Here is a 121,896-nt window from a genome sequence, read left to right on the forward strand (position 1 = left end):
ATGGCGCCCCACTCCCACCGCTACTCCTGCTTACTGATTATTTATATTAAAGCCCTGTTCCCTACAAAATAGTGGACATCACATCCATTATAAATCAACAACAAACAACGTCCAAATATTTTCAATTTGTATTTTTTATAACAAATAAAATCAACAATAAATATTGGTTTCTACAAATAAACTTCGTTTTATTTAACACAATAGCAGAGGTAAAATATTGACAGTTGAATATTCATGAATGCTCAACAACGTTATCTAGAGGCTATCAAAATATAGTCCACAGCGTACATAGGCTATGTACTGTATAGGGTAAACACTCATAAAGGCTGAGCCACAATTCTATGCAAATTGTAGCTCGGTGTGTAAAATCGACTGGCTATACATGCAAACGTGTAGTTCACAGGTAAAGGTGCTTTCAAACTGTAATTGTTTTTCTTTTGGAGGGTTTATGAGCTCAAAAATGTCATTAAAAGCAATGATGTTAGAAGAAAAATGTCACTAAAAAGAATGATATTAGAAGAAAAAAGAGGTAGATACCACATTCGATGTTTACAACTGGCACGCAAAAATAATTTCAGCGGCGCTGTCAACGGTGCGATGACAGTGTGGCGACTGAGCTCAGGTTTGCTAATTAGCATAGTTTTAACGTGTCACTTGTGGTCCGCGTGTCTACCTCTTTTTTCTTCTAACATCATTGACTAATAGACATTGATTTGTGCTCAAAATTTGCAAATTTTCAAGAATGGTCTGAAGAGTCTGATTCACCATTTTTTTTTAATATTCATGTATTTTTTTTTAATATATAGATGGTAGATGGAAAATTATAACGGCTAGTTATAACTTACCATCTACCATACACCATCAGATATAATCGTAGAAGCTACATCAAATACGAGTATAGGTACGAGATAACGATTAAAAAAATTGTGTTTTCCCTTTTCTGTAGCGATCTCTGACCAAAGATACTTGTATAGATAAAATAAAAAAAATCAGTTATATAATGTTTTTACCTTGAATAGTTCAATAATATTTTTGATCCAACTTGTATTTACGCCGTTTTCAAAATTTCATGATGCAACTTCTATATTAATTGTTTTACTACAAAACCAAAGTTCGTAGAAGTCGTAAATATTTTTTTGTATCGTACGTACCTGTAATTCTACTATCGCAATTTTGAATAACAACAGACGACAGTTAAAAATAAATATAAAATAAATGAATTAAACAAACCATTCTTTCATCCGTTTAATGAAACCTGCAATCGTATAGGCGTGTAAGTGAACTGAGTAACAATAAACATGGACAAAGCGAACAAATTGAATTTCACACGTGAATGAAATAAAACAAGAAAATTGTATAGAGTAATTACTCTGCTTTCAAAAGAGTGCACGCAGATAAAACTCGGCAAAGAGTTTTAATGCTACGTTTATTTTCCTACAAATTATATTTTTTTTTAGCTATAAAATCTCTTTTTTTCAACGTCAGTTTTATAAATTGTTTGAAGAACGAGTCTGTAAAGATTTTTGTATATTTTATAAAAGTTCAAAGTTAGTCAGCCCATGTTTCTATACTATGCAACCTATAATAACATCTACTATAGTTTGGGTTACGTTAACTAGAAGAGACAAAAGTCCAGTTGGCCTTTTCACTAATTTGGTCTTTATTAACTACCTATTAAAATAAACATCAAATCAATTGTGAAAATTTATCTACCAACTGTATGATATCCACCAAGGGTTGTCATTAGCCATCGGAAAACATTTGTTATGTAGAATATCAATTTCATATTATGTCAACTAACATATATCTCAACTGTCATAGTCAAAGGTAGTGAATTATCCTGAACACTCTTAATCGTCAAGTTGCCATGATAAAGTCAAAGTCAAAGTCAAAATTCATTTATTTCAAATAGGCTTAGTTTACAAGCTCTTTCGAAACGTCGGGTAATAATATTAAACTTAAGATAATGGTGATAATAATTATTCGAAAACTTAAAATTAAAGTTACGAGGGTTCCAAACGCGCCTTGGTCCGAGAAGAGCCCACAACAAACTCAGACAGGTTTATAGACAGTTTCTGGCTATGCAATGTATCGTATATGATTTCTTATTAATTTAAAATACAAATTAATCCGGAAATACATTTATACAACAATTGCGCTTTCTACTTCCACCATTAGGTACTTCAATAGTTTTTGCTACTAATCTAGTAAGAATGCACAGTTAACAAAACATAAAAAGGTTCGTTTACCCTAAAACCCAAATCATCTCGTAAATTAGTTTACTAAATAATTAATTCAACCAAAGCGTCCAATATTATAAAATAAAGTGTGTATGTAATAGAAATTGTATGACGTAATTAATGCCATTTTAGATTAAATCCTATTTTGATGCACAAAATAAACTGTGTAATTCAGAATGAATATCTATTTGAAACAAAACATTAAATAAAAACGTAAAATCAAATGTAATAATTTTATACGTAATTTTCAATTTTCATTTGAATGTCACGAAGCCGACGTCATTTCGAATTTTCGCAGTTATATAATTTGCAATTTATGCTGTTTTCTGTGGCTAAAACTTCTGAATGAATTATTTAATCTCTTCTACTACGTACTAAATAAACTCTATTTGAACTTTTGTATAATTGTTCTAATATGCACCAAGTAGGTACAGATGCACAGATTTTTTAAAAGAATTTTTACTATATCTTTTAAATATGACCAATATTTCCATTTCCTCGGAATTAGTCGGAAAAGACTGCGAACGGAAACGAACCACCACCTCTTGGTGATGAATCCGGCCCGAGAACCACTGAATTGTTGAAGCTTCACAAGATTTTTCTATGGTCAGCATGTTAGTTCATCATCAGACATGCCAGCAATTGTTCTGTAACAAATGAAAAAAAATCTTCGTCAAACAGTTTTGCTTCCGTTCATTCAATGAATTTTTAGACGGTCTTTAATTGAATAAACGGATGTAGTTTTACGGGTACATAATGTATGCTAGCGTCTTCACCGGCGAAGATCTGATATCTGACGTCACCCGGACGTGGATTTTTTAACCCTCGATCTCGGCGGCACCCAAACAGATACACTCTGGCCAAAACACCCTTCCAAAATAGCCCTCTTAAGTCGAGGTCCGAGCCATAGAAGAGACGACCTTAGAAAGTCGTTCCACCCACAACTTCTGCTTCTGCCTTCGGGCCTCATCAGATGATTCTTCTGCGCTCGCCCTCCCGGTGACCCCACTGACGTCCCATTAAGGAGCCTACTACACTTACACAATCAGAAACAAAAAATAGTAATGTATGCTGTCAACAATTAAGTCCAAACGAACGTCTGGAAGTTGTTCTTATTCAGCTTCTTAGAATTGACCCACACATACTAACTTAATAAAAAATCAAAAATTTACATTGCCATACAGTTCAGTTTCCGTTCATTCAATGAATTTATAACCGGTCTTTAATCGAATGAACGGATGTAATTGTATGAGCCACGCTTCTTCAGCTCCTGTATATCACGGTACACATGAATGCTGTCAACAATTGAGTCCAATCGAACGTCTGGATGTCGCACTATATAACTTCTAAAATTTGACCTACACATACTAATTCCAATAAAAATTCTAAAAATTACATTGTCAAACAGTTCAGTTTCCTTTCATTCAATGAATTTATAACCGGTCTTTAATCGAATGAACGGATGTAATTGTACGGGCCACGCTCCGTCAGCTCCTGTATATCACAGCGCACATAATGTATGCTGTCAACAATCCTGACACGGCGGAGACTCTATTACTCACGAGCGGAATTTATGAACCGAATAATATCGCTCCGTAAGATATTGGAAACGTGATCTAATTATATTTCAATCTACATTCTAACGTAAATTTAATCAAGATAATGTGATGTGAACAAGATTCGATTTCAGAAATTTTTTTGGCATCCGGTGTATATTATGGACGCTTTATGCCATTACTTCTATATGTGCGTATTTTTTAAAAAAAATTGTAATGTCTAAACTTTATCTTAAGTGCAATTATGTTCGAAGATTTTAAGTTCAGTATTAAATGCAAGACGTTTTTTTGACAAAAGGCTTACTCTCTGCTGTAAGTGGAGGACTCAACAGCTAACGCAAGTGACGCAAATGGCAAGAATGACATAATAAGACGATCTCAATACACTCAGATATTGTAAGTTCTAAACGAGACAAGAGGACATTTTTGTGTGGAAATAAATATTTATGAACCTCAGTAATCTTTATAGCCCAAACCAGGAACTGAACCCAATAATCTAAAGTCTGATTCTCGTGATACAAAAGCTACAAGAGCAAAAAAACAAGCCCACACATAAAGGAGTCATTAATATCAGGCATCCAAAAAATCCCTTGCGAGAAACAAATTTATATTTTAAATCGTAAACATAAAAACAAAGCATCGAAACAATAATCATACGGCAATCCAATAAAACAGGCTTCTTAGCTTAGCGTCAGATATAATAAATTTCGGGTTTTTGTTTTCATATCCCGTTATAGCGGGACGTGCTTTAAGAGGCCTCCTCGAGAGTTTCCATTAGGGCGAAAGGAAATGGCATATTTTCCTCCGTCTTATTTGTCACGCGTTGTTGATTACATAAGGGTCGTTAGGATTCACCTGCCCTTATGTGACTACAATAAATATGTAAGGAGTGAGTTATGACTTTATAATGATCGCAATTCGTCTTGAGCTTGACAGCTAATACGAGTACATGGTCTACGTATTAAAATATTAACGTGAATGAATGAATTAATATAAACTTAAAAAAAAATCTCTTTTTAAATCAAAGATAAATAAAAATCACATCCCACTAATATTATAAAGGCGAAAGTTTGTAAGTGTGAAAGTGTGTAAGTATGTTTGTTCCTCTTTTACGCTGCGGCTACTGAAGCGATTTGTCTGAAATTTGAAATGAAAATAGATTTTACTCTGGATTAACACATTGGCTACTTTTCATCCCTAAAGAATCCATGGTTCCTGCGGTATTTGTGAAAAATTAAATTTCACGCGGACGAAGTCGCGAGCGTCCGCTGGTTATTAAATAAATTAAAAAAATGGATATTTTTTTGACCATGTTATGTTGTTGACCTAAACACAATACAATTGTAAATCCTTTCGTTGATTGACTTTAAAAAGACGTTATTATGGTTAGGTATGTCATTAGCAGTCATGAATGTTTGGTATGTAACTTAGTATTTAAATACATTTAGTATATCGCGTAAACTATTAAGCCGATTTAGAGTAGTATCTCTGCCTCATAGAGTCACTAGCTCTACTGACGCCAGCGACTTCGTCTGCGTGAAATATAGTTTTCCACTAATCCCTCGGGAACCATGGATTTTTCCGGGATGAAAAGCCTATGTGTTAATCCAGAGTAAAATCTATTTCCATTCCAAATTTCAGCCAAATTTTTCAGTAGTAGCGGCGTTAAAGAGTAACAAACATCGATACAAACTTTCGCGTTTGTAATATTAGTAGGATTAAGATTAATAGTAGGTAATTTTAATATACGCTGCTTTTGATACAAATAAATCATATTATTTATATCTTAAATATTAATTTAAAAAAAAGTTCAAAGGACTCAATGTTTCTACATTCCCAGAAAATAAATGCGTCAGACTTAATATGGTCAAAATTTCTCGGTACGGTATATCTAGAAATATTATCGTTTTATTAATAATAAGTTCGTGAGTGTGTGTAACTATTCCATACATGGGTCAATTTATAAAACCGAATACCCCGGTGACGCGCGATAATGAAAATTGAATATTCATGTATATTCATATGTGTGACGTCACTGTTATCTACTGGTCATCGAGTAGTTCATAGGTTAAACACAATAAAGGTTCCATTCCCATTACTATGCAAATTGGAATTCTATTCTCTACATGTATAGACACAGTAGATGCAAACAACGATTACCATGCGAGACTGGCGTTTTTCGAAGCAGTTTTGATGACCCTGTGACATATTGGGGTTAAATTATACGTAAAGGTACGTTATATTTAGGTGATCGCAGTAATCAAGGATAGTTTACTAAGGAATAACCTTACCTACAGAAATATTTTTCAACATAAAAATTAAACTGACTTTTAAGACGTATTTTCAGTTATTTTGATTTTAACACAAAATTACCAAACCAATTTTCATGAAAATGAAAAGGGTACCAATCTGGAAGTGTAACTCTTTCAAGCGAAAAAAAGAATTCAATTCAAAATGGGAAATAAATGACAAAGGTATGAGGTAACAAACATTAAAAATTAAAAAAAACATACGCGTCGAACTGAGATCCTCCTTTGTTGGAAGTCGGTTAAAAATGGGACTAACTACTTAGTCCAGAGGTCAGGTTAACCCACCACATCACAGATCACAATCAGTCGAAAGATTCCCGATGAGCTTTCAGTGATACTAAAGAGCTTGATGTACGGGTGGCAGTGGCTGGGTTACGATCTCTTAAGAAACGTTCCCGTGGCCCAGTCATCGGTGACGAGTTGGAACACTGCAGGGTTTTAGTGGGTTGAAGTCCGACATAACGTTATTTTACTTCCTACTAATATTATAAACGCGAAAGTTTGTATGAATGTTTGTTACTCTTTAACGCCGCTACCACTGAAGCGATTTGGCTATAATTTGGAATGGAAATGGATTTTACTCTGGATTAACACATAGGCTACTTTTTAACCCGAAAAAATCGATGGTTTCCCGAGATTTGCGAAAACTGATGATTTTAATGATATGAATGTTTGTTACTTAACCGAATTAGCTGAAATTTGGTATTGAGAAATATTGTAGCGTGGATTAACACATAGGCTACTTTTTATCCCGGATAAATCCATGGTTCCCGAGGGATTTGTGAAAAACTAAATTCCACGCGAACGAAGTCGCGGGCGTCCGCTAGTTACCTATATTTACTGCCTCTATAGCGCAGTGGTATGTGCGGTGGATTTACAAAACGGAGATCCTCTGCTGGCCCGATCGAGGTTTTTTTAATTTATCCAGGTCTGACTGGCGGGAGGCTCCGACCGTGGCTGGTTACCAACCTACCAGCAAAAACGTGCCGCCAAGCATTTAGCGTTCCGGTATGATTTCGTGTAGAAACCGAAAGGGGTGTGGATTTTCATCCTCCTCCTAACAAGTTAGCCCGATTATATCTTAGCATCATCATCACTTACCACCAGGTGAGATCACGTTCACGTGTTCAAGCTTCAGATCATGTTCCGGGGTTAGAGTTCTAGTTTGGGACACTTCTGAAATGTGTTATAGTCTAGTATGTGGAGCTGTTCTTTTTATTTAAATTTCGCTAACAGCTCGGAATTGGCAAGTTCTTGACGTTACAGCTCCATGCCTAAGAGCGATTAAGTTATAATTAATACGTTTTAGACACATATTTATAAGCAATCGCGTGAAGCCATATTCTTCGATCGTCTATCAAGCTATCAGAATAGAGTAGTTCCTATCGTGTCATCGGCAATAGCCAATTTGAAAATGGAACGATTCGAAACTACTCAATTCAAATATTTGTATTACAGCAATATCGTAATATTATGAATGCTTCCGAGAATCTTGCTGTATGTACCGTCGTTTCTTGGAAAATTTGATTGCTTTATTCAGTGTCTAAGCAAATTATAACAACGTAATGTCCAATATCAATGATAGTTTGTATATTCCAAGGAGGTATTCTTATTCTTTACTGAAAGGTTGTCCATTTATATTTAAATTTGTCTTTTCGTCGTAGGCCATATAAGGACTCGAAATATCTTACTAATAATTTGCCTTCCTCGATTAATGGGCTATCTAACACTGAAAGAATTTTTCAAATCGGACCAGTTTTTCCTGAGATTAGCGCGTTCAATCAAACAAACAAACAAACTTTACATTAGAGAAGCGTGTTAAGATTATGCTCTATATCCTCTTTCCTATGGCCTGTATCTAGGTGGGCTGTTACTGAACGGTACTGTATAATATGCTGATAACTTTTATTGTGATTGCTAGCTGCGCAATAGACTATTTGACACTTTTTTTAAACTGTCTTAAATGGTTCATTATCGTTCTAATAGATCGTAAAAAAATATATTAAATATTTTCGAGTCATAGTCCCAAATTTTAATTTTAGATTTACGCCGTCTGCTTTGACGCCGTGTTATCTATTTTTAAAATAATCTTTTACTATTTTTGATTAAAATCGGTATATTTTGGACCCTTATTCCAAGTACTATACGAAATTAATATACTTTACATTAAATTTGATATGAGTCAACTACCCTTTTACCTATAGCGCCTCTAAAACAATGAGGCAGTTGATTTATCTTTATTGAGTTATCTTTTAGTCAAGATTAATGTAATCCACCTTTAACATTCTTGCCTATTTTAATTTCCGGGTTAAACTAGTAGACAGTGTCAGGCAATCGTTAACGAGTTCGAGGGAATTATGAACCGAGCCACGTAAAACAAGTAATTCTGTCAACACCCGCATTTTGACTAGTTGATTTGAACTGACAACCGCCTACTTAACAAGGGTGATGTGATCCGAATATAAAGCTATAGTTACACATGCTCATTTCAAGCACGAAAGCATGCTACTATTGAGCAGTTACTACTTATTAGCATGTATATCGCAACAATGTTATTTCGAGCTTGCTCAAGAATCAACAGTCGTGCGATTTATGCCTATGCAAGCTAGTACGTTTTTAGCATGCTATTTTAGAGCATGTGTAACAGTACCTTGATCCGAATATTTAAATAGATTAGTCTACATGCACCATTAAGATGATTGCAAAGCTTTAGAGAAAGTTGTAGACTAATTCTCTGGGCCAAATATTTCGAAGTAAATACCAAAAAAATTCAATGAATTTAATACTTTTTTAAAAATAGTAATTAAGAACAGTATTGCTTTTTTTTTTTCATGTTTTGAAATTTCGTTCAAAAAGCTTATCCATTGGACGTGAAACTTTCTTACACACTTTGCAACAAAGATAAGTAAAATATTTTTGGTGTGCGTTATTGTAAATTAAATAGCTTACAAGAAAAAACACAAAAATAGCGAAACTCGTAATCAATTGAAAAATATTGTGTGAAAGTTTTTTTATAAAGTTTTTATTTTCTGATTGAATAGAATACCGAACTATCTGCGGCGAAGAGTTCATACTCGTACATGCCGATTCACGATTCACATTTTAAATATATATATACATTTTAAATATATATATATATATATATATATATATATATATATATATATACATTCATATATACATGTATATGTGTGTGAAAATTTAATATATGTAGGTAAGTAAGGTTGTATGAAATACAGGAATTTGAAGGAAAATTCCATCCTTTGCTACTGCTAACTACCTACTTAAATCAGCGTCACATTGAAGTCTGTTTAGCTTTATTTTAATCCTATTATAGCGAAACAAAACTCATTGAATCTTAAGCCAAAAAAAAGGTTGCGGCTGGAAAATAATTCTTTCATTAAAACGAAACAATGCAGCGCTAATGAGCACAATTTTAAGTTCCTGTATAAATTGTTTATTAAACAAAGAATTCCATATAATAATATGCATAACTAGAAGAAGAATTGTTATCATACTAATATTATAAATGCGAAAATGTTTGTTTTGTTTGTAAACTATTTATCACTGAACCAATCTAGACGAATTCATTGTATCATAGAAATATTTTAGTTGTGATAGCCTAGTTACAAAACAAACATTCCAATTACACGTGCTAATTTGTATCTATCGCTCTCTGTCTATAGTATCGTGTTAGACAGGGAGAGATGAAGGTGAAGAGAATACAGAATAGCAATGCTGATCGACTAACATACTCAATAAGCAAACCTGTTCAGACGCGCTAAAAGCACGCCTCTCATAAATCGCACGACTGTTGATTCTTGAGCAAGCTCGAAATAAGCATGCTCATTATTAGCAATGTTGCGATACACATGCTAATAAGTAGCAACTGCTCAATAGTAGCATGCTTTCGTGCTTGAAATGAGCATGTGTAACGTAGCTCTAAGCTAATTTCACTCGCCGACACGCACACAAGCGTACTTATCATAGCGTGGCGATGCGTCAAGGGCTCTCATTTCTGGGTACAACGGCTTACGAATCCTGCGACTACACACTATGTTATAAACTAATGCACAGCATCCATTTATTTTTAAGAACAATATCAAAAACACAATATTCAGTATACTTTTGTAAAATATCAGAATAGTTATAGTATTTTTTTTATACTTTTTTAAATAAAAGCCCGGAGTTGCGAAGTTTTTCGGAGATCAAGGTTAGCTGTTCTATGTCAGAATCAATAAAGCCTGTGGACATTTCGTTGAATAAATAAAACATCTACTTATTATAGGTATTTTTTCTTATACGAATCATCTAAAGATTTACAGTTTCTCCCTCACCAATATATCTCCAGAAAGCGATAGCGAAATTACATTTGCGATTGCTCCCATAAATCCAAGATTATCTTCATATTAAATAGAGTAAACATAGTACCTACTCCTATTATTTTATGGTACACCATTTTTAGGGTTCCGTACCGTCCTAAAGGAATAACGAAACCCTTGTAGAATCAAAGAAAGAAATAAAAAAGAAGTTCTTCTTTTTTTTCTGTCTTCTTCCTTTGTAGAATCAATTTGTTTGCCGTCTATCAGGCGGTTTGTCTGTCAAGTCCCTTGATCTCGAGCACTAGAGGATGTTTACAGTTAAAATTTATACTATATGAAGCTGTGTAAACATCGGACTTCTAATTTAACGTAAAAAATAAACAGAATTTATGCTACAAAATACTTATATTTTAACACTATTACTAAAAGAATCAAAATTTATAAGATGCTTTCTGTAAGCCTAAAGCTGTGAAAAGCAATTGAAATTTGCAATCTATACTAATATTATAAATGCGAAAGGAAGTCTATCTGTCTGTCTGTCTGTTACCTTTTCATAGCTAAACGGCTCAACCGATCAAATTGAAATTTGTAATAATGGTAAATGGGACTTTGGAGCAAAAAAAAGTGTGAAATAGGGGTTGAAAGTTTACATTGATTTTCGCGTGGATGAAGTCGTTGGCGTCCGCTAGTAAAATCATTAATATACAAGGCGCAATGTACCGTGATCCAAATTTTGGGTGGAATTATCGTTTCATGTGAGGTACCTACTCGTATCACATCATCGAGCTTCATTGCTATAAGCTAAAACATGAATTATTTATCTCTAAGATTTAAGAAGAAGAAAGGTTAGTGCAGAACCTAGGTGGGCAAGTCCCACTCACACTTGTCCGGTTTTTTCAATATACTGCTTGAAGTTACCATAAATTTTGTTACAGAATTTATCATATATAAAATATTTTTCTTTTAAAATAAATATTGGTCGTTTCCATATTCAATTACGTGGAATAACTTTTTAATAAAACGCCATGTGAGAAAAGGGGGAAATTACGAAAAGTACATTAAACTGCTCAAGATTGTAGACGATCAAGTAGACCAAGATAGAAGAGTATATTATGAACTAGCACAACGGAAAATTTTGTTGTAAACAAGTTCGTGGTAACCATGGTTTGATGGATAAAAACCATGGATTTTTCAATGTTGCTCAATAATCTCCTCTTCCAGTCCCATGAAAATCAGTTCCAAATATAGCCCGGACAAACAGAAAGAAAGTACAGTTATTTTGAAAGCACGGACAGACGTTTTAAATTACATATAAGTATACGCATTGATGTTTAATAAATATGTATTTACTTATTTATTATAATGCTCATAAATTAAATCAAGACTAAGCATTAACAGAATAATGCATCGATGTTCAATTTTTGTATTTGAATTTTATAACTGAAATTTCCTGCAGGTAATTTCACAATTTCACAGGCAACAGTTAGCAAGATATGTCTTGCATTGAAGACCAACCATCCAAGATGGTTCGAGAGGTGATCGAAAACTTTTAATTTGAACAGAACTTTTCAATTTAATTAGAATATTCCAATCTTTAACTCGATATCGGTTGGAAACATCTGCTGCTAGCACCACATGGCCTTTAATTAATAACAAAATGGAATTATAGCTACAGTGCTAAATTAAACGAAACATTTAAAAGTACGATTTCTATCGTAAAAGATGTAGTTTCAATTACATTTTGTTGTACTAAACACAATTTGTTTAACTAGTTGGAAAGTTTTAAAAAACTTGACATGGGACATAAGATCATCAGAATTTTTATTAGCTCACTCTAAGATCACTGGCACTAACATGCGGCCAATAGATAATTTCGTGAAGAGATATAGACAAAATTCAAATAGAAATAGAAGGCGCAATGGAAAATACAGCTATCTCTTTCATTGTGTCGACTTTTTGTCTATTTCTGTTTACGATATATGCCGTTGGTCGTATCGAGGCGTACCTACTGATAATAATGAACGGGATCGATGGCTTAACCTGCTCTCCGAGGGAGTAATATCCCAACTTCTCTATTCCTAGCAGCTTCTGTAAGTTTTTGGATGAAGTGAAGCTCAATACTTGTTACTTAGACCCAGGACTCGAACTCAAGGTTTCATGATCTGCAGCCACATTACTTAATTACTACATCAATGAGAGAGTGCTTAATGTATACATTTAGTACTGAAAGCCATCTGTAGATACTTTTAAAATGGACTTAATTAAACGAAATTCGTACTAATTAATATTTAATGTACGAATTTAAAGTGAGTCGTTAATCATTTACTTGCTACGTAACGTTTCGCGTTTGAAGAAAAATCTCATTACCTTTCTGTGGACCCAATTAGTTCTCAAGGTCTAGGTCGGGTCGTAACGAGGTAGAGGCGCACAGAATGGAATTCGAAGAACTAATTAGTACCTATTCCCTGAGACCGAATACGGGAAAAATGTTACGGTAAATCATTATTTTTCTCATTTTCAGTCAGTAAAAGTCAATACACACTATACATATACTCCTAATAACATAAAATCGTAAGTTTGTTACTTACGAATATGTAACGTTCATAATTTGTAATTTTATTATAATACGTAGTTAGTAAATTGTTTATAAGTAGTTATATAGTTATTTTATTCATTGTACAGTTAACGATTGTCTTGTAATTGCACTTACTAAATTAATAAAGATTCAAGGTTTTGTATACTGATCATCAACCCATACTCGGCTCCCTACTAAGCTCGAGTCTCCTCTCAGAATGAGAGGCCAATAGTCCACCACGCTGGCCCAATGCAGATTCGCAGGCTTCACACTCGCATTAAGAAAATTTTCTGGTATGCAGGTTTTTTCACGATGTTTTCCTTCACCGTATGAGACACGTGATATTTAAATTCTTAAAATGCATATAACTGAAAAGTTGGAGGTGCAAAAGGTGTGTGGGAAATTAGGATAGAAGTAGCATAATTATGTGCTAATCCAGACTTTATCTATCTTCATGCCAAATTTCATCAAAATCTATTCAGCCATTCTGGAATGACGTAGAATACTTAAATTATATCACTAAACAGTCTGTTTTAAAATAGATTTTTAATTATTACTGAATGAATTACTGCAATGATAAAATGTGTAATCGGTATTTGTAAAATACCGATTGGTTTGTTTGGTTAGCCGAGCAATATATTTAACAAATGTTTTAATGTCAGTCGTTATACTAAATAAATTATTTGTCAAATGAAATTTTTGAAATGAAAATTTATCTGGTCAAATGTATACACATTAAATGTATTGAAAATAAAATATGTAAATAGTTTGTATAAAGTTTAAAATAGGAAATAATAATTTCATAAATATGGCGTGCGTTGTATGTAAGAAAATGTGTGAATTGTTTTTGTACAATATATCCATTGAAACTTTACAATTATAATAGGTGTTTTGTGTCTTCTTTTTCATCATGAGATATGATGAGAAAAAAGCAAATATTTACACTTATTATTTTATTTCTGCTCAACCGTTTAAGCATTTTCACATGTATTTTGCATGCCATAATATCTCCTTTTACCAGTTGCAACGAAGAAGTGTTCCAATTAGGTACATAATTATTTATGATATCCCGTTGCAAATCAAAGCGATTATGTTCTATAGTTGTACCATACTTAAGTATACTATACACTTAAGTACCTATGGGCTAATAGAAGGAATACTCCATCCCTGTTGACTAACTCTCGGCTTTTGTATAATGTTCGAGCGAAGTCACAGTAATAATACTAAATACTTTTTTATGTTGGATCAAGAGTTGGATACAGAAGGCAGTGATTATTGAAACGGCGCGTATTGTGAAAAGGTTTCTGACTCTGGAGCCCTGACCGCCGGTTGCTTGGGCACTCTAATGTCCCGCAGCGGGAGGGTTGGTTTTTTTTATAAAATTTTAATAGTGTTTTGCATTATATTTTTATGACTTGAGTACTCTTTTAAAGATTTTAAAAAAGAACAAATAAATAAATGAGAGCTTAATACTTTCCTTTTCCAATACTAGCAGCATTGGAAATCAGTTTTTCGAAAATAATGGACCTAAATGAGATCATAATCAAGAGACGGCTCAGGTAACCTTATAAGTCTAGATAAGACACCTGTCAGAGATAAACGTGTTACGTGCCTAGCAGAGAAAGTTTTAATCCCATTGCTATCGCTTTGAATCGTTAAAAGGTTCTCGGTTTTTTGGTCGTTCACACCGTCTTCAGACAAAAAAGGTTCAACTCCGAGGGAGTACTTTGGATGCAGCACAATAAAACGGTTAAATTTTGTTCATTTTCGCTTATCTTTACTTTAATCGAGATCGTCTAGTCCAGCAATAAGATCTTTATAACGTCGGAATGGTATCTTGCTCTTAAACTGGCTCAGAGGTAGATAGTAGGGGTTTATTTAGAGGTCGTTCACTTTGGTCTAGAGATAAAACTTTATTTGTAAACTTAAAGTATTTTTTTTATTAATTAATCTATACTAATAATATAAAGAGATAACGTTTGCGGTGTTTTAGAGGGGTAATCTCTGAATCTATTACACCGATATTGAAAATTATTTTACCACAAGAAAGCTACGTTATTTGTGAGTGTCATATACTATTTTATCCTCGCATTTTATCGGGAACGGGAACTAGGCGGGTGAAATCGCAGGGCATAAAATTATACATAGTTCTTTTGTGGCTTTTTCTCAAATTGGGCGTGATTTGACAACTCAGTCTATAGGTAATATTACAATTATTTTCCCGTTAGACTTAAAAAAGCCTTGCGAGCTATTAAAACTTGTAACTTTACTTGCTTGAGGAGACTTACAACTTTCCTTAAAACCATTTCTTTATTATAACAAATTAATTATAATTTTTACTTAATATACGACGTAAACTTTCGGACTTTTTATTCAATGAAATCAATTCAAAATTGATGCAATTTTAAAAGTAAAATAATCTGTGTACATACATTAAAAAAAAAATACCGACCGAATTGAGAACCTCCTCCTTTTTGAAGTCGGTTAATAAAAAATAACTTTCAGCAAGATGCTAAACTAAATTGTACAACTAAATTCAAGACAGTCTAAATTTATTTTTGTAAAGAACTCGCTAGAATGCCAAGCAAAGATGTCTCACGTATAAAGGTATATAATATTATACATTATGTAAACTGATAGAGCCGTCGAGTGCTACTAGCAGTGTGATATGAGCTCATGATTTATGCAAGTCTTGAGGGTATGTTGTAGGACCGCACAAGGGCCTCTTATGCAAATCTTCTGCATAATATTATTTTATGCATAAAGTTGATAAATATATATTTTTTTAATTTTTACCCAACCATATACATAATATTGAAATCCGAAAGTAAGTCTGTCTGTCTGTTATCTTTTCACAGCTAAACCACTAAACCGATTGAAATGACATTCTGTATACAGATAAATACGAAGCTTATCGCTATTTTTTATCTCAGATAAATCCATTGATTCTGTGAGATTTGTAAAAAACAAAATTTCACACAAACGGAGTTGCAGACGTTCGTTAGTTATTATATTATGTATATCATAAATAAACCCTAAATCATTATAATTGTCCGCCTGTCTACATTAGAGGACTGGCCCTGGCATTGCAAATGTTGACGGCCTACGTGGCGTAGTGGTATGCGCAGTGGATTTACAAGACGGAGGTCATGGGTTTGATCCCCGGTTGGATGGACCGACAAAGACGATTTAGCGTTACGGTACGATGTCGTGTAGAATCGACAGGGGTGTGGATTTTTATCCTACCCCTAACAAGTTTGCCCGCTTCCATCTTAGATTGCATCATCACTTACCACCAAGCGAGATCGTAGTAAAAAGTAGCCTTTGTGTTAATCCAGAGTAAAATCTATTTCCATTCCAAATTTCAGCCAAATCGTTTGAGCAGTAGCCGCTTTAAGGAGTAACAAACATTCAAACAAACATACATCCATACAAACTTTCACGTTTATTAAGATATTTTAAAGATTATATAAATTTTCCTTTAAAATCATTATTCATATGCATCAGAAAATGGAGATATTATGAGAATATTCGAAGTCGTCATTCAAATAGTTTCATTGTAATTCCAACGCAGTAAATTCGCTGAAATGTATTCATAGCCTAGGTGCTTTAATCTCAGCTACATGAAATTTGATTCCGCTTAAGTGACAGGATTGAAATGAAAAACGTTTTAAGCGAAATCGACGCTCAACTGCAATGCTTTAGCCAACTATGGGATTACGCCATTGCATTTCATATGCGGTTAGTGCACTCCAGTTAGATAGGTAGGTAAACTTGATCTGTTAAATTTAACTGCGTTATATATGGAAGTTATCTATGGGTACATAATGTTATAAATGCTAAAGTCAGTCTGTCTGTTTTCACGGCTAAACGGCTGAACCGATCAAGGTGAAAAATAGAAATACGGGTTGAAAGTTTGTATGGAAAATCCTTCACTTTTAGAGTTACAGTTTTCAAAATTGACTTTCAATATTATGGATAGAGAAAAACCAAGTTAATCCATTGTTTTTTCGGTAAATCTATATCTCTTAAAGAATTTTTCAATGATTTTTATATTTTTGCTTGTTGTAAAGGTGGTCCTCGCTAAAATAGTTCTTTTGGTGTTATTTATTTACTTTATTCGGTTTTGATTGACAGGATGTTAAATCAACAAAGAGAAAATTTCGTTACATTTTACAGTTTTTCTTTCATAAAAGCGAGTCCATAAAGTCCCGTCACCAAAAAAAATATGATTCTACAGAAAATTTTAAAAATTTTAATTTTACAAAAATAACCCACGTAAAGAATAAAAAAAATATCACAGAACAATTTATTGAAATAGGTACTAGTAGTTTTGACGGCCTCCGTGGCGCAGTGGGATGCGCGGTGGATTTACAAGACGGAGGTCCCGGGTTCGATCCCCGGCTGGGCCGATTGAGGTTTTCTTAATTGGTCCAGGTCTGGCTGGTGGGAGGCTTCGGCCGTGGCTAGTTACCACCCTACCGACAAAGACGTACCGCCAAGCGATTTAGCGTTCCGGTACGATGTTGTGTAGAAACCGAAAGGGGTGTGGATTTTCATCCTCCTCCTAACAAGTTAGCCCGCTTCCATCTTAGATTGCATCATCACTTACCATCAGGTGAGATTGTAATCAAGGACTAACTTGTAAAGTATAATAAAAAAAAAGTAGTAAGTACCTACTCCTAACGTATTTAGTTTATATTTTAATTTTGATATCACAACACAAGTACAGTCGGAGTCATAAATAATTTATATTCATTTTGCATTCGAGTAGTGACACTCGATACGAAGAAATCCCATTAATGCTACTAGACAGACATTATAATAAATATACAGAAAAAGGTATGCATTGCCGTTCCGATGCCCGCCACGCTGTGATATAATGATTCTGCAGTCGCGAGTGACACTCAATTTCCACGTGGCTGAGATAAAACGAGACTATGAATACATTTCAAGCCACTCTAGCGAGCTGGAATGACAATGATACGATAATCGAGTATGAAGTTCGTATTTTGTATTTATCCCTTTGTTAGGTAAAGGATTGCAATTTGCGAGCTTTTAAACGTATTATAAATTTAATATATGACTAAATGTAAATACCTAAAGTTAAACCAGTTTTGATCCAGTGCTAGGTATATAATATAAAGTATATTTTCAAAAAAGATATTTGTAGTGACAAGTGACACTCAATTTCCACGTGGCTGAGATAAAACGAGACTATGAATACATTTCAAGCCACTCTAGCGAGCTGGAATGACAATGATACGATAATCGAGTATGAAGTTCGTATTTTGTATTCATTATCCATTTGTTAGGTAAAGGATTGCAATTTGCGAGCTTTTAAACGTGTTACTTTAAGAATATGTCGTTTTATCTTTGTGTCTGTCTGCATTGTAATACTAAAAGTGTTACACCAATTTGGATGCAGTGTTTTAGAATATAAAACAAAAAAAAACACTTAATTTTCACGTGGCTGAGATAAAACGATATTAGGAATGCATTTTAAGACACTCTAGTGAGCTGGAATGACAATTATACGATAATAGTGTATGAAATTCTTACTTTGTATTTGTTATACCTGTAAATAAAGGATTGCAAGCTTTTAAATGTGTGATAAATTGAATGTGTGTCTTTATGTATCGGTTTATCTTTATATCGGTAGGTAGCATTGTAGTAATTAAATTGATGAACCGATTTAGATGCAGTTTTTTGTAATAGAAATGTGATTTTCTAAGAAGATTTTCGTAGTGTCGAGTGACGCTTAATTTCTACGTGGTTGAGATAAAACGAGACAATTTAAGCCATTCCACTGAGTTGGAATGACAATGACACAATACACATGAAATTCAAAACTGGATTTGGTATTCATATGTGTCATCAGGTAATAATGTCAACCGCGGAAGAATAATTCGGAGATATTTTTGGTAGTGCCTAAGGATCTCCTTGACAAAAGGAACAAATAAATGTCTCTCGGTCAGAGAGGCATACTTGAGCTACCTAACGGTTCCAGCTTTTTCTGTTGCTTAGTTAATTTAGTTTGGTTAACATTAGTCGGTAGCAAAGTTATGTAATACGTCTGAATCCGTAATATAACTACGCTGGGTGCACCGCATTCGATTCCAACTTATCGTCAATAATGAAAAGCGCTTGCGTGGAATTGGAAGCTCAGAATTTATTCATAGTTTCGCTTTATCTCAAACACGTGTAAATTGAGATTCGCGACAGCGATTATATGAGACTGGTGGATATCGAACCTTCGTAGACATTGGCTCTTTATGGTAATTTATCATGACTATTTCTAGAAACGAAAGATTTAAGCATTTTGCGACAGAGCTCGTCCGGGGAAAGACCACCGCCATACTTAGTTTTGCTGCCAAACATCATTGCTGTGTTCTAGTATGAAGGGCGCGGTTGATGATGTCGTTACAGTATTAGGAGGTCCAACAAGTTTGCTTAAGTTGATAGACACAGTGCCTGCTGCGTAGGATGTTTTCCTTGCAAGCACTAAGGTAGTGGTGAAATGAAAATAGTTTGCTGATGATTGCCTCACATAAGTTCGAGTTCTGGATCAGGCTATGCGATATTAAACAATTATTTCTTCAAAGAAATTAAGGCTCACCGGTCACAACCACAAAAAGCCGCTACCGGCATATATCCTGTAGCTTTCATACATTTTATATGTGTGAAGTATGTATATATTCTCTACGTGTGTGAAGTATGCCAATCCGCATTGGGCCGGTGTGGTAGACTAAGGTCTAACGCCTCTCATGAGAGGAGATCCGTGTTCAATAGTGAGCCCAATATGGGTTGTTAATGATGAATAATAATGTTTACGAGTTTTCAATAAAACAGAAAAACAAAACCTCCTAAATAATTCAAATGAAATATTTCAACATAAACATTTACTTCTGTTTACTTCATAAACACTTTTAAAGTAAAACTTCCGTTGATCGAATTGAAAACAAATATAAACTCATGAATAAATTAATTCCACTTATATTGTTATCGAGAACACCGCAGCTGTTATTTAAAGCGTCTAATAACATAAAAGTGTTCCAACGAGGAGCTTGCTACTGTTTGCTCCAATTAAAATGTGAAGGTTTTTGTTTAAGATTTCCTAGTATTATATCGGAAATTTAATTTAATTGTTGGTTTAGTAGAACAAACATTATTTTAATTGTTCCAATTATTAGTATCTTCTACAATGGGAAGCGTTGCGGTTTTACTGCATCTCCCTTGTCCATACTAAATGGACTAAGAGCCTGCAATCACTAGACTTACCTCATTGTTTAAAGGCTGAAAAATCAGCCTATGTCTGTCATAAGTACGGTTAATCAGGGATCCGTTAAACATTTTTTACATCTGTGTGCCTAGTGGGAGTTTTCAATATTTTCATACTGTTACTATCACGTTGACGTTTACGCAAATTTGGGGTGAGGGGGTACGGGCCTCGAGGCTTTGCCTCCTTGCCCGAGTAAGACGCAGGGGAACTTGCTACCCGGTGATTTCTTCCAGCCCCTTTCGGGGCTGAGGCATCTTGGCCTATGAGTTGAATTTATATGGAATTGAGACAGTTGTGCAGTAGTGCCACTAGATGGCGCTGTTTCAATTCCTTAGAAATTCGCGTTTACGTAACGTGACAGTAAGAGTATCAAACTGCCACTAGGCCCTCTGATTACTAAAAAGTTAATTTTTCGTGAGTTTTATCTCGATGATAGATCAACTTCTTTATTTACGAAAATAAAAAAAGTTATAGAAAAATCAGAAACTCAAGCTGTACAGAAAAAAAAATGCACCAATCGGTCGTGAAATATTAGTTGCCAAAATGATTGAATTTATAAAATTAAAACTGTTAGGTTACGATATTAGCATCGGATTTTTATTGGCCTGTAACGGCCTCCTACATAAAAAATATATATAAAATTAAAAGTTGGATTTATCGTAATAACTTACGCGCAATTTGATTATTGTACACTATTCTTTACATATGGGGTTAGGCTCTGCCCGTTGCCCATTTCAATCTTCATTAAGAGGTAGGTGTGGCCGATACAGGCACTTCCATCATACTATAAGTTGCAAATGTTGCTGCTGAAAATTCACACAGTATTTTTATCTGTAATATTATTTCGGATACAGTATCTGCTACTCCCGGTGCATCTCCCGACACCGGATACGTACGAGGTGCGGGAAGCGTTGACTCCACAATACTCAATTGCAAAGGAATTCTTTGCAATTTGTTGTGTTAGTCGTATCCGTGTGGAGTGAAACGTGTGTGGAAAGTGCATTGGGTCTGTATGGTATCGTAGTCATAGTCGGTGTTCCTTACAGTTTCCTACTTTGTTTTCTTTTATACAGTTTTCTTTAGCTTACATATAGGTATATGTAGCTATGTGTAAGATAAAGTAGTGAGTGATGATTAAACTACATTTTTATATACATGATGTTCCGCTCCTATTGGTCTTAGCGTGATAATAAATAGCTTATAAATTAATCGCCCGCTGAATGATTCTGAAACTTCTCATGAGCCCCATATTCAGCGACCACACAAAACGACATATTTTCAGGCCACGCGGTAGTTCTTAATGTCCATCGATCGTCTGTTAGTCTTGAGACGTGTCCAGCCCACTTCCACTTCAGTTTTAAGGCGTATTTTAATGCGTCAGTTAGTTTTGTCTTCTGTCTAATGTCTTTGCTTTTTACCTTTTGAATTTTTCTTAAGTTCAGTAAGCTCCTCTCCATCGCCCTTTCACATGTCACGATTTTATTACTAATATTTTTGGTGTGAACCCATGTTTGGCAAGCATAAGTTAGACAGGGGAGGATACATGTATCAAATAGAGTTCTTTTTAGATTTAGTGGGTAAGATCCTTTCATTATTTCTCTGTGCGCCCAGTATTTGTTCGTAATTAATATCACAATAATATAATTAATATCACAAAAAGGGTTCCTGGATAATTGGAGATATATTTTAATTATCAGCATTTTTTTTTTTTATTTTCATCATCATTCTTTCAAAATTCATTTATTTTAAGTAGGCTCAGTTTACAAGCACATTTGATACGTCAGTTGACTATTTGTAAAGATTCTATCATCGGTTCGAAAGGCAGGTTCTGCTGAAAAGAAACCGGTAACAAACTCAACAGTTGCTCTTTTTAAAAAAAATCATACAACATTATTATTTACAATTGATGACAACATTACAATTTCGTATAGTAATACTTCCTGTGTGAAGGTGGAAGCTGATCCAACGGCCTCCAAGCATCTTATCATTAAGGATTATCTTCTTATAATATATTTATTAGATTGTAATACAATAATAACACAATTATTTTATAATTACTCAATCTACTATATTATTTTACGTTTATAAGAATCTTTTATGGGTTGAGCAAGGCGCGTACAGATTAAGATTCAATATCGGTTAGTAACATCTGTTACTTGAACCCGCTCGCCCTTAATTAATATTTAAGCAAAATTATGAGAGGAACGGGACCGCAAAATTTCTTGAATTAAATCTCTCCGAGACTTTCTTGTAACTACACAACTTCATACAAAAATACTTGAATAACTTAATATTTTCTTACTTGTACCTATTCAAAAACTAGTGTGGATTGTAATGTATGAAATTTTAATTTAATGTTTCATTATGTGTATTTTATTTAGTGGAATTTTTTCACTAATGTTTGACAAAGATTACTTCCTAAGTTATTCTTCAATCAATGAACATTTTATGTACGATCACTTCATATTGACACCATACCTTTTTGTATTTTAACAATTCGTTTTACACTAATTTATTTGGTGATAAGTTTATTCAGAACAAAATCTATGAAATACCAGTACGTGTAAACGCATCCTGGTCTGAGAAAAAATCAATAATAAACTTAGCCAAGTTGGTTTTAAGTGTTAATATAATTCAGTATATATAAAAAAAAAGAAATCGACACGAGAAAAAACATTTTTATCGTAAGAAACTGTCTTAGGCGTAGCTTCATAGTCCAAAAAAATACGCTGGAAAGGAAACTTAATACTTGCCTAAAAAATAATTCAAAAGATGTTGACAAAATGCAATTAGGGGGATGAAAAAAAATCGCGGTCCGCTGTCACCCGCCGGCTAATAACAATCATCAATCAAGGCTGCTGTTGTGTTGAGTTAAGGGAGAAGGATTCGTGGACACATTTAAACGAACTTCAGTCCTGATATTTATATTTTTTTATTATACTAATTTTGGATCAAGTTCTACCAATCATCATCATCATCATCATCATCAGTCATTCACAGACGAGCATTCCTCTCAGAATGAGAGGGGTTACGCTAATAGTTCACCACGCTGGCCCAATGCGGATCGACTTTACACATGTAAAGAATCAAGAAAATTCTCTGGTATGCAGGTTTCCTCACGATGTTTTTCCTTCACCGTTAGAGACACGTGATATTTAATTTCTTAAAATGCACATAGCTGAGAAGCTGGAGGTGCATGCCCCGGGCTGGATTCAAACCTATTTTCAACCCTCCGAGTTGAAAGCAGAACTCATATCCATTGGGCAATTATGGCTCATTCTACAATGCAATATCATCATCATCATCATCATCATCATCATCATCATCATCATCATCATCATCATCATCATCATCATCATCATCATCATTATCATCATCATCATCATCATAATTATCAGCCGATGGACGTCCACTGCTGGACATAGGCCTCTTGCATGGACTGCTAAACACATCGGTCTCGAGCCGCCAGCATCCGGCAGCTCCCTGCACCCCGTTTGATGTCCTCGGGGGTCGACCAACCAAAATGCAATATAAAAATAATAGAAAAACCCCAAAAAATAAGCAATAAAACTAAAGTAAAGATTATTAAAATGGACAAATTACTTGACATTGTTCGTAGTCGCATCGGATTGATAAATACAGCATTATTTAAATAACTTTTACAGCCGCGAGCCGTGACCAAATTATCCGACTATCACGAGAGTAATTTAAAACTTCATGAGAACAGAATGAATAAAATAAATACTCTCTCTCTAATGATCAGTAAAAATAAATTGATTTTTACCATTCATCATTATTAGCCTATTTTACGTGTACTGCCAATTTGCATAGCCAGGCCTCCCTCCTAATAATCTATACTAATACTATAAAGAGGAAAGATTTGATTGTTAGTTTGCATTGATTAGGGTACAAAATTACTGAACTTTTTTTTTTTTTTATTCTTTACAAGTTAGCCCTTGACTATAATCTCACCTGATGGTAAGTGATGATGCAGTCTAAGATGGAAGCGGGCTAACTTGTTAGGAGGAGGATGAAAATCCACACCCCTTTTGGTTTCTACACGGCACTGATTCACTGTTGGGAAGCTACAGTGCTATAAGCTATATTTTATTCCCGTATTCCTACGGGAACAACGCGGGTGAAGCCGCGTGACGTCTACTATTTACTATAAATTGATTATCAAGTTTCAGTCTCCTCTAGGTATATGAGTTGTAAAGTTACAAACAATATTTATATGAGGATTTGAATTAAAAAAAGAACAAAAACAATATTTCAACTTGGCCCACGAGACAAAAATAGTTTGGGAATCTCTGGACTACAAATAATTAGATGGTTACTAGTTACAAGCTACCAACTTAGTAGACGACAGAAACATGATCATGACTCGAAGGTACGTACACACTTGAAGGCACATACTTGAAGGCGTACGCAGATTAAAATTCGATATCGGTTCGTAGCATCTGTTACTTGATAAAATAATATTAAGGCGAAATTACGAGCGAAACGAGACCGCAAAATTTTATGGATTCATTTTATCTTATAGTAACCTTGACTAATATTTTAGAATAAGTAAAAGTTGTGTAAATCGCTGAACAATAAAACTGAATCATTCTGTAAGAGATAGTCGTGACTAGACTGTATATTCATATAATCTTATGTAGGTAAAGCTAGCTTATTTTGTGTCCAGGCCATTTTCTTAAAATGAGGCGTATTTTTTATTTTTTGGGATTTTAGAAGAATTGCAAGTCAATTGCCTGGTGACGAATTTCTTCCTTCTGATCAATAAATAATAGAATTATTTTTATTCATTATTCGCTTATTTTTAACGACACACTAGTGTACTAGTACGTCTTAGCTCCTAATTAGTCATAAAAATCCTCACGCCAAGGCCTCCATAACCCTACCTTATGGTAGGATTATTACGCACTTCAGCTTTGCGACTCGCTGAGCTATCAGCGACTATGGTTCGTCAACGGATCTCCTAATTTCTGATTCGATCAAGCTCCAACCATATCGAGAAGCTCCAAGCATAGCTGAGTGACTTTGAGCCTTCATAAAAGGCCCATAGATAGTTAGCGACCAAGACTGCCTTCTACAGTCACAGACAACAACGGCATTCACGGCTAAACATGCTGTACGGAGGAGTAATAGCACCATTTTCCCAACTCCTGAACACGGATTTTAAGTTACATAATTTATCAAGATCAAATATATTCGTTAACTGTTAAGTTGTATATAAATTACGAGACAACACTTCTCCTTATTGCTGCAAAGTACCCACGCCTTCATTTTAATGAGAGACTGAACTTCAGCGAAGGCTGGGTGACGCGCGGCCGCGTTCCCTTTGTCAAGAACTAATTAAGACAACCGGCTGATATTCACAAAGATACCTATTACGGAATGTTTATTCACAATTTAATATTTAATGTAGCAATAGTTTCTAGGTGGAATAATGAAGAGTTCTTGAAAATACACTACTTCCAGTATTTTCTGCAAACGCAGTTTGGAACCCTTGTAACTTTAGCAAATTTTTGACTTATATTTTGAATTATATTGATAATTAACATAACCTGACGTTTTAAATTTTGACTTTCGTTGAAATAATTTTAAGAATTACTATTATTATTTAAGCCCTCATTCGCACGTGAGATTTTTTAACGGACGTTAAAAAAGCGTTCAAATATAGTATGAAGTTAAATGAAGGTTTATTTCCAACGCCCAAAATTGAAAATGCAACACTGCCCAAAAAAAGCGTGTTTTAAAAACGCTGTCGTATGATCATATTATTGGGAATGGATTTGTTGTATTTGAACACTTTTTTCACGTCCGCTAAAAAAAACTCTCGTGCGAATGAAGGCAAACGGAGATGTTTTTATTGACTTTTGAATGACATTATAAGTAGTCCAAAACAAACAAACAGCCATTACAACCAGTGATTAGAAGTCGTTAGCCTAATCTATTGTCTAAGTAAGACACGCACTAGTCTCTATCTACTACAATACAAATATTTCGGCACGTAACAAAGCAAGTATCCAATACTATCTATAATTCCTATCAGAATCTTCAAATGAAATCATTTAATTTTATTAAAGCACAGAAATACGATTGTACCAGTGAGATATTAAAACTAGAAATGTATAAATTTGCTTTACTTATTTTTTTGTTTAAAATTCACTCAAACTTTTTATTTTATCATTGTAATTAATCCGAGGGAGAGGACTGGTTACCCTTACACAGATCCATAAAATCTAGGTAGAACAGCCTGTTCTTAAAGTTAAGAAAATTGTATAACCTTAGGTATTGTGTGTCAAATAAATCCCTGTATTACTGATGACAAAAAAGAGATCTACATTATGATTACTTACATTGCTATATTATTTTAAAAATCTACTATAACTTCTCCTTATCATGATGCTTAATTTTATGAAATAAAAACCTATCCTGTCCATTTTTGATAACAGATAAATTCCTCCAATAAACAATAATTTAACATAGGTAGTTTCAAAAATTTAATACAGACAAACGCACATATCTGTACGTCTTACTACATCAAAAAAAACAAACCATTTATCGAAGGTAATAATCTATAGTAATAATACGTTTAATTTAAACTTGCATAAGTGATGCAGTCTCTAGAAGTAACATCTCATTGGACAGAACACAATAATGCGGTGGAATTGTCTTCATTTCGGTTTATCTTACTTAAATCGAGATCATTTCGTTTAAGCAATGGGATCGTTATGGCGTCGAGATGTAATCTTGCTCCAGGATGAGGCTTAGTAAATATACGGGTCATTCACATTAAATTATATGGAAACAAGCCTTTTGTCACGACTTTATCTGTGAAAATAAAAACAATTTAGAACTCGTTTAATCAGGAAAGTACCTACTTATTTCTACCACTAAGCTGGTGGTAGGCTTCGGCCGTGGCTAGTTACCACCCTACCGACAAAGACATACTATTATTATTATTTTATTTAGCGTTCCGATATGATGTCGTGTTGAAACCGAAAGGGGAGTGTGTGAATTTTCATCCTCCTCCTAACAAGTTAGCCCACTTCCATCTTAGATTCCATCATCGCTTACGATCAGGTGAGATTGTAGTCAAGGCCTAAGTAATCTCGAAGCCTCAGTAGCTTGGTAAAATGACCGAGAGGTCGTGGTACAATCCTAGCCTACTTTGCCTATTGTAGTACTCACTTCTAAGACAATCTTTTCCGCCTAGTCGGAGGGTAATGGGAATATTGGTCATATTTAAAAGATATGGGACATGTTGATGATGCAATCTAAGATAGAAGCGGGCTAACTTGAGAGGAGGAGCATGAAAGTCCACACCCTTTTCGGTTTCTACACGACACCGTACCGGAACGCTAAATCGCTTGGCGATACGCCTGTACCGGTAGGGTGGTAACTAGACAGACCTGGACCTTTTAAGAAAACCTCAATCGACTCAACCGGGGATCGAATCCAGGACCTCTCTTTTAAATCCAACGCGCATACAACGACCACGGAGGCCATCAAAATGTTACTTGTAAAGGCTTCTATACAGTCATATTTCTCAGATATTTATTTGTTCGTTAAAGCGTTACTTTATGTTCGTTTTCCTATTCTGTATAGCTTTATATTGTTTTTTTTTTTATTTTTATAAAACAGATACATACGCCGCAAATAAAAGGATAAAACCTTTAGTGGGCGCGCAACAATGGCATAATTAAAGTCGTATCTTCGTATTAATTGTGAAAGGGTTACATTCCAATATTTGCGGATAAGCTTTGTTTTATGTCGCTGTTCGGAATTCCCGACGCCATTTATTGGTGTTTCATTTTATAATCCCGGTTCAAGTGGGTCAAGTCAAACGGTTTAATTTCCATACAGTTGCGTTGATTTTTATACTACTACTTATTTTTGACTTCACTCAATTTGCGGCATCTGCCTTTCCTTGAGTCGAAGTTGAATAAAACAAAGGCTAAATCTACGCTGCGATTAATTTAATTTAATCGCAAAAACAGCTTTATATTTTACTTCTGTGAGTGATTTTTATTTAAATATAAGTAATTATTTTACTTATATTTAAATAAAAATCACTTACAAAACAACGTAAACGTAACGTAAAAATCACGTACAAGGTGTAGATAAATAAACCAAAATGAACATACCAGAATGTATGACGGATTAATACTATTAATTAATATAATTCGTACTGCACTAGTTTTACACATTCGTTCTACACGTGCAGCCTGTGGGCCAAATACTTTCAAAAATCTTATAACGCTCTCCGTGTACAATACAACAACGCATTCAGGGTGCTAATGGGGTTGCCCCGCATTTGTAGCGCATCGGGGATGTTCGCGGAGGCGCGTGTTGACTGTTTTTACGCCACAATGCGCAAACGTTGTGGATCCTTGGTGTGCAGGGTGCGGGGCGGCACCATCAGCATTCTTGCAATGATTGCGAGCAGGTTGGACTGTAAATATGTGAATCACTGCTGTTCCATGTCAAATTGATTGGAGCGGCAGTGACACACATAATAAGAGTACGATTTATTTAATAGAATAAATAAGTTTAGTAGTTTATAAGAACTAACACATTCTATTTTTACTAACATAACTATGAGCCTATTGAAGCTTGAAATAAAAAGGAATTTTGAATCAGATTATCAGCGAGTCGCGAAGCTGAAGTGGCAATGGGCAGGCCACATAGTTCGAAGAGACGATGGACGTTGAGGTCCCAAGGTGCTGGAAATGCGACCCCGCACCGGAAAGCGCAGAATTGGTCGACCCCCCACTAGGTGGACCGAAGACATCAAGTGGATTGCAGAAAACCACTGGATGCTGGCGGCTCGAGATCGTTATGCTTGGAGATCCATGCAAGAGGCCTATGTCAGTGGATGTCCATTGGCTGATAATTATGATGATGATGATATTTTTCTGTATGTCACTGTAAAAGTTTAACATAATATAGTAGTGATATCCACTTTCGTTGATCTCCGAAACTAGTCGAGTATAAAATAGAATCTCAAATATTAGTTTTGCCCCCAAGATAGAAGATTTTGTGCATAATAGATGCATACGATTTCCATGCAAGTAGTTTGGACGACCTCGAGGACGTACATAAAACATGAGCTTACATCTGAAGCCTTCCTGGCGCACATGTGGCTTATAAACATATTAAGCTTTCTACACAAATTGTAAGCGGAATCCACTGACTTTATATAATCCTCTGCAAAGAATATAGAAAGCCTTCAAAAGCCTCGACAACTTTGCTCTTCTGGGGATAGATTAAAATGTTGGAGGTCCTAGATTTAACAAGTTTCATTTGCTGGCCCAATGCAGATTGGCAGACTTCACACACGCAGAGAAGAAAATTCTGGTATGCAGGTTTCCTGACGATGTTTTTCCTTCACCGTTTGAGACACGTGATATTTAATCTTTTTAAATGTACACAACTGAAAATTTGGGGGTGCATGCCCCGGACCGGATTCGATTTCTGAAAACTTTACTAATGATTTATTTATAATCATATATTAAAAACGTAACGTAAGAGTACGTGTTGATAAAATCTCATCATTTACTGCCTGTCATAATAACTACTGTGTTACTTAACAGTAAAAGCAGAACTAATCCTATGGGTTCTTGATTAACTCTGTACCACGTAAAACACCATTAACAACCAGATATTTAAACACCGTAAATACCAAGTCTAAAATAAATAGCTTTGCAACTAATGAGCTGAATTGATAAAGAGGCAGTTAAAATTCATTTATTCGACCAACATTATCAGCCAAGGAATTCCTTAGCCTAAATGACTTTCGGGCAATATTTTCTCAATTAAATCCTGCCCGAAATACCGAATAAGGAAAATCCAACGCTTACACAATTTTCTTTTATTGTTTTAAAGAGCAGCACAAAATGGTGGCCACGATCTTCGGCGTCTCAGTCCGTAAACAAGAAGAATTTCCTTAACCGAATTTATGCCTTGAATCAGATTATCAATTAGAATTGGAGTTTCGCTTCGTTGATATTTAAGTTATTAACTGTATTTCATATTTTATTGTACGTTTTAATTCAGAGGATTTATTTCACGAAACAGTGGACCCCCGATAATCAGGACACTGTCTATCTAATACGGCACCCCCTATGATCGGACATGAGTATACGAGTATCATGTATAATCTTATCATTGGATCTGTAATTTGTCGGGTTAGAAGGTACCCGTTTGTAAAAAATCCGGACAATAATATTCGACAAAGATCTTGACCGATTATCCGGATAATATTGGACACCGATACAATCGGTGTTCAATATTAGTTGGAGCTGCTGCTGAGCTGTTAGAGTCATGATTCACTTCCGATCACACACAATTAAAAAGTTCTCCAACTAAATTGTAAGCGTTTACAATTTAGCTGTTCGATAGTCGCCCAACAAAAAATTGTAAGTGAGCGGACACCCTTAGGTTTATTGTATAGTTACAACTTAAAATAAACCAGGCTTCAAAATTATTAAAAAAAAAACAAAGCTAGCCCATCAGCTCTTTGTTCGTACGCCAACAATTTCGAACTTGCTCTAACTAGAAACATAAAGTTATATACGCTGCATCGTAAAATAACTGAATATGGTTCGAGTAAGTAGCAAACTTAGGAAAAACATTATCGTTCCAAGCAAGCCATACAATGATATGGGTTATAAGTTTCATATTACCGATTTATTTGCGAGCACTCTTGCCAGTCAATATTTGTCATCCCATACGGCGGCCTGACTCAATAATGGCAAGGAAACCCGCACCATTTATATAGAAAGCGTTCGAGCGCAAGATCAAATACACTCACTGTGATGAAAACGCGAAAGGGTATGATATTTTGTTATAGAACGAAAGCCTGCGGTACTCAGACATACCTCATGTTATAGATGAAAAGGGGAATGTCCATCGGCCAATACAACGGCCTCAGGAGCTCAGGTATACCCCTGTATAAAAATATGTGGAGATGATAATAGGATATAGATATATAGGAAATGTACAAATAAGAATCTGGTTTAATAATTGGTTTTTAAAAGTATGTTTCCTAAACAAATAAAAAACATTTTTTTTACTCATTTTGCTCAAAAAGTTCGCCGGTTTAAGTACCAATGCGGCGAAGAATTATTTGAAGCTGTAGTGTGTAGCTTAACAAATAAGAAAACGAACAAACAAACCAAACGTCCGGTCTCCACCAACGACACTGACAGACTGCCTTTTTACCCCCACTTAAAGTGAAAATGAGACAATGAATATAGGTATATATATGGACACAAACACTACATCCTTAACTCCTGGTGACCATAATCACCTATGGTAAGAACATAAGCTGACAAATTTCAAAAAATGAAGTATGTCTGGCATTTGCGGGCCCTATCCAGTATGATATTTTGTTATCACTCACGTCATTCGCACTCTTCAAGGCGATTACAATAGACAACAACTAATAGATATATAAATATGCATTACCTTACCTTACCTTAACAGCTGACAGATGTCCACTGCTGGACAGTTCCCGTTCCTGTTTCCGTTACAATATTTAAAAAATTCTTTTAAACTCTTGGAAATTACCCTGCATAATAACCACATACTTTATCTCTTTGTAATATTAGTAGGTTGATTGCAATGTTTTTGTTTTCATTAAATATATTGAAATTCAGCCATCATATATTTTACATTATTTTAACGCTACATTACGTAATGAAGTACTTTCCAGGTTCGATTGAATACCATCCTATTATAAATCAAAAAGCGCTGCGCTGAAGCCTGTTCTCGTTTATTCTGCGATTATTAATTATTCTGACAGATATTACATCAATGGAATTGTAGCAATAATAGCAGAGAAGCTTTATTTCTCTCACAGTCAATGACATAATATTTTTCAAATACTTATAGTTGACAGATTAATTAAAATATCTACCTGTTATTAAGCCCCATTCATACGAGACTTTTGTTAACGGACGTTAAAAAAGCGTACAAATACAACAAATGCATTTTCAAGTGTATGTTCACACGACAGTCCGTCCGTTAAAAAAACTCTCGTGCGAATGAGGATTTAGGGTTACTTACCAATGGGTTTCCACGAATCCGTCTGTAGTCTCTGGCACCTAAAAACATGATTTCTCTCAATACTCCGTAAAAAAATATCAATTCGAAAATTTAAGCCTCAATGGTAAAGATCCCCGCCCACTAAACGTTTACCCACTCATAACACAGTTTTTTTCTAATTACTAAGAAAATAATAGATATTGATTACTAGCTGCGCCCTGTGGTGTTACCCGCGAAAAAAAAAGTAATTCCGGGATTAAAAGTTGCCTATGTGTTAATCCAGGCTATAGTCTATCTCAATTCCAAATTTCAATTTAATTCGGTTCAGTAGTCACGACGTGAAAGAGAAACAAACATTCACGCTATCATAACCATCAGTTTTTCGCAAATATCGCAAATATCATGGATTTTTCGGCATAAAACCCGAAAAATCCATGGGTAATCTATGTTAATCTTTTACAATCTATCTACGTTTTAAATTTCAACCAAATCGATTCACTACTTGCGGCGTTATAATAACAAACATCCAAACATACATACAAACTTTGCGCTTATTTTATTAGTAGGATATTTAAAAGAAAGAATCTGATCTGAAAAGGTCTGCCTTCTGAACCGGTGGTAGAATCTTTACAAATAGACAACTGACGTATCAAAAGTGCTTGTAAACTGAGCCTACTTGAAATAAATGAATTTGAATTTTGAAAAAGATATGGCAAGTATTCTTTTAGAAAGAAAAAATAACGTGAACGAAGCCGCGGGGTAAAGTTGGTTCTATTATAATTTCTAACGCCGCCTGTGCTTGTTATATTTCTTCAAGACGCGCATTTTCTCACAAGGTTTTCCGCAAAGCGCGTCATAAATAACAAGCAGTGGAGTATTTTAGAGAAATGAGGTTTTATATTATACTGCACTAAATTACTCCTTTTATTATATTTTTATACCAAAGAGCTTAGCAAACAATATTTTATACCGGTTTGTGGCATCTCGTAATATCACTTAGCGAGTGATAACGCATGCAATGAAGAATAAGGTTTTTAGGGTTCGGTAGACACTAATAAAAGCTTTTTGATTCATCATGCCCATATGCTTAACCACGGACCGACGATTTGTCTGTTTACAGTTTAGTTCAGACACTCCCATGTACATGTACCTACTAGAGAGCTGTAAAAATTCTGGAAATGTTTCTACAAAACAAAAAGCTCCATTATTAACCCATTTGAGGTCACTGTACGCAACTGAGTACAGACATATCCATAGGTGTAGATTGTAGAACTCGGAAAGTTAAGTAGGGTAATCATATAATTTTACTTTATTATAAAACTGTTTAGATATTTTGTTAAACATAATGCGGGTAGTCTGACATTTTCTGATAAATAGTGTCAGTTGAAGTTGCATCACGGAAACATTGTGCACGTAAGTGGATGATATTGTATTTTTTTTCATAACCATCGATTAAAAGTTTGTTTTTTCATAACATTAGTAGAAAATAGATGTCAAAGTAAGATTTGAATTAGAATACAATAAGTTATTTACAACTACAACGAAAATAGGGTCATACAAATTGTACTGTACGCGTTTGCGTACAATGACAACAAACGTAAGTAAAATAACTGGTTTAGTTTACATATTCCTTGTAATAAATAAACAACAATTTAGACCTCGAGAATGCTACATAGGGCTTGAGGAAGCTGTTGATGGTGTTTTACGTGATAGTGATGACGATGAAAGTGATTTTGCTATCATACCACCCGATCCAAGCACATTGACTGATGAAGAGGAAGATGCCGAGGAAGATATAGCAGGGTGTTATGTTTGTGATGGCAGTAACGACGATAGTGATGATGAACTGGCGTCAAAAAGAAGACGACAAGATGTTACCCGCCAATCCAATCCGATGCCAATCTGGCGGAAATGTGCCCCTTCATACACTTCAACATCACAACGCCTTGCGAAGTCAGTGATAGGAAAAATGGGATTTGTGAAGAGCTAAGGGGCCTAAACCTATACAAATATTTGATACCACATTTATTACAAACTTACAACAAAAATATGGGTGGTGTTGATAAACTTGACCAGTGTATCTCGTTATACAGAATTGATGTTCATGGTCAAGTGGTGGTGGGTGTTATTTACTAACAGGTTGGATTTGTCTGCTGCTAATTCTTGGCATTTATATGTAATGAGTTTTGATACTAGTAACGATAACCGAGTAATGATACTATACTATGAATAGGTCACTATCCCGTCAAAACTGAAACACCGCTGCAGTGTGTCCTTTGTCATGCAAGAGTGCGCTGGTAATGTAAGAAGTGTCTCAAAACACTTTGTGTTGATAAAGCGTGTTTTGAAATTTTTTATACATAAGCGGTCATTGTACTCAGTTGTGCACACCCCTGTAATTTCATGAAAACTAATATTTTTCAGGAAGTTTTTTAATTTCATGCTTGTTTCTTTGTTTTTTAATAAGTAAGTGAAGATTATTTAAAAATATCATTTGTACTTTTCATTTGACCTCTAATGGGTTAATCGGTTATGGTATGTGGTACTACGGAACTCTTTACTACAATATGCGTGGTCGACACGCACTTAGCCAGATTTATCTAAATAACTTCCTTTATCTTCGTCCGCTCTGAAAGAAACAACGCTTTTTTGCCTCACTCCACTTTTAAAAACAACAAAAGAATCCATCTAGAATAAAAATATTATAAAAAGATTTATTATAAAGATCATACTGTACTGAAGTAATACGAGTAGGTAAGTACTGTTTTGAAAATGCTGGAAATGTTAATAAATTCAAGTCCGTAGACGTGGAGGACTTTTTTTATGAAATGTAGGTTTTTTATGAAATGTAGGGTTTAAATCCTGCCAAGAGCGAGGAAGGCTTGTACTCTAAAGGTTCCGTATATCTTCCATCAACAGTATCAGTAGGTCCTATTGCGTTTATGTTTGATACGATTTAGTCCTTGGCAGTAAAATCGACTTGAATACCAAGACTTAGAAAGTAATAATGCTCATGTGTAATGCTACATGCATTCACTTGTGTCATCATCATCATCATCATCATTATCAGCCGACGGACGTCCGCCTCTTGCATGGACTTCCAAAAACGACGGTCTCGGGCCGCCAGCATCCAACAGCTCCCTGCAAACCGCTTGATGTCCTCAGTCCACCTAGTGGGGGATCGAAAAACACTGCGCTTTCCGGTGTGGGTTTGCCATTCTAGCACCCTGGGACCCCAAAGTCCATCGGGTCTACGAACTACCCGTACCCATTGCCACATCAGCTTCGCGACTCGCTGAGCTATGTCAGTGACGTTGGTTCTTCTGCAGATCTCCTCATTTTTGATTCGATCACGAAGAGAAACTCCAGTTGCTCCATCGCCCGCTGAGTGACTTTGAGCCTTCTAATAAGACAATTATGTACTATAATAATATTTCCTGCGCAAATGGCTCATTCAGTATGAATTTGTTTCTTTACCAAACCCACTATAATATAACTAGCAGACGCTTGTGACTACGTCCACATGAAAAGGAATATGTAGGCTTAACTTTTATTTTCATCTGCAAAAGCACTGCACTGCACTTCTTAGAGATGTGTATTTAGAAGATCTAAGCGTGCAGAGGCGGTAAACGACATTGTTGTGTACTTACTCGTATACTGTAAAATGAAACGATAAAGCCATACTAGGTTCCATCTTCATCATTACAATATCATCATCATCATCATCATCATTATCAGCCGATTGGTGTCTACTGATGGCCTTAGGTCCATCCAAACATTATCCAAACACCACGGTTACGAATAGCCAGAATCCAATGGAGGGTCGACCAACACTGCGCTTTTCCGGTGCAGGGTCACCATTCCAGCACCTTGGGACCCCAACGTCTGTTGGCTCTTCGAACTATGTGTGTGTTGCCACTTTAACTTCTCGACTCGCTGAGCTATGTCGATGACTTTGGTTCTTTTGCAGATCGCCTCGTAAAAACGTTCAGCACGATTTACGAACCCCTAAACAGAGGTCGATGTCTTTCAAAATAGGTCAGCCTAGGCTGACCTAACGCGGGAAAGGAATTACCGCGTGTCAAATGAAAAGACACGTTGAATACTGTACTTAAATTAAATCCATGTGTTAATTAAAAGTTACTTTTTTTGAAATGTTGGCCTACTTTATGGGAGAAGTTTTGAAAATTTTACGGGCTAGCACTCTACTGAAATTAAAGCTTTTAACGCAACGCTTTTTAGTACTAAGAGCTAAGCAATATCTGACTTTTGACATGTGTCAGACGAATCGGTCCATATTGGACCCGTTCGTCTAACTTAAGTGTAAATTAAGTAACTTATGTATAAATTAAGTTTTAATTAAATAAGTGGACCACTTTGAAAAGACCAAGGACAAAGGCGCATTGACTTTGTGTTTGATGAACTCATACTGCATTCATATTTCGTTTTTGCTTGACAATTTTTTAACTTGCTTAGGTACACGAGTTATGAAAGCTGTAGCATAGACCAAAACACAAGATACCTCTACCTCCGATTCAAGAGGGACAGTGTAGGTTCGAATCCGGTCAGCACCTCCAACTTTTCAGTTATATGCGTTTTAAAAAATAAACATCACGTGTCTCAAACGGTGAAGGAACCTGAGAATTTTTTTTATTCTCTTCGTGTGTGAATTTTATTTGGCCTAGCCCCTCTTTATGAGAGGAGACTCCACCTTAGCAGTGTGCCGAAAATGGGTTGCTAATGATGATGTTCTGTAAACTAGGTGTTTGTAAACTATTTTGGGCTCTTCTTATATCAACTGCAGTCTCTAACTTTGTAATGTTTTCTTCTCTAGGCTGAGAAATTTTACTAAAAATTTGTTAGGAAAAAAAGAAGCTCAATATTTCCTAACATGACCCAGAACCTTGTGAACCGAAACCGCATAGGCTAGCCACCACCAAGCTATTGGGGTAACGAGGCAGTTAGTTTTGTCTAGTATGTTTTATGACGATGATTGATATGAAAAACCGACCAAGTGCATGTCGGACCACTCCCTACTTTACATTTTACGATTTTGTTTACATTTTTTATTTACACACTCATGCTAATTAACAGCTTTCTAGTAGTAATAGTCTCTGCGCTAAGCCATGGACGGACAGACGGACATGGCGAAACTATACCTAGGGGTTCCTTGGGGACTACAGAACCCTATAAAAAAAATAGAAAAACATTACAATACCATTAGTGCCAAGCCGAGTTAACATTGTTTAGTAGCAGAAGATAGTCCATTACTTATCAAAAGTAAATTAGGATCTCAACTTGTTGCCAATATCTTTTAATTATACCTTTCATTTGAATTCGCAAAATTGTGAGCATTTCAAAATTCCTCAAGACAATTTTAGGGCAATTAATAGCTTTTTAAGAGAGGCGAAAAAGCTATTAGGTGCTGAAAATTATTCATTGTTCTCGCGACTTACAACAATTAGTGTTTTATTCAAAGTTTATCATTTTGTCTATTACTAAGGATTTTTCAATTTGTGTACCTTCAGTTTTATTATCTCTACATTCATAAACCCTTTATAAGCAAAGTGGCTATTTTTATAAATAATTTTAGATTTTCTTTGTGAGTTTCATAACTTAACGTTCACAACATTCAAAAATGGTCCGATGAAACCGATTGCCTCGCGGACGAATTTGCGGGCATCCTCTAGTACAAGATCATTATCAGCCTATTTTACTGACCCACTACAGTCTTACAATCCTTTATTATATAAGAGAGGGTATGGAGCTTAAGCCCACCACGCTGCTTTAATGCGGGTTGATGCATATGGTTTACTTCTAAACTAATAAATATAATGACCGATGACTTAACTTGCTCTGCGATGCACGGGCGTAAGACCACCCTGGGCTGAGATTTTTTTAATGAAAATTCCTAGTAATTAAGCTCATGAATTAACAACTTGATCTAGAACTCAAACCCACGACATCCAAAATCACATATGGTAACCATGGGACCCTTGAGGCTATACATAAGATAAAATAACCGACAATTCAGACTTAGATTAATGTCACACCCTGTCCAAGTAGGTTTCCACTGGTTGTCGGGTACAGATTGTCCCAGTATTTCTTACAAGATGCACGTTTTCTCACGAGATTCTCGTCCACGGCGGCACATCATAAGTTAAAGTTATATTTTTAAGCTCGAAAGCATTTGTCCAGAACGGGGCAAGTTCTTATTATGAAACGCTGGAACTGCGCGGTGACAGGCAATTTGTAATACAATACTTTACGCGGAACCTAAGCAGCTTATGTTTATTGAATAACAGTGGACGCCCTCGACTTCGTCCGCGTAGAAACCCTTGTAAAACTTTTAAAGGGAAACAATTACATCATAAATGACTTTTTTGTAATTTTAACCGTTTACGCAGCACCATATATTTTTTATTGATGCTTGGCTCCTATTGGCTGTAGTGTGATGTTTTATAGCCTACTAGCAGACCCGGTCAAGCTTCGCTTTAAGACTTATGTGCACTTCTTCCCTATCCCTACCCTACACTACGCTACTCCTACCCTGCGCCTACCCTACTCTACCCCTACCCCTACCCTACCCTACCCCCACCCTACACCCACCTAACACCTACCCTATCCCTGAATTCATTTGTTACAAAAAATGTAATAAATGAAGAATCGGTCGACCGATGTGGTACGCGCGGTGGATTTACAAGACGGAGATCCCAGGTTCGATCCCTGTTATGACCGCCAAGCGATTTAGCGTTCCGGTACGATATCGTGTTAAAACCGAAAGGTGTGTGGATTTTCATACTACTCCTAAGGAGTTAGCCCGCTTCCATCTTAGATTGCATCATCACTTACCATCAGGTGAGATTGTGGTCAAGGCCTAACTAGTAAAAAAAAAAGTAGTGGGTTGTTAAAATACGCTGATAATGAAGGTATAAGGGATAAAGGATGTGACTTGACAAAAGACCAACTACCTACTAAATTTGTAGTAAAATAAAACTGGGCCACACAAACATTTAACGTTAAACTGTTTTATTATCTTTTATATAAATATATAGGGAAGGGTCTAAGGTACTTTAAGAACTTTATGGGTGCTATAAAAGCAACTTATTCTAAAGGGCTGTAGGCTGAGCAAATGGCTGTAATATGGGAAGCGCTAACTATTCAGGTCTAGGTAAATCTCGTGTACACAGAGTATTTATACGAGTTGAACGTAGTAGTTTTAATGGACTGTGTTAGTTTTCTAGTGGGAGTTTTCAATATTTTCATACTGTTGCTATAGCGTTCACGTAAACGCGAATTTATATGGAATTGAAACAGTTGTGCAGTAGTGCCCCTACCACCACTACCCAGGAGTAGAATCTTTGTACTGTTAAGAATAATTGTACTGAGTTTCATTAAAATCCGTCGAGTAGTTTTTGTTTCAAAATCAAAAAATCAAAATCAAAAATCATTTATTTCAAGTAGGCTCAGTTTACAAGCACTTTTGACACGTCAGTTGACTATTTGTAAAGATTCTACCACCGGTTCGGAAGGCAGGTTCTGCTGAGAAGATACCGGCAAGAAACTCAACAGTTGCTCTTTTGAAAAAGTCATACAGTATTATAATTTACAATTGATAACAATTACAATTTCTTATAGTTTTATTTCCTGTGTGAAGGTGGAAGCTTTCTATAACGAACATACAGACAGACAGACAAAACATTTACTGAATGCATTTTTGGCATCCAGTATCGATCACTAATCACCCCCTGATAATTATTTTGGATATATATTTCATGTACAGAATTGACCTCTCTACAGATTTATTATAAGTATAGATAGATGAATAATTATATCCTCTCATTTATTTATTTCTCCTTTTTTAATTTTTAAGAATGTTATACATAAAAAATATACAAAACACTATTAAAAACTTATTAAAAAAAAAAAAAAATTCACTTCATGTTTTATTAATATAAAACATAAAATGAATTCCCGAACTGGCCCAGACGTTAGCTTTTTAATATTATTGCTAGGAGGCCTTAAATTTCGCACGTTCCAAGGTCACGGTCAAATAAGCGAAGCTGACTTCTAAAAAAGCAGAATTAATTTAATTTAAACATAACAGCTTTTGTTTTTAAAATAATTTTGTTAGAAGTAAGGGTCTATCAACATCGCCGAAATAAATTAACAATTTCTAGAACAATTTTTTTTACTTGCCGCCCAGATTGGTTAAACAACGTAGTCAACTAAAACAACCTTTGATATTGGATATCAAATGAAATAATAGTGGAATTCATAGACTTTGTGGGGGCTCCCCCAGGGGATCGTCCACCCGCTGAATTTTCCCTGCAACGTGTATGAATTCCACTGTTAGTATCACTAGTGGCTCTTCTACCGACCCGGATAGTAACTTCTACTAGAAAGAACAGGCAAGAGAGTCAGTAGTTTAATTTTGGTGGTGGATGATTAAGAACCTTTTTAATGAATTAAGTTATCTGTGCTGTGTGCACTTTTTTATACAGGGTTACTGGAAACGTACAGCGATCACTTTAAAGGGTGATAGTGTTCGCGCAAAGGTAACGCTCTCTGTCCCTCTCCTACTCCAACGCATCCAATAAGTACGTCTCTGTCCCGCATCATCCCCGTTATTCCTAAACGCCGCTGAAAAACTAAATTAATAGTCGCACGTAATCAACCGCAACCTATATACGCTTTATGCGCACGCGCCGCGACAATTCATCTGTTTTTATGTTACGCTTTTATACTACCAAAAAACTATGTGATAAAACTTGGCTGTGATTGTGAGTGAAAGAAGATACGAAGCGGTCTCAGTAAGTCCTTTCTATTTTCCTTCCCAAGCAAAGCCGAAACGCGAACATATAGTGATAGAGTTTAACTTTCTCTAATTAATATTCTCTAATCAAACGAGTGTTGTATCTATGACTTCAAACATTAATAACAAGACCAGCCTCGTTAACCATTACCCCTCTGGCAAAGATCAAAAACCAATGATCTAACGCGTTTATAAAAACTGTTGCTATAGAATGGATGTTTCATCGTGTAAAGAGCTCCCTAAAAATGCCGGTTTGTGTAGTTGAATGGCATAAAAAACGGGCAAAAACTTGTAATTTAGTAAAAGACGGAGTAACATTTCATTTGTAAGTATTTCTACCTTAATTTAATCATATTTGTAAAAAAAATTCTCTAAAGAATCAATTCTTTGACAGAACAGCAAAAAATCGATCAAGTAATCGAATATTCTATGTATATATTCTGTGGATGGTCTACGCGAAGTGTTTGTTAGCTGTGTAAAAATTATGCGAGTGTGTATTGCGAGTCAAATTTACAGTTGAGTGTAGTGTATGGACACAGATTCAATTTAATGGTGTCAAATATTTTCAATGTGTGAGTTTAACTCGTCCTCAAAAAACGACAGACTTTTTTGTTGGTGAATTTGGGTGCGAAACAGGTCCATAGTTTAAATAGTCAAAAATCTATGACAACATTCCGATTTATATAGTATATTTCTGTCTTTTCATTCGAATAGAATTCCAGCTTCATTTAAGTCCAGTCAGCTGTCACCAATGGGAAGTTATACACATCCCCAGACAGTTGGAAACTAAACGAACGGCCGCAAAATCGATGTTCACTATAGCGGGACGGTATGTCTTTATGCCGTTGGGATTCGACGAGAGTTGAATTATCGGAATAGACCTTGATGCCTACTTGTTGCTAATAATAATGCGTGGCTGTATCTATGGGTTTTTCATTGAGTGAATCTCTCGAGAATGCGATGCTGAAATGAAACGTGCCTGGTGTACAATATTTTACCTACTGTAACCTCAGGTTATGATTGTTTTTATTAGATGATAAGTTTAACTGATCGCGCCTGATGTATATTTTATACCTAACATTAATACGTAGGTACATTCATTAATAGCCGTGATAGCCCAGTGGATTCGGCCTCTGCTTTCGATGCGGAGGACGCAGGTTCGGATCCGGTCCGAAGCACTTCCCTCCAACTTTTCAGTTACGTGAATTTTATGAAATTATAATAATAATACCATATATATAATACCATATGTCTTACGAAAAAAAAACATCGTGAGGAAACCTGCATACCTGAGAATTTTCCTAACGGCCGACCTAAAAGACCGCCAAATACTCGCATGGGCAAGCCAACCTAAGTCAAAACTCGATCAATAACAATAATCAGATTGAAAATCAACCGCCATAGTTTTTTTTTTCAAAATTTTTATACTATTTTGCATTATACCTATATTGAATTTGTTTACATGGAAAAAATTAAAAAAAAGACAAATAAATAAATGAGAGCAAAAAATCAGATTTAAATTCCATCGCCGTCATAAATTTGTATAACAATTTTCAATCTAAAAACTGAATCTTTTAATCCAGATATTTCTAAATACAATATTTTAATCAATCTTTTGTTCGACGATTTTAATTCCCGCGGCGTTCAGTTAGGTCACAAGTTAGGTTTGAAATGTTGACCTAGTTCGAGGGACATCGATAAAAGAATCTCTTTCTATTGAAAATAGGGGAGCTAGGCTGACTGTAACCGAGTCACTTTTGAAACAGAAATGTTGTTGAGCCGATTGATTGAGCTTTTTTTAGAATCAATGTCATGAACGGCATTTTATATCTGTGTTGTGGAAATTCAACCTTATAGCGATGTGGCAATATGAAACATCACAAATCGCGTCAAATTCTGTTTTCACAAATACCGCGGAAACCATGATTCCTTTTGGGAAAAAAAGTATCTATGTTACTCTGTCTCTTTCTTCTAGTGTCTACGTCCCATTAAAATCGGTTCAGCCGTTCCAGAGATCAGTCCGTATAAACATCTTTTCTCTTGATCTTGTTTCCTTCTCTAATTTTGTAACTTGACTCTCGAATTTGTCGCTATTTAAAAATTACTGTCACACATAAGTATTGTCAAGTTATAAAATCCTAAACTGACCCTTTGTGAGAATTGAACTCAGAACCTCTCTGTTGAGAGCACAGCGCCTTAGGTTTGAACTGCCTCAGGTTTGGTTTGGTAGGCATTATTAGCCGTGGCTAGTTGCCACAAATACGTACCGCTATGCGATTTAGCGTTCCGATACGATGCCGCGTAGAAACCGCCAGTGGTATGGGTGAAATGAACTTGTACCTCGTTAGTTGTACCTAAGTTTGCCCGCTTACATGCCCGCGCTGCATCGTCACTTAACTTCAGGTGAGATCAAGGGCTAACTATATAATCATTTAACACGTTCGCTGTGGCATTATTTTTCTGTACTTTCCCCTGGTGCGGTACGAGGTTTTTTGACCTCGTACTAAAACTTAGTATTTTTAGTACGAGGTCAAAAACCTCGTACCGCACCAGGAGAAAGTACAAAAAAATCAGTGCCGCAGCGAACGTGTTAGTAAAACAAAACAAAAAACATTAAGATTGTAATTTTTTTATTGTATCTTACTTGTGAATGTTGATTATCCTAGTTTATCATAGAACACTAAATTGACACGTAACACACAAAGGAAAGACAGGTACAGGAATTGATATTATATCAAGAAGATATTGACTGTGATTTCCAGATACACCGCATTTTATTAACGCTGGAACGTTGTCAGCTCATGCTCATCATGCATAAAAAGTGGCATTTTATAATAATTAGACTACTGAGGATCTGGACCCTTAACCTGACAACGGTGACGCATGTGTCTGTGAGACCGGAAAATTCAAATAACTTTTGCTTCCGCCATCGATTATTATCGTTGTGATTTCGAGTAGGCCGCATTGCCCTTCTCCCATCGTCCATTTAACCAGCGTAGTCAAAGTGGGCGCAGGCTCTGGAGCTATTGCGCCAACCCGGTCTGTGAGACCGGGCTCACCGTTTACTTAACTAAAATAGTCATAGTAGTATGAATTCTTCTAGAAATCTTTTTGTTAGTAAGATGTCACTTTTTGTTTATTTTATGTAAGTACCTGTAATTAACGAAAAGTTTGAAGCGATCCCAGTAATATATTGATTATTGTGTGATTTAATTATGTTTGAAGCGAAGTTGTTTAATAAAAATAAAAATTAAAATAAACGGGCAAATCAAACAAAGATATTGTTTGATAGTTAAAAAAACTTAAAATAATAAAAATAAATGGCAATATCTAAAACATTCTGAAAATTATTCCTTTGAAAACCCGATACGTGAGACAAATCACGTATCGAGTAAATCAAAGTAAATTAAATTGACTGTTATTGCCACTGTTAGCGGGTTAAAACCCCCTGCCTTCCAAAACCTCCATGTCCAGTCTCCATAATCGACTACCGTACTTACGAATGGGTTGACATACCTTCAGCTCACACAATGTGGCAAGTGTGGCTATCACAATCTCACGTTCTATATCTAAAACATGTCGGAATTATTCTCTTTGAGGATAACAGCAGGATTTGCAGCGGATTATCGTATAACCGCGATACGCCGCGGGGGATGTCACTGTCGATGTATAAACCTTCTGATTAATTTATGGTGTAGCGGGAACCTACTGTAGTTCCGCTGTTGATGATAAATTAGTTAGGCGGTTAATTTACCATGAGTGACTCCAAACAGGAAAGATGATACATGGAAATTATCACTAATCTGTTAGATCAAACTATATGTATGTTCGTATTTAATACATACAAATTAAATTGTAAGTTCGACATCTTTTCGTCCGAAATTCCTCAATGCTGAAGACAAAAGTCTTCGAACAGTGCGTGTTGCCAGTGATGACCTTTGGTTCCGAGACTTGGTCGCTAACTATGGGCCTCATAAGAAGGCTCAGAGTCACACAGCGGGCGATGGAACGAGCTATGTTAGTAGTATCTCTGCGTGATCGAATCAGAAATGAGGATATCCACAGAAGAATCAAACCCGCACTAGTAAGCGCAGTGTTGGTAGACCCCCCACCAGGTGGACTGACGACATCAAGCGAGTCGCAGAGATTCGCTGGTTGCAGGCGGCTCAGTATCTTGATGTTTGGAAGTCCCTACAAAAGGCTTTAAAATTGAAGCGCCTGTCTGCCTTTTAATAAGAGTGTATTAAGTTCAGTTATTTACATAATACGAAACTTTTTTTTACATAATTTAAGAACTGATTTAAGGGGACCTTCATTGGTTGAAACAGTTGTTAAGTCAATTCAAAGAATTTGATGTTTTTCCTATTATATTATGTAAATCCGCTTCTGTCCTCGACAGGATCGTCGCATAACGTCTACGGAACGGAAATAATTTCTTAATTAATCGCTAAAATTTTCTGACAATTTCAATAAGTCAAAGTAAAAATAATAGTTTTTAAAGTCTGTAGTTTTTTTCCACCGTTAAAAGCCAAAAAAGTAAATAACCATTTATTCTTCCTATCATTAAATCTATCAAATGTAATCGGTCCCCATGACGTTTTAGTAACTGCAAATTTAGCATCCCGGTCTCCCCTACTATAATGAACGCTGAGCAAAACTTTGTGCTATACAATATAATATAGCTGGTACTCGTAATATTGTTTACAGTTTCGTGAGCGAATATTGTCGAGCAACTTTATTTTTCGGGAGAGCGGACAGTCCAATCAATGAGCGAGCTGTAGACGGAGTACCGAGTACCTAAATATTGACAAACTTGATATTGGAGTTCGAGTTACAGAGCTTGGATACTTGGGTAGTGTTAGCTATTGAGAAGAGAGACCTTGTTGGACGCTGTTAGTCTATTCATTAATGTAACTACGACCGCGTGAAGTACAGTTTTTTATTGGACTGCTGCAGTATATTTTAAGGTCGCATGTATGTGTAGGTACGTAAGTGTATCAGCCCCATATTCAGCTCACTATTGAGCACGAGTCTCCTCTCAGAATGATAGGGGTTAGTCCACCACGCTGGCCCAATGCGGATTAGCAGACTTCACACACGTAGATAATTAAGAAAAATCTCTGGTATGAGAGAATTTTGGTATGAGAGAAACATACTGCTCGTGTTGTATATACATATTTACACCCGCGTAGTTCCCGTTCCCTTAGGTATACGGGGATAAAATTTAATCTATAGCACCCGGGGATAGTGTTCCCAACAGTGAATGAATTTTTCAAATCGCTCACAGTAGTTTTAGAGAAATCTTTCCTCTTTATAATATTAGTAAAGACAAACAAATAAGCCAGGTCCAGGTCTGGCTGGTGGGAGGCTTCGGCCGTGGCTAGTTACCACCCTACCGACAAAGACGTACCGCCAAGCGATTTAGCGTTCCTGTTCGATGTCGTGTAGAAACCGAATGAGGTGTGGATTGTCATCCTACTCCTAACAAGTTAGCCCGCTTTCATTTTAGATTCCATCATCACTTACATCAGGTGAGATTGTAGTAGTTAGAATAAAAAAAAAAACAAGCAACTGAAATGAAAGTTTCTCAAAAATCATTACAACTTCTGATGTGACCGCATAAACCGAAACGATCAACTGAATCGCACTAACTCCTCAACGTACGAGCACAATCACGTTGAGATATAAAAAAAAATCCCTTTAAATCCACCATTATACGTGCTAAAGGCTCTCGTAACCGCCTCTTCTGCAAACGAGAGCATAATGACGGTGGAACGTCTGAATTACCCTATTAATGGGCAGACACGTGGGTTTTGTGTCTGGTTTCATGTAACTAGGGCCTGTAGCCATGTGACACGTCGAATCTCTTTCTACAAACGCAAACGCTTTGAAAATTAAAAAAAATAATAGTTAATAACATTCACGTGATCTAGTTGTCGATTGGATGTTTTATTCTCATGCATTTTGTTAGTTTTCGAAGCGTTAGCGTTTGTAGACAGATAATCGACGTGCCACATGGCTACAGGCACTAAACACTCCAAGGGCGTAATTTTAAGCCGGTATATACCTACGTATCAAAAAACGGTAGTTGTCTGAGTTGTGTGGAAAATAACTTGTACTTACTACAAACGATCCCTCAAAAGCTGTTGAGAAAAAAACTAGTTTTGCGTGATATGAAAACTCGAAAAATCTATTTACACACTCGTAACCTAAAAAACGCTTGATATCAAGCGGGTTGCAGGAGCCGCTGGATGCTCGAGATCGTTGTGCTTGGAAGAGACCTATGTCCAGCAGTGAACGTGTATCGGCTAATAAGGTAAGATATGGTAAGGTAACCTAAAAAAGCAAATCACTTTTTGTTGAATTTAATAGACCACATAAATCTCTATTTGGTTGAACGCTTTGCTAAGAACAAAGTTAGTTCGAGTAATAATTATTGAATTTCTGTTCCTCTGATTCCCTCATGGCCCCCGAGACTAAAACTGTTAGTGCCTAAAGTAACGGAACTTTATCAATATTTACTTACCAGGTTCGGTTGGACACTGGACAGCGAAGGTGGAATGTAAATTCAGGTTTGAGCAGTTTATTCAGAATATGCGAATATTCAAGCTGTATTTCTTGTACTTTAATGCAAAGATTTTATATTATAGATACGTCACTAGCGCATCGAAACTGAGACAAACAAAGGCGTTTCATTTAGCCACATATTAAACATATAAAGTTATTTAAACAAATAATATCAAAATTTTGTCTACACCGTCCACTTGTGTGTTCAGGAAGTGTAAAAGCTATATAATATACTTATATATAATGTGTAAGCAAATACAAAATTGTGCATGTGTGCGCTCAGTGGAGTAACTAAATTCAGATCACTTTTTGCGATGATTTTGTAGGCACGTAACATATCTATAGTATAAAATATCGTTGATTTGATGTGATGAATAGTAAAGCGCTTTTTGTAGCGTCTCGATCTAGTTCGGGGTAGTACATCGTATTTACTACAGCGACCAAGCAGCTTTACTGTGTCGAACTGAAAGGCTCACCTTGACGGTCTCAAAGCACTGCATTTCAAGCTCTTACCACCATCACCATTGAATATGAAGTACCAAGTGTATGACTTTACGAGCGTGACTGTGTGTTAATCTCTATGCCATCGATAACACTCCCAAACTTATCACAGGTTAGACAAATCAAAGATTAGAATGCGAGTATACTATGGCATAAGATTGGACTTAGAAAATGTCTCTTTACACTTGAATTACGATTTCCGTTCCAAGTTCTACGAATCAGGACTACGGAAGGGCGGCATAAATAGAATCTAGACTTTATGTCATGCGTATGAAAAAAGTCTTTGAATAAATTAGAAAATTACATTAAGTGAATTCACTATATTTTATCTATGACATTGCATGTTCACATTTAGCATTGCTTCTATAATTGAAGTCAAGGTGAACACAATTAAAACAATTTGTCTGTGTGAAAATGTCGATTGTGAAGTTATAATTATTCAGTATTTAAATTCAAGATCAATTTAAATAAAAGGCCACTTTGCGAGCGCCATTTTGCGCCGCTGGATAGCTATTGACGGATTCTTTGGCACGCTTTTAATGTTTAACCGACTTCTTTAATTTGAAGAACGTTTGAACACAAGTTGTGCTGCCAAAAAACTCCAATAATAATAAAGTTCGAGACGAAAGTATTGAATATAATAAACTTTATTGCATTTTGGCAATCTCTAAAATACTAAAATACCGTTTATTTATTGAGTTCCAGTGGACCGACCGAAGGTTGGACGTAACTTTTTTGGTTATAAAGTTAGTGCAAAAGTTAGGGGCCTCTGTTCGGTGCGCGACTAACGCGTGCCAAAGTTGGCTAATTTTCAATTTACGATTTACCTCAGACACTTAGGTAATAGCTATTTCCTAATTGTTGTACACCGAATTGGAAAATTAGGTTTTAAATTCTTTGCATTTTTAACACACAACGCAAAAGAAGGTGGGTTCTAAAAATTTACATAACATATTGTGTATATCTGATGTATTTATGTTGTTCAGGATTTCGATGTGGATTTTATTATAAAAAACTGAGTTGAGAAAATGAGGAACGATGTTCTATGAGGATCGAACAAGTTAATCTGATCAAAAATAGTCATCTTCATTTGAAAATAGTACTATACCCGGTCTCCACAATAATGTACTATCACCATTATCAATATCGGCCGATGGACGCCCACTGCTGGACATAAAGACCTTAGTCCTAACACCATAGTCCTGAGTCGCTTACATCCAGAGGCACCCTGTTACTCCTTTGATGTTTTCAGTTCACTTAGTGGGGGGTCGATCAACATTGCGAATGATGTATGTTCTATCATATTGCATGAATGAAAATTCTGTTGAAGTTTGTAAAGCTTTCATACTTTTCAGCTAATCACTGTAAAATTCATAGATTTATGAGTCGGTATGGTGAAATCATTCTTACTTTACATGGGTAAGTGTAAACCATACCCGTAGAGGACTTTCAAAGTTAAGCCTCGACTACTGTCTCAAGTAAGTGATGATGCACTAAAGAAGATGCAATCTAAGACGGAAGCGGGATAACTATTTAGGCAGAGGAAAATCCACACCCATTTTGATTTCTACACGACATTGTACCGAAACGCTTGGCGGTGGGGTGGTAACTAGCCACAGCCGAAGCCTCCCACCAGCCAAAAGTATGAGCACGGAGTCTTGATAGACTAAACTTACGCTAACGAAGATGCAGACAAAAGCTAGTTAGGCATAAAAATGATCGTAAATCTTCTGGTCATTTTTTTTTTTTTCTCTTAATTTTATTATTCTTCTCTTCAATTATGCAAATTAGTGATAACGTGGTGAGAGGACGCTTGACGCTTGCATGCCGTGCTCTTGAATTAATTCAGACTCCGTTATATTACTGACATAGGTTATTAGTTCAAGAACAAACATTATGCTATATTTATCGACAAGAAACTCAAAGTCACTTAACACAAGTACGATTAAAAACTAACGCTGACGGAGAATAGATAAATAGTTCTTGAACATTATTATTAAAAACTATCACGGACAAAATATTATATTATTAAGAAGTATCTAAGTCAATACATTAATCATCATCATCGTCAATATAAAGCCAGATTCGGTTCACTGATGAGCTCGAGTCTCAGGCCCAATACGGATTGGCAGACTTCACACACGCAGAAAATTAAGAAAATTCTCAGGTATGCAGGTTTCCTCACGCTGTTTTTCGTTCGTTTGAGATACATGATATTTATTTTCCTAAAATGCACACAACTGAAAAGTTGAAGGTACATGCCCCTGAGTGGATTCGAACCCACATTCTCAAGAATCGAAGGCAGAGGGTATATCCACTGTGCTATCACGGTTTTTTCAATACATATAAATAAAATACAAGTGTCTGCCTGTGATTTTAAATTGACTATTTTTTCAAGTGTTTATAATTATTTACACAAATAACAAACAAGCATTTTTAATTTTTTGTCGATTTAGCCGAGCTTATCTTTGGAACCTCATGGCATTTAATGGTACATTTACTATACAGGAAGAAAATTTTTTTAGTGCGGATATTTTTATATTTTGTACATAAACAAAATTTAATGATCACGTATTTTTTCTTTTTTTTTTTAACTCAAAAATAACAAAATTATCGTTAGCTAAAGTTATTTACTTTTGAACAGAATTTTAGGGTCACCCTATTGTGCGTTTATTTTATTTTCGTTTGATACCTAAAGGACGTCACCAGATCACTTTTAAGCTGAATATATCTTGTTTAGTAATAATATGTACATTATTTTGTTATTTTAGAGACATAAATTAAAAAAAAAAATTACATAAAATGTATCGAACTGTTTGTAGATTTATATTCTATTAATGATACAGAACCACGAAAAAAAATATCCGCACTAAAGACCGAATCACCCTGTATATAGAGGAGATTATTAAGCAACATATTGACTATCTTTGTATCTCGAAAAAAAATACATGGTTCACGCGGGGTTCGTGAAAAACGGAATTTCACGCGCACAAAGTAGCGGACGTCCACTAGTCTTATTATATGAAGTAAAGCTTAGCTAGCTTTCCACCGCCTGTACGCTTTAATATTTTAACTACGAAACTAATTCTAATGCTGTTTTCATCATAAACCATCATAGATATATGAGGACAGTCTAAACACACAGTTTAACATTATTTTCCACTCGGACTAAGTGAGCATCTACAAGCAAATCATAAAAAGAGAATACATAATTAAGTTATTCCTATTTCACAAAGCGAAACTTACTTACAGCATTATTAATAGTGCTAAGAAAATTATTATTAAAGTAAAAACAGGCCAGCTCCTTTAATTTTGTGTTTAAACATTTCGTTCTATATAAAAGTATACACGCTTCCTTTGTGCCAGTTAATTAAGTTTCCAGATTACAATCCGGGATTACATTAAACCGGTGCAAGTCTTCATAACGCGTAAACGAATTTAATGAGCATTATCTCGGAATTTATAGGCTGCAGTAACGCCGCGCTGTGTTTAGCGATAAAGGTGGTTGTTACACTATAAAAATAACGTAAACCTACGATTTAAACACTGCAAAATTAATAAATTATATTGAATATAACTATCAAAAGTTCTAATCCATAATCAAGTAAAATTTGTGAGTTTGTTTGGAATAATTTCTTGATCTACTAAAGCGATTATAAAAAAGTAGAAAGTTGTATCTCCACCGAGTAACATACGTTATATCTATGGTCAACAGCGTCGAAGTCCAAGCAAACCGATTCCCATCGGGTTACCTTCACAAAAAATTCATTGTTGTAATTATTGTTTGTAATTAGTAGGTATTTCTTATATATCTATTGTGTATGAATATATAAAAACCGATTTTTTTTTAACACGGTGAATGAATTTCCTTTTCTTTGGGACGGCTTACCTTCATCTAAACTCCATCCTTCGCCAATGATGGTCAAACATAGGTTTGTATTGAATCTTTAGGGTAGGCAGTGTTTTTTGCATCTATGAAGTGCACTGCTTACAGGAAAAGGAAACTTGGCCTACAATTAAAACAAGTTAGCCCTTGACTATAATCTCACTTGATGGTAAGTGATGATACAGTCTAAGATGGAAGCAGCCTAACTTGTTAGGAGGAGGATGAAAATCAACACCCCTTTCGGTTTCTACACGTCATCGTACCGAAGCGCTAACGGTAGAGTGGTAACGAAGCCTCCCACCATCCAGATTTGGACCTATTTAGAAAATCTCAATCTGCCTAGCCGGGGATCGAACTCAGGACCTCCATTTTGTAAATCCACCGCGCATACCACTGCGCCACGGAGGCCGTCAAAATAGCTGATGAAGATGACGATGATTACAGAACGGGAATGGAAAAATGAAAAGTAACTTAAACATTAGCTCGAGTAAATCCAAGCCAATTCTTCCTACACAAACAATCGGAGAGTTTGTCAAGTATATAGGAGAGATATAAGAATTGGTGCAAATAGAAATCTTCCAACCTTATTCTTCACAATACTCGGTGTTGGTTCAAGTTTTGTGAAAAGTTACTCCAATAAAACTTTGTCAATGTTTACGCTTTAGTGTCACATGATACCCGCTCATTGATTGGACCCGTTCGTCTGAAAAATAAAGTTCGCCGGCAATCTTTGCTCACCAAACAATAAACAATATTCATATCAAAAAGATACCTTTCATACCTTTTCGTAGTACTTTACACTACCATAATTTTTTTTTCCGGTGCGATTCTTTGGGACCCCAACGTCCAGCTCTTCGAACTATGTGCCACGCCCATTGCCACTTCAGCTTGGCAACTCGTTGAGCTATGTGACTTTGGTTCTTTTGCGGATCTTCTCATTTCTGATTCGATCACGCAGAGATACTCGTAACATAGCTCGTTCCATCGCCCGCTGTGTGACTCTGAGCCTTCTTATGAAGCCCATAGGTAGCGACCAAAATAGGGTATATTAGTCACTGGAAAGCACACCAGAGAACTATACATCCGAGATCCTTACCCAGATTTGAGGAGTCAGAAGCGTCGCTGTAGCCAAAATCGGCTGTGAGGCATCATCATCAGGTAGTGACCAAATCTCGGAAGTCGGAACCATAGGACATCACTGGCAACACGCACTGTTCGAAGACTTTTGTCTTCAGGCACTGAGGAATTTTGGACGGATTTTTTTAATTTATATTAGTAATATTAGTTAGCATGTTATTTTTATGGATCCCTGAAAGGCTAAATGCCTCCTTCATTTTCTTCCACAATAGCCCATATCATCAGCCTATCCTCTGATTGGTCTTCCAACATTTGTTTTTCCTAATGGATTTTTTCCATCGCGTGGTTTCAATAAGTAATCCATCTTTTGTCCACTTCCATTTAAGTGTGTAACTAAAAATTCTAAACTTCATAGTTACTCACTTATTAAAAAGGCAATTTCCATACGAGCTAACTACATTACCCCCTTTTGTTTGTTGAAGATGGGGTTATAACAGCTTTCGCTAGAACGGGTATAATGTGGGGGATGTCAGGCAACTGTTTACTGGCTCAACGTGATTATGTTTGAACTAGTCGTTTAGAAAACGGGGACAAGCAGATTTCATTGATATACGCAGAGCAAGCTTGTTTAATGAAAAAAATATATTGACAATATAAAAAAGAGATGAACAATATTAGTCGTTAAATAAATTAAATGATGTGAGAAAAATGTTTTTAAATAATAACTTAAATATTAATTAACTTTCCAATTCTAAGTATAGCCTCACACAGTAAATAATATTGCCAACAATAATCAATATCAATCATATCAGACAATAAAACCGTGAAGTAGATATTTGAACGGTTGACTGTTTAATATCTTGTACGAGTATAAAGTAATTTTTTCGTCCACAATTTGACGTTTACGCCTTGTTTGCACCAGATAACAAATGTAATTTTAGTTTGTCATACTCGTTTCTACAAATTAAAATAGATTGATAAAATATAGATTAACACAAGCAAAGCCGCGTACAAAAGTCATTATGCAAATATTTCATAGGGATACTATTTCGTTGATTTTCCACAATTTTGCATTCAATTACCCTCAATAGAAATACTTTTTAAACCCTAGCTCTCATTCAGTATCCACTTTTGTACAAACGTAGGAGTAAATGAGTTCGAAATGGCATGAAAATCAAATATTGATTCGTTATCCAGTCGAGCGTTAAGCTAAATCCTTGAGGTGTTCAGTTTTATGTTATTAGTAATGTCTGTGTTGGAGATCAAAGAACACATTGGATTTGATCGGGGCATTGCCTTCGACAGCTATCCGATTAGGAGTTTTGGTAATTACAAATCTTTTTTTTACTGGCTACACATTCTTGAAAGAAGGAAAAAAGGATTCATATTACTATGATTCTGCTTATATAGTTTAGTTTAGTTAAGTGTATTATTTAAATTATATTAGATAAATCAAAAAACTTTATAATTCACCACGATTTTTTATAAATTAGAAACATTTAGTTCTAAGCCAAAAATTACAAGCAAATTTTTAGGGTTTGTCTTTAAAATATTGTAAATTTTGTGAGGTTGTCTGTAATCTTTGGATCAACTGTACTAACGCGGTTTTGAAAATTCTTTAACCAATAAAATGCCACGCTATTTGTGAGTATCATAATCTATATTTTATCACCATATTCCCACCGAAATACAAGGGTGAAACCACGTGGCATCTGCTAGTAAGAAATAAGAGCAATGTGAATGAAAAATGAAAATATGCACTTAACAATCGATGTATTTTTGAGTACGAAAGCAGAGTTCATTCTTTCAAGTTCAGCTAACGCTTCCCTTAATTCCCGGAGTTCGAATTTATGTTCCATCTTTGCTGTCCAATTTAGTTGGATAAGTAAATATTGATAAAGTTTCCCGTTTCAGTTAGATATAGTTTCAGCCTCGTCGGCTGCGAGGGAGTCCGGCGGACATAAATTCGATAATTATTCGAACAAAGTTCGTTCAAAGCAGATCCTTTCCCCTAATTGGGATTCATGAGGTAATTAACTCAATTAACTTGTTCGAGATTTTCTGTTGAATACTTATATTACACTATCGCATTCCACTTGATTATCTGATACTTAAACTAATTTTTATATGTCAAGAGCATGAATACGATTGCTGCTATACTTAATGTTAAGTGATTATGCAGTCTTAATTTTACACGCGAACGTGGTGAAGTACATTGATAACTATTTATACAGAGTGTTGGGGGTATTATCCATGATTTTGAGGTTATATATATTCTTTATCGAACATTCATTTAAAATGTTCAAAGAACATGTTTTAAAGTTAGTATTTTCTGAGTAAATAATGTTTAATAGAATGACTAATATCACGTGTCTCAAACTGTGCAGGAAAACATCTTGAGGAAACCTGCATACCTGAGAATTTTTTTAATTCTCTGCGTGTGTGAAGTCTGCCAATCCGCATTGGGCCAGCGTGGTGGACTATCGAGCGCAGCAGTGAGCCGAATATGGGTTGAGAATGATGATGATGATGAAATAATGTTTCTTTTGTAAATAGATTTTAAAATGTGTCCCTTGTACGCATCCTTATATTTTAACGTAGCCAAACTTTAAAATTTTAAAATGCAAGGATAAGGATAAAAGCGTGTGTTATATGGATAGTCGGAATTATTTGAATTAATAGAAGGAAGGAAACATAAAAGTGTTTATTTTTTAGTAAAAAAAAATTTTACTTATGCAGTTTGGCTCCTATAAGTGAAGTCGTCAACACTTGAGAGTTATGGGAAATACTCCCTAGCATCCTGTATACTGCTGACGTAGCCAAACACCACAATATACTGAGAGACAAAATTTCGCTGAAGTGACTAAAATCCTCTGCAGCTAGACGGTAGATAGATAAAGCACACTTGCGTCTGACACTGGAGCCTGAATTTTAAGGAGTCTATTACGCTCTCGTATTTTACAATTTTAGTACCTAGACTTTAGTAGGTTTTATTTTATAGCGGCATTTGAACAAAATTTAGAGATAGAATTTGGGATTTTTTTTTCGAAGACCAATTATTATCATAATATATTCTAATAATATAAAATTCAAACTACCACTTTGGTCCAGGGTTTGAGTCCCGCGAAATATTGAGCTTTTCTTTCTTCTAAGAAATTTTGAGTATACATTCATAGCTAGCCCAGATATGACCTCTACCTTTGATTCCGGAGGGTTCGAATCCGGTCCGAGGCATGACAAAATCTCACATACACAACAAATTGTAACATAGAAGACCAAATGCAATGGGTTTGGGTTAAGAATAGATCATAGATAAGTAATACGCATCATACCGGACTGTTCTTCTTTTTTTCTACTTTCATATGATTTTGTAGCGTTCTTTTTTCTGAAATTGCGCAGTATTTTGGCCACTATTCTACATTCCACTTTTTGTATAATAATAACTATGTATATATTTTGTTGTTTTATTGTATTCTTTTTAACACTACACAGCGCAAGTGGCAGAAATAACTTGGTTCACCAGCCACGTGCATACTCTTTGACGGTTTTTAGGGTCATAAAAAAAAAACATGTATTTACACACATTAAATTCCATATGCGTAGGAAAACAGTAAACGATCAAAATAATATAAAACGCCAATAGTCTGTCGTCGTCGTAGAATATGTATAAAGTGTCCCATTTTCAAGGCTCACGGTGTAATAAAAAATTTACGTGAACCGGCAATTTTGTCGCACAAGATTTTTTATATAACATTCTCGTGCCCGCTGATCTTGTAGTAAAGTCCTTTTCAACCTTTGAAATGACGAATTTAAGCCAAAAGTATTTTTATATGTTAACTTTGAAGTTCATTTTAAACTTCGTAACTAACTGTACCTAATGAATGTTCTCGTAAAACTGTTTTCTTTGACGTATAATTCGATGGAGCTGCAAAATCAAAAAAAGATGACGTCATGCGTCGTTCCCTCGCTCTAGGGTTGCCACCTTTTTTTTTTGCAAAAAAAAAAAGTATATTCTGGTCTATGAAGATTATTAAACAGTATTTTAGAAAAACGAACATTTTCTTTTGAAAAATGCAACCATTCCATCAGTATTTTCTAATGACGTTGTCACTTTCAACTATTGTCAGTAAACCGACTTTACAGACAACCGATTTTTTTTTATTGTGCCCGTTCAGAAAAGAAAAGGGAAGAAGAGAAGATCTTCTTCCTTTTTCTTTTTTTTTTCTTTTTATTGTATTTAATGAATTAAAATTTTACGCATACTTGACTTGAGGAATAAGCGTTACGAAAAGTGCGATCGGGTAAACGGACTTTGAGAGGGAGAGATTTACTTCAGTCGTTTAAAGTATACTCGCGCGTTTTTTTATTATAGAAGATTGATTAAAAACATAGACAGCCCCCTTTTGGAAGAAATGATTTAGGCTAATGAGAATTAATGTGCTTCTTGTTAACTAGCCGACGTCTGGAGGTTTACCCACGTAGTTCCTGTTCCCGTGAGAATACTGGGATAAAAAGATTATAGCATATAACACTCACAAATAAAATACCCCACGGCACTACAAACTTTAAATCTTTATAATAATAGTATTTAGTATTTTAATTTTGTAGTTATTTACCAATGTAGCTACGATTTTGATTCAGTTTTAGTTAAATGCCAAAGGAAACTAATTCAGATTTTAATTGAAGTTTTAGTGTACAAATGAATTGGCATTCCTACAGCGAACAGAACAATAAGCCGTGACGTTCGCTTCCCGCTATGAACTTCGATATTTCATTCCCACAGTGTTGCGGTATTCAAAATGTCAAGTGCATTTGAACAAAAAAGCGACAGAATTCAATTCGGATTTAAGGCTACGCCACATTGCTAACGTTTCCTTACCAATACAGAATGATTTTTGAAAGCTCAGCTCAAATTCAGTTGTTGAAAAGTTACTCTTTTTTAGTTATATAAGTAAAAATTGTCAAAGGTACGTATATAATATCATCTATACCAGAATTTTTCAAACGTTCAACTCCACGAACCCCTGTTAAATTTCCAAGTGACAGCGAACCCATTACTAATGAGTTAGTAAGGGGTTTGCTTAAACCCCCTTAGTTCCCCCAAATCGAAAGGAACTACTGGTCCGATTTAAAAAAATATTTTAATGTCCAATAGTCCATTTATCGAGGAAGGCTATAAGCTATATATTATCCCCGTATTCTTACGGGATCGGGAGTCACGAGGGTAAAACCACGCGGTATCAGCTAGTTGTACAATGTTCAAGATTGTCGCCTGTACAAAATGGAGGACTATGAAAAATATGCAGATCTAATTTGGCTGCTATCACAACGGCGGATTACCATATTTAACAATCCCCTCAATATGGGTATCAAATATAAAAGTTTGACGAGTAGGATACTTTTCTGTACACCTTGAAATATTTTAGCTTACATACCTGTAGTAGAAACACAAAACTTTCTTTTAGTAAATTATCTACATCATTAATTTTTATATTCTCTCATTTATTTATTTCACCTTTTTTAAAAAAATTTAGCAATGTTATACATACAAAATATAAAAACACTATTAAATACTTATAAAAAAAAATTAACCCTCCCGCAGCGGGAAATTTCGAGTGCCCAAGCAACCGGCGATGAGTGAGGAACCTCCTCACAATACGCACCGTCTCAAGAATCACTGCCTTCTGTATCCGACTCTTAATCCAACATTTCAGCGAAAGCTTCTTAAAGTGTTGGTCGAAGCTTTTCGCTATAAGGCCATTGACTGTAACAACTATCGGAATAATAATAGTTGACTCAACATTCAACATGGAGGAGATCTCGTGAGCAAGGTCCGAGTATTTTGATACTTTTTCCTTTTCAGCTTTAACCAGATTATCTACATCATTAATATTTTTATGTTACATAGTTGTGGACAGTTTTCTTAATCTCATGTAAAAAACCCTATCCTCTTCCACCCGCTCTATGCTACAACCCTTACATTAAATACGAATCGCGACAACAGAACAATGAAATAAAAGTTATGAAGCTGTTCGTTAGCGCATGTGAATATTATTTAGATAAAAGAAGTTCTGACGTAAGTTCTGCATTCAATACGGAATGCATGTCATTGAAACATGCTATATTATTGTCTCCACTCCCCTTCCATTGATAGATTTTGCTACAACAGCACTGTTAACGACGCTATTCTTACCTATGCTCTATTTTACTAACATTTGCAACAAAAGGAATCCATGTTAGAGATTTGAATAGGAATTTAAAAATACATCTGGTCCAGGTATTTATTATATACACCGCCTTTTTGCCTCAGTGTTAGCCTATGTGACTTTGGAGCTTGAGGTCTCTCGAGGTAGTGGGTTCTAGTCCTCGGTCGAGGCACAAAATATTGAGCTCAGAGTTAGGAGGGTCGAAGCTTTCCAACTGAACAACTTTAGAAAATGGACAACAAAATGTTTAACCCTTTAGCTATAACAGCATTAGCCTATTTAATCAAATTCACAAAGGAGGTCTTATTTCATGACGTATGTTTCTTACCTCGTATTTTTTTTAAATGATTAATATTCTTGTTCTCCTCCAACTAGTCTGTGTTAGGAGTAGGTAAGTCAATACTTCAGTGGGCGGGTATTGAATCACGAGCTCTGTGTGATGATTCCGCCTCTTTACCATGGACCTATTGTTGCCTTTTTTGTAAAGGTCTTTGCTTTCTATAGGAGGAAAAGATTTGGAACATAGATCCACCACATAGCTCCAATACAAAATGAAAGTAAACTTGTTAATAAATTACAGATGTAATTTAAATCAGTCTCTCTTGATTAGATATTAAAAAGCTGCAATAGATTTCGATATTTATAATAGTTAAATTACTTCACAAACATCAACATACTAATAGTAAGAACTAGTAACAAACCTAAAATTTCACCTAAAGTTTATTTGCCACAGTTTCCGGAATCTCCAATTTTATTTAAAGCCTTCCCAAATGTGTAATGTCACATACGTGTTCATTATGACGTTGTTCAGTTCATAACACACGTAACAGGCGACCGCATTATGTGGCTGGCTCAGATTAGCGGTGTCCCTAAATCTTGGGGCTTAGCGCGATATGCTTGGCGCGGGGTGTTTATTGCCCCGATAGCATGCGGGGGTTAAAAAACATACACATTGGGTAGAAAACGCAGGAAGTATTTTCATGTTTATATTGGCTTCATTTTGAATACTTACCTAATATTATAAAAAAAAAACTTAGACAATGATTTTTATTGTTTTTAAATAGTCATGCAAACTAATAGAGAATATTACATATTCGTAACTGCCTATGAAAATATTTATAAATCCTATGCTAAGTGTTATTGAAGTGCAAAGTTATAATAATATCGTAATTTAGGAGACTGGGTCAGATTAACGGTGTCCCTAATTCTTGGTACTTTATATAGCGCGATATGCTTGGCGCGTGGTGTTTATTGCCCCGATAGCATACGGGGGTTAAAAAACACACACATTGGGTTAAAAACGCAGGAAGTATTTTTATGTTTGGCTTCATTTTGAGTAATATTCAATCTAGAGAATATTACATATTCGTAACTGCCTATGAACATATTTATTACCTATGCTAAGTATTATTGAAGTTCATGGTTTTTTTTGTCGTCATTTAGGAGACTGGGTTAGATTAACGGTGTCACTAAATCTTGGTACTTTATAAAGCGCGATATGCTTGGTGCGGTGTGTTTATTGCCCCGATAGCATGCGGGGGATAAAAACATACACATTGGGTAAGAGACGCGGGCCGGTATTTTCATGATTTCAGAAATATTGGCTTTGTTTTGAATAAAGCTATTTAAGAAACCAACTTCTTTTGAATTGTTTGTCTGATGAGGAAATATAGAGCTCAGACCCAAAAGACAGCTTTTTTATAAGATATTGGAGTAATTTTAGTCAGGTAAACTTTCAACATGGAAGAAATTACCAAACAAATTTTTCTTTTACTTCTTCTCAACCCACTCTTATAAAGCAGTGTATATTACAGATTACTCACTAGAATTATTCAAGTTAACGTCCGAATTGACAGACCAAACTTTTTTGACCAAAGTTGGGATAGGTTAAGTTTGCGGTAGCTTAGGAAACAGTCGTCAATTCCGTTCGTGGCCCAGTCATCAGGTGACGAGTCGGAACACCGTGGGGCTTTAGTCGGTTGAAGTCCGACATAACCTTCTTGCCTCCCCGTGGCGGGAAGGTATCCATGACGATTTCCCCACGTTAAAAAAAAAAATAAGCTTGCGCGGAATGACAATCATTAATTGTGTGAAAGCAGATTTATTCCTTGCCCGGAGACTAAAATTTGAAATTTCAACTCAATCGGTGTGTTATAACTGTTGTAAAATTCAGTTGCAATATAAATAAAAGCTTGCAAAGAAGCACACCATTCAAAAATAGTCACATCAAAATACGAGAAGATTATCCAAGAAAGGTTTAGCAGTCGTGTTTATTGTATTTATTTCCTTTTATACATCAATGCACTAAAGCGAAATAATCTAGCGATTTTCCACGCAATAAAGTTTTGATTTTATCGTTTCGAACGTTCGCTATACAACTCCAGCTCGACACCCGCTTAAAGTGGATAGTCACTTACAAGAGAGTAAAGCTAAAGGTATTTGCGCTCCAGGCTTCCTTTTCAAAGTGAGCCGAGGCTTATTCCAGAGATGGCTGTGAAAAGATGAATGTGGTACTCGCGCTCCTTTTATCCGTTGTAATAGAAAGTTAGTCTGGTCTATCGTTTAAAAGTTTGCATTTTTAAATATCATGCCGTATTAGCGTATGAATTTTATTCACGTCATTAGGTACTGTTTTGTTCGTTAAGTTTGTATACCTATCAGCGGCGAAGAGTCCATACAGGCCGATTTCCGCCAGGTTACCATTTAAAAACCATACATATTCATTATCCACACAGGAAATAAAACTATAAGAAATTGTAATTGTTATCAATTGTAAATTATAATACTGTATGACTTTTTCAAAAGAGCAACTGTTGAGTTTCTTGCCGGTATCTTCTCAGCAGAACCTGCCTTCCGAACCGGTGGTAGAATCTTTACAAATAGTCAACTGACGTGTCAAAAGTGCTTGTAAACTGAGCCTACTTGAAATAAATGATTTTTGATTTGATTTGATTTGATCCAAGTACTAATATAGATATATGAGTAACCGGAGTTTATATAAAGCGGTATGAATATCCTTTTCTTTGGAACGGCTTACCTTTGTCAAAATTCCATCCTTCGCCACTGATACCTATAGTACATTACTGTAGTGGCCGGCAAGAGAGGCATTGGTGGACGAAGGTGTGAATGTGGGCCGAGGCGTGGCCGAGGCACACATATTTAAGTCCTAAGTTGCGGACAAGGCTTGTATAATACTTTTCTCTTATTCTTCTTTTTTATATTTTTTACAAGTTAGTCCTTGACTACAATATCACGTGATTGTAAGTAATGATGCAGTCTAAGATGGAAGCGGGCTAACTTGTTAAGAGGAGGATGAAAATCCACAACACTTTCGGTTTCTACACGGCATCGTACCGGAACGCTAAATCGCTTGGCGGTACGTCTTTGCCGGTAGGGTGGTAATTAGACACGGCCGAAGCCTCCCACCAGCCAGACCTGGACAAATTAAGAAAATCTCAATCTGCCTAGCCGGGGATCGAACTCAGGACCTCCGTTTTGTAAATCCACCGCGCATACCACTGCGCTACGGAGGCCATCAATAAGTATTCAGAATTTTTAATGTTATGTACAATTCTTAAAATTGTATTTAAAACCAATGATGAAGTTGACGAACAACTAATAACAATAGTTTTTTACTCGCCAAAGTATTTTTTTTTTCACTTAACAGCTTTCTATGTGCAAGCCAGTTCGAAATTTAAATTAAAGCTTTGAGAAGTTACCTCTTTGGTCGCCATGCTGCGGAGTAGAAGATCATTCCATTTTTAAATTACAAGACAGATATGATTTTACACAGTAATTTATTTGGGAGCTAAACACGACATATATGGATTATCATACAACTATTGCCCAGACCAGTACAGCAAGATCGATTTATCTCGAAGAGTGTTTTCAAAATAATACTCAAATTCCCAAGCATGTTTGAGAAATAACTATATTACCTACCTGGCACCGTAAAGACGGAATTATATTAGTCTGACGTGTCGTATCGTGACGCATCAGACCAGAATCGGTATCATTGGTAGTAATAAAGATATTTTCTTTCTTAGTACTCGCCTGTCGGTTAAAGATAATTAGAAGAACAAGCCACTATCTGACCATTCATACGTGTAGCAACGAACACTATATCTCCCGGCATGGCAAGCGTAGCTCATTGGCATGCGATAGTGCATCTACTGAGGAGAATTTATGATCTCCGCGCATCTGCCGCATGCTATAAATTATGTATACCGACTCTCTCTCACAGAAGCCCAAAATCATAATATGAAGTCATGCAATACCGTTATGTTGCACATGACATTTTTATCCGTATTTTCTTTTGATGTTGACAACATAAGCCAGTCGCTCCGCTCTCCATATGTTGGCTATGGCAAGCAATACATGCATAAAAGTAATGCCCATCTTTTAATCGAAAAGATTGTGTACGCTTGTATCTTTAAACCAAAGTGGTTTTTTTTTATTATTTACTAATTACCCCTTGACTACAATCTCACCTGATGGTAAGTGATGATGGAGTCTAAGATGGAAGCGGGCTAATTTGTTAGGAGAAGGATGAAAACCACACCCCTTTTGGTTCCTACACGGCATCTTACCGGAACGCTAAATCGCTTGGCGGTACGTCTTTGTCGGTAGGGTGGTAACTAACCGTGGCCGAAGCCTCCCACCAGCCAGACCTGGACCAATTAAGAAGATCTCAATCGGACCAGCCGGGGATCGAACCCAGGACCTCCGTTTTGTAAATCCATCGCGCATACCACTGCGCCACGGAGGCCGTCAAAAAGTGGCACTTGGCCACTATTATTTATTTATACTTTATTTGTATACCACAACATTAGAAAAAACAAATAACAAGAAAGAAAAAGTATAGCACAGAAGTAGGATACAAAAAGGCGGCCTTATCGCTACGTAGCGAATATCACTATCTCACCTGATGGTAAGTATAGATGTGGTCTAAGGTGGAACGCGATTGCCAATTTATTAATACTTCCATTGTTCATATAATTCATACCGGAGGTGATAATTCGATTTTCAGCACGAAGCTATGTAGGAGATTGGTCAATGCTCATGCCTGGCCTTGGCGGTAGCGGTAGGCTGAGCCGTGATTAGTTACTAGGAGCTAATACAGAAGTATATGAAGAAATGATTTTAAACTTATTTCGTGGTTGTTCATTATGAATGTTATTTAAATGGGTACGTACCACGACAAAACGACGAGATTTTTAATGTCGATATTTCGACCCAGTTGCATGGATCGTGGTCACGACGGGACTGAAGTTGCGAGATGAGAAGTGAAGTCAGCTGTTAGGGGCAGAATGGATCTACCCTCTTTCTCGTTCTTTTTTCTTTTTTTAACAACCTCGCGTTTTTGGCTGTTTAGGCAAACCACACTCACGGTATCGCTTTTGTTATTATGCGTATCGCGGGGCCCTCTTGGTTTGCACAATTCTACCACCGGGTTCCACTTGCTGGCTAGTTAGAAACCATCTTCCCGATTGAAATTATTGTATTTTCGAATTTCAATGGCTTCTATCGGAAATATCGACATTAAAAATCTCGTCGTTTTATCGTGGTATGTACCCGTTTAAATAACATTCATATAAGAAGAAATATATCCTTTTTAATGAATTTTAGCCTAAATTAACTGGATGTTTTTGTGTTTACATCTAAACACTAATATTTTATTGGAATAAACTAAATATGTTTATTTAGCTTAATAATTTAAGTCATTCGTGTGCTGTCGTCAGGGGTTGTCTGGTAGAAATTGCATACAGCAATAAGTCTGCCTCTGCATGCTAAGCTTAAATTAATAATTTTTAATGTTTTTTTAATTATTTTTATATTTTTGTGTGTAAAAAAGTATTTTCTTTCTCCCTTCTTCATTTTAACCTGATTTCTCAACCTATACACTTGTGTGTGTCTGTCAATCAATGAACGCAAGATGTAATTTTCAGACACTTTTTAGTTTTATGTGTAGTTACTCGTATATGAAGAAATGTCAGATAAAAATAATTTAAATTATACCTATTTCACTGGTTTTATAAAGTTCGTACCTAACCATCATTCATGGCTACATTCAATATGTAATCAGAATAACAAAACGATTATACCCGCTCCCTTCTGTGGTTTAGTATTCCCACTAAGCTTTGATATGGTAATTGAAGGAACAGATTGACTAATTCCTACAAATCTCTCTCTCTCTCTCTAGTCGGTCCCTCATGACTGAGGATCGTGACCACCTTGGCGAGTCATCGTTTGGTTTACAATACTCCTCCATCGAGTGCGGTCGCTGGCCATTTGGACGGCACTGTAAAAGGTTCGGGCTCCTGCTTCCTTTAGAAGATCGGACCATCGGGTTGGAGATCTACCTCGTGGCCGTTTGCCTTCCACATTTCCCACCACAATATTTTTTTCCAAGTTTTCGTTCCCACGGCGTGTGATATGTCCAAAATAACTGAGGATGCGCTGTAGACAGATGGTTGAAAGACGTGTTTTAATTTGAAGCTGTGAAAGAATTGATACATTTGTGCGTTTGGCAGTCCACGGTACACGTAACATTCGCCTCCAACACCACATCTCGAACGCATCAATTCTTTGTCTTTCTCTGGCGTGAATAGTCCACGTCTCTACACCATACAGGAAAATCGGAAAAATAAGTGCCTGAACCAGGCGTGTTTTGGTTCTGTTTGTGATGCTTCGATTCTTCCAGATGTTTGCTAATTTCGTCATCGCATCCCTAGCTATTGCTATTCTTCGCTTAATTTCGGACACACAAGTGCCATCATTACAGATCAAAGAACCCAAATACAATTCCTACAAATATAGTTTGGTAACTAGTATAGTAACTCGATATCAAGCGAGTCACAGGAATTCGGATGCAGGCAGCTCAGAATCGTGATGTCTGGAAGTTCCTACGAAATGCCTACGTCCTGCAGTGGACGTTCATCGGCTGATATAATGATGATTATGAACTAGTATAGGTACTATTTTAAAATCAAAAAAGGAATGGTTTGTAACCTTGTAGGGGGTAAATTCTAAACCGATTTTGAAACACACATTTTCAGATTCCCACCGAAATGGAAACTTTGCTGGTGAAACTGCGAGGCAGTTGAGTAGATTCAAAAATTACCCTGTAGGGTTAATCTTGAAAACTTTACCCCTTTATAATATTTGTAAACTAGCGGACCCGGTCAAGCTTCGCTTTGACTTATGTGCATCTTTCATAATTAATTATTCGTCGAGTTTTCATTGTCTAAGGTGTATTCTGCTATTCTTGTCAGAGACAAATCCAACGAATTAAAAACCATGAAAAACGGTCCAGCAGATCTCGAGTTATAAGTGTTGTAACAAACACGACTTTCTTTTATATATATAGATGTTATAATATAGTTAAGGCTGTGTTAGAATACTACTCGTACTTACATAGAATGCATGCGAACATACATAATATTTGCATTCAAAAAACTCTAATTTGCCAAACCAAACGTCGACGACACCAACGCTATTCACAAACACGTAAAAAATATCCTAAAACTAACATTACACACAGTTCGTTGACTCTTCAAAAGGTGCTCTATAAAACAAACGAGGAGAGCGCCCTTTCTCCTTGCGGCTGCTAAAAATCCGTGAAAGGATGGCCTAGTGGCCTGGAAGCGAAAGGATGGAAACACGGTGAAAGGACTATGAAAGGCCCAGAATACCTTTCAAAATTAAAATTTCGTTCGATGTTTTACATCGATAAACCCTTTTACACACGAAATTTTCTTTTCAAAAAAGTTTTCTTTTCAAAACCAACGCATACTTTATGGTTTATTTTTATACATCGTTCGTTTATTTTACTACCTTCTATAAAAACCAAAATAAGTGGCTTTGAAGTATGTTTTAGTTCCAATATGTAACAAGATATAACATAACGTATTAGATATAAGCGAAAGTATATATACTGAAAAATAAAATTTTCTTCATCAATTTTGAAATTTCTATGCATTTCTTTCGATTACGTTGAAACGTATCATATCATGAAAATGATGACGATGAAATGAATGAATGAAAGATGATGAAAATGAAATATCATGAAAAAAGAAAATACTTGTATTATTTTTTAATGTCACAGACAGTACTTCCTATTTTACATATTATGACTGTCTGTGACACTAAACACAATGGGCTTACAGTACAGTATATGCTATGCATTGTAAAACTTTGCAACATGCTGTCACATAGATGACGTCACAGCTAGTTACAAAAATTTTTCAAAAACTCTCAAAATATTCCTCTACATTAGTTTAAGGTTGGTAAAATTATCCTTACACACTTTACTATGCATTGGAAATGTAATATAATATGCACTTGCTTTACACAGTATTCAATCAGGTGTATTTTATGAAATAAATTGAATTTTCGATTTTGTCGACTGAATTTAGTATCTGCTTAATATAAACGTAGTGGTGTACGGTTTTGAGAGTTTTCAATTGTTGATAGAGCTCAGTTTATATTATTAGTCAAATATATAATAGAACCCAATTTCTCAACAAAACTCTGAGATATGATCTCTTAAGAGTAAAAGAGTAATATATATAGCCTATAAGCCTTTCTCGATAAATGGGCTATCTAACACTGAAAGACTTTTTCAAATCGGACCAATATTTCCTGAGATTAGCACGTTCAATCAAACAAACTCTTCAGCTTTATAATATTAGTATAGATTTCAAATTTGTTTGTTGGTAAGACAGATGCAATGCGACAGATGACTTATTAGAACCAGAGTCAGCCATTATAGCCTTCCTTCCAGTCGCCCGACCCTTATTTTTGCACTAGCTGATGCCGCGCGTTTTCACCCGTTCTAGGAATTCGGGGATAATATGTAGCCTTCTTCGATAAATGGGCTATCAAACACTGAAAGAATTTTTCAAATCAGACCAGTATTCCTTCTGATTTTCCTGAGATTAGCACGTTTAAGCAACCCAACAAACAAAATCTTTAGCTTTATAATATTAGTAAAGATTTGATTTTATGATTTGATAAATTTATAATTTGATCCAAATATAATAGAAGCTGGGACATCCGGTTAATAAACCATACCACCACTGCGACAAAAAGGCCGTCTATTGAAAACACGTAAAGGATCACCTACTCGCAGTTCGTAGAGGTGGGATGATTTTTGTGCGGCCGCGGTAGTCTAAAAAGCCTGCAGGCTTGTTAGGAGTTTCCGACTCAGTGGTTTGCTGAAGGCAATTTTCGTACAATGGTAAGCCCCAAAGTTTGTTTTTGAAAACTAGAATACTACGTACTCGTATGTACTCGCGTAATGTAAACTGATTTACGAGTTATCTTTGTATGAAGCTAGACTGGATAATTGTGTTTTTCACTCTATGTAATAAATTATTGTTAATAACATTGAACAAAGTCGCTATGTTCCTATGTATGCTTAAATCTTTAAAACTAAGCAACGGATTTTGATGCGGTTTTTTTTTAAATAGATAGAGTGATTGAAGAGGGAGATATAAAAGTATAACTAGCGACCTGCCCCGGCTTTGCACGGGTGCAATGATGGTACTAAATAAGTACACTACTTAAAAATTGTGAACGTTGTATATAAAAACATAGCGGACCGCTCCGACTTCGCACGGATATCACACTAATATTATAAAGGCGAAAGTTAATGTGTAAGTGTGTGTGTATGTTTGCTCCTCCTTTACGCTGCGGCTACTGAAGCGATTTGGCTGAAATTTGCAAACAGAAATAGATTTCACTCTTGATTGACACATAGGCTACTTTTCATCCCGAAAAAAACCGTGGTTTCCGTGGGATTTATGTCAAACTGAATTCCACGCGGACGAAGTCGCGAGCGTCCGTTAGTTTGTAATAAAAGCAAAAAAATGCTAGACTGGGAGATATCGGTATTTGTACCTTACACCTTTCCTCAAATAGGTACATCACAGCGAATCTACAGAAATATTTTATAGAGGTACTCGTAATATTTCTGAGGTTGTAGGGGGTGAATGACGGAATTGAACAATCGCTGAAGGACTTTAAGTATCGGTTTTCCACCCGCTTTCAGGAGTTCTGCTGTGATTCCGTCCTCACCTGGCGCCTTATTGTTCTTCAGGTGTTTGAGAGCCACACTAATCTCGTATAGGCTGACGTCCGGGATATCTTCGGTATAGTGTCGGGTCAACTTGGCTCTGGGGTCTTTAGCCAAGTTGTCAACAGGCTGCTGGGTAGTCGTGTATAGCTGTCCATAGAACTTCTCGACCTCACTTAATAAATCGGGCTTGGAAGAAATCAGATTACCGTGCTCGGTCTTCAAACGCGTCAGCTGCCTCTGTCCAATAGACAGATCTCTGGCGAAAACTTTCGAGCCGCGATTGTTTTCAATCGCATTTTTAATACGCTCGGTATTGAAGTTTCGCAAGTCGCTGGTTTGCGACTTAGAGATCTGTCTACTGATTTGTCGGTATTTTGACGCATCTGCTGAAGACTGCAATCTCATTTCTTGCCTCTCTTCCATGAGTTTAAGTGTATGGTCTGAGAACTTTTTGGTTCTTTTCGTACGGTGGGTCTTATAGAACTTAGACCCAACGGAATGGACAGTTTCCACGAACCTGTTGTTCAGATCGTCCACAGTTTCGCAATAGGCAATCAAAGCGGTTCAGCAGTTCTAGTTGAAAGGACTCGGGGTTTTGGATATGAGCACGAGTAGGTCGGAGCGTAGACTTCACCAGTCGATACCGTTCCAGCTGAACGTTGATATTCAACGTGCCTCTAACCATTCGGTGATCGCTACCGGTTTTCACCCTATGGATCACAGAAACCAAAGTCACCGACATAGCTCAACGAGTTGCGAAGCTGAAGTGGCAATGGGCGGGGCACATAGTGCGAAGAGCCGATGGACGTTGGGGTCCCAAAGTGCTGGAATGGCGACCCCGCACTAGTAAGCGCAGTGTTGGCCGACCCCCCACCAGGTGGACTGACGACATCAAGCGAGTCGCAGGGATTCGCTGGATGCAGGCGGCTCAGTATCGTGATGTTTGGAAGTCCCTACAAAAGGCCTATGTCCTGCAGTGGACGTCCAACGGCTGATATGATGATGATGATGATGATGTAGGGGGTAATCACTGGATCTACTGATCCGATTTTGAAAATTCTTTTAGCATTTGAAAGCTACATCATCCCGCAGCATGTTAATATTAAAAAATATATATATTAAGACTCATTAACCGACTTCAAAAAGGAGGAGGTTCTCAATTCGGTCGGTATTTTTTTTTTTTTTTTTTTTTTATGTATGTACACCGATTACTCAAAGACGCCTGGACCGATTTCAAAAATTCTTTTTTTGTTTGAAACGGTATAGTCCCCATTTGGTCCCATTGCCATCATGTCAAGATCTAATGATGGAATCCTGGAGGAATTGAGGGGAACTTTCGAAAATTATATGGGTGTCTAGCGTGTTCGTAAACTTTTCCATTTAGTACTTTTAAGCACTACAATTTCATGAAAGTTTAAAGTCGATCTGATGATGGAGCCATAAAACAGACGAGGGAACTCCTCGACGATTTACAGCAGTTACCTTGTGTTCGGGCTTGATTAATTTGTATTAATGAGAACTTTCCACATAGATAGGTTGTGACTGTCATTTAGGGGTTTGGTGATGAAGACCAAGGACAATTAAGGGAACTCCTTAACAGTTTACAGTAACTATCTTGTGTTTGGCCTTGATTAATTCGTATTGCTGAGAACTTTCTACCTATATGAGTTGTGTCTGTTATTAGGGGTCTGATGATGAAGACCAAGGTCAATTAAGGGAACTCCTTAACAGTTTACGGTAGCTACCTTGTGCTTGGGCTTGATTAATTTGTATTGCTGAGAATTTTGTACCAAGATGGGTTGTGACTGTCATTAGGTGTCTGATGTTTTCGATTGAGATGAAATTTTACACTAAAAATGGAAAAATAATAAAAATTTTAATAAAAAAAATACAACCGACTTCAAAACCTAAAAACGTACCCACTAAACTAAAAAGCGAAAAATAACATCATAATATGTTCTACCTGCTGATCAGTATGAAGGCGGTGCTTAGCCGATGTTGTCTTAATTTAAGCCATTTCTGACAGGACCACATGAAACAACACTGTCTGCAAAATCTAAATCTATAAGATATTCTCACATGGCTTGAATTAATACATCACCGGCTAAGCACCGCCTTCATACTGATCTGCAGGTAGAACATATTATGATGTTATTTTTCGCTTTTTAGTTAAGTGGGTACGTTTTTAGGTTTTGAAGTCGGTTGTATTTTTTTTATTTTAATGGTCCACATTGGAGGTTTGGAGTATAATCTGGTCTATTATTGGCTTATTGTGATAAATAATGGTTGAATGTAAGTATAACTATCAAATCATAGTAATAACCGGGACCAGCCACTTACCGTGTTCTCCGAAGCACGGAAACACAACCAACTAGAAATAAAATGAAATATAGGTTTTATACAAGGATATATAATGCTCTGAACCCTTGTAAACTGCTTCCCAAGACACCCGTGGTATGGACTATGGATTATGAACTCCTTACTTACCTACCGTAGGTCTCTGGCTATGGTAGAAGCATAATCTGACTTTTTACTTTTGTAAAATTACGAAGGTGTGGCTATTACATGCTCTCAATCTATGTTACTATGCAAATAAAGGGAATAAAGAAAGAATTACCTTTTTATTTGCATTGTTTATGACGATTTTATGACTTTGTTCAGAATCCGGATTCCAAACCCTTTTACGAGGTCCAGGTTGTAAACGAAGTGAAACGAGCATGCTTATAGCAGTTAAAAACGTTGCAGCGGAGTTTCATGAACTTTATGAGCAAGTTTTCAGTTGATTCGCTGTGAGATTGATGAAACTTTATTAATATTAACTAAAACTTTATTGTTGTTTCAAAGAAAATTTATGCAACAATTAAGGAAAATGTGGAAGTTTTCATTAAAACACGAATATCTTACATTTTTGGAACCTTTGGCTATCTACTCCTATTATAAACAAGAAAAACAAATGTGGGTAGTGAAACTAGCTTACATGAGTGTAAAAAACTTAATTTGGATGTAAATTATAATTATAAATCTCCATAAAAAAGTATTCTACCGCGTCCGTCTGTCTTTCATTCCGCGATTAATTTGAAAACTGGGTTACGTTCTTGACATGCCCAGGTGGTTGAGGATTAGAAGCCTCTATAGCTCAAAGGTTGGAGCGGTCGGTTGCATCACCGCGGGGTGATGGTTCAATGCCAGGTCTATGGTCGTACCCACTCCTAATACTGTATTTCCCGACTAATTAGAGGGCAATGGGAAAATTGGTCATATTTAAAGGATATGGCAAATAAAACTTTAAAATATATATGCATTGTAAAACCTTTTGATATGGCAAATCTATACTAATATTATAAAGCTGAAGAGTTTGTTTGTTTGTTTGATTGATTGAACGCGCTAATCTCAGGAAGTACTGGTCCGATTTAAAAAATTCTTTCAGTGTTAGATAGCCCATTTATCGAGGAAGGCTATAGGTTATATTATCCCCATATTCCTATGGGAACGGGAACCACGCAGGTGAAACCGCGCGGCGTCAGCTAGTATTCTATAAAAAAACTGTAAACGTCTTTTCTTACATAACAAGCTTTTATCCATGTTGTACAATGAACATAAATATCTATGCAGTTGAATGCTGTCTAGTCAACATGTCCCGACAATCAAAGTTAGAAGTTAGACACCGGAGCACAAACTTTGAAGGTATGTTGTCGCATTTCAGTGTCTAGCAAAAGCAACAAATCCTGGAGCAGATTCGACAATAATGCAACGGACGGGGAGAGTCCACTACGTGTAATTACTCTTAATTGGGTTTTTTGCCTTTTAATAAAAAAAGTAGTCACATAACATATCTAATAGTAAACATCCTTGTTTTTAATTGTACAGTTAAACCGTGTGTGTGTGACACTACAATCTCACTTGATGGTAAGTGATGATGCAGTCTAAAATGGAAGCGGGCTAACTTGTTAGGAGGAGGATGAAAATCCACACACCTTTCGGTTTCTACACGACATAGTACCTACCGGTACGCTAAATCGCTTGGCAGTACGTCTTTGCCGGTAGGGTGGTAACTAGCCAAGGCTGAAAATCTATCTAAGAAAATCTCAACCAAGCCAGGACCTCCGTTTTGTAAATCAAATGTGAGAAAATCTATCACGATCCAAACCGTATTGAGCATACAACACAGTGCTAGCATTCACTTGAAGCTTGGCATCGCGTTAATTAAAATTTTCCGCTTTCTGCGTTAATTCACTTTGAATTTGTTACACGCTCCTCGGGTGGTATCCTTTGATCTTGGCGTCCAGTCGCTCACTGGTCGGACGTGAACCGGGAGCGGGTAATGGGTATTTGCTTTGACTTCACGCACCAGATGTATGTAATTTAATGAATGAATCGATAATGTCATTGGAATTACATTGCATTATATTTGTCAGTAATTCAATTCGAAATACCAGTCTTTGTAAGATTCCTCCGTTTCTCGTCCTAAAGGATTTGTTTTATGGTATCTATACTAATATGATAAAGCTGAAGAGTTTATTTGCTAGTAGTATAAAGTACAAAAAAAAATGTTTTATACTTGGGCAGTTGAGTTTCAACGTTTTATACAGGCTTTTTTTTATTCTTTGCAAGTTAGCTCTTGACTACAATCTCACCTGATGGTAAATGGTGATGCAATCTAAGATGGAAGCGGGCTAACTTGTTAGGAGGAGGATGAAAATCCACATCCCTTTTGGTTTCTACACGACATCATACCGGAACGCTAAATCGCTTGGCGGTACGTCTTTGTCGGTAGGGTGGAAACTAGCCACGGCCGAAGCCTAACGTATTAATACTTAAATAATCTCCATAGTTGCCTGCCACTATTCTTTCTTTTTTTCTTAGACCGCAAGACCTAGTGAGCTGAGAAATTTTTAGTTTTTTTTATTAAATCGAAAAGGTCTTTCTACAGCAGGTTTTAGAGCAAGAATGTAAATACGTGTCAAATTATTTTCATTTTTAACAGTTCTTTAGTCTGAAGTGGACCAAAATCCTTCAATGAAGATTAAAAAAAACAGTTATTTAAAATTAATACCATCGAATTCAGAGCAATGTTTACATTCAAAACGTTAGCAATGTTTGTTGTGCCAAAACTTATTCAGGAGATTGTATCAGTTCACAATATGGGACGCTCAAATACGTCTCCATGAAAGGGTTGCGAAGTTTCGCTACATCGCCGAACTCTTGGCTTTACGCAAAAACTTCCACTGCTAAAATAATATGATAACGAACATAACTTGTACGTAAAACTTAATGAACAGACGGTAGTCGGGCGGAATATGGTACCTCTAACTTTATAATTAAATAACATCTTCCCGTGAGCGCGTAACAAGTAGACGGACACACCAAAAACATCGAACTTGGTGCCAAGGAAAGAAAGGAATGAAAAGAATACATCCATACCAATATTATAAAGCTGAAGAGTTTGTTTGTTTGCTTGAACGCGCTAAGCTCAAGAACTACTGGTCTAATTAGAAAAATTCTTTCAGTGTTAGATAGCCTATTTATCGAAGGCTATATGGTATAGGTAGATATATTATCACGCTAAGACCAATAGGAGCAGAGAAACTATGAAGTGTGTTTTAAAATCGGGAGATATTTTCTTAAGAGAGCTTACACTGCGTAAATGATTAAAGTTTCGCACAAATCATGTGTGACAGAATTGTTCCCCTTTTAAAAGTTTTTTAAAAAAGTTCGCGACAGTTTTTGAAAAACTGAAATCCACGCGGACGAAATCGCGGGCGTCCGCTAGTAAGTATACATGATTACTTTGAAAACTCAGTTCGAGTTCTGAAAATTAAGCTATTTTAACAGCCTCATAAAGGCCCATGCTTCCCTTCAGATTGGATTAAAGTAATACAGGTTGCCTCCAGATTGGTACACATGGCAATATCACTTTCCCAGGATAACTCCACCACTGGAAAACCACTTCTTATCGTGTTAAGCTGTGCCAAATAGGCGCTTAAAGTTAATTTTGTTTTTTAGCATCGCCTTCAAACCAACCATAGATACGATGCTATTTTTTGCTTTTTGGTTTAATGCATCTTTGAAGTCGGTTAATTTTTTTTGTTAAAATTATATTATATGTTAGTTTAGTGTGTCCTAGAATAGCGACCGTAAAAACTACAGTATTGGCAAATTCGTTCACATTTATTATAGTTATTTTAATTTTAACACAAAATTACTGAACCGATTTTCTTGAAAATTAAACGAAACTAACCTAGAAGTATATTCTTTCAAACAATAAAATAACTTTCAAAATTGGTTAATAAATGTCGAAGTTATGAGGTAACAAACATAAAAAAGAAAACAAAAACATACGTCAAATTGAGAATCTCCTCCTTTTTCTGTCGTTTAAAAAAGAGAAATATATTTTTAACGCACTAGGCCAACGAGACAGGCACCACGCTTTGCCCACTTTGAAATAAACATAAATTTTATATTCACAAAGGCAATCTTTTATCGCATCAAGTAATTTTTCACCCTTAGCTACGCGGGTCGGCTTTTTATCTTTTTTTATCTAACGGAGTCGTAAAAAGGATAAAAAATTAAATAAGTCATATGAAATATGTACCTACCATATTTTTGATAGGTTTTTTAGGCTATACCTTATCAGCCGATAGACGTCCACTGCTGGACATAAGCCTCTTGCATGGACCTCCAAGCACAACGATCTCGAGCCGCCAGCATCCAGCGGCTCTCTGCAAGCCGCTTGATATACTCGGTCCACCTAGTGGGGGGTCGGCCAACACTGCATTTTCCGGTGCGGGGTCGCCATTCCAGCACCTTGGGATCCCAATGTCCATCGGCTATTCGAACTATGTTTTAGGCTATATGTAGATTTAAATTTTGCTTCAATGAATCGGACCAAAATAATTTAAGAAGTATCTAATAATTATTGTAAGTAATAATAAAATGTTAAATAAGTCCGCTAATAATTTAAACGTTCATATTGTGTACTACAAACCTCATAAACCGTTAGTAAAATCGTTCTAAACAGACAAACTTTAAGTTTGAATAAAGCTATAAAGCTAACAGTTACTGCTACTAATACTTTAAATAAACGTATTTCATTTAACTAAATTTGATATGCAAATACGATTTATAAAAGCCGTTCACACACAGACATGCTAGTCATTTAACTTTAATAATATGATTAGAAATGCAAAATCTTTGTGACAAAGATCCTCAAACTGAAAGGTAAATTCACGTCACCTGAAACAAGAGCGTCACTAGTAAAATAATAATTCAGAAAAACCCCGTAATTAATGCGATGATATAATTCATCTCTGCGATATTACATGCGCCAGGCAATTAATTAGGTACAGCGAGTGTACAGTCGGGTACACATCAAGCGACTTTCGTAAATGTCGTCTACATCGAGCCAACACGCCTGGCTCATGAAATACCACTTTAACCTCAGACCAACTATTGCATAGGACCTGCCTCGCTAGGTGTTACTTTTCTGTCAAAGTACATGATCGACGATCTAGTGCGATTATAAAAGCTGTCTCTATAGAATCGATGTTAAATAGTTGTAATCGTGTTCGGTGGTAACAGAGCTCGTGAAAAAAACGGACAAAAACTTCTAGTTTAGTATAAGATATATAATAAATCCAAGGTCGTTTTACTCAGAAAATGGCAGACAATTTTGTTCGTGACTATGAGTGCGATACAGGTCCTTCTATAATTGGTCTGACTTTAACCATTAACTGTAGTAGTTGTGTATGTGTATGTACCACAAGTATTGTTGATACTTTTAATGAGTAAATACGAGTGTATTCTGTAAGAATACCAATAACAAATTAAAAAAAATATAATGATGGGTAAAAAATAATATACTTGTATAGACACACACACACACACTAACTAAATCCAATGCTGTTTTTACAAATTCTACAGTGACGTAAGCTCAAAAAATATCTTAGCTTGCTCTGCTAGCTAAACTGTATAACTGTGTAGATACTACTATTAGCTAACAGAAAAATATCTAACAGTAACATTTTTTCTTACTACTGAAACACGGCTTTATCTTTTCAGCCGGTACTTCCGATACTTGGTCGCTAACTATGGTAATGGGCGGGAAACAGTTTGAAGATCCGATAGACGTTAGGGTCTCAAGGTGCTGGAATGATGGCGACCCCGCACTAGAAAGCGCAGTGTTGGTCAACCCCCGTCAGGTACTCTGAAGACGTCAAACGAGTTGCAAGGATACGCTGGATGTTGGCGGCTCAGGATCGTAATGTTTGGAAGTCCCTACAAAAGGCCTATGCCCTGCAGTGGACGTCTATCGGCTGATACGATCATGATGATGATGATGAGGCTTGCGCTTCACTACGATCATGCCTGATGGGAAGCAACGATGAGGCCTAGATAAAAACATGCTTGCCTAGAAGTTGCCTGTTTTTTTCTTTTTTCTTAAACTTTTTTCTTAAAGGTGCACAAATCTTACAAATCAGGAAACACTGAATCAGCTGTTTTAACACCCAAACTAATTCGCCTCGTTACTATGTCTTGATGTGGACCCGGCTAAAGAAAGTTATTAAGCAGACTCGGTGCTGATTTATAACGCTACAGTGTTATTTATGTAGGATACACACCTGACGTAAAGTCACAACTTATTAGACTTGTAGTAGTACCACTTCCTCGATGATAAGAATATAATTGTATTAAGCACTCAACGATTTTTAACAATAAGATGAATGGAGAGAATCCTTGTTTAGTAATCTCAATGTTATGATCATCATATCATCATATCAGCCGATGGACATCCACTGCAGGACATAGGCCTTTTGTAGGGACTACCAAACATCACGATACTTAGCCACCTGCATCCAGTGCATCCCTGCGACTCGCTTGATTTCGTCAGTCCACCTGGTGGGGTCGACGTTAACAATAATATACCTCCTTTTTTCTGAGCCCTCCCATATTTTAACTGATGGCAAAGAATAGGTAGACGTAGTAAACACTCAGTCAATTTGTAGTCAAAGTCTCAACAAATGAAAACAAAACATCCTGTATTGTAGGTATTTTCTCGCGAAAATAGAAGAAAACACGTTTATTATGATGAGTGGTTCTCATAATAAAGCGTATATTTTATGTATGCCTTGTTAACGACGTCGTACGGCAAATAAATCACACTCGACTCTACGATATAACTTTATTTACTCTCCACGTAATTAATAGTACGGCTCATGTAATATTGGGGTGAATAACATTGAATAATAACAGAATGTTTGCTATGAAAATTTTCTTTGTTATTGTTTTGCTAGGAACAACCTACCCGAGTAGATACTTAAGTATGATTCTAATAGTGTTCCGCGTTTTGACTTGCGTATTTCACCCGGTGCTGAAAATAAATGATATATAAGTGGGCACTAATATAGATTATAGAACTTAGTACATTAAAACTTAAGATTTGAGCTCTTGTCACGTCAGCTGTTCTCTTTATTTGGCTGACGCACTTCCGTGCGTCTCGATAAGTGCTGTTCTAGGCTATAGCACAGAAAACAGCTAATGTACAGCTAAAGTATATGTGTTAGTGTCAAATGTCATGCGTTATGCGATATGCGTTATGCGTTATATGTTATGTGTTGTACAGCTTTATAAGTACAATAGAACTGTTCAGTTAAATCGTCCGTGTATAGTGTCCATAAGTTTTAACTGTACAGTTTTTCTTATAATTTTGATTGAAATTTTGATTAAGTAGTTAAAACTGTACCTACAGTTAAAACTGAAGGTATGTAGCCCGTTATGGCGTCATTGGACGACAAATATCCATCCATTCATACATCCATAATACGCATTCAGCATCAGTAAGATTACAATAAAGTGATCGTCAAAAAAAACCTATGTAATTAAAATACTCACTAATAAAAGTATGTAAAGAAATTCCTTGGCAGCTCTTGAAAATTGCTGGCGAACGATTTTAAAAGATCCGATTGTAAGTTTGTTTTATTTTTCTTTTAATATCCAAGCTTAGGGAGAATATATTAATCATAACTAATATTAAAATCGCCAATGTGAGTTTTTTTTTTTATTTTTGCACATCTGACCGATGAGTATTTGCAATTTTGCATATCATATGCGTTTTAACAAAGAACTGTTTTTGAGGGATGGAAAAATATTTTAGACGGAATTCCTTCTAAGTTAAGTGTTATCTTATATACGAGTATATAAAAGAAAGTCGTGTTAGTTACTCCATTTATAACTTAAGGACGGCTGGACCGATTTGACTAAAAATTGGTGGAGAGGCAGCTTAGAACCAGGAGACAGACGTAGAATACTTAGGATAGTGTAGGGGTAGGTTAGAGGTAGAGTAGGAGTAGGGTTGAATAGGGGCATGGAAGGGTAGGGTTTCAGGCGACGAAGTCGTCGAATTTAAACTAACCTAAATGCGAGTGAATCCGGTAACAAAAATTTCATGAAGGAAAATATTAAGTTTATAATTTGAAAAAGAAATCCTTCTTATTTTCTTTTTTATTGTGATATTTGTGAGTAAGCATAACCTAACCTAATCATATGTAGGAAAACCTTCGCCTCTACAGAACTTCTTCCACGGAACACATCCTATGCACTGCAATGCGTTTCCCTGAGGCATTGTGTATATAATAGCAAACATTTGCAAACGTCCCACACAAAGTACAACAACAACTTGGTGGATGAACAACAAATGGATAGCTTATAAATATTAATATGTTAGAATCCGCTCCATTATGCAGTCGAGCCGACGACTACAAAGCCTTCCGATCATCGTGGCGATTGAGTGCTCTAGAAATACAAATTTACAGTATCTCACTGTACCAATTGTGACTGTTTCAAAATACCTCATATAAGTGCAAAAAACATATTATTATAATTTTATCATGGTGTTGATCTTCCAAAGGTTATTTTTTTAATCGGCATATGATCGTCACAAAGTTTTCCTCTTTGTTCTAATATTAATTAGTAATCTTTTCCATGCATATTTCAAATCCTAAGGTTGTATTCTGCTTCTTCTCTGCTATATTTAATATTTTAATGTGAGTGTACTAATAAAGTGTATAATTATCTTACTTAATTACTTTAGACAATTATAATCTTAAGACATACCTAACACCTGGGCCTCAACTTGATGGACATAGCTTTGAAGGACATGACTCCGAGGTGTTTTTACGAGTAAAAGCCACTGGACATAAAGTTGCTTATATGTTTATTTCGTCAAAACTTAAACTAACTAAAAAACTTAAACATGATAACAACTTAATAAAATTAAATAATAATTTAGTTAATATAAGTCATGTGCTTCGCGGAATAACTCATGTTCACTTAAATCATTTAAGTACGCCTGATAATAAAATATAAAGCTGGCTAAGTAAGATTCATCATCACCATTAGCAACCCACATTCCGCTCACTGTTAAGCACGAGTCGCCTGTCAGACAGAGTGGAGTTAGGCCAAGTCCACCACGCTGGCCCAATGCGGATTTTAAACAACTAGAGAATTAAGAAAAATCTGTAGGTTTCGTCAGTTATCCTTCACCGTTTGAGACACGTGATATTTAATTTATTAAAATTCACATAACTGAAAAGTTGGAGGTGCATTCCCAGACCTAATTCGAAACTACGCTCTCCGAATCGAAGACAGAGATCATATCATTAGGCTTGAGAGAGGTTTCGGCAGTGGCTAGTTATCACCCTACCGACAAAGACGTGCCGCCAATCGATTTAGCGTTCCGGTACGATGTCGTGTAGAAACCGATAGGGGTGTGGATTTTCATCCTCCTCCTAACAAGATTCCATCTTAGATTGCACCATCAGGTGAGATTGTAATCAAGGGCTAACTTGTAAATAATTAAAAAATATATATATCCACTGTGCTATCACGGCTCTCAAGTAGATACTACAACTTAGATTACTGCTAAAAAAAGTGTGTGACTTACAAGCGTCACGTAGTCGGATTGTGGGGCGTGTTGCAAGTGTGTATCCACCTTTATGGCACTGTTCACGGCTCGGCGGTCTCAACGAGGAGCTTGTTCAACTTTAGCCTTTTCACCGTATTGATCTTTTTTATTTTTATATCAGGTAAGTAAATAATACATTGTGTGCATGTTGCTTGTAGCTTTAGATACATTAAAGATTTATTTGTATAGAAATATATGATTGTAAAAACTTCAACCAAACCAACATCAGTTTGTGAAAATGTTTGTTAATTAAAACAGAAATTTAAAAAAAAATACAAAATATCGAATATACCACCACCACACACCAACTACCAACCTAACTAGCCAAATTAATAATTACTATTAAAATATATCCCGCCCGCCCGCGACTTCGTCCGCGTGGAATTCAGTTTTTCACGAATCTCGCGAGAACCATGTATTTTTCCGGGATGAAAAGTAGCCTTTGTGTTAATCCAGAGTAAAATCTATTTCCATTCCAAGTTTGTAGCCAAATCGCTTCAGTAACCGCAAAGGAACAAACATACACATTTACACACCGACTATTTTATCATAATCTCATGTATTTGGACCTTTTGATGATGATAAGTTCTATAGATAAAACTCTTTTTGCATACCATCAAGAAAAGTTATAGAAAGTAACGTAGTAACTAGTTTATACTGTAAGTAGTTTATTAAAAACAACTATCAGCTTATACATACATGAAGACAGTTTTTTTTAATTGTATATATATTAGGAGTATGGTACGAACATACACAATGGTAAGAATTAATGACGTGGTTGAATCGCTGATCGTTAGATTTGTATGGGCGTTCACACAAAATTACAAATATCTGTGTTATTTTGTGCCTTAATGTTTATAGTTCACGTTTTGAAGAATATCACGTCTAATGTAAGGAAGCTAAATATGTATGAAATTTCATCTTATTACGATAAAAGAATTTCAGTTGATTTTGTAATTTTATAATCTTATTTATTTTGCAAACATCCAGTCAATCTTTGTTTTTACATATTAATTATTTAATATTGAACCTATTTACCCGAATGTCTCATAAAATCAATATATTCAAACCTAATCATCATCCCCATTACTTAGAATAATATAAGCTATATCATTTCTATTAGATTAACCACAATTACGACTCCCGTAGTCTATTAAACTCGGAGTACAAAATCAAACAACTTCCAAGTAACATTATATAATTACTTGTGCGTCTACTAACTTTATAAATCGACAAATTAGTCATACGTTGACCCAGATTAGGTAGCATAGGTTCGTAACTAATGTGAGTTCTATTTAGTTCAGTGTAAAGTACGTGCAAGTTTCATATTATTTAACGGGCAAAGTTACAGCATACTAAGCATTCATCGGGCCACCAGTTGGGCACGTATTGGTTGAATAGTCTACGAAACTTTCGACAGTTTATTGAGACAAATTGGAAACTTCCGATTGGCAATTCGAAACTATGAAATTATTGATAATTTTAACCTACATTCATACTAATATTATAATTAATTTTGTAACTAACAAGCGTAACAAACTACGCTTAAATGAAAACGTTGAATGAAAATGAAACAGTTTTTTTTTTATTCTTTACAAGTTAGCCCTTGACTGCAATCTCACCCGATGGTAAGTGATGCAATCTAAGATGGAAGCGGGCTAACTTGTTAGGAGGAAGATGAAAATCCACACCCCTTTCGGTTTCATCGTACCGGATCGCTAAATCGTTTGGCGGTATGTCTTTATCGGTAGGGTGGTAACTAGCCACGGTCGAAGCCTCCCACCAGCCAGACCTGGACCAATTAAGAAAACCTCAATCGACCAAGCCGGGGATCGAACCCAGGACCTTCGTCTTGTTAATCCACCGCGCTTACCGCTGCGCCACGGAGGCCGTCAAAATCGAAGTTATAATCAAATTTTATAAAGAGGTAAATTTTATAATTGAAAAAAGCATTTACAACCATTAAAACCATAGAAAAATTGTTTTTGCACTTTCCCTGTTACGCACTTTATGGTCGGAAATTCCAGTCTGAAGTCAGCGATTCAAAACTCTTATAACTTTTTTATAAAACTTAAATTAGCATCGTTTATGCGAGCGCATTTCAACTTATTCCATCTCATCTAGGTCTAATGTAATCGTAATCAAAAGCAAGCATGACACATAGGAAAAAAGAATGTTCGAAATAGACTCACAGCTAGCACTACTGGCTAAAAAGTTTACCCAACCAAAATTGAATTGCATCCGAATTTAAACCCTTCTCTCTGCTCCGGACATGGACATCGATAGCAATTGTTACATAACTATTCATACCGCGCCGCTGTCGACCCTTTTTTGTTGGAAACAGAGAGTAGAGAGCCACCGCTTAGTAATGGACCGGCGTATCATTCGCTAAACTGTGTCCAATAAAGTGGACGCAAAAACGCGTGACCCGACTGTTGGGGCGTTTGAATAAAAATGAAGAGTTTTCTTTCATCGAGTTGATTGTAAAAAATGACATTCAGCGGGCATGGATAGGCTTGACTATGCCTAAAAGAGACCAATTTACTAATGAATAAAGATCACTTGCTAAACTTTGTCCAGTACAGAATAAAGGACATAAAAACGTGAGACTCGACTATTGGGCCATTTGAATAAAAAATATGAGCTTTCTTTATTCGTCAAAAAGTTGACGCTAACTTGCGGAGCAACTCCTTGCAATGGGTTGCAAGGAGCCGCTGGATGCTGGCGGCTCGAGATCGTTGTGCTTGGAGGTCCATGCAAGAGGCCTATGTCCAGCAGTGGACGTCAATCGTCTGATAAGGCAAGGTAAGGTAACTTGCGGAGACACAATAACATTCAACGAGCGATGAAGATGCCTATATGCTATTTATGTACAAAAACTACAGGTAAACCATACCCAACCTAAAACGAACCCCTAAACGACGCTATTAGATAAATGAGGCAGCCAAATCAAAGATATTATGAAACTGCCAAACCTACAATAACACAAAGTTTGGCGAGCAATCGGCCATACACTGAGTCCCGTACGACGAAGTTTGCCTGCGCGATGCACGATTAATGGAACTACCTAGTACGTACTTACAAAGTTACACTCAACTAGTTGCAAAGCTCACGAAGCTGACATTGGAATCGAGTGTTTATAATGTTTTGTTTCAAACATTTAAGTTGTGTCGAAGTATACCGGCAACTCAAAGCAGATTCCGCCACAACTGAAACTTCTAGGACAGCTATCGTTACAGACTACCTCTGACAAATGAGTCATTCCTGTTTCGACGCACCTATATAAGCCGAATGATACTTATTTTGACTACATTTTATGACGCAAGCGGCTCTAGTACATAGTATTTGGAAGACCTTACAATTGGAAACATAAGTCCAACAGTTGACATCGATTGCTTTAATTTAAAATTTTGGGATTTATACGTTTAAATTATATACGTAGTTAAATGTCTATGTCTGTTATATGAATATTGGCACAGAGATAAACAGGACCTTGGAGCAGAATTTAAGCTACTTTTTATTACTTACGGAAGATTCACGGTTCCCATTTGTGAAATACACATTTATTGTAACGAATGAATTCAGGGGTAGGGAAGAAGTCAAAGCAAAGCTTGACCATGTCCGGCTAGTGCATTATAAGTTAACAGTTATTAGTCACCCATACCCAAACTATTAAACTGCACCGATGGTATTTGATTAATACCGCCGTAGTTTCAAATTTCCTACAATAACAGGCTCTCTAAGTTTGTCGGAACACAACTGGTCGTCTCCACTAAGCTCATTCCACCCAAGTTTCGAGAATAGCACGACATACTAAACTTGTAACTCACCTCATACATATTCTCTGCTTCATAACTATAACTCTAAAGAAAATTAGTATTGAATAAACGGGGCATGCACCTTTCTTAAAATGCACCAACTTTTCAGTTGTGTGCATTTTAAGAAATTAAATATCACGTGTCTCTAACAGTGAAGGAAACCTGCATAGAATTTCTGAATATGCATAGAAATGAGCATCATTGAGCAGAATTGAGCATCTGCCAATCATTATCATCATCAGTCTGCCAATCTGCATTGGGCCATCATGGTGGACTTTTGGCCTAATCCCTCTCATTCTGAGAGGATTCTCAAAGCCGAATATGGGTTGATAATAATGATGATGATGGAACTCAGGTGTTACTTTTGAAAGCTTATAAACAATCCTCATTTTTAGCCTACTTTAACAGCCCACTTCAAGGCTAAGTCTCATACACCAAGCTTCATGCAAAAATAATTAATTCATAGTCTGTAAGCCTGTGTTGATCAGAGCTTCATCGTTTTATAAATGCTTACTTGTCATCCCATGTTCCAAGCTCCTAACCATTATTTAAGTTGAAGACCTCCGTGGCGCTGTATGCGCGGTGGATTTACAAGACGGATGTCCTGGGTTTGATCCCCGGCTTTCTTAATTGGTCCAAGTCTGGCTGGTGGGGGGCTTCGGCCGTGGCTAGTTACCACCCTACAGACAAAAACGTACCGCTAAGCGATTTAGCGTTCCGACCGGCTTTCTTAATTGGTCCAAGTCTTGCTGGTGGGGGGCTTCGGCCGTGACTAGTTACCACCGTACCGACAAAGACGTACCGTAATGTCCATGTTCTTTTTTTGTTTGTTTTTCTGTTGTTTAGCCTAAACTTATAATATAATATTATTACACTAAGATAATGTCCAATAACTTAATCTTAGTCTTTCACTAACTATTACGTCTTTAGGTCACTTTTTTCACGTGATCTTCCATAACTTAGAGCTGATATTTTTTAACGAAAATTTCTTAGAAGAAACAAAAGCAGAATAGTTATTAACTTTTCTTACTACCAGGCCGACCCAGGACTTGTACCCAGGACCTCATAATCAGAAACCACAGAGGTTAACAACTAAACCGACGAGACGATTACAGACCCAAATAATAATATGGTACTCCTGGGAACACGAAGCGGTTTACACAGTACAAGCAAGGGTTAAATAAAATGTTTTCTCCCGATTATAAATACATGTACAAAGCCAAACAAAATGGTTAATTAACTTAAAAACAAAGGGTTAGAATAATTAGCGGACCCAGTAAAAATATGTACAGAAAATTTGCGAACAAAAAAGGACTGGCAAGGAATGTATGATAATTACCAAGTAACATTGCTTTGTGTTAGCGGAAATAACATTTTCTGTTTGATATGACAATAATAAAAAGCATCTCTATTTAGATACGTGGCAACGATTTAACCAAGTTTAAAAATTAAATGATTAAACTCTATATATTTACCTTTCGACGACCTCTTTGGCGTAGTTGGTAGTGCTGTGACTCAAAAGAAAGGTCCCGGGTTGGATTACCGGTCAGTTTAGGATTTTTAATTTTTCTAAATTAGCTCAGGTCTGCTAGCAGGCATATACCGGCAAAGACGTACCGCCAAGCTATTTAGCGTTCCTGTACGATGCCGCGTAGAAACGTGTGTAGAATAAACTTGCACCTCTTCCAAGTGACCCCGCTTCTATTTAAGCCATCATTCGCCTCAAATGAATGTATCGTCACCTAACATCCAGTAAGATCGCAGACCAGTTAATTTGTCATTGAAAAAATAATACCTAATTTACTTTTGAAAAATATTTGGAAATTTATTATTAGATTGACAAATACTCGTAAACTTTCCAATAAGATTGACTACATTCCTATAGACTGTGTAGACACCAGCAAATGGTAAGATTTTAATAAAATTGAACCTATAGCCTATAGCCAGCCTTACTCGATAAATGGGCTATCTAACACTGAAAGAATTTCAGTAGTTCCTGACTGAAAGGGTTTGAAAAATTCTTTTTTAGCGCGTTCAATCAAACAAACAAAAAAACTCTTCAGCTTTATAATATTAGTATAGATGTGTATTGTTAATAAGGAATGTGATAAGATTTTTCTAAGTATGTGTTCGCTTTAGGCGCTTGAATGCGACCGCAGCTGATTTGATTTAGCTGTGAGCCTATCTAGTTTAGTCAGTAGACACAGAAAAACAAAAACTTAAAAGGGAAAGGAACGTAACACTAAAGGCGTCCCCTATGAGACTCGGATATCGGTTAACGGTAGGTACGTCTGGAACGTTGGGGATTGTCATCTATGTGATTATGTGTGTGATTATAATAATAAGGCTTTTAAAGTGAGCGCACGATAAGTTTGCGCGTGGCCAAAATCGGAAGTTATCAAAAGTGCCGCCATTTTGTCGTCCGAAGTCTAACGCGCCGAATGTTCGCACGAGCGGATAACGGACCGCACACTCATCTCCATGGTATTGCACCGCACTGCGAAAGACCACCAAACGGGCGCCCTCTACCTCGTGAGCTTCTACAAATGGCCATCTCTGAGGCGTAGGCACCGGAGGCAGCGGAGACGACGATATCAATGACGCAAGCACCAGACAAGACATCGCCGCGCTGAAGGACAATAATAAATAAAAAAGACAAAATTCAACTCATAGGCTGACTCTGGCAACTCAAGATGCCTGAGCCCCGTAAGGGGCTGGAAGAAATTACCGGGGGTGCTCTGTTCCCCTGTGTCTTACTCGGGCAAGGAGGCAAAGCCTCGAGGCCCGTACCCCCTCACTACTAAAATGTTGTCGTCTATCTCTTCTATCTGTCTTGGCTGGTAAAAGAGATCATTAAAGCTGGCAACAAAATTACGCCACCAGCTTATCTAGCGCGCACTCTGCGTCATCTAGATGAGCCAAGCATAACTTTGCTTTTTAAACTAAACGAAAAAAAAAAACATTTCCCTGAACTCAAATAAGTTTGGTCCCACAAAACAAAAGACTTTCCTATTAAATGAGAGTTAACGTCAATAAATAATTTACGAGTTCCAAAGTCAATAACGGGTTTACAAAGTTTTCACGCCACAAGTGCCCGACCTAGCTCGCTCCTACTTAAGCTCCATACGCCAAACTTGGCCTGTCCAAAGTATGGAACTTACACATACTTTAAACTGTTAGTGCATGAAACTGACGCTACTGTAAGAGCTGTTATGATAGTTACTGTACATTTTTATAAGCTTAGTAACTTTGCATACTAGTAATGTAATGTATTTTACTTATTGTATGAGTAAAAATATATACTTACTAGCTGACGCCGCGCGGTTGCACCTGCGTGGTTCCCGTTCCCGTAGGAATATGGGGATAATATATAGCCTATCCAACTTTTCAGTTGTGTGCATTTTAAGAAATTAAATATCACGTGTCTCAGTCGGTGAAGGAAAACATCGTGAGGAAACCTGCATACCAGAGAATTATCTTAATTCTCTGCGTGTGTGAAGTCAGCCAATCCGTATTGGGCAAGCGTGAAGGACTATTGGCCTAACCCCTCGAATTCTGAAAGAAGACTCGAGCTCAGCAGTGAGCCGAATATGGGTTGATGACGATATAGCCTATAAGCCTTCCTCGATAAATGGGCTATCTGACACTGAAAGAATGTTTGAAATCGGATCAGTAGATCCCAAGATTAGCGCGTTCAAGCAAACAAACAAACAAACTAACTCTTTAGCTTTATAATATTAGTATAGATTTATAGTTTGACGTCATTACGGGTTTTTAGCAAAGCGCAAAATAACTAAAATATGTCTTTGTTCCACTTTTATGTTAAAAAGATCTACTAAAGTCGTATTGCAACAACGTACTGCACAGTGTGTAACATTGCAAGTACATTTGTATAATACAAAAAACATAGAAAACATAAAAAAGGAAGGTATCTTTAACGTGTACTAGTAAAGAACCACGCTCTTTTATTGATTATATACTCAGAGACACAATTATCCGCCCTCTTTAATATGACGCGAGTATATTAAAGTGGGCGGATAATTGTGCTTCTGAGTAGGTATATTATTCCCAACTGAAACTTTAATATAGTACAGTCCATTGAAGTTATAATTAAGCATAAAAAACATACGGATAGCAATTTTGTTTTTCATGGTTATGTTTTTTCAGTTTTCTGTGTCTTTTTTTTAATCAATGTACCTAGTTTTAGTTAGTTCTTAATAATTTTCTTTAATTTAACTTAATTTTAAGTTTACATAAAGTGTTGAACTGTGTGCGTGGCGGCACCTGAACTGGGTCCTAACTGAAAATCAGTGTTGCATCCTTTTTTTATTGAAAGTATGCGGCAATATGCTGAGTTGGGGCCTTTTTCTAGGTTATGTCACATATTACAGAATTCTTTAGTGCTCCACTGTTTAAGTGGACAGTTAAGCCATTATATAATTTAGATTTAATGTGATATGTGGCATTACTTAATAATAAAGATCTTTATTTCTTTCAATAATACGACTTGTATTTACACCTAAAATTAATTCAAACAATCCTCACACCAAAACAACCTCGCATTTTCTCCATTCAAAATCAAGATTTTGCATAAATTAAAACGTAAAAGATGGCGGCGGTGCTATTTGAACTGTTACTCTGATAAAACAGTACGGCGGCGGCGTTTTGTAATACATTTCCAGCGTATTGTAGGCACACAATGAGAGCAGTGCAGTGTAACGGAGCGCGTCGAGGCGCAATGTAGCGCAAACCGATGGCGTGCCGAGGAATATCTTCGAATATACTTTGCTTTACTGTTAAATATCACTGCCAAAGATTTGTCTGTTACCAGTATTTTATAATATTTACCTAATATAGATAACTAGTGGACGCCGGCGACTTCGTCCGCGTGGAATTTAGTTTTTCCCAAATCCCTCGGGGACCATGGATATTTCCGGGATAAAAAGTAGTCTATGTGTTAATCTAGAGTAAAATTTATTTCCATTCCAAATTTCAGCTAAATCGCTTCAGAAATAGCGGCGATAAAGAGTAACAAACATCCAAACATCCATACAAACTTTCGCGTTTATAATATTATATAGTAGGATTAGTAGGAAGGATAATTTTATTGTCGTGTCGCAGTGTGTGTTACCAAACTCCTCTGAAACAGCTGGACCGATTTTTATGAAATTTTGTTATCATATCTGGTAGGTCTGAAAATCGGCCAACATCGATTTTTCTTTACCATAAGCAAAAATTTTCTACTATTAGCCTACAAAATCAACGCAAAAAGTGATCTGAATTGGCTACTTCAATGAGCGCACACATGCACAATTATAGATTTATGTATTTATAGTTTTTTGTTCTTTACCATGCGACTAAATGAAATTGAGACATATTAGCCATTTTTGACTGCCTCAGCTTCCACGAGCTAGTGACATATCTACAGTTTAAAATCTTTGCCCATATGTGAATAATTTGTAAGACAATTTTTTTTTTTTCAAATTATTCTTTTGCTGGGTCAGATAGATAATTTATAGTAATAGTAATGCCGGTTTAAGTAGATTTTTTTAGTAACGTTCACAAGGATGTGACAGTAATAAGTATTAGTAAGTATGTTTGATTTTTTTATATTAAAAGACTTGTTCTTACAATAGTAAACAAGTCGAGGCATTTCATCGAAATGCACGCCTAAGTATATGAAAGATATTGAGCACTAAATTTAGTCGAGGAAGCGGGCAACTCAATTTATATCATGAATATTGCCTATCGGTGGAGTGCCGACGACGGTGCACATATTGGATTCAATATTAACACTTTAATGTATCCACGAGTATGTTACACCACCTACTGATGTAGCTCTTCCTGGCGAATGACCTCGTTTACCTTTTTTTTAACCGACTTCCAAAGAAGGAGGAGGTTCTCAATTCGATTTTTTGTTTTATGTTTGTTACTTTCAGATTGGTCCCATTTCAATGTCATGAAAATCGGTTTAGTAATTTTGTGTTAAAATCAAAATAGCTGAAATACGTCTTCGAAGTCGGTTCCATTTTTATGTTAAAAAATATTATTATGTAATAACAAGTAAGTCCTTGACTACGATCTCACCTGATGCTAATTGATGATGCAGTCTAAGATGGAAGCGGGCTTACTTGGAAGAGGTACAATTTCATTCTACCCATACCTCTGGCATCATACTAGAACGCTAAATCGCTTGGCAGTACGTCTTTGCTGGAAGGGTGGTAACTAGCCACGGCCGATATCTACCAGCTCAGACCTGAGCTAATTTAGAAAATATTAAATCGTAAACTATGAATCGAACACGATACTTTACAGCAGTATCAACTGCGCCAGAGAGGTTTCAAACAAAAACCTAAAACAGGGCACTGCTCTGCGGCATCATCATCATCATCAGTCGATGGACGTCCACTGCTGGACATAGCTATGAAGATGTGGGGCATTAGTTTAATACCGGTATAATGACTGTCACAGGCTTAGTTAGCAAACGGTGAAGGAGAAACATAGTGAGGAAACCTGCATACCAGATACTTTTCTTAATTATCTGCGCATGTAGAGTCTGCTAGCGTGGTGAATTATTAGCCTAACCCCTCTCATTTTGAGAAGAGACTCGAGCTCAGCAGTGAGCCGAATATGGGTTGATAATGATGAAGGGATAATATCTAGATCTATTGAACTGATTTTGAAAATTCTTTTGCCAATAGTAGTTATTTGCGAGTGTCAGCTAGTAGATAATATAATTCATGTTGACGGACACAAGGTGGCACTTTATAAGATGTGATACATGCATACCCTCACGGTGTTTCTCTATATAATATATTTAATGGTTATTTACTTACCATCACGTGGATATTCTGTTTGATTTCTCAACTATTACCAAGTAATAAAGAAAACATTTCCAATACCCACGAATTCGATCAAAGCAAATCATTTATCTGCTACAGAAACTTCCTTCTCAATTCTTTAATCTGTCTCCTCTAAAATTTTACTTTTTCATAAAACGTACCAAATACGTTTCTTTTAATCAAGATTAAACTTCGTTGGTTTATTTAGCGAGCCATCAAAGCTTTAATCTTGATTAAAAGAATCGAAAATATCCGGAGTCCGGTAAATTCACTCTATCAAAAAACTTTGATAAAGTGATTTTTTTTTTGGTTAAATAAATCCAGATATTTGTATTTATTTTACAAACAAAAATAATCATGAATGTTTATTTTTTTTAATATTTATTCGTAAACTCGTCGGTGTACTAGCATACCTCAATGGTTTCTGTTTCATCAAGTCCTGGGTTTCAGTCAGGCTCTGAATTATTAAGCTTTTCATTCTTAGAAGCCTCCTGGAGCTGGAAAATTGGTGGTTTTACACCCGATACCACGTTAAACTGTCAGTTCTAGTCAGTACCATGAACATCTGCAATGGTCACGTTACAGAATTTCACACCCAGTTATAATCTTTTTATTATTAATATTAAAATGGAACCAACATGAAAGACGTATTTCAGTTATTTTGATTTTAACACAAAACTACTTAACCGATTTTCATGAAAATGAAATGGTGCCAATCTGGAAGTATACTCTTTCAAACAATAAAAGGATTTTGACAATGGGTACTTAATAAATGATGAAATTATGAGGTAACAAATATAAAAAAAAACATACGCATTGAATTAAGAACCTCCACCTTTTTTTGAAGTCGGTTAAAAACAAAGCTTGCAAACCCACATCTCTTCGACTATAAAGACGCAGCTGATTTTAATGCGGTTTGCAACAATATATACAGTGGTTCTAGAAGAAGGTTTAAACATGCAGGCGATGACGAATATGCAGGCGACTCTGATCTTAACAAACATGTTGTACAATTCTAAGCCCTCATTCGCACGAGCGTTTTTTGAACGGACGTTTAAAAAGCGTTCAAATATAGTATGAAGTTAAATGAAGGTCTATTTCCAACGCCCAAATTGAAAAAACGTCGTGTTTTAAAAACGCATGCATTTGTTGTATTGGAACGCTTTTTGAACGCCCGTTAAAAAGCTCTCGTGCGAATGGAGGCTTAGGCTGAGATATTTCCAACACAAACGTTTTTCTTAGCACAGCATCTCGATCTCTATACATACAAAGAGCATTGCATACAGAGTCGTCTGAACATTTCCGGTTCAATGTGAGTCTATGTAATATTCATGAGCGCTGCAACCTACACAGCTGCGCTGTGCACAGGTGAGCTTCACTGCTTCCTATTGCAACGTCAGCTTGGCTGAGAGATATCTGATGGACGTGCATCGTGCATGTTCATTTCGAAATTCAAACGCATCAAACGATATTTGAAACCGATCGTTCCAATTTTGAATTATGATGCGAATTGTAATGAATGAGTTTAACTCATGTTTGTGGATAAAATATTCAACTACAGCTCGTGCGCTGTAGGATGGTGCGGGTGACAGATCATTTTAGCCTTAAAAGTTTGTCGCCATTCACAATAATAGTGATAAATAAATAAAAATAATAAATAAGCCATTTTTATTCCGTTTATTTACATTTCAAAAGTTGTTAGTAGTTTGTTAGCAAGTTTTCTTAAATTATGTTAGTAATATTATTTAGTATGTTCTTATTAAATATGGACCCCTGAAAGGGTAGAGACCTACCATCTTCTTCCACAACTCCCTGTCTTTGCCAGATTTCATCCATTCGTCCACAATAACAGTACGTAATATTAACGTCAGGCAACTTTCACCCGAACCAGCGCACGAACTATAAAAACATTTTTTTTGTTAAGTAAAGCCAATTGCTGTAAAAGTAAGTTATTAGATCTCATGGAAAGCTAATTCTATAGAAACCCTTACACAATACTATCTAACTCTATCACAGCGTAAAGTGTTCTGCGTGAATGCAAATAGTTTTAAATTCTCTACAAATCTTACACTCGCAGGGTATGGCATAACCGATTTGTTACAAGGATCTAATAGAATATAGATCTACGTATGCTGAACATTAATGGGAATTTATCGAGTGGCAAAATTAAAAAAAAAACAGTAAATTAACAGCACAGCACTATTGGATGCCCCTAGATATCGTCATCATCATATCAGCCGACGAACGTCCACTGCAAGGCATAGGCCTTATGTAGGTACTTCCAAACATCCGGAGCCGCCTGCATCCAGCAAATCTCTGCGACTTGCGTAATGACGCCAGTCCACCTGATGAGAGGTCGACCAACACTGCGCTTTCTAGTGCGGGGTCACAGCACAATGAGACCCCGACGTCAATCGGCTCTTCGAACTAAGTGCCCCGCCCATTGCCACTTCAGCTTTGCCTTCAGATAATATTCATAGATATTCATTTTAATGTTTCTTAAACCGTCACAAAATAACAAAATACTCATTGTTATTATGTTTGATACTTTGTCTGTTAGAACATAACGCTTGATTACACCTAAGCTGCGTATCGATTACGGGTCTAGTACGTTTCGTAGACAATAGCCTATAGATTACTTGGGCATCGGTTTACCGATGTTCGACCAGGAAACCGTACACAGAAACCATATAAATTTCTTGTCATCACTTATTACTGCTCGTAGCTACGTAATCTGAACTTGTGAATAATTTCTGTCTAGATATTGGCTATTTAACGGCTTACGTATTGTCAAGTGTCTGGATCAGCGGCCTTATTATGTATCTCAGTGTATTCAAGCAATGAGTCACTACATAATTTTTCATCGTATTTTTGATTTTTTTATCATCTAACATAGTTATTTCACCGAAATAACATTGTCTGCACCATTTTACATAAAAGTGGCAGTGATTTTTTGTTTTTACGATTATTATAGGACTCAAAAGGTGATTACAAATATAGGAAAACTAATGTCGAACAAAGGTTATGATTTACAACACTTGTCAGGACAACTTAATTAATAAATCAAACTGTAACCAAAATAAGATCCTAGAATTGCAGAGAATGACCTTGAGTGGAGTCACGTACTTGTGAACGATGTGTGTAGGGTTAAAGGATCCTTTGACTGATATCAAACACTCCCCTTTTCCACTCAAGTCACTCTCCCCGTCTATCCCAAGTAACCCATAAAGAATTACACAACAAGAAATGTGGACGGCTCGAACGCCACGAGCACACTGAAGCCAACACGAGATCGAGCGACGTCATATCCGTCACAGACTACTTTCCAACACTAAACGGCGATAACATTCGGCCATCCTGGTGGCGCATCCGTCCCTGGATCGCGTTCGTGTCTGGTGCAGTTGCGTTTACACTGACAACTTGAGCATGTACAAACCACTATTGAAGGTCGTGTATGACTCATTTTTAATCGAATGAGTGTGTATGGGCCTTGTGTATCTAGAGTTATGTATAGTTCAAGTCACCAAGGTATATGCAAGGTCATGTAAGACTTATTTTTATCGAAAAATGGCAGTAGGGTTACTTCAATCCGGTAACCCAAATTCACTAAACGTTGTTTGCGTCTTGTCATAATATTAAAACGCAAAATTTCATCGAGAAAACCGTGAAAAGTAATTTCTAAACAATTTCCGTCAATACCGTCAATACTAAAGTTATACCGTCAACATTTAAAACTTGAAATCACGATTCACACACTATTTACATTCGAATTTAACAATACCGTAATGTAAAATTCATCAGTGTACTATACTCAATTAATTTGTTACCCTCTTTTATAAAAAAATGCTCTCATACCATATTAACAAAGAAATGTAAAACGATTGGCCTGAACTAGGGTAGTTTTAAATTACGTCGTTATCTTTATTCACTATGTGGGCACAAGTTCTTTATCGCACTTCTGATATTATAGGACTCAAAAGGTGATTACAAATATAGGAAAACTAATGTCGAACAAAGGTTATGATTCACAACACTTGTCAGGACAACTTAATTAATAAATCAAACTGTAACCAAAATAAGATCCTAGAATTGCAGAGAATGACCTTGAGTGGAGTCACGTACTTGTGAACGATGTGTGTAGGGTTAAAGGATCCTTTGACTGATATCAAACACTCCCCTTTTCCACTCAAGTCACTCTCCCCGTCTATCCCAAGTAACCCATAAAGAATTACACAACAAGAAATGTGGACGGCTCGAACGCCACGAGCACACTGAAGCCAACACGAGATCGAGCGACGTCATATCCGTCACAGACTACTATTTCCAACACTAAACGGCGATAACACGATTAACATGATTATTTGAACGAAATTACTTAAATGTACCAGTTTTTTGTTAAAATAAAGTTGCTACTACCACTACTATAATAATGACATTATACATAAAATGACGATAATTCTGTCATTGCGTTGAAAAAACAGTGTAAGATGGTTGTAAAACCGAAAATACGATGAAACACGATGTAGTGACTGATTGTTTGAATGGTACACCGAGTTACATAATAACCCTGGAAAGAAAGACAGAATGAAAGAAATAACTTTTTTTTTTAAATCGTGCCACTCACCACAATGCCGATAAACATCCATACTAATATTATAAACGTGAAACTGTGTGTGTCTGTCTATCAGTTCGTTTGTCCCCACTTCCCTAAAATGGGGGGTGGAATTTTGTATGGAGCATTCCGCAACTTTGAAGGTAGACAGCTAAATTGGTATACAGACTATTTGTGCCAAAAAAAAACCGTGCGTAATTTTTATACAAACTCTTTGTTACCAACGAAAACTACCTGGTAAAACAGGATCTATGATACAAACGAATAATAAAATAATTTAATGTAAACAAATTTAATAAAATCGTCTACAGTATTATCCGAATTCAGCACGGGCGAACTTACGGGCAAAAGCTAGTAAACGCTATAAAATGATAAAAGAAAGCGCTCGACTTAAAAAGAGATTAATTGCAATAAGATCTTACTTTAGCTCTCTGTGGAAAAGAAAACATATTTTAGAGTTCTTTAAGTTGATGAATAGGAGGTTAAAACTTTTTCATGTTCCCGCTAGGATTTGAAAAATGGGGTTATAATGGATTAGTGCTATCCATTTGGATTATATTTATTATAAACCAATTAGATAGCACCTGAATATTTTTACGTATAGATCTTACAATAATATGGCCTAACAAATAAATTGACTAAAAGTGGCCATGTTCTAAGGTTTTTAGTTTACCTTTATATGCCACAGACGTAGGTAGAAGAGAAATATCAGCAAAACCTCTCTATAACCTCTCTATATCCAAAGGTTGTCTGATAGACATTGCTAAAAGCAATAAGACGGCCTTTGCACATGTGTATAGTATGTTTTCTATTATTTTCTTTGTAATATTTTTTTTTGTTGCAATAAAGTAAAAATAAATAAATAAAGACCTTGACTTCTCTAGAAACAAATTGCTTGCTAGCAAATCATAATAAGTTCTTTGATTTCGAGTTTCGATTGAGTAAGTTTCTAAGGCTGCTCCAAAAATACCAAATCTGGCTAGGCAGGGAGAACAACACAATTGGAAAAGGAGTGTTAACTATTTAAGTAGCTCCTTAACCCTACACACGGGTCACAAGTTACAAAACCCACCCAGGAGAAGAAGTGTTAATTAGTTATCTATTTGACTCCTAAATGGACGACCGGTCGCCCATCGTATCCGTTACGTGACATGTAAAAAAATATAAAGTACACTAAGGGCAATAGGCGAGCACAGTATCATGCTCCGCGCAATAGAGGAATATAAAGATTTTTTTAAATGGCTCACAACGGTAGATTAAAACCGCATTCCCTGACTGTCGGCTTCTTCAACGCAGACGGGTTTTTCGATAAAATACCCGCGGGCAGCGAATGGTTTAGCTCCTTAACCCTACACACGGGTCACAAGTTAACCCAGGAGCACTAGCTCGAGGCCTATGCACGACCTGCTTTCGATTTATCATACGACAAGAAACTGCCGGCGGTCGTTTTAATTTTCAAAGTGTTTTGAAGCTTTTGTAGTCCTTTAGCTGTTTTTTTTTCTTTTATTCTCAGGTTACTAGGTCATCCTTAGAGAAGGTTTTAAGCTTAGGTATACAAGGCTAGAGACGTTAGCGATATTTTTATTTATAACACCAAGATGACATCCCTATTATTAATAATCTCTCAGCGTGCGAGACTTAATTATAATAATCTTAGACGACATGCATATAACTTGATTGTGATCCATAAGAAATGCTTCTTGTAGGGTTAAATCAAGGATTTGAAAAATTTTAAATTACAGTAGAATTATTTTTTACTTGTTTCTTAAGAGCGCGCAGCACGTCGGTACGATATGGATAAAATTCGAAGCGCAAGCGAGACGCCGAATTATGACTTTCACGTGAGTGAAAAGCACGGAGCGATTGACAACGCAAATTTTATGACGTGAGCGCCAAAACCATTTTTACCTAATTGCAAGTAAATTAAACAACATAACGAAAAACAAAATGGCCATGTTCAAGATATATAACCTAATTTTCTATACAAAACAAAAATTTAAGAAAATGAGTTTGCTTTTCCTGAGATTGAAAGCAAAATGTGAGCAAAACATGTATTTAAAAAAAAATAAACTATCGAGAAAAGTTTTACAAATTGTGTATTTTGTATAGTCATAACGAAGCTAACACTTTGAAGTTTGAAATATCATTTACCCAAATATCAGACTCCTAACTTTTCCAGAATCTGAGATCCAGAACCATTTGTAACCACATTAAAAAAACTTACCACAACCACTTAAAACATTGTTGTTGAAGTATTTTTGATATTCAATGATATTGTCATCATGCTAATAGAAAATTAACATTAATTAGCGTTTTCAAAAGCTTAATTTAATCTTCACCATTTTCTCAATTTTCGCGACAGAAGTTTCTAGAAGGAGGAAATAGCCAATATTTTATAACTCATTCAACTCAACTCAACTCATCATACACGGACTTGACCCAAGTAAATACTAGTTACAAATGGTTTTTTTTATAAACAAGCAAAATATTTCCAAATATTCCTATTTCTCCCCAAACTCTTCAATTTATACAAACCACAAAACAGAAAACTCTAAAGCTGACGCGTTAGCATCCCTAATAAACACTTTGTTAGTAAATACAACAAAAACCCAAGTGGGAATCGAACCTATGACCTCTCATTCGTCATCTGTCCCAGAGAAGTCAAACTTAAGTATTTCTTGCCACAGACTTTTGCCATTACTCCATGCTCCACATTCCGTGTACCTACACCAATGATAATTTTATACTATAGACAGGTTACGTCCCTACAAAAACACCGCAAAAAGTGATCCGAATTTAGCTACAACGCTGAACGCACACATGCACAATTTTGTCTTTAATTCCATTATACATTGATGTATATGTACACTGTACACCAATGATAATTTTATACTATAGACAGGTAACGTCCCTACAAAAACACCGGAAAAAATGATCCGAATTTAGCTGCACCACTGAACACACACATTTATGTATATATAATTTTATAAATGTTATGTGCGCCTATTGTTTATTTATGCATATCAGAATTCTTTCATGTGACATGTTTTATATGATTTTTTAATGTTTAATATTCTTGGCGTGCGTTTTATAAATAAATAAATATATATTTTTTACAAATCCTGAACACACAACTCGACATTGTAGACTATATTTAGGTATTGTTTGTCTAAATAACGTTCGCTGTTTAATAAGTGACTAAATGAAATGAAGTAAATTTTCCACATTTATCCGCCTCGTTTTTGAAGCGCTAGTGCCCCATCTAGTGTAAAATATCATTGGTGTACACACAAGTTTATATTTGATTAGTAACGCAACTGAAGCGCGAGATATTCTAAGAGCAATAACAGTTAATAGTTGCGCGGAGTCGGGTAGTTCAACACGAGCAGAAACTGACTTAGTATTCGGGAACTATGCTAGCGAACTCATAACAGTAGGTACCAAGTTAGGCACCTGAGATCTAGTGTTCTAATATATCGCGATGTTATTAATTGCAACCATATGTATTTGCAGGAAACTGCTCTGACTATGGTGTGTCATTTTAGTGGATATGTGGGAATATGAATCATGCCGTCAGTCATTTTGTGAAATATTGGAGTTTTATAAAGATAATATTAATGTCTGTATTTATGTAGGAAGTTGTTGATACTGTTAGGAAGATTTCTAAGTGGACGGCTGTAATAAAAGTGCTCTGGCCTATCCACAATCAGAGGCAGCCAGGGCGCTGGCCTCCTCTTATTTTTATAAAAAAAGGTATGAAGAAAATTAATCTAAATTACAAGATAAGTCATAATTGCAAAGGGCACCAGCTGAGATTAAAAAAATATATATTGGATTCTTTTTGCCCAAGATTGTGATTGTTGATAATGGTATTTCTTAGGCTAGGTTTCGACCGCGGGTAAACATTTTGTTTTATACCCGTGGGAACAATACGTCTATATTCTACTAACTACTACTAGTACTACTAGTAGTACTACTAACTAACAATACGTAAACCTATGAGTATATAATTTTCTATATCCCTGACAATTTGTATGTAATATGTCATGACTATCAATTGAGTAAACATTTAGAATGAGTGTTAGTCGAGCCCAACTAGGTGGACTGTGATGTGGACGTCCATGGGCTAATACAGATGACGATGATGATGGTGATGATGATGATGATGATGATGATGATGGTGATGATGATGATGATGATGATGATGATGATGATGATGATGATGATGATGATGATGATGATGATGATGATGATGATGATGATGATGATGATGATGATGATGATGATGATGATGATGATGATGATGATGATGATGATGATGATGATGATGATGATGATGATGATGATGGTGGTGGTGGTGATGACGATGATGATGATGATGATGATGATGATGATGATGATGATAACGTTTGAATTATTGAGTCAAAGCGCAACAAACAAACACGCTTTTTCATTTTCAATATTAGTATGAATTTATAAAATTAAGAAAAATACTTTTCAGAAGTGACAAATCAAATTTAACGTAGCGTAGGTATCATTACGAGCACTCAGTTAAATTAATATGAAACCATGTCTCTGCACATACGCTTAATAACGTTTGTATTTAAAACGTATGGTGGTCATAGAATAAAAGTTATGTTTTGTTTTATAGGTTAGGTATTAATTACTGAGCGCTATGTCGATTAAATTTTCAGTCTGCACTAGTACTACGACTACGAACAAGATCGTGACAATCAGCTTAGGATGGTGCACCCCGCAAACATCGACTAATAATAATTTCTCCATATGAATTTTATTTGAGAGCCGTGATAACCCAATTAATATAGACGTCTGCCTCAGATTCCGGAGGGTGTGGGTTTGAACCCGGTCCGGAGCATGTACCTCTAACTTTTCAGTTGTGTGCATTTTAAGAAATTAAACATCATGTGTCTCAAATGGTGAAGAAACAAAAACATCGTAAGGAAACTTCTCTCTCTGAAGAATTCTCTTAATTCTCTGCATTGGGCCATCGTGGTGGCCTAACCTGGCCTAAGATCACAGTCAATTGACCTGATGAGACTCGAGGTCAGCAGTGAGCCGAATATTGATTGATAATGACGAATATTTTTCAGTTTAGTAACGTTTACATTTAAAAAAAATGTACGCTGGCTCACAGAATAAAAAATTGTTAGATATTTCAAGGTAACTGATAAACATACTCAGCATGGCAGGTATTTAGACTGATAAGAAAATTATGGACCATAAAATCATATGTACATTAGTTGATAAATCATAAACACATGATAAATGAGGTACTTATTAAAATAACAAAAGCAAGTCGTTGGTTCGATGGTTAACATGTTTGACTGTGGATCATGAATACCGGATCGGATCTGTCATTCCTTTACATTTTTCTAGTTTTCGAAGCGTTTGCGATCGTAGAAAGAGAATCGACGTACCACTTGGCTACAGGCCTTGGATTCAAGTCAGAAAATATAGAGAGGTTATTAGAAAATTTCTTATGAAAAATTGTTGATTTTTTATTTGATTATCTAAAAATATTAATCTCAATCGATCACTCACAATTAGGACAACAGATGGCTCTAATGACAAGTCTTTCTTTGGCCAAAAATCATCACTGATGCGGATATAATATACAAAACTATATTAAAATTTAGTACCGTTGCAGAAATAATGATCAGTAATTTGACTTGGTTTGAGCCTTTGATGGCTAGATTTTCCTCTTTTTAACATGATTTTGGGAGGTGGCAAGATTCCATCCTTTCAACCATGGTTCATATTCCATAACTGCCTAATGTACGTACCTATGGTAGGATCACGGGCTGATGAAATTTCAACTTTTATAAAATGTGGAAGATCTGGCTATAACAGGTTTTGGTTTTAAATCGGACGATTGCATATTACGAAACTTTTTTTATTATCATTATCATTTTTGCTATCGGTGCTTCAACCTCGCTTAATCGCTAGATATCTATATAATTATTTCTGTATCACTAAATCTTACTAGCAGATACCCGTGACTTCATCGAAGTGAACTTTGATATTGATGGAACAAATCTATTAGTATGTTGCTCCAAACTTCGCTTAGCTTGAGAGATTAGCCTCTAAATCTGTCGAGTAGTTCTAGTGAGATCTAAACACAACACAAAAAACTCTCAAAATTTGCTTTTTAGTGTTCTTTGTGTCCAAATTTTAAGCAGCAACAGCTTAAGTTAGCGTAGATTTTTATGACAGAGCTTCATTGATGCCAAACTATTCTATATGATGAGATGCTATTGTATATTTAATTTTTATAACAAATGTTTTTAACCCATGTTTAAAGCAAATAAATAAATTATTATTATTATTATTAAACTTTTTACTGCCGTTTGCTGTTGCAATGTTTGCTAGTGTAATTACGAACACATATTTCACATGAAGTTTATTCAGGTTGATTAACACAGGGTGGTACTTCTATAATGTATTCATTGTATGTCTTGCAATCAAGTGTTTCTCTACTCTCTTCTTATTCTCTTTCATACCAGATGAGCTACCTTATTAGTCCGTCATTTATTATTTTGACAATATTAATTCAAAATACAGATACTCGATTTTTACTCTCTCATTAAGTAAACCATTGCGTCATCTTGTTTGGTTACAGATTGTAATGTAGGGGATAAAAGCTGGGTTAGGTATAAGGTAGAACGACATTAGTTTATTTTCAAGAAACTCAGCTGCCAGATTTTGGAAACTCGGCGATTTTGACTCAACCAAAATCCTTGGGGAGAATGTAAATTCTACGGTCTTGCATATAATCTCTTTCCGATCGTGTCAGTGTAACGTCCCCCAGGATCACCGAATATTCCTCCAATATGGTGTTATAAATTTAAATTCGATTTAGAATGAAATCAATTCAAAGAATAAAGAGTAAGGTGATCCATACCAAAAATCCTTACAGCCATTTAAAACGTAGAGAAATATTTAAACAGTTGTCAAATCTAATTTAAAAGAATATAAAAAGTTACAAATACAAATTTTAATTTTCATCAAAGTCAAGCAGGTGTAATAGTAGTAGCTTATTATCTAAGTAGATAATGCAATAAGTCAAGCCATGCTTATTTTTGCCACCGAGCAGATTTGCTGTGACCTTCGTATGGGAGGGTATGGTTATGGTTACCGATACATGTGTCTTAACAATAACGCCTCAGGTTATTTGATACAGGCAGCACTACGAAGGAATAAGCATTTCCCTGTTTATAGGCGATAATTTTATATGCTTGTCAACAAGTGGGATATCTATTATCTCTGTTATGTGGTAGGCATCTATAGATCCACATCGTACAAGTATCGGACGCATCGCATAAAACGGATTTTTAATTTTACAGTAGATAAAATCCGTTTAATGTTATCCGTGCGATGCGCATCATTAGACGCACTTGTATGACATTATATTATAAACAAAGAATAGTAAAGTCAGTTTGATGCGATGCGTTCGATACGTATGAAGCCGATCAGTCGACGCCTACTTTAATATGACACTTTGTGTTACTCGCTTATCTTACAGTAATAAAAAGAGAGTAGTAAAAAGTTAGGAAAAAAAACAAAACATAACACGCATCTGTGAAACTCATAATCTTTGCCACATTTTAAAACGGCGAGAAAGGTTGAAAGCAGTTGGCGCCGTGCCCACGCACCTCCATTACTGGATTCTTTAATATTTTAATATTGTGCATTATGTATTGCATTTCACCGTTCAGCACTAGACGTAGATACAGATTCCGGCTAGGGGCTCAGAGTTTGATTTATTTAATTAATATGAAACCTCTGATTTTATTAATCGTTCTTTGATAAATAATTAATTTTGTTATTTACTTCTTACTGCCCACGACTTTGTCCACGTGGAACTTGGTGTTTTCATTTCAGATGACCAATATAACAACTTAGTGGAAATTTTACAATATCGTTTTTGATACTGGCGTGAAGAGACCGACAACTTGTAATTTTATTTTATCACTATATTTTAGCTTTCATAAACCTCATGAAGGGAGGCCCAAAACGTCCCTAAGGCTTTGAGGCTTAGAACTCAGCTCAGCAACATAGTGAACTGATAACATATTATAATCCTACTAATATTATAAACGCAAAAGTTTGTATGGATGGTAGGATGTATGTTTAGAGGTTGGTTACTCTTTAACGCCGCAATTACTGAACCGATTTGGCTGAAATTTGGAATGGACATAGATTTTACTCTGGATTAACACATAGGCTACTTTTTATCCCGAAAAAAAATCCTTGAATTCGCAAGATTTACGAAACCTTATGATTTTGATGGTATGAGTGTTTGTTACTCTTTCACGCCTCGGCTACTGAACCGAATCGCGTGAAATTTGAAGTAAAGATAGATTATAGTCTGGATTAACACATAGACTACTTTTTATCCCGAAAAAATCCTTGGATCCCGAGGGATTTGTGAAAAAGTAAATTCCACGCGGACAAAGTCACGGGCGACCGCTAGTTATATTATAATATTGTCTGTCCAAACGATCAATAGGAAAACTTTATAAAATATTAAAAGTATTGTAAATGCGATATTTATAAAATTCGTATAAAAGAACGAAGTGTCGTATTTTACTATAACGATGGTGCGTTGAAAAACTTTTGATCTTTAAAAGAATAGCTCGACCCTTGTAGGCAGGTGGGACTGGAATTTATTATCTTCTCGCCGAGAAATGAAACAACATTGATCTATAAGTTCTCTGGATGTTTAAGTATATTTTGTATGATAGGTTTTTTCGGTTTCATCATTTCAACCTGAAAAAACTGAATTGCACGCGGACGAAGTCACGGGCGTCCGCAGTCCGCAATCAGTTTTTCACAAATCCCGCGGGAACCATGGATTTTTCTGTGGGTTTAGTGGAATGGAAAAGTATATTATGTGTTAATCTAGAGTTAACTCTATTTTCATTCCAAATTTTATCCAAATTGCTTCAGTAGCCGCAGCGTAAAGAAACAAGAAACAAACACACAAACTCTCGGCTTTATAATCTTAGTGTGATATTTAAATAAGGGGTTTAAAGCTTATTTTTGAGTTAGCGGGTTTTTTGTTTGATTTTGTAACGATCACTATCAGATTTTAATGATAATAATGACCATGGCTGACGGCTAAACATGCTCTTCGAGTGACGATGTAACGATGTGTACTTTCTTCCTTCTAACTTCCCTAATACCAAGCTATTACTGAGAACTTTTTTGCAGGAATAAAAGTTCAATTCACAAAATTTTATATTAATCATTAATTGCAGTTGGAATCAACATATTTATTGTTCCCTGTCCTAAATATTAGAACGCAGCTATTCGCGTTGCCTGGTGGTATACTTAGCCAATAGTTTTATAGAAATGAATGTGATAATAATACATCTTAATAAGTGCTTAGTTACCCCCGGCGATAGGTGTAAAAATCATAAATGCCTTTAACTTTGACAAACAACAATCTCTAGACTAAAACTCCGCAATGTTGCTTAGCAGAAATGATCATTCCTCGAATAAGCCCTGTCAGAATTAGTATGCATAAAAGCTTTCTAAGGACATGGTCCAAAATTGTATGGAGCTCAGGATCAGTCATTGTATCCTAGCGGAAATAAAAGAAGATATTTTTTTTTTAACTATTTTTGATTATACAAATCTACGAATTTACATTAATTCTTTCTTTCGAAATAATATTCATTATCTCCCAAGAAATGCAACATTACTAAGGGTAATAATGGCGGATAGATGACGTTTTCAATGCAGTAATCGATTTGACGTTTGCTGTCAATTGTCATGTCATAGTTGTCTATGGGCGCCATCTTGTTAAAGTATATTTATCTTGATATAAATCAAAAACTTGGGTTTTTATTTTATTTATTTATTTTTATTTAGTTACATTTATTCACTTTAATAAATTTTAATAAAATCCTTGTATTTTTTTTGAATTTTAATTACACGGGGTACTGAATACGGGTACGGTTATACGGGGTACTGAATACGGGTACGGAATGGACCTGAAATGAACCATCTCCTATCTGAGTACAATTTTAAAATGGAAACTTTTTTGCCTTTTCCAGGAAAACGGATCTTTGAAAAAGGTTTATGCAGGTTCTCTCAGACTCAGACTGTATAATATTACGTAGTAATCTGTACCATAATAGAAACATCCTGACGAAGGTAGAACGATCCCATTATATTAAATACGTTGTTCTTACGGCGTTCTTCATTATTTATTCGCTTTTTAAAATTTTGTATATCAAAAATATTATAATTTATTTTATAGTAGGTGCTCCATTGTGTATCATTTAATTGTATTGTAAAGAGATATTTTGTTCGTGGTTGTCTTTGGGGGTACTAGCTACCGCTTTAGTAATTCTACTTACGAGTACCAACTAAATGAATGCTATTCTTGGTTTTTAGGATTCCTAACGTACACATAATAATAAGTTAGTTGTCACTTTTTTAAACGGTCTTAAATTGTTCATTGTTGTTCTATTCGATCGTAATAACATAAAGTGATTTTTTTTGAGACTGAAATGCTCGCCGCCATGATGGTCTACAGGTTATCTGTGCCATTACTTCAAATAAGTTTTGTTTACTAGTTTTCGACTTTCTGTTTTTTTTAAAAAACCATGATTTTTAATAAATACACCGAAAGTATAATATTTATCATATTTTTAGTTTGATGTGTATCAAAATGTTTACTAAGACTATGACGTCACGAAATGGATGGTAGTATTTTTGGCGTTAGGAAAAATAGAAAAATACGCAACTTTCAACACGAATTTCTAATCTTGTACTGTTTTTTATTAAAATATTAATATTTTACAGGTACATATTTTAGACCCTTATGCCTAGTACTATACGAAATAAATACTATTTAGATTAAATTCGATATGAGACCAACAAGCTCTTAGCCAACCTGAGCGTAAGTGAAAAACCATCGGCTATTTATAAAATTTAATATAAACAATATGAATTTCGTGTTGTACATGGAATAAGGTCCGATATATCGATATTAATTAATAAAAGTTAAAGATTTCATAGAAAACTTAATTTAAAAATTAAGTATATTATAAATTTTTCCAAACGTCGAAAACGCGTCCATTCTGTGACGTCACAACATTGCCTGATGTAATAAAGGAATAAACGTGAAATTAATTAATAATGTACAATTTATGACCATTTCAATAAAAGTGTCAATAGGTGTAGATTTCCTCTAAAAATTAAAATTTTTTTTCGCTTTTGCTTTGTTATAACATCATTTCGCAAATAATAGTAACATCGGTACTTCCCTAGTATCGTTTATACAATATTATTTGCAATGGTATTAGGAGTGAATAATGGGTGAATTTCAAAATCGCTTGCAATTTCAAATGAATTTACGCCTGCATTGCGCAGTAATAATATATGAACATTGTCTGTACCACAGTATATAAAGGGATTTTAGTCTTGCAGTCCATTCAAATACCTCGCAGAGTACCATCGATATTATATTCGATTAATTACTATTTTTAGATTATAAAGTGACTAACAAAATATCACAATGAAAGGTGCTTTTGTTATTTTCGCCATGTTTCTGGCTCTCTTCGCTTTCGCTTCTGCTTCACCTTTTTCTGAGGGTAAGTTTTTTTGACGTGACAACGTCTTATAATTCGATGGAGCCGTGCACACTCGAAAAAAGATGACGTCATGCGTCGTTCCCTCGCTAGGGTTGCTCTTACAAGAAATAAAGTATATTCTGGTTTATGAAGATTATTATACAGCATTTTAGAAAAAGGAACATTTTCTATTGAAAAATGCAACCATTCCATCAGTATTTTCCAATGACGTCGTCACGTTCAACCATCGTCAGTAAACCAGTAAACTTTACAGTAAACATCAGTAAACTTTACAGACAACCGAATTTTTTTACACATACTTTGCTTGACACAACTTGCGCTCTGTCTGTTGGCTTACGATAAAGAAGAAGAAAAAGGTTGATAATTATTAAGATTGTATAATTTTTTAAATATTGGTGGCTTTTCATATGATGTGCGATAAATCTTGGGAAACATAAATAGCCATTAAAAATTGAAACTAATATTCTTAGAATGCAACGATATCTACCTCTTTAAGTAGTGAAATCCTCATAGATGAATCTACGCCACGGGAACTACGACTTCTCGCCACGGGAAGACAGGAACCTTAAGTTCCTACCTACCAACTAACCTACCTGGTCCTATACTAAAACCCAGCAATTGATTTTTATTTGTATAGATATTTTCAACATTCAATCAACTCACTAGCTGCAGAACTTCTAGATGTTTCATTCCATAGTTTGAATGACAAGTTGGTCCCGGTAGTTGTGATTATTATCATAATATACTAGTAGACGCCTCACGGTTTTACCCGCCTATAGTTCACGTTTAGGAATACGAGGATAAAATAGCCCCATGATACTCACAAATAATCTGGATTTCTATCGGTAAAAGGAATCAAATTCGGTCCATAGCTTACCTTACAAATTGGTATTATTAGTATATTGGTGGATTGGTAAACCTACCCCTTACAATGTCACAAACGCACTAACTCTTTATAATTTTATTAAAGTTAGATTACCTACAGTTCATTTAATATAGGATGGTACGGGTGACAGTTCGTTTCACTGTTGAAAGTTTGCCGCGATTCACTATAATATTATGAACCTAGTGACTGTCGTCACCGTACCTATGCTATCTGAAAAACACTTTAATGATTAATAAAGAATATAGCATTGATTGCAACACCCTCGCCAGTAAAAAGAGAGACCTGGTCTTGCTCTTCCTGGTCTTGTTCTTGGCTCATTACAAATAGGTTGATAATGATGATATTTTCTCATCTTTCTTTCTTGTTTTTAGATGGAGAGTCCATGCCACCATTGGACAAAACGTCCTGGAGAGCTTGCAACCCGCGGGAGTGCGACCAACGCTGCCGTAGGCTGAAGTTCCCTAGTGGAGTCTGTGTCAAAAATAGATGCAAATGCGATCACTTTTAAAATCCATTATATAACAAAATATAATATAAAATAATTTTGTATGGCAGTAAGTACATGCCAAATGGCAGTGGCGTGCATTTCAAAGATAGGTTATGACTTGGTGGGAGGCTTTGGCCGTGGCTAGTTACCCCCCTGCCGACAAAGACATACCGCCAAGCGATTTAGCGTTCCGGTACGATGTCGTGTAGAAACCGAAAGGGCTGTGGACTTTCATCATCCTCCTAACAAGTCAGCCCGCTTCCATCTAAGATTGCACCATCACTTACTATCAGGTAAGATTGTAGGGCTAACTTTTAAGGAATAATAAAAATAGACTATGCTAATTAGCAAACCTGTGGTCAGTCGCCGCACTGTCATCGCGCCGTTGACAACGCCGCTGAAATCTTTTTTATGTGCCAGTTGTTCACATCGAATGTGGTTACGTAATCTATCTTCCTCTTTATTCCTCTAACATCATGACTGCTGCATATAGTGCCTTTCCTAATTCTGAACCCTGTATTTTACTGTCGAACGGCATAAGAGTTATTATTATTAAGAAAGATATAATAACACTATTTTATTTGTTGTATTTTTTATCATATATAACTTACATGAAAATTTTACTCACCGCTTATTTACCTACAAATGTATTTTTGTAATATTTCTAAATAAAATTAATTAATAGAGATTTAACACGTTTTATTTCATACTACGAATATTTTGCCGTCTTTGCAAGCCATGATCATGTTGACCATTTCCTTACTTCGTCAATTTAGTGGAGTCAAATAATACATAAAACAAGCATAAGCTGAAAGTCCTCAGAAACAGCTCCAATTTTGTTTTTTTTTTTAGGTAGTAGGTCCCATATAAATTTAAGAAAACAATTTCAATCCTAAAGGTAGGAAAAGAGGGTAAGATTGATTGTCTACCCATTAATTGTACCATTGGCACCGGCTTCAAAGTAATCAATAGATAGAAAATATTATATTGTTTTCTTTTGCTTATTAGTTTCCTGCATAAGTTTGTGTTTTTGAAGTCAGTAGTGTTTTGTTTTTTAATTATTTATGATATAAATAGCATAAGTATAAATCTATAAATCATTCCGTCTCCACTCGAAAAGGTTTCTGATTTCTAATAATATCAAAAAACAAACTGAACAAAAAAAAATCATCAAAATCGGAGCTGTTACTGAGGAGGTCGAGGAAATATGCTCTATTGATTGTACTAATTATTATTTTTTTATTATTACTGTAATATAAATGCAGATGAAATAAACTTTATCGTTTATTAACTACCTATTACCTACCTACATCACTGCGTACACAATCCTTGCGCAATCCATCTTCATAATTGCTTTAACTCAATACTTCATTGCAATTTATCATAGTTCAATAATTGCTATATTTGCACACTAAGACGATATTGATAACCGAAGATAAAATAAAATGTAATGCATTTTTATCAGATTACTAAATATTTTTTATATAGGTTGGACAGTCGGCAGTTATTTATTTTAGCAAATATCAATTAAAATGTATTTACCTGTACTAAGAATTCCCACCATAGAAATTTAACACACTGAAGTATTGACGGCCTCCGTAGCGCAGTGGTATGCGCGGTGGACTTACAAGACGGTGGTCCTGGGTTCGATCCCCGGCTGGGCAGATTGAGATTTTCTTAATTAGTCCAGGTCTGGCTGGTGGGAGGCTTCGGCCGTGGCTAGTTACCACCCTACCGACAAAACGTACCGCCAAGCGATTTAGCGTTCCGGTACGATGTCGTGTAGAAACCGAAAAGGGGTGTGGATTTTCATCCTCCTCCTAACAAGTTAGCCCGCTTCCATCTTTGACTGCATCATCACTTACCATCAGATGAGATTGTAGTCAAGGGCTAACTTGTAAAGAATAAATAAAAATAAAAAAGTGTAGTTTTTCATGCTCTATTCTATAAAATAGCGCTACAGAAACTATGAACCCAAGGTGCGAGAATCCTGCTCTGGTAATATTTTTTTTTTATTCTTTACAAGTTATCCCTTGACTGCAATCTCACCTGATGGTAAGTGATAATGCAATCTAAGACGGAATCGGGGTAACTTGTTAGGAGGAGGATGAAAATCCACACCCCTTTCGGTTTCTAAACGATATCGCACCGGAACGCTAAATCGCTTGGCGGTACGTCTTTGTCGATAGCTAACTAGCCACGGCCGAAGCCTCCGTCCAGCCAGACCTGGACCAATTAAGGAAACCTCAATGGGCCTAGCTGGTGATCGAACCCAGGACTTCCGTCTTGTAAATCCCGCTTACCTCTGCGTCAAAATAGGCCGTCAAAATGTTGGACTTAGTGGACACAATCCCATAATACAATCTAGTGCAAGAACTGGACATAAAAATATTAGTCACAGGGAATCGTTGGATGGGCAGCTTATTGTCGTAATGTTTTAAAATCCCTACAAAAGTTCTCCAGCATTAGGCTCCGTCAGCTGACTTGAGTGATAAGGAAATGCATTTTAAACAAGGTTAAGTAAACCCTTATTGCAACAAACCACTAGATATAACCATTACACTAATATTATAAAGTTTGTGTGTAAATGTGAAAGTGTGTAAGTATGTTTTTTCCTCTTTTACGCTACGGCTACAGAAGCGATTTGACTGAAACTTGGAATGGCAATAGATTTTACTCTAGATTAACACATAGGCTACTTTTCATCCCGGAAAAATCCATGGTTCCTGCGGGATTTGTGAAAAACTTAATTCCACGCGGACAAAGTCGCGGGCGTCCGCTAGTTATACATAAATAATTAAATTATTATCTATGAGTTGTTTATAAACATTGTTAGGAGATATAAAAAGGAGCGTTTATCTCCTACGAGTATAGTATCAGTCTAACTAGAACCCTAAGAGGTATTAAGCTAATAACTTAAATAAATTAAAAATGAGAGGATTCTTAGTCATTTTTGCCGTCATAATGGCACTCTTTTCGTTGACTTCAGCATTGCAAGTCGGTAAGAAGATTTTAATTATTTACTGTTATACTATTCTTTGTATTTTATTTATTAATAGATCTTTTTTATTAGAAAGCATTATTTGATGAAAATTATAGACTCTAAATGTTTCGTGTAAAGATACTCGTATACTAGGCTGGCGTTTGATCTTGCTCGATATCAATATTTTGTTATCATACCAGCGGACCGTCCGCCCTTAGACCTCTTTAATCCAGCCCTTACAGTGGTATCGCTGTAAAAATGGAGTAACTTCTCCCGTTTTCTCAACATTTCCCTTAGTAATAATAACCAATCTTACTAATAACTAATGTGCTCCTATTAATCGTAGCGTGATGAAAAGTATACTATAATAACTAATGTGTTCCTATTAATCGTAGCGTGATACTATAACCTGCCCAGGAGTATGAAGAATAATTGTACCAAGTTTCGTTAAAATCCGTCGAGTAGTTTTTGTTTCTATGACGGACATACGCGCGTGGCCAGAGGCCGCACGTTTTATATACTTGGGTAAAATATAAATTGTTTAATATATAAATTGTTTTACACTATTGGTTACCAGATGCCGAAGACCAGCCAGGACTAGACCGTATAAAGCGTGAAGATTGTGACTTCCGCGACTGTGACCAGTTCTGCAGACGCGTCGGCTTGCCTGGAGGAGCCTGCGTCAGGAATAGATGCGACTGTGACAGATTTTGATAAAACTATTGTCTCGTAACCTATTATATAACCAAGAGCCATACCAATGTGACACCATACTTAAATTAAATCATATTTTATTTATTTATTGCACTAATTGTTTCACTGTAAATAATCACTCCCACCTTGGCGAGTACATTTTTCCCAAATTTTTCGGTATATAATGCTCCTCCATCGAGTACGGTCGCTGGCCATTTGGACGGCACTGTAAAATGTGCGGGCTCCTGTTACCTTGGGAAGATCGGACTATCAGGTTGGAGATCTACCTCGTGACCGTTTCCCTTCCACATTTCCCATCACAATATGTTTTTCCAAGTTGTCATTACCACGGCGTGTGATATGCCCAAAATAACTGAGGATGCGCTGTAGACAGATGGTTGAGAGACGTGTTTTAATTTCAAGCTGTGAAAGAATTGATACATTCGTGCGTTTGGCAGTCCAAGGTATACGTATAACATTCGCCTCCAACACCACATCTTTGTCTTTCTCTGGCGTGAATAGTCCACGTCTCTACACCAAGATCGGAAAAGAAGTGTTTGTATCAGGCATGTTTTGGTTCTATTCGTAATGTTTCGGTTCTTCTAGATAGAAACCTCGTCGTCAATAATATTATGTGTAAAATATTTGGTCTTATGACCAATCTAAAGCGCTTAGCTTTATCGCTTTATCTGCTATGTGCATGGTCACCAGGACCGATGACGTCACGTCCTCTCGAAAACATGGCGACATTAAACTTACCATCTTCAGTTTGTTAATCAATTTCAGAAAAGAGAGTAAACGAAAATTTCATTGCTGCATAGCATAATCAATTGGTCAACATGGAATTTCCATAGAAATCATTACAGTACAGTACAGTAATAATCATTTACGTATTCAATCCTCCGCGACCTTTAACATTTTGATCCATCTTATCTTATAACGAGATTATTGGCTTCAATACCTACAGTTTATTTATAATAATAATAAATCATTTATTCACTTAAAGCATTTACATAAATTTACATAAACACTGAATTTATGGATAAGTCGCTCATTGCTAATTAATTATTATCTATCACATCACACTAATATTAAGAAGGCGAGAGTTTGTTCCTCTTTTACTCTGCGGCTAATAGAGCGGTTTGTCTGAACTCTGGATTAACACATAGGCTACTTTTCATCCCGGAAAAATCCATGGTTCCTGCGGGATTTGTGAAAAACTGAATTCCACGCGGATGAAGTCGCGGGCGTCCGCTAGTATTATCTATATATGTAAATAAAAATCAATCCATATTTCCTCAGTCACCCCATCACGCGTGAACGGCTGGACCGATTTCACAATTTTTTTTTTCACAAGGTTCATAAGACAGAAAAAAAAATAAAAATTTTAAGGGGTAGGGGTAGTTGAAAGTTTCATGCAGACGAAGTCACGGGCGTCAAAATCAATGTACAAAAATACAAAGCTAGTGTTCATTTTTATTCGTCAATTTCATTTGAAATGGTTTACACAATAATTATAAAAAACTAAGGTTAGATTTTAAAAAATCCAAGATTTTAATACCCAAGTAATCAAATCCTTGAAAGAGAGAATTCAGATACTTCTATATATTATTATAATTATTAAAAATAGGGTAAATACATACATCGAAGGGTTAATAATCGTTTTCATTATAAATATATTTTGAAGATGACACAAAAAGAGTTTTTAAATTGGTAAATTGTTAATGTACGTGTTTTGTTGTAACCGAACGTGTTTCTCAAAATTGACAAACAGACAGACTAGATGACAACAAAGTCTTATACATACAATATTTTTTTTAAAGTTAAAGTAAAAAAAAGTGGTAATTTTTTTTTTTAAGTTCGCACTTTTACGTAGGAAAATACCCTTACGAACGTAAATACGGTGTTATTTATATACCAGGTAAGTGACAACAGAAAATCAAACTTCCGTGGAGCGTGACACTGGTAATTGTATCGCTTGTCACGGCGGCCGCAAATCATGTGTGAACTGCGCGGGGCATGACATGAATCGCGATAGCTCACACACGTTACGTTTCACTGAACGAAGGAACGTTTACTCTTACAGTATAGATATCTGATTTTCAAATAACATGACATATATTCTGCTTTTTCACTTTGATATTGCATTTTTTTAGTAAATGAGCTTGTTCGGTAAAGGTTACCTGTTTTAAACTGTTACTGTTTATTTAAACTCCAACAAGAAATCAAACTTTCGTGAAGCGTGCAAATTATGTATAAACTGCGGAAATTCTATTAAAATAGTGATTAATATATTTATTCTGCTAGAATTGGCGAAATTCTGACGAGTCCAAGCGAAAACGACTGTAAATCCTCTACGAACGTTTCACACCAAAACTAAAGAGTCCTCAGGAGATGTTCTATTTTTAGTTCTATTGACCATTCAATAGTCCGATGCGAAGTAATCACAAGTTTTAGTAAAGAGACTAATTCGGGGAAAGTTATAACTGTCACTGTCCTCAAGACTAGCTACTACTAGCTACAAGTGGATTTAGCTAAGTTATTTTAGTTAGCTATATTATAACTCATGTATTTATAACTTAGGTAATACGAATACAGAGTGACAATACAAAATCAAAGTTCTGTGGGGCAAGACAATTATAATTATATCGCTTGTCACGGCCGTCGCAAAACATGAGAAATCTTTACCCTGTTTAAAGGGACCCAAAACAAAACTAAAAATTTAGAATTGTTTTGTAATCACGAACATATTTCATGTAAAGCATTTCACTAAAACATTTATAATTTTCTAGTGACCCAAAAATTTCCAAACAAGATTAACAATACTGCTGAAAAAGTTATCTTTTTGAACGGTCCATAATTCGTATGAAAACATTGTATGCAGTTGTCACAAATAAAAAAAAGCCTTCATCGATGGTTTCGAGCTGGAATACACACGATATTTTTAGAAAACGCGTATCAATCTAACATTCGGTGAAATTGGCACTTTTGTCACGGACCGACCGACGCATTCCTACCCAAAAATATTACACCCTCCATCCCTCCGCACAAGCCTCTCACTTGTTTGAATATTATGAAACCGTACTGCGCAGTCTGTATGATTGGAAAACTTTTTTCTGGTTACACTTAAATGTGTAATAAGGAATGTTAACTCTTAAGCAAATAATAACGAAGCACATTTTTTTAAATCCTACTTAAAATTCTTAACGCCAGTTTCGAGATAAGGTATGTCTAAATCACATTCATTACTTTACAGCATAAGCTTCTTGGCAACGTGTCGCATTCGTGGTAAATAGTGTGTTTTGAAGGGTTGTCACGAGGCTAAATGAGCTTCGTGACATCGCATGACATGATTTTATATTCATCATCATCAACATCATATCAGCCGATGGACGTCCACTGCAGGGCATAGGCCTTTTGTAGGGACCTCCTCACGCCAACACTGCGCTTTCTAGTGCGGGGTCCCCATTTCAGCTCCTTGGGAACCTTTGGCTCTTCGAACTACACTTCAGCTTCGCGACTTGTTGAGCTATGTCGGTGACTTTGGTTCTTCTGCGGATCTCCTCGTTTCTGATTCGATCACGCAGAGATACTCCGAGCATAGCTCGTTCTATCGCCCGCTGTGTGACTCTAAGCCTTCTTACGAGGCCTATAGTTAGCGACCAAGTCTCGGAACCACCAGCTAATGTAAAAGATGTGTCTGACTATCGCAGTCCATTAAGTATAGAAAAATGTATGTGGCGTATTGGTAAGCTCGATGGATTTACAAAACGGACGTCCTGGGTTGGATCCCCAGCTGGGCCGAATGAGATTTTCTTAATTGGTCCAGGTCTGACTGGTTTGAGGCCTCGGCCGTGGCTAGTTACTATCTTACCAGCAAAGACGTACCACCAAGCAATTTAGCCTTCCAGTACGATGTCATGTAAAAACCGAAAAAGGGAGTGGATTTTCATCTTTTTCAACAAGTTAGCCCGCATTCATCTTAGTGTATCTTCACTTACCTAGCAAGTGAGATTGCAGACAAGGACTAACTTGGAAAGAATAAAAATGAAAAAAATGTGAGCCGTCACGGGATGCCTGGCAGATGTGAAACATCTCACTCTCATCAAATTATCACGGTCAGACATTTTGTTTTCAAGTAAAAGACAGGTTATGTGTACTGTAGTAAACAACACTGTATACACTACGGAGTATACACTATAGGTATCCTAGCTCAGTGGAGCGAGAGAGATGGCTTAACGCCGGATCGAGTGAGAGAGAATCGCACAGTCCATTGTGCATGGCGACGCGTCGCCACACCGTACGCACTACTGCATATAGACTGTATATATACGGCATGCGTCGCCACGCCAGAAATCGGTTTTCTATAGATCGTCGTCGTGCTGCTATAGATGTTTCAAGAGCGGTGATAGCCCAGTGGATATGACTTCTGCCTCCGATTCTGGAGGGGAGGGATCAGGTCCGGGGCATGCACCTCCAACCTCAACAGTTGTGTGCATTTTAAGAAATTAAATATCACGGGTCTCAAACGGTGAAGGAAAACATCGTGAGGAAACCTGCATACCAGAGAATTTTCTTAATTCTCTGTGTGTGAAGTCTGCCAATCCGCATTGGGCCAGCGTGGTGGACTATTGGCTTAACCCCTCTCATTCTGTGAGGAAACTCGAGCTCAGCAGTGAGCCGAATATGGGTTGATAATGATGATGATGATAGATGTTTCACATCAAAAAAATATCCAAAACAGTGAGCAGAGCTGCTGGCAAACACTAGTATTAGAATCAAACGACTACATATCTCCAACATGTTCATAATAAAGTAAGCAAAATTCTGAGCGGGCCATGTCGTCGCAATAACAGCGGACAATATTTGTCTACGAATTCCCTTTGTAATATTACATTTTTGTCAGGGTTGGTGCAGTATTCTCGTGTTAAAAGTTACTCTTATGAAATGGAGTGCTCGTGATACCCATACTAATATGAACTAGCGATAGCTTGCGACTTCTTTCGAGAAAATCGAGAACCTTGTACGTGACCATTTTTTGGGAAAACAAAATGGGAAAAAGATTCCCATACCACAATGCATAGTTTTGTTTATCTTGAAGGTATCAGGGCAGCATTATTGACGAAAGCTCCCGACATTTCCAAAAATTCTCGTCATATTTCAATTGATACACCTAAAATCTTGCCAAATTATATACCGACACCTAAAATTTCTATTATATTTATTTATTTTATTTATAAATATCACCATATGAGTGAGAGCCGCATGACAATCCATTTAATACTCATGAGCTCATCGCAAACAGACTGACAATCATCCGTCCCTTGATATAACAGACAAACAACTCCGTAAGTTGTTGGAGTATAGTAAGTAAGACCATTTAAGTAAAACGAGTATAAATAACGTTTGAACACGAACATGTAAATAACTATTTTAAAAAAATACAACCGACTCCAAAACATTAACGTACCCACGAAAGTAAAAAGGAAAAATAATATTTTTTACCAATTGATCACTTTGAAGTCGATGCCAAGCTAATGATCTGTTAATTCAAGGCATACATATCGTAAAGATTTTTGTATCTCAGACAATAATTTTGTCTTTCATGTGTTTTTTTCAGTAACTAAAATCAACACCACACAATCTTGGCACCGACTTCAGAGTGATCCTTTCTAATGAAAAAAAATCTCAAAATCGGACTAAAAAGTAAAAAGTTACAGATGTTCATACATTAAAAAAATATACACGTCAAATTGTTAACTTTCTCTCTGTCTTTCGTTGGTTGATAAGTAATATCTTCACTTTAGTAGGTACCTAATACATAAAATAATGCGAAAGTATGATATAAAGCTAAATTCGCTTTATAAAAATTTGCAAAACATGTAACGTATTTAGGCACATCAAAGCACCGTAGCTCTTTTCAATTTAACTCCGAAATTTCCTTTTACCTAAACATGAACAGACGGGGAGACTCCGAATTAAAATATTTACATAATTTGAGCATCACAGGTGTTGCAGGCGCCTTCTAAAAGGGTAAAAAATCCCCATCTCGGCGACCATTTTTGCTGAAAATGAGCCGAGGTGAGAATATTTTTTTGTCGCCCATCCGCGTTGCTTTATCATTTCTAATCTTGCGTTATAGCCTTGAAAATTACAAAGCTTTTTATCCGACATTGAAGACATTACGTTATCTGTATATTAAGTACCGTTTCATAGCCCACGTAGGGCCAGGTTTTTTTTATTCTCTACAAGTTAGCCCTTGACTACAATCTCACTTGATTGTAAGTGATGATGCAATCTAAGATGGAAGCGGGCTAATTTGTTAGGAGGAGGATGAAAATCCACACACCTTTCGTTTCCTAGTTCCGGTTGGGAGACTTCGGCCGTGGTTAGTTACCTTTCTACCGACAAAGTCGTACCGCCAAGCGATTTAGCGTTTCGGTGCGATGTCGTGTAGAAACCGAAAGGGGTGTGGATCCTAGGGCCCTTGGTCACCTAGCTACGCCACTGTATCCCCATATTTCCACGAGAACGGAAACCACGTGGGTTAAACCACTCGAAGGTGTTTGCTACTTCCTACTACAAATACATACACAACTTTTCTTTCTTACGTTGTTTTCAAGATACGTATATACAAGTTATGTATATGTTCACACTTACCCGCTGTGTTGAGTAGGTAGGTACATAACTTGTGATTACATTGAGTTTGTTCCGTAGCTAGTGTTTGTGTAAACAAGTTCTGACGAGTGTTTACAGACTTTGTTGTTCGAAACTTCCTGTATCGAGCCAATTTTATACTGGAGTACTTACCTAGCGTAAATAATATTGTATACTATCCTGCAAAGTTACTAAAAATATCACGTTTTACAGTATTATTTAAGTAGGTTAGTTAGGAGTTAGGTACGTACCCCTCTTTTATATATATTTTTTTAACTAGGTATTTGTCTTTATTTCGCTTATCACATATGTTAAGTATATGAATAATGAAAAGTCTGATTTCAAGGGTAACTGCTGAACCGATTTTAAAAATTGTATCTCCAATGCAAAGCTACATTATCAGCAGGTAACGTCAGCTATATATTAATTTATTCCCCATAACACACTGTAACGGAAAATTCGCGCGTGAAATCGCGAGATGTTAGAATAATTATATCAATAAAAAAACTCATATATACTTAGAACTAAATTCCAAATTGTGTTTTAAACAAAAGAGTTGATAAATCAACGAAAGGACCAGAATCATTGAAAAAAAGAAAGAAAGAAGAAAGAAATTATGCCACACAAAGCAGGAAGCTCAGGATCGTAGTGTTAGGTAGTCCCTACAAAAGCGCCATGCATTATAATGCGACATATATAATGGGGATATATATTGTGTTTAATTTCTTAAGATGCACACAACTAAAATATATATAAATATTTGTATGTTCTGTTTGTTTATTTTATTTTATTTTATTACTCGTGTGTGGACAAATAAAGATATATTCTATTCTATTCTATTCTATAAAACTTTGGAGGTACATGCCCCGGACCGGATTCGAACCCACACCCTCCGGAATCTAGGGCATAGGTCTTAGTTAAATATCACGTGTCTCAAACGGTGAAAGAAAACATTGTGAGGAAACCTGCACACCAGAGAATTTCTTAATTCTCTGCATGCATGAAGTCTGCCAATCCGCATTGAGTCAGCGTGGTGGACTACTGACCTAACCCCTCTCATTCTGATAGGAGACTCGAGCTCAGCAGTGAGCCGTATATGGGTTGATAAAGACGATATATTATGTGTATATATGAATATCATCATCATCATCATCTCCTTACCCTTATCCCACTTAAGTGGGGTCGGAAAAATATGTCAATCTTTTCCATTCGTTTCTATTACTCGTCAACTCATCATCCACTCCTTTTACACACATGTCCTCTTTCACACAATCCAACCATCTCTTCTTTGGCCTTCCTCTCCTCTTATGACCTTCCACTTGCACATTCAACATTTTTCTAGTAATATGACTTTCCTCTCTACGCATTACATGTCCATACCAAGCTAACCTTCTACTCCTCAATTTTTCTGTCACTGGCGCCACCTTCAGACTTCCTCTTATATACTCATTCCTTATTTTATCTATTCTTGTCACACCACACATCCATCTCAACATACGCATTTCGTTCACATGCATTCTTTTACTATCCATCCCTTTCACCGCCCAACATTCTGATCCATACAGCACGACAGGTCTTACAACCGTTTTGTATATTTTACCCTTAAGTCTAAGAGGCATTCGCGGGTCACATAGTACACCTGAGACCTGTCACCATTTCATCCATCCCGCATTCATTCTACTTTTTACATCTCGGTCCACATTGCCATCGTTTTGAAAAAGCGACCCGAGGTACCGAAAATCGGAGCAAGCTGGTAGGGTTACATCATTTAAGGCAATTTTGGAAGATTGAGATGTACCGCCAAAGTCCAAGAATAAGTATTCAGTTTTCGTTGGACTGATTCGTAGACCAACAC

At 36.1% G+C, this 121,896-nt stretch overlaps 2 long non-coding RNA genes across 2 annotated transcripts; both read left to right on the forward strand.

Annotated features, from left to right (window-relative positions):
- Positions 1–41,022: 41,022 nt before the first annotated feature.
- On the forward strand, positions 41,023–110,396 carry LOC128198181 (uncharacterized). Its single transcript, XR_008250917.1, has 2 exons — positions 41,023–41,157; positions 109,593–110,396. It is a non-coding gene; the product is annotated as an uncharacterized LOC128198181 (long non-coding RNA).
- Positions 110,397–111,996: 1,600 nt separating this feature from the next.
- Positions 111,997–113,498, forward strand: LOC112056337 (uncharacterized). The gene is made up of 2 exons (XR_002887589.2): positions 111,997–112,709; positions 113,269–113,498. It is a non-coding gene; the product is annotated as an uncharacterized LOC112056337 (long non-coding RNA).
- Positions 113,499–121,896: the final 8,398 nt, after the last annotated feature.

Source organism: Bicyclus anynana, chromosome 6, assembly GCF_947172395.1.
Source record: "Bicyclus anynana chromosome 6, ilBicAnyn1.1, whole genome shotgun sequence".
NCBI lineage: Eukaryota > Metazoa > Arthropoda > Insecta > Lepidoptera > Nymphalidae > Bicyclus > Bicyclus anynana.